The sequence below is a fragment of the Phaethon aethereus genome, assembly GCF_964289735.1.
Source record: "Phaethon aethereus genome assembly, chromosome: 2".
NCBI lineage: Eukaryota > Metazoa > Chordata > Aves > Phaethontiformes > Phaethontidae > Phaethon > Phaethon aethereus.
This window is the reverse complement of record NC_138582.1, coordinates 44,936,245-45,061,902: the sequence shown is the minus strand read 5'-3', so window position 1 is coordinate 45,061,902 and position 125,658 is coordinate 44,936,245. Positions and strand designations below refer to the sequence as shown.

At 41.0% G+C, this 125,658-nt stretch overlaps 3 protein-coding genes across 3 annotated transcripts; 2 read left to right on the top strand and 1 right to left on the bottom strand.

Moving 5' to 3' along the window:
* Positions 1 to 24,467: 24,467 nt before the first annotated feature.
* On the top strand, positions 24,468 to 42,566 carry RGS20 (regulator of G protein signaling 20; the record flags this gene model as incomplete). The annotated part of the gene is given in 6 exon segments (XM_082015200.1): positions 24,468 to 24,524; positions 24,526 to 24,576; positions 36,922 to 37,070; positions 39,866 to 39,952; positions 40,753 to 40,987; positions 42,237 to 42,566. Coding segments are annotated over 6 exon segments (768 nt in total). The 3' UTR covers positions 42,426 to 42,566.
* Positions 42,567 to 48,409: 5,843 nt separating this feature from the next.
* Positions 48,410 to 99,410, bottom strand: LOC309402444 (transcription elongation factor A protein 1-like; the record flags this gene model as incomplete). Its single annotated transcript, XM_081996275.1, is given in 17 exon segments — positions 48,410 to 49,118; positions 50,117 to 50,188; positions 51,139 to 51,285; positions 53,176 to 53,316; positions 54,309 to 54,376; positions 56,246 to 56,394; positions 57,438 to 57,525; positions 65,584 to 65,689; positions 71,641 to 71,703; positions 90,894 to 91,070; positions 91,644 to 91,745; positions 92,487 to 92,560; positions 93,169 to 93,239; positions 94,054 to 94,101; positions 95,597 to 95,662; positions 98,760 to 98,791; positions 99,342 to 99,410. Coding segments are annotated over 17 exon segments (1,482 nt in total). The 3' UTR covers positions 48,410 to 49,109.
* A 3,256-nt stretch (positions 99,411 to 102,666) lies between these two features.
* On the top strand, positions 102,667 to 111,339 carry MRPL15 (mitochondrial ribosomal protein L15; the record flags this gene model as incomplete). The annotated part of the gene is made up of 5 exons (XM_082015199.1): positions 102,667 to 102,765; positions 106,245 to 106,402; positions 108,970 to 109,135; positions 109,641 to 109,764; positions 110,972 to 111,339. The coding sequence occupies 5 exons, from the start codon at positions 102,667 to 102,669 to the stop codon at positions 111,307 to 111,309; spliced, it is 885 nt and encodes a 294-aa protein (XP_081871325.1). The 3' UTR covers positions 111,310 to 111,339.
* Between the last annotated feature and the right edge of the window lie 14,319 nt (positions 111,340 to 125,658).

Sequence of the window (125,658 nt, the reverse complement as noted above, 5' to 3'; positions counted from 1 at the left end):
TGAAAGACCTCAGAGGAACTATGGGGTGTTCCTCTGAGAGGGTGACATGGCCGACAACCCAGCTGAAATGCTTTTACACCAATGTATACAGCATGGGCAACAAACAGGAGGAGCTGGAAGCCACCATGCTGCTAGAAAGCTACAACCTGGTTGACATTACTGAAAGTTGGTAGGAAGAATCCCACAACCAGCGTGTGGCTATCAATGGCTACAGGCTGTTCAGAAGGGACCGGTGAGGAAGGAGTGTCAGAGGCGTTGCCCTCTATGTCAAGAAATAGAGAGAGTGTAAAGAGCTTTCTCTGAAGAACAGCCATGAGCAGGTTGAAAGATTATGGATAAGAATTGGGGACTGAGGCAACAAAGGAAACCTTGTGGTTGGTGTCTACTACAGGACACTCGATCAAGGGGACCCTATTGACGAAGCCTTCTCACTCCAGCTACAGGAGGCGTCCCACTTGCAGTCTCTCATCCCTCTGGGAGACTTCAACTACCCCAACATCTGCTGGAAAAGTAGCATGGTGAGCTGTAGGCAATCCAGGAGACTCCTGGAGTGCACTGAGTAGAACTTCCTATGCCAGGTAATAGCCCCACCAGAGGAGTTGCCATACTGAGCTGGTTGGTCACCAGTGCAAGCGAGCTAATTGGTGACGTCAAGATTGGAGGCAGCCTGGGCTGCAGTGATCATGCACTAGTGGAGTTTGCAGTTCTGAAGGATATGGGTCAGGCAAAGAGTAAAGTCAGGACCCTGAATTTTAGGAAAGCAAACTTCCAGCTCTTCAGAGAGTTAGTCAATAGGACCCCCTGGGAAAGTGCCCTCAGGGACAAATGAGCAGAACAGACCTGGCACGTCTTTAAGGACACTTTTCATAGAGCGCAAGAGCTCTCGATCCCCAGGTATAAGAAATCGGGAAAGGAACGCAAAAGACCAGCATAGCTGAGTGGAGACCTGTTGGTCAAACTAAACGGCAAGGAGGAAATGCACAGGCAGTGGAAGCAGGGACAGGTATCCTGGCAAGAGTACAGGGACGCTGCCCAGTTGTGTAGGGATGGTGTCAGGAGGGCCAAGGCATGGCTGGAGCTGAACTTGTCAAAGGATGTAAAGAATAAGAAGGGCTTCTACAGGTATATCAGCCAGAAAAGGAAGGTCAAAGAAAGTGAGGAGCAAGACTGGCAGGCAGGTAACAATGGATGAGGAGAAGGCTGAGGTACTCAGTGACTCAGTCTTCACCGGCAGTGTCTCTTCCCACACCTCTCAAGGGGATGGACTTCAAGATGGGGACTGGAGGAACAAAGTCCCTCCCACTGTAAGAGAAGATCAGGTTCGAGACCACCTGAGGAACCTGAATCTGCAAGGCTATGGGATCTGATGAGAAGCATCCCAGAGACCTAAGGGAATTGGCTGACATAGTTGCCAAGACACTCTCCATGATATGAAAAGTCCTGGCAGAAAGGTGAAGGCCACCTAGTGGCCTTCTATGATGGAGTGACCACATCAGTGGACAAGGGAACAGCTACCAATGTCATCTATCTGGATGTCTGTAAGGCCTTTGACATGGTCCCCCACAGCATCCTTCCCTCTACATTGGAGAGCTATGGATTTGATGAGTGGACTGTTGGGTGGATGAGGAATTGGTTGGATGGTCACATCCAGCGGGTAGTGGTCAACGGCTCAACGTCCAGATGGAAATTGGTGACAAGTGGTGTCCCTCAGGGGTCCGTACTGGGACCAGTACTGTTTAATACTTCATCATTGACACACACAGTGGGATGGAGTGCACTCTCAGCACATTTGCAGACAATACCAAGCTGAGTGTTGCAGCTGACACACCTGAGGGATAGGATGCCATCCAGAGGGACATGGACAAGCTCAAGGAATGGGCCCATGTGAACCTCATGAGGTTCAACAAGGCCAAGTGCACCTCAGTCGGGGCAAACCCCCCGTATCAATACAGGCTGGAGGATGAAGGGATTGAGAGCAGCCCTGCTGAGAAGGACTTGGGGGTACTGGTGGATGAAAAGCTGGGCATGAGCCAGCAATGGGTGCTCACAGCCCAGAAGGCCAACCATGTCCTGGGCTGCATCAAAAGAAGCATGGCCAGCAGGTTGAGGGAGGTGATTCTGCCCCTCTACTCTGGAAGTGCAGAGGAGGGCCACAAAATTATCAGAGGGATGGAACACCTCACCTGTGAGGAAAGGCTAAGACAGTTGAGGTTGTTCAGCCTGGAGAAGAGAAGGCTCCAGGGAGACCTTATTGCAGCCTCTCAGTACTTAAAGGGGGCTTATAAGAAAGATGGGGACAGGCTTTTTACCAAGGCCTGTAGTGATAGAACAAAGGGTAATGGTTTTAAACTAAAAGAGGGTAGATTTAGATTAGATATAAGGAAGAAATTTTTCACAGTGAGGGTGGTGAAACGGTGGCAGAGGTTGCCCAGAGAGGTGGTAGATGCCCCATCCCCGGAAACATTCCAGGTCAGGTTGGACGGGGCTCTGAGCAACCTGATATAGTTGAAGATGTCCATGCTCATTGTTGGGTGGTTGGACTAGATGACCTTTAAAGGTCCCTGCCAATCCAAACTATTCTTTGACTCTATGATTCTTTGATTCTATGATGTAAGCTGTAGGCATGGGCTTCTTATTATGACTTCTTTCAGCACGAAGCCCCCATGGGTGCATTGCAAGAGTGGGATATATTTCTTCTATCCGAGAACTAAGTGCCATGTGCACTTGGTCAGCAGACCCTAAAATAAACCTGTTATTTTTTTGGCAAAGGGGATTCTATAGCGGGAGAGAGGCAAGAGCAGAGAAGAAGAAATAAATATGATTCAGGTCTGCTTGGGAGTTGCAAGAGGGAAACATTAGAGGGAATCAGCCTGGTTTTATAATGTACGAAACACGGAGCCTTTTTGACCATCAGAGGCTAAGTCCATACAACAATAACGTAAAGTAGGAGGTTCTTTGTTTTCTAGATAAACTGAGGCAGAGAAATACAAAGAAACTAGCTCAAGGTCACACAAATGGCGAAAACCAAAGAACATGTTGTAAATCCAAAATACTTCTTTCCCCAAAGCACTGCTCCACAGTATGGAAGAAGACAATAGTGCAAAATGAAATGAACCTACAGTAATCTGTCTCTAATGAAAGGTGGGAAAAAATGTATCAGAATGCATCCATCTTTGCATCTTCCGGCACCTTATCTCATACACTATGTCTTAATGCCTGAAGAGGAAGACTGCTAGTTGTCTCTCAGAAGATATGATTTGCTCTTCTTTTCCACTGGTGGAAATTATGTGTGTTATCTTTAAATTTTGAATAAAATAAAAGGAGGTAATTATTGCAATATGTTAATATTTTGTCTTTTATATGTTTGTTTATTTATAATTGTAAATATGTATTTCAACTACAGTTGAAGAAGACAGTCACTGACTTTCTTAGTCCTTTTGATGCATTTTTGCTAAAAAACTTCACATCTGAGGTGCTCCTTTGGACTTTTTAGTGGTATGGAACAAAAGATAAAAATGACTTTTGAAAAATCTCATTGGACATCTAGATATGTCTTTAGATGCCCAAATTACCTGAAAAAAAAATCTGGCATGATTTGATATTGCAAGGAAGTATAAAGATTACTCACATACTGGAGCAAATCTCAGTGATTTTTGATGACCCACTGATACACAACTGCCTTCTTATCCAAGAGAGAAAATGCTGTGACATTTGTAACATTTGAACAGACCTGACTTATTTTACAGTTCTGGTTTCTCCTTATTTTCATCTCATGGGTTTCCCATTTAATCCATCTCTTGCAGCAGACCTCATGTCTGCATCACAGGCATTGGGGAGGACCTGTGGGACAGGGGAATGGGGGACACCAGATTCTTTTCTCTCCTAAGGGTGGAGGCTTGTCACGGAAGAGGCTTCCTTTCACGGACATGGAAGAAATTACTTTCCAATGTGAGGAGATATGGGTGCTTCATTGGACATTTTTTCTGAGTAATTATAGCAAGATTTGCCTACTGTGAACAGGATTTTTACCGCTTTGTCTATCTTTGTTTTCTCTTCTTAATTTATCTTCACTTCAGTGTTTGTGTCATTGTGGGAGATCGTTATTCTGTGAACATCTTTTTAAACACGTAAATCCTGCTTCCTGCAACCAATATAGAATTATTTGGCTTCTAGGACACAGAACTTGGCTCATTTTTCTTTTAAATTAATAAGATCCTGGCCTAAAGGATCTGGTAAAGCTAATACGCCACAATTTTGCAAATGTCGTACCAGGCAATCTTATGATTGCTCCACAACCTCCTTGAAATTAAACTTTGCATGCTTATTTAAGGAATCACACATATCTTATCCACAATAGGCGTGGTATTTTCAAAAGAAAAATAAACTAACATTTTACTGGAATAAAACCAGCAATATTTTTCCCCCAGTCGAGTGGAATAATGCTATATTGTCAGAGAATTGAAAGTGAAGTACTGTGCAGGAACAGGAACAGAAAGGCCAGAGCAAAGCTATTTATAGCTGGGGTTATAATAGCAGAGTACATTATTTTAGGGAATAGGGACAAGTGTTTCTCTCTGTCTCATGAACATACACTTCTGTACTGAAAGCTGGAGCATCTCAGAGTCTCCAGGCCCTCTTTGCAGCCTACAGCATCTCTCCTCCTCTCACCGTCAGTCTCTGCTGCTTTGTGCTCTTTTCTGCAGCAGGGGGTCAGCACCTGAATGTGTAGAAGGGGCACCCTCCTCTGGGAAATTGCTGCCGTACCAGGGGAAATAAAGCCCACATCTGGGTTAAAATTAAAAACAAACAAACCACAGTAGATCCTCTAACTTCATTCTCTCTCACAAAAAAAGGGTAGGTCAGAGCAGTAGCTTCTTGGAAGAAAAAGCTACCCAGTGCTGCAGAGAGTAAGCCTGGCCAGAGGATGGAAGGTGGTTACCTAAACCTCAGCAGTAACTCTGCCAAAGTCAGACTTATCACCAGAGCTTATGGAACAGCTTTCTTAATATACAATGACTTTTAGTGCAATTCAGTTCTATGAAATGCTAGAAAAAAGTGTTCTCTCATTGTTTGTTATTTTTCTCCTCAACACTTACTGGATTTCTCTGAAAAAAAGAGAGAGATGTGACCAAGGCACAGCTGCTCACAAGAGGTGCTATGGGAGCAGATGGTGTTATCCCTACCTTGCATCTAATGCTGAATTGTCAAAACTTTTGACTCTCATCAGAAAAAAATGTTGGTTTAGACATATTGTTCAACCTGGAAAAAGACATTGTAAACTTTCAATACAGATATTGAATATAGATAGAATATTCCATGAGACACTTTCAAAATGGAAACTCTCTTGGCTCCCCATTTATACTAACTTCTCATTTGGAAGTTTCCACTAATTCTAATAAAAACACTAATTCAAAATATAAAATAATTAAAACTGGAAGTATTTTGAAGTAATTAATAAACTAAAAGATTGATCCTTTTCAGTGAACACAATAAATGTATGAGCTTGACTTTCTTCTGTCTCCAGGATAACATTTTTTTAAAGGCTCCTGAATGCTTTCCCACACAAGGTACACTATTATTTGCTTAGCTCTCATTACAACAGCATTGCTGATGTCCAGAACTATAGCCAATGTTTAAATAATTATTTGAAAAAAAAGTTCACAATAACTTAATATTCCTCCTAATTTTTCTGTGTTTCTCCCATCTGTGTTTTGAAAAACACAAAAAATAAATAGCAAGTGAATGTTGACAAATTGAAGTCGAAAGACTGACAGCCCTCTATAAAGCTAAGAGAAATAATCTATTAATAATCTATCTGGAGTCTTAGTCTTTATATTTAGCTTGTCTCTATCTGCAGACATGGCTGCTGCTCGTGTGGTGTTCTCACTGGGGCTGGAAGGATTACCAGTAGACCATCTGTTCAGTCAGTGAGAAAAAACATGATTGACAGATGCCACTGACCTAAGACAGACATCTCCATTTGGTGCTGCCTGCAGAGTATAACGTGCCGAGTTGCTTCTTCCTTCAAGCTGTAAATAAGTGACATTCACTCTGAGGTGATAAAACCTGTTTCATGATTGTTACAGCCTGTTTCTCTGACATGTATTCAGCCACTGGGCGCCTGTCTTCCTCCTTTTCAACTTACTAAAACCTGCGATGTCGTAAATCTAATCTCTAAACCTGCACGATGCTGAGGGGAGGAGGCACCGCAGATAGCCGAGGGCAGATAATCCTGTTTGTCTCCAGAACTGTGGAGGTTGCAGAAAGAACTGGCAAGCTGCAAGAGGCCCTGGTATTTGCCCGTCGGTGTAAGGACGAGCCATCTCTATGTTGTTGTCATTCAGCCCAGTGTCTGGGATTTGGTTTTGTTTCATCGTTAAATAAAAGTGGTGCTTTTCCAAGAAAGGTCGCTGTAAAATTGGATTCAGGGACAGCCTTTTTATTTCTCAATGTGGAGGCAATTTTTGCTCTACTTCAGGACTCACAGCTACCATGCAGACAACTGTCAAGCAAAGGAGACCCTCCAAAATGAAGATGAAGAGAATATTAAAGCAGCACAGTGGATTTTCAAGGTAAGACAAAATCCAGAGTTATCCAAATGTCCTGACGGAGCAGGGAAATTGTGTATCGGGAAAGAAGCAGAAAGAAAGTGTTAGTGCCGTGTATAACAGCCATAGACTATTTGTCACCAAGACATTGGTATTCATGTAGTTTTCCTTTATTGCTGAGCATCATCCTCTGCCCTCTGTTCCTCAGCATGTTGCAACCACGGTGACAAAGGAGGTGGTGATCCACCTTCCTCTTAAGTGTCTGCTTTCAAACAACATACTAAACACATCCATCTAACTCATAAAAATGATTCATACTTTGTGGAGCTGATTTGTGGTTAAAAGGGTGAGGGAAAGCATATTGCTTCATAGTGTTTAGACACTGAAGAGGTCTGCATTTTTTGCTGATGCTATGTCAGCCGATTTTTATTGGTAGTTAACAAAAGAAGATATCCCAAAGAAATAAAACACAGCATAATACTAAAATCTATTAGGGTGTTAGAGTAAATCCCCTCTAGTGAACTTGTAGAGCTGAACCATTTTCCTTAATTAAAAACAACAGTCATTTGTCCTTTAGATTTTGTCAAAAGCCTGAAAGCTGCCTTGAGGGATGAACCAATGTTATTTATGGTGAGCAGCACACTCCCATGCAGCTCAACAGTGCAAGAGAGACAGATGCAAGAAACTGTATCTTATTAAAACTTTGGTGCAGAAGTGGTGCACCCTGGTGCACGATAGGGAAGAGAATGTGATAGCAATGTCACACGCTCCTGGAACCACAAAGTTGGGGGTTTTTTCAGACTAACTTAGCATCAGAGTGGAGAGGGACGAAGGCAGCCAGCCAAGGTTGTTGGCAGGGTTGGTGAAAGGCAAGATGGGGGAAGAAACCATTCCCCACTCCACATCTGCCCTACAGACATTCAAGTTAAAGCAAGAATTGGCTTCTCCATCCCACCTCCTTAGACAATGCATGTCCATTTCCAGGAGGCCATTTCACTTAATTACAGGAGTACACTCATCAGAAATCCTAAATGATTTTTGCTGAGAGAAGATACTCGGCCTGCTTTGCCGCTATCGGGAGACTTTTTCTGATGATGAAACAAGTACACTCCTTTCAGAATTTCATGTCATTCTGTCTTATTTGTTCATTTAGCACAGAAGCCTGGAGACTTCTTGGCCCTCTTGAAGGCAGAGGGGGGTTTGTCACAGGCACAATTGCTCCTGAATTTAACCCTTGGTAGTCATACTTTCTGAAACCCATTTACTGAGCTCTTCACAGCTCGTGTCCCTAGTCATTTCTCATTTAGCCATCATATTATTCATCCCAGGTGAATTGTTCCTTTCCTGATCGCTTTTGTTGCCTTGCCTGAAATGGTAGTTTGTTGCCAAGTTTCTGAGTATATGGTGCACAGGCCTGAGTGAGGGACCTCCCAGAGGACCTAAATGACACTGCAAGGGTCAGGGCCACTTACTGTCCACAGTTCCTTAAATGCCAACGCTGCCAGCTTCCCTCTCCCACAGGCTATCTGTCCCATTTACTTTGTTCCTTGCTTATGTTTCTAAATGCTGCAGCTCCTCCCTGGTAGCAGGGACAGCCTGCAGGGACAGCCCAGGAGATGCTCTGTAACCACTTCATGAGCTCAGCTGAGGTGAAATTGCTGTCATGCAGAAGCTCTTGTATGAGGCTATACGCTCTGGGGGAACAAGTCTCCAGAACTTCATAAACCACATCAGCAAATAACTTTTCACACACATAACATAGCAGTGTTACTAGTAGATAATGAGTCTACGAGGACTATGTTAGTGATGGGAAGTTAGAAAACTTAACTGTCTAGAAATGTGTACAGCCCTAAGGCTGGGGAACTAAAATAAACTGCAAGCTTTACGGCACGTAGGAAAGAAATAACTTTCTTTTTTACTGGTAGGGAACCAAGGCACAGGGGGTTTACATGATTTCCCAGGGCTTAGGAAATAAACTTGAAGTTTGTAAGGTTCAAGACCAGTTTGTCACTTAGGCTGACAGAATAGACAAGATCACATTAAAATTTATTTTTTCCCTGGTGACATTGGAGCCTGCAGAAAGTTCAGATTCTTTCTTGTACAGTGTTTCTATGTGTGACACTGATTGCTATAGTCAAACTATGTCCTTAGACCCATAAATTTGCTTGACTGACAGGGACTTTGATCAGACTGGTTCCTCAGTCCTCATAAATTCCCATGTTCCCTTCTGCCTTAGGTGAGGTTTTGACTTTGATGCTTCTGAATGTGAATAGTGGCTGCTTCTGAGAGCAAGTTGCCATTCAATTCAATATGCCAAAGTTGAAGTATTAAATAAATGGGGATTTAAAAAACCTCAAAACCAAATCTTTTAACAGAACGCTTTAATTAGGTTTATTTATTCTTGAGTATGCTTTCAAAGAGAAACTGAATTACAAGAAAAATGTTTTTTAAAAGTGGTAGGCAGAATTTAAAGGCCTTTTAAATTCTCTTCATGACTTTTAAATTAACTCAGAGAGTTGTTTATTTCTAATCTCCATTTGCATTGCTTAAAAAACCTTTCCCTCTGACATATTTGCACCTTGATTTATAAATGTGTTAAAAAGCAAAAGTGAATAAATATTTTATGAGTCTCAGTGCAAAGACTCAAGGACTTACTTAACCCAGAGCTGACACGGATCCATTCTCATGTGCTCCCAATGTACTTTTTGCCAGTTAACAAAATAAAGACCCCAGAAACATTACACTGCGCGGGGACATAGTGAGAGGTTGCGAATAGATCATAATGTTTTCCTAATGACAAAATTTGGCCAAAGTCTTGTTATACAGAGTTCATGGCCATCATTTCCTCAGAAGAGGATGAGAATGTTCGCCACAAAGATGCCACATTTTAGTTCACATCCAGGTTACATCTGGATAGGACCCATTTCACTTCTATAACATAATTATGATTTCTAAGCATAGAGGGTCCAGATTTGGTTGGTTTTACATGAATAATACACCTACAGACAATAGGTAACTGGGCAAGCAAGGATAGGACAGAAGTGTCAGGGCTCTGAGGGCACTAAATAAGCATTAATGGCCCTGACCAGCCTCACCTGAGACCTCCACCCTCACCACAGCCTCAGCAGCTCTATTTAAGCTCAGCCAGCCCTTAGCAGCCTACTCCCTGCCTGAGCTGTGTTGAAGCAGTGCTGGTCTCTGGCTGAGGGACAGCCATGCCCCATTTGGTGATGGACCCACCTGGTTGAGACCTTCATCACCCTGGGCTGACTTCCTGGCTTGAACTTGGCTGTCCCTTCTCAGTGTGGTCTTGCCTGGTGATTGTGGGTCCTGATCTGTGGGGGGTTGACTTCCACCCTGCTGTGATACTGCCTTATGATCTGGATGTTGCTTGGGCTGTCTCTACCTCTGCCCTGTTTGCCTTGCTCAGGTACTGTGGGGTGGGCTGTGGGATCCCCTTGGCCTCCAGCTCTCCTTCTCTGAGGGAGCAGCCCTGCTCTTGCAGCTCCCTGGCAAGCAGAACTCTCTCCAGATCCTGCTGAGATTTGCCTTACCTGTAAGGGCTTTCTGTCCTCTGCTCCCCGAGGCATGCCCCAGAGAGGTGGAGAAAAGCGGTGTGTGCCAAGGCAGAGAGCAGCTGTTAAGCTTCCTTTACCCTCAGCCTCTAGGCAGAGGCCTATTGAGACCCCCGGCTCTACCAGCATTGCCTTCCTGCCTGCCCGGTCCTACCCGCTTGGGTTCTGTGCGGAGATCATGCAGACACTGAAATGGCCGCAAGCATGCCGCCTGGGGGAGCGGCTCAGGGGAAGTAGGGCATCCGTTTTCCTTCATCTAGCTAATCTCAGCTCTGCAGGAATCCTTTGGGTTTGGAGATGTCAGACATTGTTCCATGAACTGCATGTAATGTGGAAGATACTCGTGACCATGCATAGCTCGTCTAAATAATTCAGCAACGGCTATGAATCATGATTTGTTTGAGATCACAAACAACTCCAGAAAGGTCAAAAATCATAACAGATATTATTTGCAAAGGACAATGTGCCAGTTGAATGATTGTGCTGCTTTGGCAAGTACTCTAGTGTCTTCAGGTGATGAGTGCTGTCAGTCATTAACTACTGTTAATAGTCCTTCTGAAGTCAGATATTGTCTTTATCTTTTATAAAAGTAGGAAAAGTCCTGATATTAGTAAATATACTCACACTCTTCAGTCAATATAATCTCTCCCAAGTACATCTTTCACGTCAGGGGTGTTCATTTGGAGTTTGTTTTTCATACTTAGTCACAGTAGCTTTTGTACGTCTTAAAGCTTGTGATTGTGTCATAGGGTATTAGGAACAACCCAAGCAGTAACTTATACCAAGAACACCTTCCTTCTGTTCTTTTGAACAGGTGTTGTGCTTAATTAAATAGGATGAAGCATAGTTTAATAGACACATTTTATTTAATTCTTATGTTTGAGATGGGCAGGCGATGCAAACTGTATGGCTGTGGATTGAATCACTTGGCAGAAAACACTATTCATCTTTGCTAAGATAGTTATTCTTACATAGCAGATGTAAAATTTAAGACATGTTTGATGCTCTGTTTTATTCACGAGCAACATTTCCAGGAGAGAAATAGGAGTATTACAGGGTATTTAGGACCACCAAATTATGAGCATCTAGTCTCACTGACAACTTCTTTGCCAATACAGTACACTTTTAGGTAGGGAAAAGGCCAAGAGTTGGGGTTGTTCAGGCTGGAGAAGAGAAGGCTCCAGGAAGACCTTATTGCAGCCTTCCAGTACTTAAAGGGGGCTTATAAGAAAGATGGGGACAGATTATTTTAGCAGGGCGTGTAGCGATAGGACAAGGGGTAATGGTTTTAAACTAAAAGAGAGTAGATTTTGACTAGTTCTAAGGAAGATACTTTTCACAATGAGGGTGGTGAAACACTGGCCCAGGTTGCCCAGAGAGGTGGTAGATGCCCCATCCCTGGAAACATTCCAGGTCAGGTTGGACGGGGCTCTGAGCAACCTGATCTAGTTGAAGATGTCCCTGCTTGCTGCAGGGGGCTTGGACTAGATGGCCTTTAAAGGTCCTCTCCTACCCAAACTATTCTGTAATTCCGTGATCATACATGAATGTAAGAACAGATGAATGTGGCTTATGCAGGAATTATTCTATCAGGCAGAAAAAGTTGGGTTTTTCCTCTGTGGGATGGTTGAACAGTGGGACAGGTTGTCTAGAGAGGCTGTGAAGTCTCCATCCTCAGAGTTATTCAAACCCTGCTTGGCACAGTCCTAGGAAGCCTGAGAGCAGGAGGTTGGACTAGATGATCTACAGAAGCCCCTTGCAACCTCAACTATTCTTTGAAACAGAGCTCTTCACAGAGCTCCTTTTTAAATTGTTCTGAAATCACATGACATAATATACTTTAATGTATATGTTTTTTCTTTTTGCATCCAGAAACACTGTTCTGAGAATAACTATCTGTATTCCTTAGCAATGTCTATGAGCCAATAATAGCTGCACAGACAGCAGAGGGCATTATTTTGTAGAAGTTTTATATTGTAATACATATTAATGGGTGGATTGCTTGCGTATTAATGGTGTGCAAATTTTCTAATCCTCGGAGTTAATTTGTACTAATTTTCAATTATGTGTTTTTTCCAATTTGGTCATTTACATATTTTACCTTTGAAATAGCCCTAAAACTTCCTTTTTAGCTGTGTACCTTTGAAATGGAAAAATACAGAATTCTGTGTTTTTAGGATTAGCTGATTAGGGTATTCCTGTCAGAAAGAGTTTAATGAATACAAAAAACTAAAGATAAACTGTTTTTACACTAGTTCCAGAAATTTTTCAGCAAAACAAGCCTAGACTGGCCTGAATTACGGAAACAATTTTCATTAATATAAGATTACTTTAAGTGGAACAAAATGTCATGCTGGTTAATAAATAATCCATTCAGCCTAAATATAAATCAACTAATTTAAGATATGGGTAACTATGGACTTCTGTAAGGCCTTTGACATGGTCCCCCACAGCATCCTTCCTTCTACATTGGAAAGCTATGGATTTGATGAGTGGACTGTTGAGTGGATGAGGAATTGGTTGGATGGTCGCATCCAGAGGGTAGCGGTCAATGGCTCAATGCCCAAAGGGAGATGGGTGATGAACAGTGTCCCTCAGGGGTCTGTACTGGGACCAGAACTATTTAATACTTCATCAGTGACATAGTGGGATGGAGTGCACCCTCAGCACACTTGCAGACAGTGCCAAGCTGAGTGTTGCAGTTGACACACCTGAGGGACAGGATACCATCCAGAGGTACAAGGACAAGCTTGAGAAGTGGGTCCATGTGAACCTCACAAGGTTCCACAAGGCCAGGTGCAGGGTCCTGCACCTGGGTCGGAGCAACCCCCAGTGTCAGTGTCAGCTGGGGGATGAAGGGATTGAGAGCAGCCCTGCCGAGAAGGAATTGGGGGTACTGGTGGGTGAAAAGCTGGACACAAGCCAGCAATGTGCACTCACGGCCCATAAGGCCGACCATATACCCAATTGCATCCAAAGCAGTGTGACCAGCAGGTCGAGGGAGGGGATTCTGCCCCTCTACTCGGCTCTGGTGAGATCCCACCTGGAGTCCTGCATCCAGCCCTGGAGCCCTCAGCACAGGAAAGACATGGACCTGTTGGAGCGGGTCCAGAGGAGGGCCACCAAAATGATCAGAGGGATGGAACACCTCTCCTCTGACGACAGGCTGAGAGACTTGGGCTTGTTCAGCTTGGAGAAGAGAAAGTACTCCAGGAAGACCTTATTGCAGCCTCTCGGTACTTTTAAAGGGGGCCTTTACTTAAGTACTTAAAGAAAGATGGGGACAGGCTTTTTAGCAGGGCCTGTAGTGATAGGACAAGGAGTAATGGTTTTAAACTAAAAGAGGGTAGATTTAGACTAGATAGAAGGAAGTAATTTTTGATAATGAGGGTGGTGAAACAGTGGCCCAGGTTGCCCAGAGAGGTGGTAGATGCCCCATCCCTGGAAACATTCCTGATCAGGTTGGACGGGGCTCTGAGCAACCTGATATAGTTGAAGATGTCCCTGCTTGCTGCAGGGGACTTCGACTAGATGACCTTAAAAGGTCTCTTCCAACACAAACTACTGTATGATTCTCTTCTATGAGCCTTTACTCCTTGATATGTTTCTCACACCTAGACCGATGAAAGTAAATTATTTCCAGTAAAATACAAAGCTTAAATTAAGTACCTCTGTGCAACAGCAGCCCCAGAGTGACAAGGACATAATAGTTAGTATTGCTCTGATTTATGGTTTCTCTTAGAGGCTGTCCTGTGGTAGAGATCACCTGAGTGCAGTGTTCCCATCGCACCCTATTTTATTTCCAATACACTTCATGTCCAGTTGAAAGAAGAACTGTGGTGTGGGTTCCTTTCAGCTCAGATTTCTCAGGGATTTATGAGTGCCAGAGGAATCCCTAAGTGCCGGAATAAGTCATACCCAGATTGCAGGTATCAGCCAGTCCACTCTAATTCATAAGTCCTTCCAGTGACCAGGAGAATGACGTGGCGTGCAGTATCTCCAAAAGTGGTTCTGGGTAGGAGCTTTAAAGTGTCATCTGACCTTTGGTGCTAGGATCAGCCACCCCCAAGCCCTTCCTGGCACAGGTTTATGTCGCCTGTGCTTTGAAACCTCATTATCACAGTCTCCACAGTCTAGGGAGTCCGTTCCAGTGCTTCACCATCCTACCATTAAAAACCCATATTTAACCTAAATATCCCTGCCTGCAGTTTAAATCTATTATTTCTTGCTGTATATGTAGTAAGCCTGAAGAGTAATTTACTCCTTCCCCTCACCTGTTTGCATACAATGCATGCTACCTGATACTCATTTCCCATGAGTGGTTCAAAGACACAGAAGTCATGAATCACATACATGCTTTTTCACACCGATTTCTTTCCACAAAAAATTCAAAGACTCTAGGGGAAAATAAATGTTTCTTTCAAGACATTCAGAGCTTACTCTGTCCTACATTTTGCTGGCCCCTTCTGTGCAATAAAAGGACAGCTTTTTACTCCCATTTATTTGCATATCTTTATAATCCAGTCAAAAGAAAGATGCAAAAAGAGATCAGTATATCCTACCACAAATATTTTAATTTCAAAGCCCTGCTCCAGGTTGCTAGGTGACGGCTAGGCGCATCCTCCTGAGAGCAGGTCAAAGTCAAAGACCCACCAAGCCAGTAAATGCAAGGGAGAGACCATCACTCTTCTCCTGGAGGCCACACAGGAAACAGAAGCACCGTGTTTCTGTACAATATAAGAAACTGTATGTTTCATCACAAGCATTGAAACTTAACTCTGAGACGGGCAGAATGTTGTTTTTCCATCAGCCACATCCAAAAGGTGTGCTGAAGGCTAACGCTTGGGAAATGGCAAGGATCCGTGAGCAGGTGAACTGGTGCAGCCTGGCTCGCAGTGGGTCTCTGCCTGCTTACTGACTGATTTTGATGTCTGAGAAGGCTTGGCCTTTCCCACAGCCCGTCGCCGTGCTGGGCACCGATTCCAATGAAACTTTCGGGAACATGTTGATGTCTTTAACTTAACAGATCTTCAGTCTACCACCAGATGTGGTTGGAAACAACTCAGGAGGCTAATTGTCCTCAATATTATACTTTTAGTGTTATTCTCAAAATAAAGCTAATCTAAAATACCATATCAACTGTTAAAGGTAAGAACATACTGCAACAAACCAGGAGCCGCCCTGTGACGCCATCCAAGCAGCAGGTGATGATCTTACAAAATGTCACATCATTTTTCCTGGCTCATTGTTACAAGCACTTAATTACACTCACAAGAAGCATGAAAATTATTCTCAGAAGTCTAGAGATGTCAGGTGTAGGCTGAGGAATTCATACAGAAAAAGGGGAAGGGCTCAAGTTTGTTTTGTTACTCATTTGGTTCCATTTGTGAATACAGCCTAATTTCAGGAAGTAGCTGTGATTTTTCCTGTGACATCTTGTGTAATTTACTTTAGGATTCAATAAAGAAGAAAACAGTTCTTACTGTTCTGTCAACTTCACTGTTTCCTCTGAGAGTAATCAAGTTAAGAGCGAAAACAGTGGATCAGACATAGACCAAGATAGGATGAAGTATTTGTTCTTGAACTGCATAACAATTGGCATTTATTATGAGAGGTAGGAGGATTATGATATTTTGAAGTATTAATTTTCTTGCAGTGCTTGATTTTGTAAAATCCATGGTCTTCTCTTTTCATTACCAAACTGATTTTTTTAAACGCAAGCATTCTTCTGGGAGGGGTGTCTTTGGGGAAGAGAATCTCCTTTTTAGGGATTCCTTGCCAATCCTGGCATTTAATATCCCAAATAAGCTTTGGCACTCACACTTTCTGTGCCTTTTGGTACTTGGAGCTTGTGCTCAGATTTGCACAAGTGCTCAGACTGTGCTGGGGAAGTGGCTGAGTTCCTCCTCTCTGTCCCTTTGTCCTATTTTTTCATTGGCAAATCTTGCTCCATTTACTGATCCACATTACCTGGAATTCTGCATGTCAATAAATGGGGCATCTCTAACATCAATATATAATATGGGCTCTAAGTAAGAGGGTTAAAGGGTGTTTCTCAGTTTACATCCAGAACTTCTGGACTATTGGGCATGGAATAGCTGGCTAGTTCTCCAGTCAGAAGACTGATAAAGTGAGTAATAGCCTTAAATGCTAGGGACATTTCTTCAAACTAGCATTTCTTTATGTTGACTGAAGTTTTTTGTTCTGAAAGACAGTTGCTATTTTTGTGACAGACTAGCCTTCCTCACTGCGTAGTGTTTTCTCTGTTCATACAGACCCTGTGCAGATGAATGCATGCGCTTCCTTTAGGTACAAGAATAGCATCTGCCGGAATGATTTACCTGACCAACAGTGGCATGCTCAGACTATAAAATTGTTTCAGACTCATAAAAAAGCTGTGCTCTGTCAAGTATCCTACTGGGTTGTAAGCAGACATACTTCAAACAGAAAGAAAAGCCAAACTCTACTGGTTTCTTACCAGCCTTTCCAAATCATCAGGAGAAATAAGTTAAAGGTGTTAAACCAGATCAAAAAAGTATAGGCTGTTACAGACAGGACACTTTCAGTCCCACTTTGTCTTTTCTGTGTTCAGTCAGGAGGTAGGTTTGAAAAGAACTGCAGAAAGGAGATTGGGAGGGACGTTTCATCCACCTCGGAGGAGGACATGGTCTTTCAAAACAGCAGTGTAATGCAGGGAAACTGCCACAACTGTGGTCTGCTAATGAGTTGTTTTGAACAACAATGCATAAAGATGGGATAATAAAAATAGGTTTGTCCAAATTTCCACCCCTCTGGACTGCTGTTCTCCCTCTCTCAGGACACTTCTAGAACGGCAGTGAAGTGCAGTGTATTTCCAGCTGGAGGGAAACATGACAGGCAGCCCCAGAGTGGCCAGAAGAAAAGGTCCAGCCTGCAGGAAGGAGTGTCAGTCTGAGCATCAGGCAGGAGAAACGTGGTTTCACAGGAACACTTCAAATGCCTTCCCTAAAAGCTGAGTAGCTCTGAGCTTTTTTCTTTTTCCTCCTTTTTTTTTTTTTTTGAGGTCCTCTGTATCTATAACCTGTAACCTGGTATCTATGGTGTCAAGGGGAACCTGGGAAGTGATACCATTTGTAAGTCTGCTCCTAAGCCTAAAGCAAGCATGACATTTAGCCAGTAATTTGTGCTGTCTGCAGCCACAGTCTCTCTAATCCAGGCATGCACTCCTATATGGTTAAGATCACATAAAGCATCTCTGAAAGAAAGATCAGTAAGGGATTCTGCAAGAAAGCCCCAGGCCCTTTAGCTCACTTCCATGGGAGTATCTACATAACAGGCATAACCTGACCTCTCTAAATCAGTATTTGTTCAGTTCCATTGATAACTTAGTACACACTGGGGTAGATATTACCTGATGTTTTCCCATTTTCCAAATATGTTCACAACTTTTCCTTACTGTCATTCTTATGAGATCTGCTCCTCTTCCTTCCATCATCATTCAAAGGTCTTTTTAAGATGCTGGAGAAATAATGCTGGTCACCATCTCAAACTAGTCTGCAATGAGACAAATAAAGAGTTTGCTCTTCATGCCAGCATCTATCAGCCTAAATAATTCTCGTTTCTGATACTATTCTTTTTAACCTCTTACTCTTTAGCAGTCTCTTATTGCCTGCTCTTTATTTGTTTGTTCCTATTTTTCAAAGGAATTACAGTGCATTTTAGCACCGATGTCTTTTCATGTTCTCCGCCACATCCTGTGAGTGAGTTATATTCTCTCCCATCAGCTTTTTAACATGGTTGCCTAATTCCCCCGATTCCTCCAGATTATCTAAGGTTCAAAATCTGATCAAAAGTCAATGGCAGAAGTCCCAGTGGCTTCCTCAGGAATCTTGTCAAGCTGGAATATTACTGTGCAACCACACTGTGCAAACCAGGCTTTCAGGTACACTTTGAACTACTCTGAAGCCTCGAGCTGTTCAGAAACATTGGATCCAAATTGCCCCATTAATCTTTCTTCCTGAATCAACTCTGGAATATAACTACAGACTATTTTCTATACCTAAAAATTGCAGTCTTGTCAATTTTGGATTCTTCTTTAATTTAACTATATTTATTACTTATCAAGCACCTGTGTGGTAAGGATCCTGTGTAATAATTAAGTTATGTGTGACCCAGAATATCAGGAATATTGCTGCAGGTCATGGCTGGATAGGTACCTCTTGAGTGACATTGATACTATGAAGATCTTTTTCCTTTGCTAATCATGAAAAGAGGAAAATATTTCTGTCTCCAGCTTTAGTTTATTTAATCCCATTATGGGCAGAGAAGAGGACCCCTAATAGCACAAGAAGGAATAGTGCTTTGGCATTAATTGTCAACTGTTGAGGTTCCCCATTCAAATTGTAGGTGCACAGTGACACCTTCTGGAAGCTGGTAATGAGAGTTACTGAGCAGCTTCCATCACCTGGAAACTGTTTTTATATGTAGAAGCTAATCTTTTTCTGGTCAACGTTTTCCCAGACCTTTGATACAGGTTCTCTGATGTCGTTGGGATGTACACTAACAGAACGTTGTTGTGGTGGGAGAATTATTTTTTTTTTAATGAAGCCAAACCTGTAGGTTTTTTAATGATTACAAATAATTCAATGGGGTGGGGGGGGGGAGATAGAATTAGAGATATATGTTAACCTCGTGATTTAAAAAAACATGGTTGCCATTACATTTTTAACTATTTATTGACATAAATAAGGTGAGAGGGTGGAACAGACTAGAGTGAGGCTTCAATTTACTAAACATGGCAAATGAAATGAATGACATCATAGTTTCTTAACGCAGTTGTACTTCAGCAAATAATTCATTTTTCCTATGTGTCATATTGCAATTTCTAATTAGACTTTCCTTGCTCAAGCTGCCAGCTTCCTGGGTAGTCTGTCAATCTGCCAGAAACTCTGAGTCACCAAGGATTTTAAGCACATGAGTTGTGCCACAGAACTCCGTCCGAGGAGCTCCGAACCCCACGGTGCCTGCATGCATCGGCTGGACGGGGGCCAGAATGGGGAGCAGAGCCATCGCTGAGCTGACTCTGACGCTCTAAAACCTGGCATTCAGTCCTATTACTGGAAAATGTCTCCTTATTTCTAATATTTAATTCAATCTGAAAGATTATTTCTCTTTAAGTTTCCTCTTCCTTAGAAGTAACAAAGATATGATATGTAGGAGTAGAAAAGAAACAGCGTTGTGAGCGGAGACAGTAGAGGCTGACTGATGTAAATAGTGAGGCTGAGAGTTTTGGCAAAAAATACATCTGGGATTGGCCAACCCTGAAAAAGTACATCACCCTAGAAAATAACCTTACGGTGTTGAAATAATTAGCAAAGTACTAAGCAGCGCCATCAATAGCACACAATTCCGGCTGCACTGAGAGCTAAGCCAAGTCTAACCATTATGATAACTTTTCAAGCATTAGTCCTAACAAAATGCAATCACAGGTTTTAGCATAGGCCCTTGAGGAAACATAATGCTCCAGGAAAAGACTAAGAGAAACCCTATGTATGTTCTACATATGTGCTACTGAACGGTTACATTTTGACAGTATGAATGACATGGCATTGGAAGGAACTTCCCAGTGTGACTTTCACACTTGGGCTTACACAAAATAAATTCTACTGGCAAATTAAGACATTGCTATTAATGTTAATGAAAAATCAAGTACTAACTGGCATCCCAGCATGCGGGATAAGCTGGTTAATGCTCTGTGGACCTATGCAGCTCTATGGTTAGTTTTACATGTTTGAAGGCTCCAGTTTATTCTGGCTCCCATCAACATTGTACCTACATCTTCTATTTGAAATCAATTACTAATAGATCCATTAAGAAAAGTTACCTACACCTTTAAGAAACTGATGTTGAAAGAATACAAATATTTAAGAGTTCAACAAAGCTGTTTCCCATAATATCACTGGCATTACGTTCACTTCAAAATATGGTTACTTAAAATGCATCTTTTAAAAAAAATATATATATACTACATTTTACGTCTTTATTAAGGAATAAGATAAAGCAAATACTAGAATACTGCTGATACATAAAGAAAATCTAAGTTCTACTAAAGTCCCTGGAAACTCATTTTACTTCTGGAAATACCTCCTCTCCCAGAAAAGCCTCTCAGTCTTCAAAGTGATTTATAACAAGTGCATTTTCATGCCAATGAAAATAGTAAGAAATGGTGTCTTAGTTTCAGTTTGAATTGCTCCCTACTTCACCATGAATCAGCTCGATTCAACAGTCTAGAAACTCTCTATCTAACAACTGAAGTGAGCAGGAAACACTAAAATAGACTAGTACCCATAAGCCACCATATGTGTATGACCTCTCCTTGGGCAAGGAGCAGAAGTTCAGATGTGAGGCCCAGCAATCTGCCCTAACACCTTAAAGCAAAATAGGCTCCAAAAGAGCCAATACATGCATTATGTCACCCATTAAAGTGTGACTGCAAGAACGTTGGAATACAATGCTATTAAAATACAGATACATGTTCTATATTGCCTTTCTTGCAGCCTGTTCTTAACATTTTCAATTAGAACAAATTAAAAAAAAAGGTGCCATACAAGTTTTCAGTAATATAGTAATAATAATAATAGTAGTAGTAGTAATAATAATAATATCTTATTTTCCATAACATATTTTTTGGAACAGAACCAAGACCCAGGCCCAATACTCCTATGCCTAAATAGATTGTCAAGATGTTCACACTTTGCTTTCTCTCTGTCCTAGTGAAGTTGAATTAACCTGTACCAAGTAGGGCAGCAGTGGGGACTAAGAATACGGCCACAGACACGCACATGCAGGGCAAGCTACTCAAATGACAGAGGAAATTTTCTTTCACACATGAGAAATGCATGCTCAGATTCCTTTTAGGCAGGGGAAGGGGTTCAGTCTGTGTCTCTCAACTCTTAAAGCCCCTCAACTTTAAACCCCGTTTCAACAAAGTCCAAGCATTTGTTTACGCAGTTGTGTATTATGCAGCTGGACATCAGCCTGCATGCATTAGTCAGGGAGAAAGGAGAAGATGATGCCTATTTTACGAATTCTGAGAGGACTTTAAGCCTCCAAGCTGCTCAGCAGTTTCAGGATTTAGGTGGTTGTGTACATATGCAAGGATGCAGATGTACCTGCCTACAGAGCTAGGCAGAGTTGTCTACAAACATGAAGCACTAGAAGATTATCAACTTAGGTGGCTTTGTTTATCTAACACCATTCACGCTAGGAAGCCTGAGTACCATCTTTTTATACAAGACTATGCATTATTACTACACATTATTAATGTTGAAAAAACTAGCTATCTTTAATAAGGTGTCAGTTGATGATGACCCTCCTGAGAGAAAAGCAAAGGATGGAGCAAGATCATACCTTCCAAAGGGGTTACACTGTGCCAGCATTTTAAACCTGCACTTGTTCAAGCATTTGTGCTAAGATTTAGAAAGCCACCTGTGACCATAGTCTAGAGAGGGCTTAGAGGAGTCACATCCACTCACTGGTCTGAGAACTGACTGCCCTTCCCAGCATAGGGACCAGCAGCTGGGTTCAAAGGCCAGTGGTGTTTGCAGGTGTTTTGCCCTTGGTCTCAGGACATTATGAGGAACCACCTTGGTACACTTAATGAGGCTTTCTTCCCTTTTATCTGCCAAGGAGTCAGGCAGTATCAGTATCATTTAATCCTAATTGTCAAGCCTGTAATACCTCCATAGGTCCTGTCTGGGCCTTGACAACTGTAAATCAGCACAGAAGTGTATTTAACATACCAGTTGTGTGCTTTGTGCCACGACAAAAAGGACAGAGATTTGCAGAAGGGCTCCTTGCCATCGGGCAGGAGAAATACTGAGTTGGGGGAGGATATCAACCTTCCTATTTTTTCCACTCTCCTGGGAACATTGTCCAGCTTCCACCCTAGTTCACCTCTGTGAACAGACCTAGGGGAACTCTCTGCTGCTAAGCAACAGCAAGCTCTCCATGTGTGCAGGAATGGAAGCTTTCCCCGCAGGTCTCAGCTCTAGTGAGCATCTTCCTCTGGTACCAACAGCACCACAACCGTGTTCTCCCGTTGCTGTAGCAGTGGCTTTGGTCTTCAAGGGCAACGCTGTCACCATGGGAAGGGCTTTCTTCACACTGTGCAGACTTCAGTTCCTCTCTGTCTCTTTCATGTCAAGAAAGAGGTTCTGGTTGTAGGCCAGAAATGGGGAAGATGTGTTGGAGAAAAGGGAGGCAGAGCCCCGATTTCTGCCTATATTCCTACGCCGGGGTCATGCTGTTTTTGGTGGGGTGGTTTTCCCTCCAGGACCGTGGCGCTCGGGCCGGGAAGGGGCGGGCGGCGCCGCTCTGCGGGCGGGAGGCAGCCGCCGGAGGGGCGCTGTCAGCACCCTGGACAGCGCCGCGCCCGCCGCCCCGCCCGCCGCCGCCGCGGGCCCTTGTGGGGCGGAGGATTTGGGGGGCGCGGGGTGTTCTCTGCCTGTAGGCTGTAAGCGGCCAACTTCGTCCCCGTGCTCCTCTGGCACTTATCTCCAGCCCTGAACCCCAAAGGGCACTGGCTCGGTAGGAGAAGTCTCCTCCACTCCGCGCCTAAAGGGCCGGCTTAGAAAAGCTAAAAACATAGAGGGTGCCCTGGGGGGGAGAGGGGCAGTTCCAAGCCTGCCACCCCTCAGACTAGCACCGCTGGGGGCTGGGCTGTGCAGGGCGCCCGCCTGCCCCCCCGGTAACGCTTATTTTGTGTTTCTTTCTCTCTCTCTCTCCCCCCCGCCCCTCCGCCCCGTCCCCCCGCTCCCACACCTCCCCCGCACGCCGCAGCCTCCGAGGCCTGCCGGGCCCCTCGTCCCGCTTCCAGGTCTGCTCTCCAGCCCCTTCCTGCGGCCGCCGCTCCCCGCCCTCCGGCCCTGCCCGCGCTTCGTCTCGGCACCCCGTCGAGACGCCCCGGGGCCCCGCCTCGGCCCCGCGGGCTGGGCGGTACTGCTGGCCGGGAGCGGGGCGGCCACCCACTGCCCGCTCGCCGCCCTGCTGCGGGGCCGCCGGGCTGAGCCGCCGCCGCCGGCCCCCGCCCCGGCCCCGGCGCCGCCGTCGCCCAGCCGCCTTCCCCCGGAGCGCCGGAGATGCCCGGCGTGCCACGGAGCCCCGCCGCCGCAGCCCCGCGCTGCCCCCGAGCCGCCCAGCGCTGTGAGTACCGCTTGTGGGGCCGCGTCCACACCTTCCTCCTCCTCCTCCCGGCACCGGGGAAGCCCGCTGTCCGCCCACTTCCCCTCAGCTGCCACCGGCGTGGGAGTCCCGGGGCCGCTGGATGAGCTCCCCGCGGCTGAGAGCCTCGGGCTGCGCAAGGCAGAACCCGCCGCTTCCCCTTTGCCATCCCCATCGCTCCCCGGGTCCGCTGGCTCCGGCGAGGCGGCTTCTGCGGCTCCCCGCCCTGGGCTGGAAGGGAGCGGCCCCGACGGAGGGGCTGCCCTCCCGGTCTGCCGGTAACCGGAGCTAGAGACGCGCTGGACGTCCATACACCAAATGTCTCGTTTTCACGGGAAGACTGTGTCGCTGTGCCCGGGGACGGCGGTGACACAAGCCAGCCGCAGCCGTCCCTTTAACCCTTGTCCCGCCGACGGGCGCGCTGCGCCCTCCCGGCAGACGGCATTTGGGACTGCCGGGGGGACCGCCGTGGCGGGACGTTATCGGTGAGATAGTCCCCAAAACGTGGCGGTGGCGGTAAGGGCGCTGCTGGGGGGCCGCCGCGGAGGAGCGGGGTGAGCGCCGAGCCCGGGTAGCATCGTGCCCCGCTGAAACGGGAGACCTAGACCGAGGGGTCCTGGCAGCGGAGGGCTATGCGCCTCTGGAAGACGGGAGACGGCTGGAGGGGAGGGAGGGAAGTTGCACCCCTGCAGTTACTTAAAATGCAAGCGTGCTCCAACCCGGGCTTGTGAGCACGACTCTCATTTAAGGCACCCACGAACATTAAAGCCTCGGTACCGAGCTCCGCGGCGGCACCGCCGCCTCGTCAAGCCCTTCCCACGCCCGCCCCTGAGCGCGCACACACACGCACACTCTCACGCCGGTGTCTCCGGCATTTCACCCCCGCGGCGCCAGACCCATGGCTGCCCCCGCGCCCCCCCGCCGCGCTGCGGCGGCTCCTCCCGTGGCAAACCGCCCCTGAGCCGCCGCGGCCCCGGTGCTCGCCTGGCCAGGGGCGGCCCGGGGGCAGCCCGCCCCGTGCTGCCGCGGCCAGGAGGGCGGCGCCGGCTGCCAGCTTCGCTCCCCCCGGCTCCGGCCACGGAGAGCGAAACCCACCCGCGTCCGCCCGCCGGCACCGTGAGAGAAGCCCGCCGCGGCCGGGCGCATGCGTGGGGCTGGCGAGCCTCCGTCGCCGGGCGCCCAGCCCGCCGTTACCGGAGGAGGACTTCCTCGCCGCCGGCGAGGGCTGCCAGCGGGGCCCCGCCGCCCGCACCGTAAGTACCGCTCGCTCCCGCCCGGCGGCCGCAGCCGCGGCCGCCCCGGACGGAGCGGGCTGGGCCGGGCCGGGCGGCGCTGCCGGCGCTGCGGCTCCTCGCCTGCCCTCCCCGGGAGCAGCCAGACGCAAAAGGCACGCCCCCCGTGCCCCGAGGATCGGGAGCGCCACGCGTGGGGGCTCGTCCCGCCCCTCCCCACGGGGCTGCCGGCGCCGCTCCCCCCGGCCCCCAGTGCAGGGGGCTGCCGCCGGCCCTGGGGCCAGGGCAGAGGGCTCGGCCCCGCCGCTGCCGCCGCTCCCCGGGCGGGGATCGCGTCTCGCTCCGCTCTGCCTCCCTCCCTCCCTCGCCCCAGCTCAGGCAACGCCTGGGCTCGGAGCCCGCCGTGCGCCCAGGAGCGCTTCCTCCTCCTCTCACGAGTGGGGATGAAGATAAGGCAGCATCCATCCCGCCCCCGCCCCTGCGTGAAGGGAGTCCCGCGGCGCGCCTGCTCTTGGGGCCCTCGGCTCCCCGCAAAGTTAGAGAGGAGCAGCAACATCGAGGCTCCTCCAGTGTCAGCCCACCCCATCATGCATCCTCGGGCGAGAGAAAGAGCTCTTCCTGCGCTCTGTCACGAAGTTACAGGTCAGTAAGCAAGAAAAAACAGGTAATGAAAATTGGACACAACAGTAGAAAGCGAAGTAAGTTTATTCTAATATACGCCAGTAAAGAATGACAGTCATTTAATACCATTGTACTTTACTTCATGTAATCGTTTCATTGTTTCATTTTTTCTGTTGAAAAATGTAAGACCAAAACTTTTCAAACAGCGCCATGGGTATGACGTAATGGTGTGGAGTCTCCTTCTACCTCTGTGCCCATCGCACAAAGGGAACAGCACATCAGCTCCAGCACTCTGCAGAGCGGAGCATCTTTCTAAACTAAGAGCATGCTCAAGCCAACAGAACATAAAACTAGCACTATGTTTTAGAAGATGCCCTAAGAAGAAAGAGCCGTTACTTTATTTACCCTTGAATTTCTTACCTACCCCCCTACCAACACTTATTTTGATATCTTTACTCTGGGTCCCAAATAGTTAACCACAGAAGCATCGCCTCGGCTGTTACACACCTCTTTATCCCTTGGAAAGAACAGCCTTAAGTTTTTCAGAGTGAGTAGTGAGGTTTGAGGGCTCAGCTTTAAGTACCAGAAGCTGTTTTCAGAGCATAAGGTTTGTATGATGAACCTGAAGTATAGGCAACTATCAGTACACAGTCACTTCTAAAAATTCATCCCATCTTTTCATCACTCAGAAGTTATCCCAAGGAGGCAGCAGGTCTCCTAGCATCCAGAAGCAAGGGTATGATTTGCTAGAGATTCACAATTCTTAACAGTCTTATAGGCAGGTTTCAAAATTTGTCATAGCCAGGTGAAGCAAAGAAGTCCAGAGCGTCATGACTGAAATGACAGCGTGCCAAGTTCAATTCCAGCCTTACTTCAGCTTTAAGTTGACTTTGGTAATACTCCTCCTGGCTGCCACTGTCCCATTTGGCACCATAGCCAAGGGCACAGGGCAGCTATGCCAGCATCATACAACCCAAGGTGAATCGCGACAATCGGAATAGATAGGAAATGCTACATGAATCGCTAGTTAATGCACTCCAGGGTGAGTCATCCCGATTCAAACCAGCTTTCAGACCAGCACAGTGTCAGTCAGCTCCTCGCACAGTTCGATATGAGTCAGATCTCGGCACCGAGTACAATATGACATGAGTCACCGACTAATACAGCACCATGTGACGCCGATACCCAGTGTGAGGTGTCGGAGCTTCAGTGTGATGTGAGTCACTGCATAGTACAGTAAAATGGGCTTTTTGGAGACCATTCATAATTAAGCACAACACAACGAAGCGCTGAGGAGGAGATGATGGGAGTGAGCAGAGCGAGCTGCTGTGTGCACTGGTTTCACTGTTTGCATAGTAAAGAAGGTTGTAAAATATTAGGCTGAATGAATTTTTTTTTTTTTTTAAGCAAATACTTCCTCTGACATTAAAGCCAGCCAAAGCAGGGCTGAAGCAGCACTAATACACCCAACATTGGAGAAACCTGTTTGGTTGGTTGGTTTGTTTTTATTTTTACATCTGAGAGAGCTGATGAGCCAGCGTTAAGTGACAGAGATGCACTGAGGTTGACTCCAGCTGCCTCAAAAGGCAAGGGATGCCAACAGTCTGTGCTGTGCAGAGAAGGACTTGACACTGATTTAACTTAATTGCAGTTTGCAATGACCTGGTTTAGTGAAGGGACTCAGCAGGGGATGAAGTTCTATCTATCCTCGCACTCGTACTGCTCCACTGTCGTAGCACCCAGATTAAGGGCTGGACGGGAGCAACAGGTTGCTGTTGTTGCTTTTTCTATGCAACTGGTAAAAAATTCTCTCATGTCTTTCCCATATTACATGAAAAATAATGACAGGGAGTGACCCTGCTAATTGCACATTAGGGTAACATTTTCAGTGAAGTCTCTTGTGATAAAATCCAAAGTAAATAAATAATAATAATAATCCAAAGTAAATAAATACTTTACAGTGCTACCAGAGGAGGTATAGGTCATCCCTCTCAAAAAAATCCCACTGAAATGCCAAGTAATTATGTTTCTTAACAAGAAAGTCAGATTTTGCTCAGAAAAAAAAACTTTAGTGCAGGAAGGTTTTTTTTGCAGACAGTGGGCTGATCTGGCAGCCAAATGTACAGCACTGAATATCAAAGAAAAAAGAGAAGACAACATTTAAGCCCTTAGTAGAAAAAGACCTTGGTTACAGATGACATGATCAGGGACCATTACTTGTTACTATGTGGGTGTGGTAGGCTTCCAGCCATTCCTTTTGAAATTTAAAGCAATGCTATAATCTGAATAGATGCTCCCAGCTCCTCTGAGCTGCTGCTCCTCTGGAAAAATAGAAAAATTAGGTAAAGTCACTCAATTTCTGGACATTTTACATAAAAGCATCCCAGAATTGTTATTTAAACTCATAAGAGGATACTACTTTCACTTAAGCCTTTGATAGCTTCTTATGTCACTGCTGCACCGAAGTTGCTTTATTCCATGTGGCTGCCAGTCTTCTCCCTGCTAACCTCTGTCTTGCATTTGTAAACTCTCACTTAAGTCACCCCACTACAAGATGCCAAATCTCCAATAATACAAAAAAAAAAACCCCAAAACAAACCACCTCAAAAGTGCTCTTGCTCTTCACCCACTAAGTGGGCAATCGATAACTATGCGTAAAGCATGTGCATATGTGTGGGTGAGTTCATTAACATATATTATAATTCTGATCTAAAATAGTACACTGCTTGATGCAGAAAGCCTGTCAAATTTGTCAATGAAGAGGAAGAAACAGAAGCATCGAGTTTCCTGTTCATATTTCAGTTGACAATAAACTGCCAGAGACTTCAGTGGGAGTATGTTGCAGCCCCAAGTACTGCTGAATTAATAAAAATACAGATTCAGAGATTGCCTTTGAGCTTGACCCCAGTTGCAAGCCTCTTATGACAGTAGCAGACAAGGACAGAATCTCTTGCTTCCAACTCACTGGTTAACGTTACTGGGGTGATCCGAAGGGGGAGCAGCGATTGCAAGAGCTAACATAACCTCACCTAAAGCTCGTCGATACCAATAGGTGGTTTTCATTTTTTTTAATGGAGTTTCAATCCGGCCCCAAAGTATTTACTAAAAAATAACTGGACTGCGATGATCCACATCTGGGCGCTCGGTCCAACCGGCTGCCAGCGAGTGTTACAACACCGGGCTTCATGGGCCGCAGAATTACTGTGAAAGCTTCGTGCTGTCGCCATGCAAATTGGACCGGAACACAAGTTAAGGCTTGCACACCTGCCTGACTGTAATGTGTACAGGGAGGAAACATTATTTGTATGTTTAATTAACAGAATCATTGCACTTTAAGCTGAAAAATGTCATTGTGCTTGAGCATAAAATGGAGGATAAAAGTATAAGCTTTGTCTACAATCTTTTTTTCTGCATATTCTTGTGTTGGGGTTTTTTTGTTTAAAGCTGACCTTCATGGCTTAGATTTTAAATATTACTTCTTAGGGAAGGCTATTTCCTTGGCAGCCCACCTTTCTACTGAGAGACTAGCAAATACTATAAATGCTACAACTAAGCCAAATATCATCTGAAGTGCTTTTAACCAGGCAAATAATTTTCATTCCTGACCTTCACACTCCTTTGCATTCATAAGGTTACATACAGAAATGCCTCATAATCTGAATGTCAGATAGGCATGCCTTGGAGTAGGAAAAAGTATGACAGACATACTTATTCCAGTACTTCAACATTACTCTGAAGGCATACAGTAGTTTTCCCACTGTTGTCAAAAGTAGCTCTTCGGATGCTTGCTTAAATCCCTGAACTTTTTTTTAAAATTACTTACTAGCATTCAGTAATATGAATGTGTACTTTTTATATGAATCATAGATGCTGTCTAGCTGGATGAGAAGCAAGAACACGTGCCATTATTTTTCCTCTATATTTGGTTCATTGCTTTTTAGGAGTTAAAAGTATAAAAGTTAGGAGATGTTTTGCATGTGTTCAATCACTAGGGATGGATCTTGTGTGTGCTGGAGTGGTCCCAAGGAGCACAGGCCAGCTGGATACAAGAACTGTGCAATAAAGCACGACTCGGGGAGTCTTACCCGGTCCAGCCAACTCCACCACTACAAGGGCCTTTGCAACAGAAACTCCTGTTGCCATCTGGACATTGACTGATTGTCCTGTTCAACGATTTGACTCCCCATGGTGACGTGACATTAGCAAAATCAGATCTGATTGACTACCCACAAACAAGCAGAATAGCAGCTTTTAGTCCTTCTCTATCCACATGAAACAAAGTGGGGGTTTTTCTATTTAAATTATAGCTATCCAAGCTCTCCCCAAGCAGACATAGGTGTCTTTGATCAACTGACCGAAGTAGTGACAGCACTAACTGATATAATTGGACAGAGAGATACATTTCATGCTATATCAAGCAACTGGCTAAAACTAAGGTTAAACAATGCTGGAGATGGTAGAGATTAAACTCCTTTGGTTACAGGTATCTCACCTCTTTCCAGCAATAGTCTAAAAGTAGTTTTGGATTCCTTACAAAACATATACAAGATGGTGATCCATCTCCAGTTTTTAAATCCTCTGTGTTTTCTTCCCAAACCCACTTTGAAATAAAGCATGTAGCTGCTGCAGATGGTGGGGACAGAGAAGGCAGACCCCAATTCTCAAAATGAAGAGAGCATCCAGTACAAAGGGTTCTCACACAATTTGTTCTCTCTCATGCACCTTCTGAGAGGTCTGGAAATTTGAGAAGATAAAGGAGGCACAAGGAGTTTAGAGCAGTGAAATTTCCATTTTGGCGTCAGGGAGATAACCTAGAGGAAGAAGAGCAATTTTTGATTGGCTTATTCTACCTCAGAGAGACAAATTTTAGGGTATGGTTCTCTCTTGTAGTACAGCAACAGAATAAGGAAATTTAAGGTAATAGGGAATTAAACAAGAACATGAGACCAGAGACCATCTGAGATTTCTGAAATCCAGGCGTATTAGGGGATAAACCTGCCACAAACTAGGCTGATGAATCTCTCCATTGGGGCTTAGAGGTAAGTCCTCCTTCTGGACCTTCTTCTCTTACCTTGAAGAAGCAATATAGCCTTGCCTAAATCTTAAAGAGGAAAAGCACTAGAGCTCAGTGTAACAACCCAAGTGACTTAAAAACAAAAACACCCCACCCACAAACAAAAAAACCCAACAGAGCAGTAATTTGGGCTTGAACCTGTGAGATTTTGTTCTTCCTGAATTTGCAAGGACTTCAATGAGAATAGGTGAACAGCATCTTACAGGTCTGAATCTTCAACTATTTAAAGAGATATATCTAAAAATCAAAACAAACTACCTTGGAAAAAATAGAAACATCCATCTCTAAACTTACTTTATAGTCCAAACAGTAAGAGTTCTCTCAAGGAATAAATACAAAACTATTCAATCAGAGCAGAAATAGAGAACAATAGTTTACACACACCGATACACATTCACCCTCTGCATTCTCTTGGTAAGATGGAAAAAGTCACTTTCAGTGATAAGAGAAAACTCTCACTATTTGTAACCATCCGTGTAAATGCATTCAGGAAGCAGACGGAGGATTTCTAAACAAAACATTTATACAAATTTTGAAGAAAGGTGTTTCAGACAATTCATAACACCTCTGCTTAGCACCACCTAAGTATTAAGTCCAGCCCAAGTCACTTTGCAGCATAAATACAAGTACCAGATCAGATCCTCAGCTGGTATAAATCCCCTTGTCTTCCTTCACTGGCCATAGTGAAGTAGTTTTTCAGCAGTTGAAAGTTTGATCACACTACATGTGATCAGCATTAATACTTCAAAATTGAACATATAAAAACTAGAATGGAATTTTCTCTCATCACAACAAGATTTTGGTGTTGCAAAGAAAAAGTGTTCTTTGCTGATGGACATACTTATATTTGATTGTCCAGGGAAATAAAACAGAAAATACTTGACACTTGCCAGTAACAAGTCCATTTTAAACCAGATACTAATTGCATGCCATGCAAACTGAAAACCTTAGAAAGAGCACCTCCATCTTGGTTTTATTTCAGAGTGTCAGCTGACCAGGTAAGTGACTGTGACAACAAGCCGTATTTACCGATTGCCATTTTCAGAGTGCACACCTGGTAATAAGGAACAGAGTATTTTGGCTGATGGAACAACACTTGCACTGATGTTTACAGAAAATACACCTAGTTTATTTTTTTTTCTAACTGCGTTATAAAATTTCCTTATGAGGAGAAACCTGTTCCAGTTCAATCACAGCTTCCTTTCCCACTTCAATGCCATGTTGGGTAAAATCCAGTCTCCTGTCAGATTTGAGTGACCTACCTGACAGCGCCCTGTGTAGGGGGATGGCTGTACACCTTGTTTTCCTCAGGAATGCACCCTTTTGTTCTACAGCCAAATAGCAGCTCTTGAACTATCCCTCACCCTTGAATGCACTTACTTTTATACACACTTCAGTTCTCAGGGCTCCTCGAGCTCCAAAGTCTTCCAACCGATTGCTAAAAGTAAGGTTTTCCCTGCCCAGCTCTGTACATGCTTTTGGCTGCAACATCATACTACTGGTTTAAGAAAACAGAGATCATTATTTAAGGATCCCAGTCAGGTTGTGGGGACAAGGTTAGGCCACCTTATCCTACTTATGACAGGCAGCAGCTGGCGGGGGAGCAATACCCGTGTGTGTGTATCTCACCCCGCTTCCCCACACCACCACCTGTGGGTCTGCCGAATGTATTCTCAGCTAGGATAGGGATAGAAAAATACTTGGCTAAACGTCAAGTATCAACGTATGTCATCCCCTTTAACAACTTTAAGGTAAGCTATTAGCTCAAAATGCTGTTGGTGATTCAGATTTTTCATTATTAAAACAACCCGATCACCCACGAAATCAGTCTAGAAAATAAGGAAAGCCCTTGTGTAGAATTAGCAGTCACACTACCACTGGTTTTGATTACAGCTCATTGAGGCTCTTCGGCCTAATACCATGCGATAATAAATGTGAAGAGGTTACCAATCACTGGTACCATGTGCTATAGCAGTAGGATCCACAGGTCATTAATTCTTCAACTAATATATAGTGTTAGTCTCATCACTGATGCAACGAACACCAGCACTAGATTTTCTAACTGGTGTTACGCCTACTGCATGACCCAGTCAGACCATCTGATGTCCCAGATTAAAACCATAACATTATATGAACAGAAGACTTTTTTACTGAGAAGTCAAAAAAAAAAAAACAAAACCAACCACCAAACCCAAAACAAAACCCACAAAACCAAACACACCCCTCTCCTTTTTGCCCTGAGGACCTAAAGCCTGCTGAAGGCAAAAAATTGGCCCCCTCCATTCCCACAGAGCCCCAAGTCAGTCAAGCAATTATTTAAATTGTTGATAATATGGGTTGTACTGTAAAGAAGCAAGGAATTTTGTAAATGCCTACAAATAATATTCACTGGAGTTGTTGATGAATATACTGTCCATTCCTGCACACAGCATAACTCAAAGCAGTAATTTGAGCAGGTATCTGGAAAGGCTCATTACACAGCTATAGTGGCTTCAGCAAGAAGCAGCAAAGTGTGATGGAGAACTTCAGTGACCCATAGTAAAATTCTGGATGTACTAGAGGTAGCAGAAAAAACAACTACAGGCATAAAATAAGGCTTTTCTGTTTGTGTCCCATTAGTGGCCTTGTCCTTAACTCACTGCATGATCTCATGGCCAATTTGCTTCATCTCTGACTTTTTTTTCCATATACTTTCCAAGATTATTTTATTTCCTTGTGTACAGTCATACTCAGATAGTCTCAATGCTTTTCAAGGTACTTTTCTTTGAAAATGAATCCTTAGACGACTTGCACAAACTCAGTGTCTGTGCCTTTGCCTGTGTTCCAGCCAAGGAGCAGTTTATGGGAGAGCAAAAGCCGCAGATAGGGAGCTCGTGGTAAACTTCTTGTATCACCATGCACAGCTGTGAAATTGCAGGGTTTGTGTTTCCCTGGTTTAGATTTGTTTTTAAATTACATCTTTTTTTAAAAAAGCAAAGAAATCTAGAAAGCCAGTGTATAGCCATGAATATACATATGAAATTACGCTATATCCTTTAGGCAGAACTTACGTCTTACTGTGCGCTCAGGCCTCATGTCTGGCATTACACGGTCTCGGTACAATCACGATTGGGACATATATTTGCAACAAATTGTGCTGCAAACATGAACAATTTAACTTTATTTTGCAATTCTGGTTAGAGGATGAACCACAAAAGCCTAGACTTTTAACGTAAGACATGCTCTTCTCCTGCAGATTAATCATTCTTACGTGGCCAGAGGGAGTGGCCCAGGTAGAAAGGTATATAGAATCATGTGCTTGATGAGAGTTTGGTTTAGAGCCAGAGCTGCATTAAAAAACAAAACGTAAAACCAAAAAACACACCAAAAAAAAACACATCACACAAAAGGCAGGGAAGAATGAATTAGAAAAACAGTGCTGGGATGGATCACTTACTCATCACTTCACTCATCTGTGAACCTGGACCAGCCCAGTATGTTCTTATGGGTCTTAATACTATCTGTGTGTAAGGAGTTTCTACAGCTTTGTAGTAACCTGCACCACTGCTCAAGCGCTCTACCTTGCCATCCTGTAAAATTGAGCGTAGATTTTATTTAGCCCAAGCTAACTCATTATTTATCTCTGAAAGAAATAAAGAACAACAGAACATCACAACAACCTCTTACTGATCAGAAAATCAGTATGTTTCACAGTTCCCCTTTCTAGATTAACAACCCAAACTCCTACAATTTTTCTGTGTATGTCATGCTTTCTAAACATCTTGTTAGATGTTTAGATAGATGGTCTATCTGTCTTGGAAAGTGATACCCTTAGTACTTGCACAAAGGAATAAATTACTTCTTGCATCCTACCACAGTATTCCTGCTAATACACCACAGAGAGCCACACCCCAATTAGTCCGTGATCCACTCTAAACCTCTATCAAACATACAATATGACCATCAGTTGCCATAGGAAATACATGCACAATAATCACCAAACAGCTCGGTAATTCAAGAGCTTGGGGTGTCTTTAAGCCAACAGATATATTCCAGTCCTCCTTCTCTTATTTCCCATTACTCTAATACAGCTCTACTATCATGAAAGCATGCTTTATCTGCTAAAAATACCTTTCAAAACAAATCTTCATCACATAAATGACCAAAACCTACTTGCTTATTCAATGAGAAAGCTGGTACACATCTGCTGAATAAAAATGAAAATGTATAACTTAATCTGAAAAGTGTCTTGAATTTTTGTGTTGCTCAATCCTTCATCTTCTGTAAACTGTGTGAGAAATCACACAATGATGAACATTCAGAAAAACCTATAGTACCAGAAAACTTCTAGGTAAGGTGTATGATCCAGAAGTGAAACCAAGACACAATGCTACGGGGCAGTTTTTGCCCTACAGCTACTTACATACTCTTCCCTTTCATTAAACATGTCAAAGAACAATTCTGAAGAACCTGAAATGCTAAAAACGGATCCAGAAAAATCTCTTGAATTAAGCCACAGTGGGAGGAGGTGGGGAGGAAGAGTGTATTCTTCCTACTTCTGCCGTCCTTTACCTTTCTCCTTGGGAAAAAGCAAACAAACAGGAACAAGCCTTTCTACCGGGACCATTGTCAGTTCAATTGTAATACGGATTAGAGATATGAATGTGCAAACTATCCGCATAAAACATCTCAAAAGTAAGAGTGGACGGGGTAGGCTATATAAACTGCATATATCTGAATCCAAGTTACACTTTTCTAATCAATAATTGTTTACTGTCCAAAGCAGCCTGAAATATTGTTAGATATGTTATCATTCCAATAATGCTTTATATGCTATCACTTTCTAATTGAAATATGAAGATACTCTATTTTCAAAAATATAGGTATCTGGAAGGAAATTAATACTTAGGGCTTCGTTCTATTTCTGTGAGTCTGAAACTCTGAAGGAAAGAAATCTGAATCTACAAATGTATTCTACATTTCACATTTATTCTTCCACATTCTGAAAAAAGAAAGGTTGTGGGGGTTTTGGAAGGTATGTTCTTTTTCTGATTTTCTATTTCTGGGCATTTAGGCATTGCTTGTCAGATTAGGTCTACAGAGTTACAAAATGGGTTATCATTTCTCTCTGTATTGTTGTTCTTGTATTTTATTCCTCCTGCAAAACAGGTGCATCTTCTGCTGAACAGGTCATGCATTTTTCTCTTGGGAGAGTGGGTGGTTCTCATAAAAATAAAAACTATTAAGCTCTAAGAGAGAAACAAATTCAGCATAAAAAAAAAATCCAACAAAATGTAATGCTGCACTCTGCCAAAATAATCTCCTTTCTTCTCCTGACACTTCTGTTGAGTCCATGACAAAGTCTGTGCATTTTTACAAGTTACAACAACAGTATTTCCTAAACCTGGCAGAACATTTTAGAAAGGAAGGCAACTTTTAACCCTCCAGTATTCAGCTCATTAGATTATGTTTCAAGTCCAGTATTCAATTATCAATTAAAAACAAGAACTCAAAATTGGTAGCAGCTAATTTTAATTTCCCTACGATTGTCATGGCCTCAAAAGAAGGTTCAGCAACCTGAAAAAACCTACATACCAAGGGATATGATGACACAGGGGGATGACTAGTTATGTATCAAAAAATCAAATACTATCAAAACAAAGACAGACATACTCATCTTTGTACAAGCTAGCATTTCATCTATGAGACATCTGTCACTAGGGCACAACCCTCAGCAAAACATTAAGTGCTGTAGAGCAAGTCTGAAGCTCATGGAGAGACAGGTCAGAAAGGGACAGGGACTTCAAGGGGACTTGTAATTTCATTAACACCACTTCTTTGCACAAACTGCAGAATTCAGGCTCCAAAAAGGTTTCCTAGAACAGTGCAAAAACCACAACTAGTGCTCTCACCAAAAATTGTTTCATGATGTCTTCAGTTGGGGGAGGTGACCAAAAACCTGCACATTAAATATTAACATCCAGTCATGTGTTTTATCTGTTAGCAATAACAGATTCTCATCTTCACAGAAGCACTTTGATTCCTTCTTGAGAGAAAAACGATTTTAAAAATAGCTGTGGCAGTCAGACCTGTAATGGACAGAGAAGCACTGGTCCTTCCCCTTTGCTACAGGGTGACCAGCAGGTTTGAGACATCCTCAATACTCACCGATGGCCAGATTTTCAGAAGAGCTCAGGTGTCTTACTCAAGCATCACTAGGCCTGTGCATTGGCTGATCAAGAGAAAGAGCAAAAAGACAGACAAGAAAGAAAGAGGCTTTAACTACCTCTCTTCTGTACTATTTTCGTTAGGACTGGCCTTGAAGTCAAAACCTCAGGAAACCCTCTTCAACTTGTAGGCTTATATACCACTGTGCTAAGAGCTGCAGCTCTCAGAGACCCCTCACTTCCACCTTTTGCTCTCTCCATCACCACTCTCCTCTCGTTGTGTTCCCACCCATGTACAGAATTAAATAGCCCTTTGCCTTCCATCACAGCACTCCAATAAAATGCGTGAATCTTCCAAAGGATTCAACACCGAAGAGCTTCTGTGGGGAAAAATCAAGCGTTTAGCTTTTCAGTTCCATTGGAGCTACGGCCTTCAGCAGTTCTTGGTAAAACTTTTAGAGCAAAGAAAAGGAAAAAAGAAGAGAGATACATTTCTTACTCCCACCTTCTCTTGCTGTCTTGCAGCCCATGGGATCAGAGCGGATGGAGATGCGCAAACGGCAGATGTCTACGACCCAGGAGACGCCAGGCGCTGCACCGGCTCAGCACAGCACGGGAAATCGAGGGTCCAACGCCTGCTGCTTTTGCTGGTGCTGTTGCTGCAGCTGCTCATGGTAACCCCTCTCATTCAAGCCTCTGGGGAACAGAATAGCAGGGGAAGGAGGCAATAGCCAGTGTATAGGACAGCAGAAGCCAAACAAACCACCAGAGTAATTCTGCAAATCTGGGACTAAGAGAAAAGACAGTGCTCTAGTACTAGACGCAACCTTCTACTCCAGTTTACTCTTTTTTTTTTGCCACTGAAAGAACAGATTTTTTTTTTATATCTCTGTACAGTATCTCTGTTGTACTTTTGTTGTTAATACTGTGTAGTGGAAGGTCTGTTTCGTGCAGGACTGGTTCTCCTCAGCCTCAAGCTCCACCAGAGCTTCCACTAAAAATTGAAAGCAACACTAGAACATGTCACAACTTCAGATTTAGGACTGGGACTTAACAAGCAGCACAGACTGTGTTAAATGGAGTTAGGACTCAGTGGAAGAATTTGTAGGTCAGAAAATGAATCATCAGGTGCCCAGCACTGTTCTTTTGTTTTGGAGGCTACTGGATCTGTTGTCATTAATTAGTGCTGCCAATTCATGGCACCTGCAACTCGTATGAAGTTAATCCTTAGGATCAGAGACTTCAAACATCACAGGTATTTGCTGAAGATGAGTTAAAAACAAGGTAATTCAGAAGAACTCCCATTACAAGGTGTTAAAGAGGAAAGTTTATCAGGGAAGCAAAGCAAAACAGTAAAAGGAATCACTCGATTCCTTAAGCTAATGATGTGTTCACCTTCTCTCTCTTACCAACCTCTCCAGATCCAAGTGGTTTCATTCAAAACCGAAGGAAAGCTTCATATACTCAGAAGTCCTGTATCTGTTTGGGGCTGAGTGTTAATTAATGGGCGAGACCAAAACTTGCATTGAAACAAAGAAAAATAAGTCTTAAACATACACAGGAGTTCAACCAAAACATTGACAGCAACCTGAGTGCTTCTTATAAATGCACTAACCACCATAAAAAACACTTCAGAGCAAGCAAACCTGGCACTGAGGTGAAGGGAAGAAGTCATAAATAACCCTACAGCCTAGGCTAGGAATCTATTCCACCATTTTATTATTTCCCCCCCCCCACCCCACCCCCGCCAAGAGCAGCTGGTAGCAAATGCTTTGGAGAACACCAGTAGAAGGCAAGGGATGAGCAGGTTATCATTCCTTTGCTATTGGTACTCACTCATCAGGAGATACCCAATTCTGCCCTCTCTTATGGAAATAATGAGTATTTGTAAGGACAAAAGGCAGCTTGGATTTTTTTTTTGGATGATGCCAAGTACTCTAGCTCTGATCCCACCAAGCTTTTCAGCAGGTGCTTAGAGGTAAACTAAGGTAGAGATTAAAGAGGCAGCAAGTGCTGTGCCTGTACAGGACCAGTTTGTGACCTTGCAGAATGGCATCTATGTTAAAGCATCACCACACAAATTCCAGTGTCATCTGAACAGCTGTCCAGCGCAATCACAAGTGGCCCAGTCTAGGGCCACATATTACACAAACACACACGTCTTTCCAAGAAAGGAAAAAATAAGGCACATTTATCTACTACGGCGGAGTACATAAAATTTGCATTTATCTTTAAAATTGTTGATAAAGTGCTTTTTTGCCATTTTACCCGATATTTTCCAGGATGCTCATTTTCTGTGCACCTCATTATTCAAACAATTCAAAGAAAGCAATTTACTCGATTGGGTGTGTGAAAGCATTCAGATTTCATGATGCTTAAAATTCCTATTTGCATTTCAGACTCATCTAGGAAACCAGTTAAGGCTCCAAAACAGAGCAGCTTGCTTTAGCTTTAAAATAATTTCTGATTTTTTTGAGAACAATTGTTTTCTAGTAGCAAGAAATGCAAAACAAACCATAATTAAGCTATTTATAGTCCCTATTCATACAGCCTTTCCTCAAAATAGCTCAAGTACTTTGAACAGAAAAATTATGAATAGGAATAAAAATAACAGTCTACATGAGTCATGCAGCTGAGATGCTGAACATCCAATATGAAGAAATAGCAAAATGAGTCTCTCAGCTGGATGCTCGAGAGCTTGTTTTCTTTCCTACAGCCAAGACTCAAGCCTCCAGCCAGTTACTCTTTCCAGATCCTGAGAAGATACAGTATTGCACTAGTCTTATTTTTGTTTACCTGTACATTTCTAGGCAAAGAGCCTGCCTGCAAGTCATTTTGAGGCATGGCATGTTCTCTTAAGTAAGCTTTTGTTACTTCTTTTGCCTTTTTCCCTTTTTGTGCATTATCCTATGAAGACTATAATCCTTTCTGTTGGATATTGGTTCCCCTCAATCCAAAAATAACTCTGACAAGCATATCACTTCTTGTCTGTGTGTGAGGAATACATAATGTATCACTCCTCATATTAAAAAAAAGGCCAGAATAACTGGTAAAGAGAGTAGTAAAGGATTGAGACCTATACACCCCAAAATAATAGAGAACTAACATTAACTATTTTTTTATATCCTAACTATATATTTTTATATATATCCTACATATATATACACACACGCACGTATATGTACAGGAAATCGGGCTCGATGATCCTTATGGGTCCCTTCCAACTCAAGATATTCTATTAAGCTATGATCCCTGTAGAGAAAGTCTATGTGATACAATATTGAACAGTGTTGAGCTACATTAAAGTTTGCCAGGTTTACACAACTGGAAAATTAATGGCAATGTGGCTACCGTTAGCTTCTGTCCTTTTAGCTGATTATTTTTCTAAATATTGGAGGAAAAGCAGCTGATGTACATTCAGCATTTTCCTCTATCGAAGTTGACTAAAATTTTGTTTGCTACCTTGCAGTCTTACTGTTAGAAATCAAGACGAAGAGAGAGCAAGGAGAACATCTCATGAACTCCAAGCAGAGGGTATTCCAAACTGTGAGGAAAGGTATGGTCTTTAAAAGTGTTCTGTCAAGCTAAAATGAAACAAATCCAACAAACCATACTAAATGATTTAAGTGAATTACCTGAAATATGCAGATAACTAGTATTATCTATTTGTCATTTATGCTGAATTTGCAGTCATCTGTCTCTTACCTCCTAAGGAACCAAAGATCTGATCTATAATCTTTTACCTTATTTGTATGCAGCATGTAACCACATCCCCATTTTCATAACAAGGCAGATCAAAAACAGCATTGTAAACAGTCTCTCTCTTTTCTGAAATAATTTTTAAATACATCCTGTTCCCACCCAGCAACTATGAAGCTAGCTAGCAGTGCTCAGCCTTATAAAAATAAAGAGGACCTCAGATCCTCCCAAGAGTCAGGCAACTCAGAGTTGCTCAAACAGGTAGAAGCACCTGTAAAACTGCAATAGACAGGAGGGTATCTTCTATGGCGTTTGAATCATTGCTTTTTTCCATGTATTTTCATTCAACTTTTACCAATGATTCAACAAGGACTATTAGGTATAGAAAAATGCTTAGCTGTTGCAGAGGGACTTCTCTGTTGCAATTTCTGCATCAAAGCACTGCCAATCATCTGCACAAGAGCTTTTGATTAAAAAAGTGCCATCTTGTAAGTATGTTTACTAGAGTTTGCACTTGGGTAGTTCCGGTGAGGAATAAGAGCCCCATGAACCTTGCAATTTTGTTCCGTTGTGACAGCAGATGCCTCCCACCAGCTGCAAACACCTTGAGTAACAATCATTCCTTTCTCTCCTCTTGTCTTCTCCTTCCTCCTCAAGCCCTGCTCCTACTCTTGAAGAAGTAAATGCCTGGGCTCAATCATTTGACAAGTTGATGCTTACTCCAGCTGGCAGAAATGCTTTTCGTGAATTTCTACGAACAGAATTCAGTGAGGAAAACATGCTTTTCTGGATGGCCTGTGAGGAACTAAAACAAGAATCCAACAAAAGTGTCATTGAAGAAAAAGCAAGACTAATTTATGAAGATTATATTTCTATCCTTTCTCCAAAAGAGGTATATTACTTTCCTCAATACATTCTTTGATGCTGCTTTGCACAGTTAGTTCTAACCTGTGTTTAACGCTACAACAATATCCAGGGAGAACTTCTCCCCTCCCACATTCCCTACCATCAAATAGAGATTTAGGGGAAAATAGTCAGACCCATTGTTGAGGTGAGATGGTCAAAACTACTTTCACTGCCTGTAAGAAAGCTCTTCCTGTGCTACCCTGGCATGCTGCAGTGAAGTCTTTAGCTTGAGGCACAAATATACAAATGGTGACTTTATCCTTGCTCAACTTAAATTTTATCTGTTGGACAAATCAGTTTATTTTGCACTAGGAAGGGGGTGGGCGCATCTCTCCAAAAGCACAGTAACCACAAAGTGTGATTTGCAAAGCATGAATTGCTCAAAGAGCAGCTGACAAAAGATTGCATAAAGCACACACACGGACTTCCTGAAAATTTTTAAAACTACTTGTCACTTCGCTGTTAGCAAATATGTCAAGTTTCGAAGACACTTCAATTCAGTTTGAATATAATCCTGACAAGCTGGCTGGGACTTTAAACTTTCCAACTTCCTTGCAAAACTCAAACTTAATTGTTTGCGGTGCAGGCTATACTTATGTACTTCTAAAAGTGCCATTTAAATCTAGTCACTGTTCCAGTAATACTATCTTTCTACATACGCTAGAGCCTTGCAGAAAAAAAAATTACGTTACTTGTATGTTGTATGGAATCATTATATAGCCATACATACCCATGGCTTGCATCTATTCACCCTACCTTTTAACAGGAACTTGACTGAACAACAGCTTCCCAGGTTACGGTTTCCGTCTGCGTCATACTGCTCACTCCAAATTCAGCCTCTTTACAAGACCACTGTCTTGTAAATGAACTGTCACAAAAAATTACAAACCCTCCCCACTACAGAGCAGGAAGCTGGCCTGGAAATAGTCCACCAGTCTCTCAGGTTTCAGTAGTAACAGGATGGCAGGCAGCCTTGTTCAAAGTGAGGTCGCCTCAGTGAGAACACTTCTCTATCCACACTCAAGATATTACTACTTCCAAATTTCACACACAGTCATGTTTTGCCTATTTAGCAGGTTGTTTGGGTTTTGTTTTTTTTTTTTTTTTTACACTCTTGAAGGACACAAGCTGAAATGGTTAAATAAGACTGCTTTTTCAACCAGTAAAACAAACTTAAAACCCCGTATGTATTATTCACCACTATTATTTACGTGAATTTGTATTTTAATATGCAGGTCAGTCTGGACTCCAGAGTAAGAGAAGTTATTAACCGAAATATGCTGGAACCCTCCCAACATACCTTCGATGATGCACAGCTTCAAATTTATACCTTAATGCACAGAGACTCCTACCCACGGTTTATGAACTCTGCTATTTATAAGGACTTGCTTCGGTCCTTATCTGAAAAATCCATTGAAGCATAGAATTTTTTTCTTAAATGTATTTATTTTAAAACAAACACAACTCTGGGCTACACCAATCCACAGGGAACTTACAATTAATCAGATATTTACCTGAAAATAACTCAGGCAAGTTTTACTACAGACTGAATGATTTAAACCCGCACAAGGCTATGACACAATCAGCTGACTACAGTTTCTGATCAAGTTCAGTGTTACTTGGCAAATGAGAATGAAGAGAAAATGATATTGTTGTTCAAAAAAATGCAGTATTTTTTCCAAACACAGCATGCAACTCAGATGCAAGTCTGATACTATGTATGTCTAAGGTACAGATGCCAACTGGGCACAAAAACTAAAATTTAAGCGGAGTGTTAGAATTTTCTTGAAAACCAAACCAGTTGCCCCATCCACACTGTGACTAAAGTAAAAACAGTACTGTCGGTATCTGGGTTACACTAGACATAATTTCACATATTGTACCTGGCACAGGTACACTCCACTCATCTTGGTGTATTTAATGTGCATACGGTGCGCTAATGGAAATCAGTATGGCAATCCCAACTTTCTCAAAGGTAACGGTTGAAATAATGCTGCCTATAAAAATCTTTCGCTGAAGAATTGTTATTTTACTACTAGAGTCTGCTGAAAGCATTTTTAAGTTCATATTGTTGATGTTTATAGAGTTAAATTATTTACTTAAGAGGAAGAAGAGTCTGGGCATTTAAATTCCAAAATAAAGCACAAGAATTCTCACATATTCTTTCCTCCCTCCATAGTTAAGAACCCTTCACTATTCACTCCTGAAAGGATGGCAGTATCAACTATCTTGGTTTTGTACATATTAAATTCTCCTGTTACCTGACAGATCTTGTAAGGTTTCTATTACAGATACGCACACATTTAATCAACAAAAGAAGGAAGACGGAACTATTCTGTTCTGATACAGCACTATTTCAGACTGTCCAAAAAAAAGCTACAGCTCTATCCACTAGTAAACCATGTTCATTTACAGCATGGCCAAAACATTACACTCGATTTCTGGTCATATCTCAAAATCAGTAATCACAGGAAGTACTAGGAAGAAAGTAAGTTGAATCTGCATAATCTGTGTGTAGACCTGTTATGAGAATAACGTCTTTATTTTAAATAAGATTCACTACAATTCCACTATATTAAACTTTGGAGTTTATAGTGGACTACCATTGAATTGTATTTTTTCCTGCACATTTATTTAAATAAACTAAATGACATATACGTAGGCAAAGGACATATGGGGAACAGAGAAAAAACCTACTCCTAGATGAGAAGAACCAGACAAGCATAGTTCAGTGACATTTACTATAGCCTTTCTAAAAACCTACTCTTAGCCTAATTCCAGCACTATGAAAAGCACAAAATGGGGATTTTATCTGAAAAAAAAAAGGAATTGGGAGTAACAAAGCAGAATTTAGGAGATCAATTTAATTGTTTCCTCAATGGACTCAGCCAGAGATGTGTTCTTTCCTTACTGCATTCACATTATTAAACAAATAACGATGAAATTTTTCATTACATAGCACCACAGGAAAAGACCTGATATGTGGTAAGCTAACAACAGCTATGGACCAGTTTCCATCATCTCCTTCTAAAAACAAAACACTCTTCAACATGTCAGCACAAAAAAGTAAACCAAAAAAAACTTTAAGAGATAGCAAATCAAGGTGCTTTTGCCCTCTGGAGCACAACACTGGATGACTAAGTTAAGAGGAAACCCTTCTATATACCATCACTTAAGACATGGTCCAGTTAGCAGTTGCCACTGCTTAACTTATCGACACCAGTTCTCTCTGCTGAATTTCTAGTAAACGTACCCAAAGCACTATCAATACAACTTCCGTTTACATAAAGTATAACATGGCAGGTAGTAGCTTCAACAAAACAAACTAGATATGTTGGTAAGGCAGCATTGATGGGGAGCTTGCTGTCAAACTGACGATGCTGTACTTGTTTTAATCAGGGCAGGTAAGAGTGCTCTAAAACTCTAAGTTGACAAAGTCAGTTTAACTAGGTCAAATTCAGCTTGCTGGAAAGATCAGACACACACATAAAAAAAAGTTCAAAGCGTGTCATTTCACGAAATGGAGGATTTAAATTCTTTTAAGTTATCTCTCTTCCCTGCAAAGATAACTCATTAAGAGCTGTGAGACAGACCAAACACTCGTACTTTATATCAAACAATATATTCTATTATTCTGCAAGAACAAGAAAGAAAAAGATGCAATGAAATTAGGCGGGAGGTAAAACTATATTTGTTTGGGCAGTTCTGTGGTTAACACCAGATTATTAAAAGAAGAAAATAATAACTTCTAATCTTATTTCCCATGTGCCACAACTTCTAATCAATTAAAATTCTCTAGGCAATTTTCATTTTACTTCTGCGTTACAATATGCTGACATTTGCAACGTGTATCTTTTCTGAAAAACCTTAACAAAATGCAATGCAGTGTTTTAGATTTAAGCTTACACTCAACACCAATGGAGAACACGGGTCCCTAGATACCCTGAGAGTATCTCTTTAAAAACCCAAACAACCAACCCACTCCCCTAAATATCTGGTTATTTTTAGGCTGTTTAATGCTGGATTTAATTGAAGGGGGGAGAAAGAAAAAGGAGGAAAACAAAAATCCACCCACAGAAAACAAGTTTTTTAAACTACAGTTCATTACTATATACTTTCTCATTATGCACAAATTTTCTCAGAGCAAAAGTGAGTGCACTGAAAAAGTTACTAAAGACAAGCTGTTACATGAATAGCAGGAGAAAATAATCATATTGACAGAAGATATTATTTATAATTCATCAAGTAAGAAATTATCACAAAATCAATTTACCCTAGCTTGGAAATAAGCATGGTCTGTTTGTCTTGGCATTTATCTAACTGCAGGATATCATTAGGCGCTAACAACTTTCCAGTCCACTGGTATTCCTTCTTCAGTGTCTGCACTTCACAAACCAGTAACTCCCACAGAACATGCATACTGTTAAAGACTGCTCTTTTCACCAGCCTGCTAAGGAGTATTAAAATTGCATGGGCTCCTTCAGCCGACATACTGTGCTTTACACTGACCTTTAAATTCCAAAGTCATTAGCACAATACAAATGAAGACCAAAAAACATTATATATATATATATATCCTGAAGGGCTCCACTATATAAAGACAGTTTAAAATTTATCACACAAATATCATGTATTTATGCACTTTATGATTACAAAGGATATATGAAAAAGAGAAAGTGATGAGACAGATTATCACAATGTGAAGTAATTTTTAAACAAGTTCGCTCTAAGCAGTACTTAAGAACATGTCTCTTCTGCCATGAAAGGTACCGGTATCATTTCAATGACATTAATGAAAGATTTTCTATACTAATTTTGTAACTAAATTAATTCCAGACCTTTTAAAATGGTAAAACAATTCAAGATTAGTGATGATCCAGTGAAAGGGAAGCTAATATGCAGCTGTAAGAAATTGTATTTAAAAAGAGGTGAAACTTCAGGTTTATTTATATGAATGACTACTAATGATCTATTTCAAAAGGCATGCGTTTGAAAGGTAATACAACCCTTTTTTGCGGAATGAAGACTTCGCATTGATGAATTTAAGTTTGACCTAAGCTGGTATGAGTTGTAACTTTAAATTGAAAGTTCACTTATGTGACCACAAGTGGAATCCTGAAATCTGGATAAAAACCAGGCACTTCCTTCACAATGCTTGGGAAGTGCAATAGGGCTTCAAAGCGGGACTCACAAAAGCCCAGATCATGAAGCAGATACTTACCTTCTGCTTATTGCTAGTCAGAGAGATGCATTCAGTACGAAATATTTTAAACCCCATACTTTCTCCTGAGCAAGTTAACAGAATTATCTATGAGGAAATGCCTTCTAACTAAGGATCCAGAAGCTGTGTTTTCCAAGTAGCAGAAACCCCTAGCCTTCCTTACAGAAGAAAGATGACCTCCTTAAAGATCACACACACTTTATAAGGAACATGGCCCCCTCTTTTCCTCTACCACATGAGTGTAAAAAACTAGCTTAAGCTGTAGGGCAGTTATGTTCCAGTCTCTCTTTTGTCCGAGAGGATTCAAATGCCCATAAAGGTAATAAACAAACCTGCAACTCTTGTATGGGAGAGATTCATCACCAGTTCTGCCAGCATGTTTCACTGCATAAAATGTTTGAACATACTGGGTCAGTCGTAGCACGACTGCAGCTCAGCAGGTAAGCCCGACAGCTGGGGAAATGAGGTATGGTCCGAGCCTCACCTCTACATCCTTCGCCTACACATCCTTCAGACCTCGCATCCCCTGCAACAGGAGGACAATTTCAGACAACTGGGAAAAATGCAGCACCTGTTGAACAGAGATGCATCCAAAACTCACTGCTGGGCACTTTTCTTTTTGGATTTGGGTAACCAGAATGAAGCATGAACAGAATTTAGACACCTATGATCTTTTTTGGATCTAGTTCTTGGACTTAATCTTCCTCTGTGAGAAAAAAAAACTGTTCTTTTTACCTCAGAGACAGAGGAGAAAGGGTGAAGGCTGCTGCCGCAGCCATAAGGTAACATTAGGCAAAACACTTTTGTTTGAACTACTTGGACACCCCTACATCACAAAAAGCGCTAACACAGTTCTACTTCTTTTAATAAAGTCCAGATACAATTTGGTAAGTACAGAAAGAAAGTAACGGTATTTTCTCAAAATGTAAATTTTCCTAAGTGTCACAGTCAGGCATGAAGATTACAGGACGCATAGCATGAGGATGGTTATACAAACCAACCTGTGCCTGCCCTGTATATATGCTCTGAACAGCAGCAGAAATTTAGGTCTACTTGGCATCCAATTTGCAGTAATTTTGGACATGTTCTTTTACAAAGGTCTCCAAACAAAGCACTTCAATTGATATTAAGTGTCTAGCATTAGTTTGCTGCTGTTTTAAACAATCTGAAAAAAGAAAATCAATGATGCATCTTTAAGTAACTCTTAAGAAGTAATTCTGCCAGAAGGACCTACACACAGGCTAAAAATAAACTCATTCTGTTAGTAGAAAAAAATAATGTTTTCTGAATTAGGCCATTAATATAAAATAAATTGAATTTAAAACATTTTTATATAAAAGTTATACAAGAAATTTTAAATGCTGAACAATTTTCTGCCTAAAAAAATGTTTGTAACTAAACTTCTTTTATTTTAATCATTTTTCCTTTCAGCAGAAAAAGCTACTTTTCCTTCCTTGCACAAGCTGACTGGAAAAGCTTGCTCTATAAAGTATTTACCAAATGCTTCTTGTCTTGCAAAGCTCAAGTGTCATCATACTATTTCCAACTCATTTGTTACGATTGCCACCATCACACACAAAAAATATTCAACATAGAAAATCTTTTTCTTCCTTTACAGTCCAGGAATATATTCTCCAGGAGCTGCACATGCTCTTCCCATCCCGCCATGAATCCTTTATACACTGCCAGGATTAACCCGCTCAGCCCCAGGCTTCGATAAATTAAATAATATAAACTTAGATATAATGAAAGATGCTGTCATGTTTTTCCTTGAAAACACATTTGAAAATACTTCTAAAACATGTGCACTGTTAAAAAGCAGGCTCTAACAAAGCAGTATTTGTATCATTCCACAGATGGAAAAGACCATAACTTTAACAATTTATTCTCACCTGCAGGTCTATGACTGACATTGGATACTCTGCATCTCAAAATTCAGGTCATGAACAAAATTAATGCCATTTATATGAAGTGAACGTAATATTACTTCCCAGCCAGTTTATATTGTGAGGAATTGGTTAGCTGGTGTTATTAGGACAGCCTACAACACGATGTCTTTGCTTATTTACAAGTTATAAACCAAACTTGGTCATCAAGCACATTAAGCAAAACTGAACACTCAAATCAGATTTAACTGACTATTTTAAGACATTCCTAGAAATAATACCTACTGATAGAATGTAAAATACATGCTTTGGGCAATAAAATATATTGTATTGATTGAAGCTGGTTACGTAAACAAGCTTAACCAGCCATTGCAAAAGAGGTCATCACATCCACTAATAAATTTCCAAACTCCACGACCACAAATTTAGTCCTAATTCAGAAACAGTACAGACAAACTAGAGAGTTAACTAAATTGTGATTTAGTTAACAACTGAGTTTAATGTAATTAGATGAAGTCAGATACCTTTTCTCTTTGCAAAGCTACTAACACAGCAGCAAGAAACAAATTCCGTTCTTACAACTGAACAAATGTGAAGAGCTAAAATACATACGGGAGGAGCGTGTACGTTTCCGACCACAAAAAATACAGTGCATTATTCACATAGTTAGAAAAAAAACAAGCCAATTACCAAAATGTTTAATTGGTAAAAGTTTAATGTCAACTTACTTATAAAAATGAAAAAATATTTTAACATTCACCATACAACTGAGCAACCTGGCCCTACTGGCCATCAGCTACAGGAAGGCATTTAAGGAAATGATGCTTGTGTCAAAACAAAGGCTAACTTCAGGCATGTATGCTGCTCTGGGGAAAAAAAAAAAAAAAAAACAAAACCAAAAAAACTCTCATTTGCAGGAAGCTAGATGCTTAGTCTAGTTTTTAAAGCTAATTACAAAATCCTCTTTCATACTGGTCCAGATGTCTTGACAATTTCTTCTTCTAGCAGAACTGTCAAAAGAAAAGAATTTTCATGAGCTCTTCATACAACTTATTTCTAAATCTTTGCAAGAAGAAACAGAAATATGACACCATGCTTAGGATATGGAAATTAATAGTTAAAGCATTTGCTTATATCATAACCATTCCTTCGCTCAAGCATCTTTATATGGACCCATTTGTAACCACCATGTTACAGAAGGTTTTAAGGACAACTTTTCCAGGTACTGCATCACACAATTTCTAAGCTTTATAAATTATTTATATATCTTGGAGCATAGGCATTTGAACAATATTCAGTAATAAGATATTTAAAACAAGATGCACAGAAGTATTTTTTTGTAATGCTGTGCAACATGGTTCTGCAGAGATGCAGCATTCTTAACACAGAGAAATAACAGAATGAGGGTATCATGCTTCATATTGCATATTATCGTATCTTAAGTTGTAAATTTTACAGGACTTCAGTGTTTCTCCACTTTATTGGACTATCAGAGTTCCTCAGAAGCTTTAATAATTCCCATTTCATGAACTTAAAAAAAATTAAAATCAAGTTATCACTGCTCCACACTTTTATCCCCTCTTCTTTTCAGAGTAACAAAAAACCAGAAAAAAAAACCCCAACAAAAGGTTAAAAAGGCCTACTTCACTCATCAAAGCAGAGACTAAAAATAATTGTAATATCTTTGAGTGAAGAAATATAAAAGAGTGACTAACTTGCCACTACTTTGTATGGCAAAGCAGTATTGTAACTAAACATCACAAGGACTAAGTCAATGTCCTGACATCTTTCCCACTTTGCCACCATCCTACTCGTGCAACCTCACACCTTCAAACCAAAATACTTTTCTAACCTAAAGCTATTTGCAATATCAACATGTAATATCATTAATGGGCTAAGAAACAACCAAAAGTCAACAGAAACTCATTTGTCATTTACTGTAAACCAAAATTAAGCACAGAGCCTGGCTGTCGGCTATCAAATATGCAAAGCAGTCTAACAGTCTTACCTTCCATCTGTTTCCACATTCGTTACAGACAACAAACGTTGTCATGGGTTCATCAGCACTGCGGGTTTGAACCTTTGGCAAAGGCAAGAGCCAGAGCAGAAAAGGACAATTACGATCTTCAACTTTTGTTAGTATGTGTTCAATGTAAAGGTTTAAAGTCAAAGTTTAACATTAAGGAAACACATTTCAATAAAATTACAAGTGAACTTTCCATACCAATTGAAACTTTTTCTGTCTATATTATGAAGCGATCATAAACTTAGTTTTGACAGATTTAGTAGCACTAAAATATCAATTTCAGTATAGAAACTGTGCACATCCTTCTAGGAAAAGATTCTGCAGTAAAACTACACATTCAGTACAGCTTTACATACATTTACTGATGCAAAGGCTTAAAAGTCTCATGACTGAAAAACAGCTTTCTACTTAGTATCTGATAGACAATATTAAACAATAAATGTAGCTGATCCTTTGATCAAAATTACATGCTCTGAAGCACTGCAAAACAAATTAAAGCCCTTCTTATTGCACATATTTCCTAATTAAAATAAAAAAAGGTTGTAGCAATGATTGTAAATCAGGGTCTAGTGTTAGGCAGATGGTAGATTATATATCTATAAATATATATGTTTTATATGTATGTGTCATTATTTTCTGCTATTTATTCCCTCTGTAAAGAAAAGTTTACAGACATTAAAAACAGTAAATTCCCTCTCCTAAAAACCATATTAATAAGACATAATAAGAAGGATTAGCAAAAACTCAGCATTGCAAAGAAACTGATGTTTCAGGCTTTATAGATACTCAGCTTGGATTTACATAAAATCTTTGGTAAATGAATACAACAAACATTCTTTACATAAGCACACCTAAATAGATCCAACTATCTTCACACATTTTGTAATTTGTTAGCATTTTGTTAAAAGTTCATTTTTTACTTAAAACTTTTTTTTCCTCTGACAATCTTTATACAGGACTTAAGCTTTGAAAAAGGAAAACGAAGACTCTGAATAACCATGTACCTGGGTGTATGTACAGTTCTTCTTTTTGCACTTGCCACACGTAAACAGGTCAGTTTGGGTACCTCCTGTTTTAGCCATCTGGTGCTCTCTGATAGCTTCTTTGGTCAGATTTTTGCGCATTTCTTTCAGCTCATCACTTGCCATTTCCTGTTATGGACAAAAAGCAGAGAGTTTACTAGAGAGCTTTTGCTTTAAATAAGTCATTACCACTGTGCAAGTACATACCATTTTTGATTTAGAATCCAGGAACAACAACTCTATTGAAGGGCAAAGTAATTCTACACATTTTTAATTTTACAAGACTTAAGTTGGGATATTTCACAGCACAGAAGCTACAAAAAATTAAAAACGTTCCTTTTATTTCCTACGTAGTTGGGAAGAAAAAGTCAGTAAAAGTTACAATGTCAAACACCTAGAAATATTTCTATGCAAATCGATTTCTGAACTTCATAAATATAACAGAGACAAGGTAGAGTAGGACTTAAAAGTTCTCTAGAGAGGAGAAAAAAAGATCCTCTCCCTAGGTTAGATCCTTGCATAATTATCTCATGGACCTGTAGAATATTATTATAGCAGAAATTTACACTATTTTGACTATTTCCATATTTGTACTGAGAAAGACAGTAGAGCCATAATTTACCGTATGTTACCAGAAGTCATATACACTTAGTTTCAAAACACTAACCAAAGAATTCAGATTCACCAATTTTCTTTTTCCTTTAAAACAGTTCTACTGTGCAGATCTCCAGAATGTACAGTAATCAAGCGTGCACAGCAAAAACAAGTTATTCCATTTTTCTTCAATAAAGTTTTACTCCGCATCCCATGTGGATGTGGAATGCAAATCTTGTATTAATGCTGTTTCATTTTAGAAGTAGTCTTAACACTAAGGGGTAATTTAGCCATTAAAATTTTAATCCAAGACATTAATTAAAACAAAAAATGGGCACTGGACAACACAAAACATGTTTGTACATATGTACATACACGTAGAACAAAAAAAACTTAGCATATGAACTGAAGATACAATCTACTTTTCTTTACACATTCCTTTATCAGCCTCTGTTTGCCCTAACCTTTACATAAAGCTGGGGGGGAGGGGGAACCCAATCAGAAAATTTTTGTTCAGAATAAAGCTAATCATGATTTTCATTACTTGATCATAAAATTAATTTCTTTCAGTCTCCAAGATACTCCTTTATACCAGATTTCAGGGGATAGAATCCAGCACACACAAGCAGAACTAAAAAACTGAAATCAGATGTTAACCACACTTTCATTTTTGTCTCACATAAAAATCTATCTTCATTTGACTTCCTAGATTTATTTTAATTTGTAAAGACAGTGAGTATCTGAATGGGAATTTCTATTCAAGTGTCTAAAACGTTCTTTCAATAGCATAAATTTAATTTGATTTAAAGGGCAATTCTCCCAGCTTCTTTCCCCTATGATTTATGGCTTTTTCTACTTATTGTAGAGTGCCCTTCAAAATAATTTAAAGTATTCTGTCAAATTTGAGATAAGCTTTAAATAAACACTGAACTGCCAACAGGAGAGGGACTGATCTTTAAAACCACAGTGCTATACCCTGCGTAGGAGTATAACAGCAGAGGTTAGTGTTTCAAAAACAAATGACAAGACAGGCTAACACTTAAATATGCAGAAAGGTGAATCAGTAAGCAGCTTGGAGTCAGCAGCCAGACATATTTACATCTTCCTAAACTTAAACTTTCACCGATACATCATGTGGCCTTTTAAAAACAGCCCAACGTACTGCATTTCAGGAAATTTACATACAACAGCTTACTTGCCTTCCAACTTACAGACAAAATCAGGTATTTAGGAAGCATTAAGAGACACCACTGTCATTCCCTCTGCCTCAACACAGCCCAGTCTAATTTAGACTGTGCAAGCCACAAACAAGCCACAGTCTTTCAAAAGCACAGGCAGCTTACATAAATTATTTTTACGGCTAATAAATACAGGACAGGATGTAAGTCCAATAAGGAAATAGCTCAAGACTTACGCTGTACTTACCTCTGCTGTCATTTTGGCAAACTTGTCAGGAGGAATGTTCCCACATAACACATTTTTCCTTAGGTTAGGATTCTTTGCATCCTTGAGATTCGCTATTCTACTTCGTACCCTATTTTTGTATTTCATATCAGTGTTTTTTAATTCTTGAAAAATAGGTGCTTTGGATTTAAGGAACAAAACATTAACAAGTAAATCAGAGGACTACAAAGGATTCATTTTTTGGGGGAACTTTTCTAAAGCAATGTACTTCTCCACTGTTGGTCAAGCCCTCTCCCCCCACCCCAACTTTCCCATCCAAAACAGCAGGCTTCACGTCCTTCTGAAACCTAAGTATACTTGGTCAGTGAAACGTGACTTTTCGGGTAGTAGGATCTTAGCTGAAATTGTGAAAAGTCACCCATAAATTTATGTCCAGTTCCTTCATACTTTATTCCTTCATACGTAATTAATCCTGAGGATTAATTGTTTCTAAACCAAATATTCAAACACTGGCAGCTCACTAACAGAAGTTTAAAACAGGTTTGCAACAGAAACAGAAAACTCCTTAACAGGAATGGTGGCTGACTAATGACCAAAGGACAGTAACAAGTTCAAACCATGAAACTTAGACTATTTCTAGGCTTAGGAATACCCCTAAAAAAACCCCCCCACACAAACCTAAAATAAAAAGCAGCCCAGACCTCTGCTCTTGTAACTATTCAAACACTGCTACAAGAACAACCCTTTTGAAAATTCCAAATTCATTTAGAAATAAACTTGTAGAAAATGAAATACAGACATTAGAAAACAAAATTTAAAACTGTTAAAAAAAAAAACATTTAAAAATAACATAGAAGAGCCCAGCATTTTATGTCAGAATGCTTCAGTAAGATATAATATTGCTGCTGCAAGGAAAACACACCAAACTGAAAAAAAAACCCCACACACTCACCTACACACATTCCTACATGTTTTAAGGCAAATCATTTAGATTGTGCTGGTTTTTTAAACACTGAATTTCTGCACTGATGTATGGAACAGTTTGCTATTTTTGTTCTAAATGAAGTTTTAAATATTCAATATATAGGTCAATTAATTCTAATATTATCAATGCTTTTAAAAAATACTCTTGTTCTAGAGCATGTAGATGTACAACAAAGGATATCTTCTTCAATCTGAGAACCCAGCTCTTCCTCATCAGCACCAATAGCAATGTAATCATCTGAGGAAAACAAATATTAAAACATTAGCAATCTGACAATCTCATCAGTGTTCTATATCCCTGAGAATCCATTCAAAACTCTGAAACTCAGCAAATTAAACAACTGCAGTGAATTTTCCTTTTGTATAGAAAGCTTTAATTTACTGTATACTTATCCTTTCAAAACTTTGTTAACTTGTTACTTGGAAGAACAAAAATAAGCGAAATGAACAGCAACGTTAAGTTTAAAAAAGTAGAACAACCCTAAATCTTTCAAAAAACCAACAATTCTGACATCTAGTTGCAAACACAAGTAGTTACATTATGCTATACAGAAAAAATTTAAATATTCTAATAGGCTTGGCAAATACCCATCTCCACAGCATATCTGTGCATAGAATAGACTATCATAAAATATTTTGTATAGTGTTTCATCAATTCTTCCAGTCCACACAACACATGCATAAGCAATTAATGTTTTGTATGCATGCAAGAGAAAGATTCCATTAGAAACATAGTAATTAAGTAACAGAAACAATATTATTAGATATTTTAAAAAATGCAAAGCAGAGATGTATCATAAAACATGTAATTTAGAAGAAATAAACCATAGCAATCTTGAAGACAATGCAACACTTGACCTAAAATGTCTCAAGATAATTGTTTACTGTTTCTGACCAAAACCCTTACTCATAATGACAAGTTGCCTTTCCAAGATAGCTTAGGACAAATTAGATACAGTGTGTGCTTTCCTCCTTCTCATTTTAACATGGGTGTACTTCAATGAGTAATCTAAACATCATTTCTCCTTCAATCTCATGCAGAAGACCATAAAAACAGAAAATAACCTTGTTTTTTGAGGCTAGCATTCAACCCATGGATGATCAGTTTATACATGCTGTACAAAGTAACGTAACAAAAAGTTCTTGGAAAACTAGCTGAAATTAAGACTACATAGAATTATGAATACTAAAATGCTATATGCAACTATCCAGAAGACCACAAATTCATGGTCTTTAGTCAGCTTTGATCACTGTCTGTATCTGAATATATGTGAATTGAAAGAAAGAACAGAAGGGTGAAGAGGGTAAAAATGGATGATTCAGAAGTCTGCTTACACTGGGTTAGGTTACACTAAGCTAAGAACAGAGGAACAGGAGCTGGGTATAAGTGCTGGTAGAAGAGAAGGGTCCACAAGCAAAATTTCAGGTCATTCTGAGGAGTCCAACTTTTAGTTTGCTCCTTATCTAGTCTATCATTCAATTTGTCAGTTTAAAGACACCGAAGTGTACATGGAGGGTAGAAAATAAAAAAAAAAAATCCACACACAACAAAAACCCAAAACAGTCAAAGAAATTGCAGATGCCCAAAAGGCATGAAGATAAAGCAATATAAGTCTCTCTTATTGCGAGTATCTCAATGAAACTTGAAGATTAAATGAAAACAGAAAGGCAGCCTTCAAAACCCAAAATCTGAAAGCCCACAGGATCGCTGGTGTAAGGCAGGCAGGCAGGCATGTATATAGTGGCACTCTCAGTCAGAGGTAAGAGGAAAAAAAAAAATAGCAGCTTCCACAAAGTGAGGCATTAAGGACGCAATAACCTTCCTGAAAAGAAGTTCCACTGTAGGCAAGATAAACAGGCTAAAATAAACAGAAGCCACAAAATGTGCCATATCACCAGCAACAAAAATGTATTTCAATACATTCCCATGTTGTCAAGATTACTCATTATTTGCAACTTGGGTGAACTGGCCTATAGGTATATACACACAAATGGACATAAACAGAGTTTACTCTACCCTATGGGGCAGGAGAAAAATAGAATGGGAAGGACTGAAGTAGAGAAGAAGGAAATAGTTAAACTTGAAAATACAGTCTACAAAGCTCACCTCCTGTTCTGAGAGCTGCAGAGAGCATTTCTCTACATTTCACTCGTACAGAATCCGAAGTGCTTGGAGCTCGGGGAAAAGAAGGGATGAAAGAATTTGAGGAAGCACTACCCTCGTCCTTCCTGCTGCTGGAATTGCTACTTGAACTGCTAAAAAAAAAAAAAAAAAAAGGCAAAAAGAAAAATAGTATTAGTGGTTTTTCACCCTCTTCAAATAACTGTTCCAGGGCAAAACACAGGTCTTACAAAAAAAAAAAAAAAGACACTGGCCACCATTTTAAAAATACTTATAGCTCTAGAGCCAATACAATTTTAGAGGTGTCTTTACAATATTCACCAGGATATTCCACACGATAGGGACACAGCAGGTATTTGAATCCATTATGTGGCATACAAATTTTAATTCTCAGTTCTCTATGTTAACATGAAATCTTTTCTTTCCCCCCATGGAACTTAACTTTAAAAGACAGTGCCGATATATCACACTAACATTCAGTCTGCAGTGAGTGCACTGCATTCAGTCTGCTTACTGTACTGAAGTGGTACTACGATCACAAATAATTAATGCACCTTTGCAAACTAAACCAAAACGTTTTCAGCTCGCATGAGGACAAGTGGTTAAAGGTTAAATTTCAATTTGAAAATGGCTGCTGGAAACAGATTCACTAAACCATACATGTGTAGAAGAAACGGGCTTGCAGATACTATTTTGCAAATGTTCTTCAGCTCCTATAGTATCATTAACATGAGCTCATTCTTCTGGTAACATGTATTTTCGTGTTTACAAAAAAAAAGTACAGAATGAGATTGTGTATTAAACATAAAAGCTAATGGACAACAGAAGTATTCCAAGCCTCTAACACATGCAATTACCACAAAGCTGTGACTGAAAGTTGTTTTACAGTTCTCAAAGCTCACTGCTAATATTGGGAGAGGAAGGAGCATTTGACAGACGAGACAGATGAAATAAACAATAGCTAGTCTGGCCATATCTTGACCTGGGGCTATCATCTCTTCTCAATGTCAGCAGCAGCAGGGTTTACTTCCCTCACACCACACCATTTCTTGTACAACTCTATGTATTTCACAGAAGAATATGGAAGCTATCTCTAATATGACAAATTTGGACCAAATAGTTTAAAGTTAACTTATACCAAGTGAGATTATTTGTATAATCATAAAGAATTAAGCACCTCTCTTCTCTTGCTTCAGGGCTATTTTGTGAGGAAGATGCAGGCTCCTTTTTCTTTTCTTCAGAATCTTTATCAGTTGAAGGTCCATCTAGAAACACAAAACATAAGAAACTCCTTTACCCAGAAATAGTAACTGATTTAAAGCAGTGTAAAATATATTTGATGATTTCTCCTGAACCAGGTGGAAATGCTATCAGCTCCCACTCTCTGCTTTGACCTTCTATTGCAGTACAGCCTTCCACTCCTCAACACCCTCCCCAACCCAGCAAATAGAAAATATGACAACACTTCAGATCCTTTGAGTCAAGTCCAGCATCTGCTTAAACTGACAGTGAAGGTATGATGAAAACGTAGACTTTTATGATTTATTTTTGCCAACTCCACTGCATGAGGTAGACAATAGAACTACCGCATCAAGTCTCTGGAGTTTGTCATCCATGTTTTACATAAATTGCTACTAAATACACATGTCATTCTTTTAATTATATTAACGGGATTTGCTACCAAAGGACTGAACCAAATGAAACTGTGGTGTGAAAGCTAGCATGGTTGCCAAAAAATATAAAGATCATTTTCATATGCTTTTGAAGGAGTTTTCCAGACACACAGTATTTTCTGTGATAGCTTTTAAATTATTTGCCCTAGTGTTTAAAAATATTTTAATTTGCTTTTCCCATACAGGCTATATTTAATGATTTTATAAAGAATGATGAAAGCCTTTATTAAAAAGGGAAATCACAACATTTAACTTTAGCCTAGCAAGAATACATACACCCTTCCATTGTAAAGTGCATTCAGAGTGGCTAAATCGAGCTACTGCTTTGATGTGCTCTCTAGAAAGGCTGACTCTCTCCACTGCCTACAGAGAAAGCCTAGTGAGATTGGTATCACTCACTGACAGTTAGATTTTGTGAATTCCTCTCTCTAAGCCCTCATAGAGCTGCCATTACACTTCTAAATTCACAGACTATATTATTGGGATAAGGACATATTGCAAACTTTACAAAGAACTAAAAACAGATCAAGAAAAGGAAGGAAATCTGATAAGGCTCAGTCTTTCCCATGAAGATGTCCTCAACTAGACATCTAAACCCTTGCTTAAACATCTAAAAGTACCCTCATTTCCAGAAAAGCCCCATCCTCTCATTGCTCAGGGGAACTTGGTGGTATGGAATACACAAATTCAGGTCTCTTATTCAAGCACTGAACTTTTTTCCCTCCCCTCCCCAGAGGGTGGAAAATTGCTGTATTGACTTGTTTTTAAATAGGAAAAATTTACATTCAAAGCCGCACAGAAAATATATTAAACTGAACAGGATTTTGATCCTTAACTTTTGAGTTAATATCACTTTGTTTAAAAATCATCATCATAAAAGGAGACCACAGAGACAGCCATACTGGATCAGACCAAGCACCCATCTACTATCCTGTCTCCAGCTGTACCTGAAAAGATGCCTACAAAACAGTACAGGAACCAGGCAAGCCCACAAAGATACTTTTCCAGAATATTTCCCCAGCCTTCAAGAGCTTAAAGCTCTAGCGATTTCCTCACCCATTGTTTGTAACTTTGTATTCAATCCTTGATAAATTTCTCCATTAAAGAAAAAAAGGAAAGTTAAACACAGTAGATTAAAGACAGTTGGTCTGGGTGCATAATGAACTGTGTTATTCAAAAAATCCCAATAAAGATATCAATTCAATCAACTATTATTTGTAAAAAAGTAATTTCACTAAGAAAGCAAACAAGGTTATAAAACTGAATAGATCACAGTTCTTTGCTATGACACCTAAAGTGCACCATACTCAGAAAAAGAAAATAAATCCCATTTTTAACATGCATATTCACATGACTACTCTCTATGGCAACAAACGCTTACATGATATATAATTTTAAAAAAATATTCTGAATATGTATGTAGTCTCATTTACCCTCATCATTTTTTAAGTACATGATCATTTTTGTCAGAGGCTTTAAGACAAACTGATAGACCAAACAGGTATCTTGGGGTTTAGCTCAGATTCAGCAAAGCAGCCTTAGAGCTGAGCTCTGTTTCAACCCGTTTACCTCCATATTTTTTTCTGGCACACAAGTTGTCAAATTCAGAGCTGACCTAGGTATCTCCTGCTTATTTTGCATCAAATACACTGTTATGGTATAGCTGTCACGTAGTTCTATTTTTTCAAACACTTCCATTTAGTTCAGAACCATTTCATCAGAGAAGGCAGGCACCTGAGAACATCAGGGATACCCCAACTGCTTCTTTCGCTGACGGAGGGCAGGGTTTACATGCGGCATGGGGATAAAGCAAGAGGTAAAAGCATAGCTCTTCCTACATCTGCAGACCAGTCTGTGGCAAGCATGTCTCAAACCAAGGTCAAACTTCAGCAGCTGAGACAACTGGACCGTGTTTAGCAAGCATGTCTTCAGAACTACAATTTCTTTAGTCACTTAAAGAAGAGTTTATAGATACTTCTGTTTAATCCAGTTTCAGAAATCTGAAAATAAAGTTAACAATATTAACAATATTCTCTGTTTGCTCGAAATATTCTCCTAAGTGTTTAAGTCATTCACTCTTATGGATCATAAACTGGAGAGCACCAAGGCAAGGAGATCCAGTGTCAAGCAGTATTTATTCTTAAACTCACACTAATAAAGTTTTCTTATTTTATTAGAATACTGTATTAACAAAGGAACAGAATGCAATTAACAGCCTGCTAGACAGAATTTCAACTATCCTCTGGGGAAAGGAAAAAAATATCCAAAAGGAGGTAAACAACAAGTCCCTAAAATTAACCTATTTTACCTTCAAGGGCCAGACTCTAACACAAGGGAAAAATTACAGCTAATGGGAACTACAACAAACCACAGAAATTCTAACAAAGAAAGATGGAAAAAATGGCCCTTCTGTGAGAGATATTTAAAAATTCCAACAAACAAGTGATTCACATCAGGAAGACTATAGAACATAAAAACATTTATATAATATAATTTACAAGTTGCTTTAAAGAGGCACAATTACTTTTTCAACTTCATACGGCTATTAAAACTTACCAAAACTTTTTTCAGAAACAAGTTGAAATTGCCATCAATTTTAGGATTGAAAAGTGTAATTTCACAGTTCTAGCTACTGCAGCTTCAGAAGGCCATACAAAAATCTTTAAGCTTTTTTTTTTAAATAAAAAAGTAATCTGTATTAATGCTTCTTTAAAATACAAAGAACAAGCTAGTAACATGAATTGGTTATTAGCCATTGGAATAAGACTATCAAATTCTGACTACTGCATTGCAGTTTCTATCTGGGACTTGCAATTAATTTGAAAGATACTTCTACCATTTCCAGTGAAATAATCTCTCCAGGGTAAAACATGACATGACAGTGTTCTTTGTTACCAGAACAAAATTTTTAATGTAATAATATATAGCCAGAGATAACATAATTAATCTGAATGTTAGAAGCCATTAACAGCTTTATTGTAGATTCTTCTAAGTATATTACAAGTAAAGTCAGGACATTTAGTAGTAACAAGAAAAAAATTAGAAAATAAAAAGATGTAGTGTTTTTCAGCAATGTTAATGAAAGATGGCTAGTTATTCTCTAGAAGCACATGAGAATTTAATTTAGTGGGTTATCATGTGTTACTGATTCAGATATCACCACCAAAACTTAGAAAGCTTTTTGAGTATTCAGTTTAAATAAGTTAAAGGAATGAGATATGAGAACAGGTAACAGATGGCATAGTCCTTAATTTAACAGTGACCCTCATATTTAATAATTCTTTAGGCCCCATTTTCCAGACCCTGACCAAAATAACCTTGAGATGCATAAGCAGCTACACTTGTCAGCAATTCCTCTGCAAGATGTAGAAAAACATGGAAGTAAAATCAGAAAAGCTTCTTCCTAGTAGTAGCATAGGGAGGAACAGTATCTAAACCCTAAAAACAAACAACAAAATCACGAACTGTTCGCCATTTTTAAAGATTTTTTTTATCATAAGTGACAAAAGAGCATGACACTAACTTTGTTGCTATACAGGTTTCTTCTATACAGTACGATGGAATTTGCATCAAGTGTTATTATCTCTCCATTGATAATTTGTTAGGGTTATCGATCTATTAATTGTACATGGAACAGTTCCAAATATACATTTGACAGGAGGTGATGTCCACAGCTGATACTTGCTATGGAAATGAAACTATTTTGCACTTCATTCTAGTTGAGTCATAAAGACAGGAGGTATTCTTCTTATCAATAGCAAACAATACACTTAGACACTATTAGACTGTAATTTAAGAACTTGTTTTGTCAATAACAATTTTTTTGAGCAAAGCCAGTAGGTTACTAGATGTCCTTGAACAACTTTACCTAATGAGAGAATTAACATACCTGTTAGATAGTCCTAGACTGTACCAGCTTGCTCCAGCAGAATCAAACCCAGGTTAAAAATAACAAAGGATTGTATGAACAAAATAATAGGAGTAAAACACTTCTGTGAAGTCTGGCTGGTGTTATCTTCTCTTGACAACACTAAGCACTTAAACATTCTTTTAAAATAAAATCACTTGGGCATGCACTTTTTTGAAACAGGCATTTCAAAATGTTTGTGGCCCCATTTTTAGTTTTTAATACTGGCAATAGATGATCACACTTGCACTTAATGTTAAGATTATTGTCCAATCATTCTGCATTTCCAGTTCAGTACATAAACTTACTGGAGTTAAGTTTACTTAGAGATCTGGACATTCTTTTTCAATGTATACTCTCAGAGTTCAGTAAGTAATTATTTGGGATGGAGAACGTTAAATTACTTAAAGATTTTTTTTTTTAATTGTTTTTCAATATAAAGGAACACTCTTCATAACCTAAATGGGTAGCGTGGATTCATTATCTGCCTAGCATACTCTATATACTCAGCTACTTGGCAATACAATCGTTATTTGCAAATCCCATTATAACTGAACACTATTTTATTCTGAGAGCAGAATTTACTTCCTTATGTAAATTCTGACCAGCTCAGCTGTGTGGTTTAAGATTCTTACAGCAACATCTGAAAGCAATCTTCCATTGTAGGTCACTGAGTGAGTCACTTCAGACACCACTTACAAGCCTTCTGCTGGGTAGTTTCTGAGCGCCCTGAAACACAGTGGGTAACCTGGCATGGCTCTAGTCAAGCCATAAATATCTGGGGATTCACAACCTTACTTTGATTTCTTGTCATGTTTCCCATGCATTCTTAAAATGTAAGTTCCGATAGCATTGAACTTAAACAGTACATGCAGCCTAAACAGTCAACAATTTTCGCCTAAATTCAAAATGTCATTTATAAAAATAACTCACAAAGACTTCAGATCTCTGAGTACAATGCTTGGTACGATTAACAGCTGTCCGCTTCTGTTGCCATCTTTGATCCATACCATTTTACATGCACTATAAACAGCATAATCGAAACTGATTTCTCAAGCAGCTCAACATACGGTATTCCGTATTCTTCTGAGAAAGTCAAAACTAATGATAAAACAGAATAAGAGTACTTTGTAAGACTCCCACCCATACTTTGCACAGCCCAGATACTCTATCTTCCAGTTATGAGATTTTAAGTTCTAATGAATTACTGAGCAGTGAAACAAGAGGTGAAACATTTGCCCTACTATGCTTCATTGTAAGGTCTACATTACCATCAAGGAGAATTTAACTATGTAAGTTTTGAATACAAGCAGTACTGTATTTTCAGGAATAATTTGATTTTATATAGTAAGTGCACAACGACAGCTATACTAGACCCGGCACAATAATGTACATGCAATAATATCTGCCCTGTAAGAAAAATTAGAGCATGAGCAAAGGTCACACACCCACGGCCTCAAAAAGAAAGTATTCAGTTCTGATTAATGTCAAATAGTTGCTATTTACTTTCCAGTTCCTCACATGTTTGACTTCACCTGATGCAAGCAGCCTTAGGTAAAGTCTCCCAACTGTCTTTAAACAACCTGAATGTAGCAAGCCATCAAAAGGGGAAGGTCCACCTTGCCCCAGCTGGATGTTACTGCAGCAATCCCTGTGCAGGAAACAGCAACTGCAAACAGGCTGGACCAAAAAACTGATACAGTTGAAATTTAAGCCAGAAGAAATGAACAAAACAATTAGTTTCCCACTGGTCAGTTCCCAGCTCTGGTCTGCTGGATAGCCGCTTGAGCACCAGTTGTAGCACAGGAGGGAGCAAGGAGGCACCTATGCAGAACGGAAGCCAGGGCCACCCCTTCCAGCAGCAGCCTACACCCAGATTGACCTGCTTTGACCATCAGGCACCATGGTCTTAACTCCAAGACTTCTACAGCACGAACACCCTCTGGTCCTTAGGTAGGAAGAATACTTCCCATGTTTCACAGTGTTTGGACACTTAAGGATCAGTCAGCTATAAATAACAATGTATTAAGACAAGTTTGACTGACTTAATAATACTGTGTTTAAAAAAAAAAAAAAGAGACAGAAGACTATTTTTACTGTCTCAACAAATAAACAGCAATTTCTTTCCTCAAAGGACAGTGATATCCAGAAGGGTTAGCTGCCCCACCCACAAAAAAAGGAGTATCCGAGGGAATTCCCAGAAGTTTGGGGGGGGGGTGGGGGGGTGGTGTCATATTTCCTCTACTTCATTGCCTAAACTAAGTTGCAGTATCTTTAGAGGGGAACAAAAACAAACCCACAAAACTCTGGCAGGGCCTTTTTTTTTTTAAAAACTTCAATTAATAACTCGAGAGCTAGGTCACTCAATCCATCTGCTGCTTTTAGAAGTTTTTACAGTAACTCAAGTTAATATGGAAGTCCATTTCTCCACTCCACAAAAGTTTAACCACTTATGCACTGTATACAATACAGCTGGACTTCAAGTTGTAAATGGAAAGTTAAACATAAATAGTACATAATTTGCACTATTTACCAGTGAACTCTGATCAGATCCTTTACAAACTATGCATTTAATTTCTAATAAAAGTCATTATCATGGTTTAAAAAAGCATTTTATCAGCATATCTAGTATTATCTAAATTTAATTACTAAAATTAACCCAATTACTATTATCTAACTTTTTAAAGGTAGGTTAAAAAACGTCTGCTGTAGAGGTTGTTGCTTCTTACTAGAATCTGGAAGTTGCAAACTGTGACAAATTGTCCATTTCTACATACATATACCATCAGATGGATATGAAGTCATTTCTATACCATTTACAAAAGAGTAATAAAGGATCTGATAAAATACTTCACAACTGATAAAAATGAGGCTGACCTCAAATGGCAGGGGACTCTAAGACCTCCTGGTATTTAGCATATTTTTCTAGACAAAATGGCAAATATTTAAATCAGTAGAAAATAATGTAAACTGGTTTCTATTTCAAAATTGTAAGCTGAAATTATATACAAAGAAACAGAGTACAGCACGGCGTACAAACAAAAACACCTGGAAACAGATTGAGATTCCAGTGTTTTCAACTACATTAAAATTAAGCACTACAACATACCCTTGAATAAAATCCTTCTAACATAAAGGTTTCATTAACTGCTTTCATTGCTTTAAGGGAAATTAAGCAAAAAGTATTAACTCAAAAATTAGGTTTTTAGAACTATGAAGGCTTTAGAAAGTGCAGTTCTATTTCTCACTACCTGTAATTCCAACAGAATTTTAACATCAATTTTTTACAGGTTTTTTTTTCTCTCCTCAGAAACCACTTTATAACCAAACTTCAAAGCCTCCACACTCAGACGAGATTGTGTACAAGTTCTTCAGAGTACCTGTTATATTTCACAAAGGAAATAGTCAACAGGTTCGTTAGCGCTTAGTAGTGCGGTATAGTCACTCTAGCTCAACAGCAGGCAACAAGACTTCAGAAATGAGTCATGTCGCAGAAACTGGCTTCCTACTGCTTGCCAGCCCCAATAAAAAAATATATTAAACATTTTCCTCTGAATACACTTTCACAGTAATGCACTGGTGATAGTCAAAGAGTAAAAAACAACTATGTCAGTGCAGAAGATTTCAATACTTACACAGGAGCACAAATATATCTAAAGCAAGGCAGTGTCAAGGATTCGCATCAAGACTGCATACAGTTAAAACATGCAAGAGCAGGGAAAAAGAAGTTTGTGTGGCCATACCTAACAGTTTCTTCCAAGACTTGATAAGAGATTTTGCTAAAGATGTAACTTCTTCATCTGTGCTTTGCTTGCGTATCGCATTCACTGACATTCCAATTCTGGTAGACTGCAACAGAAATAAAAATATACACTATAAAAGGTGACATGAAGAAAATTTAACAAGTAAACATACATAAAGCTGTACTTTGACAGTGTTTTTTAAAAGTATCTTTCTTCTTTGGGTTTTTTTTTTTTCTTTAAAGAATATCAGGATGAAATGCTGCAAGCCTTTACAATATTTATTTTAACAACATGGACATTTTAAAGAAATACAACAGTATTACTATTTGTCTCCACCACAAAAGTTGGGGCAGGAAGGAACAGGAAGGTCAAGGGGGGGTCCGTCAGAAGATTTTTTGCTCTCAAACTGTTTCAAAAAAGCTCTGCAGAACCACCTATCTAAGCCAAGTACAACATTCAAAACACCTAACAATGTGAAAATCACATATACATCTCAATGTTATAGAAAATTTTTAGCAAATGTTCTAGCCTCAAAACCTTATTTTTCTGTGAAGCAGTGACTGTGTTTATATTCTGGCATGATCAGAAGGTTGCCAACTGCTTTAGTGACTTCATACTCTTAGAATTCCCATTTAACGGCTGTGGAAGAAGCTGTAGTACCAGTTGGAAACGACCACGTTTTAGGTTCCTAATAATTTTGGCAATACTCAGATTCTTTAAAAATCTTAAGCACAGAGGGTTCTGCGTTTAGATAGAAACAGTAGGACTAGCCTTCCCCTCTGAAAAGGCCAAGATAGTGACAGGCTTTAATCCTTTGGCACTACTGCCACCTATAGAGTGAAACGGAGATTAATTTACAATCCGCTCCTTTTAAGACTCAGAAGATGATGACACAAATTTAGCTCAACAGCAACAAAAGTTTAATTTTAGAATACTCTTGACTAACATGTTAATCTGACTAGTAGAACATTTCCACACTTTTAGCCTCACAAGACGACAAAAGCTTTTAACAACATAAATAAGTATATTATCATTTCATATTTTGATTGATGACTAAATTTTGTTAATTGTTCTTAAGATGCTTGGGTTTGTTGCATTTACCATTTACAGGAATCACTAAATATAAATTATTCTACTTACTTTTGCAGTAGTTCATCATAAATTTCCTTCTCCTTTAAAGGAAAATTTAAATCTTTGTAGCTTGCTAAAAATGGAAGTTATTTGTGCGTGCAAATTCTTCCTTACAACCCACACAACACTTTTTGGGACACTATGGATGTGCTAAATGACTGGAAGTGTACTGAAACATTCAGCAGCTATTTCAGCAAAGGAAACACATCAAACAATCTCAGGTCTGAGCATCAGCTCTAAACACTTATTTTGGATTACAGAAAACAGGCGAGTAACCATCTGTAACTGAAGTGTTTCAAGATGGACTCTGCTCACTCAGACTAACAGTGAAATGTCAAGAGAGTTGGCCAGTTTGCCACATACTCTTGACATTATGTTCAAACAATAAGGAATAACATGTGCTTGGAAGTCCATAAAATACTCACCATACCTGAGTGGGAAAATATATCTACAAAAAAAACAACCCTCCATAGATAACTGGGCACATTCACAGCCTACTCTCATCAGCAAAAAAACAAGACACCAACTTACAGACTTACTTAGGCAAGTAAAACTCAAAAACTCAAGTAAAACTCAAAATTAATTGGATAAATCACAGAATCATTAAGGTTGGAAGGGACCTTTGAGATCAACAAGTCCAACCATTAACCCGACACCACCATGGCCCCTAAACTATGTCCTGAAGAGCCACATCCACACGTTTTTTGAACACTTCCAGGGATGACGACTCCACCACCTTCCTGGGCAGCCTGTTCCAATGCTTGACTACCCTCTTGGTAAAGAAATTTTTCCTAATATCCAATCTAAACCTCCCCTGGTGCAATTTGAGGCCATTTCCTCTCATCCTATCTCTAGTTACTTGGGAGAAGAGACCAACACCCACGTCACCACAATCCCCTTTCAGGCAGTTGTAGAGAGCAATAAGGTCTCCCCTCAGCCTCCTCTTCTCCAGATTGAACAAGCCCAGTTCCCTCAGCCGCTCCTCAGAAGACTTGTGCTTCAGACCCCTCACCAGGTTCATTGCCCTTCTCTGGACACGCTCCAGCACCTCAATGTCCTTCTTGTACCGAGGGGCCCAAAACTGAACACAGGGTTCGAGGTGCAGCCTCAGCAGTGCCGAGTACAGGGGCACAATCACTTCCCTACTCCTGCTGGCCACACTATTCCTGATACAGGCCAGGACGCTGTTGGCAGTCTTGGCCACCTGGGCACACTGCTGGCTCATGTTCAGCCGGCTGTCAACCAGCACCCCCAGGTCCTTTTCTGCCAGGTAGCTTCCCAGCCACTCCTCCCCAAGCCTGTAGCGTTGCATGGGGTTGTTGTGACCAAAGTGCAGGACCCAGCATGTGGCCTTATTAAACCTCATACAGTTGACCTCGGCTCATTGATCCAGCCTGTCCAGGCTGGATTAATTTCTTCTCTGATCCCACAGGAGAAACAGAGTATGGTAACTGTCTAAAACTGTCAGCTTTCTTAAGGCAGTACATCAACATAGTTCATTTGTTTGCTTTTACAGAGCACTTGTAAACTTCAGGCCTCACCTGAAGAGAGGGGAAGGAATGATCTACCAATTTATTTGCTTGCAAACTGACACAGGTAATCACAAAAGATCAGTGTTATATTCCCAAAATGACTATGTTTTAATGACAAACCAGCTGTCAGCATTTGACATTTCCTCAGTCTTCCAGCCTACAGATTTGTTCTTGTGAGAGCCATTTTAAGTGGAAAACTCAGTATTTTTGCATATCCCAGTGTAATCTACGGAACTGCTTTATCTCTGTGCCAGTTTGTAAGTGTGCAGATATATGAAAACCTCCCTCATCCTGTCCAAAATGCATTTTTAATGAATCGTTCCTCCCCCTTCAAATTCTAGAGCACTTCTCATTTGCTATCTGAAAGTAAGAGGCTCAGAGACACCAAAAGACAGCTGTTTTCACCCCTGAAGCATTCAAGCTGTAGGCCAAGCAGCCTTCAGCTGGTATGAGCAACAGTTAGAATAAATAACCTATGACTGAACCCAAAACAACGCTGCAACGTAGTGGCAGCTACTCTTCTCTAAACCAGACCAAACAAGAAATGTAAGGAATATAGCTGGGGAAGCAACCACTGAAGCAAACAGACAGTACCACCTTTAAACTGTAAGGGAGTATGAGGACAGAGAGAACTGGTGAGCACCTGGACCAAAGCAGAGACAAATCAAGCCCTGAAGAATAACCACCTCCAGGTTCCCAGGTCTCATCGGCTTGCCAATGAACTGGCAAGAAATCAGTAACAAGGACTGTACCTCTCAGCCTAGTTCTGCGTACGTGTGTGTAATTTCCAGTAAAACCTGTTTGTTAAAATAAAGACTTGCTTAGCTATGCACTACCCACAATCAGCACCAGGGACACGATGCCTTTAATGCTGTGTGGCTGCTAAACAGATTCGCAATTCTGACCACCAGATAAATCACATGTGAGGAAGGCTACTGGCTCCCTGCCTAGCTGAGCAAGGATCAGGTTGCTTACATAAAACCTGTTAGATATGACACAGTCATACTGTCTGTAACCACTTCAGCTTTCTGTGACAAAAATCAGGCGAGAAAGACACAAGCACAAGTCCAGACTACTGATGTGCACCTTCCTATTCTACATACCTATAAATTGTTCAGAGGACCTCACCAGCTCAGACTGAAGCAAGTCACATTACAGGAAAAATCATCGCTTCTCTTGTAACACAGAAATAATGAAATTATCATGTCAGCTAGCAGTGCTCTTCTCAGTGTAGCTAGCCTCCAAAACTGCTTAAAAATGGGTAGGGAAGTATGCTTTTTCACTCCTGTCCTGCATTTCATCAGCGCAAACACATCAATAGATACCTCAATCTACACAGAGGAAGTTAGCGCTCCCACTCTCTCATGATCATCACCCTTCTTGACATTAGCACACTAATGATCCACTACCAGAGCAATGCGTATGATTACTTTGCATTTCAACTGTTGCTCTGAGTCCTCCATTGCTTTACGTCAGACTTCACATATTTATAAAACTCTCAACAAAAATAATGTAAATTTGAGTCTAACCATGTTGCTTAATGCAATCTTATGCAGCATAACTGTTTTGAATACAGCAGTGGATACTTAAGTAAAACTTAACTAAGCTGCAGCCAATCAACTACACTGAAGTATGCTAAAATACCTGATCCCTTTAGACCTACTGTAACAGAGAAATCTTCTTTACAAACTTACATGATGCTTGACCCAATTCAGATTAAAAACAATTTTTAATTGCAAATATTATTTCACTCTAGAAACAGGTACCTGTCATATGGATGGGAATAAATAAGCTTCTTTCAGGTGTAGCATAGAAAACTAGACAGAATTAACATCCAACCCTACGTAAATCAAGTCAGGGTTACACAAGAGGCCTGAAAGGCAGACAGCTGAGTTTGTTTATACTTAGCAAAATTAAGAGTACCCCCCTGTGGATAACATTAATAAGGTTTTCATTGCAACTAAAAAAAGAATGTTATCTACTTGTACATTCTTCATATCCTCAAGGTTCAAGGGTAAAATTGTTCTGCTGTTCTGTGTAAAGCTTCTCCTTCTAGTATCACTCTTCACACTAAACAGAACAGGTTTGCATAGCAGCATTTACAGAATTTCCGGAGCACTTGCAGAGAGATTTTTCCATTCCAAAGGCAAAAAAACATTATTACACAATACTTTGTATTAAGACCTGCACAAAAAAACTCAGAAGAATCATGTTAACAGAGTGTTTTTCTGGGTTTTGTTGTTGTTTTGCGTGGGACACAAGGGTTTTTTTTTTCCAGTGGGGTTTTGTTTTGGGTTGTTTAAGGATTTTTTTTCAAGGAAGGAGGTTGGACATAGGGAAGGAAGAAGGTTGCAGTGTTACATCAGACATGTTCATTCATGCATGAAGGTGACACTTTCAAATTCCTATTTTCTGTCACAAACAGTATTAGTAATAACGTACTAAGTATACTCTGCAAATATATAGGATGCATACATCAGGAATGACATTGCTACTGACACTTAAGATTTGAACCTCATAGCTAATTCTCTATCTATGACCATTAACTGACACTTAGAAAAAAGTTATTTTTCAGTCTCTTCCAATTTAAGTGGCTACCACAGCAAATCAGGGCTTATATTTAACCCTACCAGTTGAAAATTTTCAGAGATAGGAAATATTCAGTTGCTCTTCATTGATGACAAACTCTGAAACTTGCAATGCAAATAAATTTCACTGAGTTACTTTTTGAAAGAATTTACAAATATATAAAATACTATGTTAGAGATGTAGATATAAGCAAAATTTAGAGAGAGTATGCATGCAAGTGAGAGAGATTGTACCACACCATCACTTCTGCCCAGGGGAATAAAAGGAGAGTAGGAGTAGTATAATTAACTTAAGAAATACACTACTCTCAGTTGGATGGGGAGGGGGAAGGAAATGGTCAAATACAACTTGCCTGAAGGCATGAACGAGGCTTCTCCTCACTTACAGTCCAAAGCCAGGTAAGAACTAAATAAAACTACATAACCAAAGAAGGTATCAGCTGTAAATCGGGGGCATTCTCCTTCAGAAGGAAGGAAACACATCACATTTGTGTTAGTAAGAACCTAAGATCATGCGTAAGGTAGGTTTAGAAGCGGCTCTTCCCCTTTGTCCATGACCAAATTCACTATTTTCAACTTAGACAGAAAGACAAGCTTTAAGAGCTTGCTACTGGAAGGAATCACTTAAGATTAAGTGCCCTAAATTAGGGTGATATAAGACTAGTTAGACTATAACAACACTGATCCTTCCAAGGAGTTTCTACATAGCAATCTACTTTAATAGTGCAACCTTCTTCCAAATTTGCTGGCATCACCATCACTATGAAGTTAATATTTGCAACATAACAACAACAAGAAAATCATACCTGTAACAACTCAAGTGTCATGGGAATATTCTTAAGCTCCTTCAATAAATCAAGAGCTCCAGCCTGCAAAAAACAAAGAAAAGAAAAAAGTCAGTTTAGTAGCAATCTGGTACTTCAAATATAATAGCAACAACATACTCTTATCTGCCTTCAAGGTCCCAGATTGGATTCAAACCATCAGTTCCCAATTTATCCACTGAACAACTATAAGACAAGGGATGTTCTGCTTCACAAACGCTAAGTATTAACAGGTCTTAACTCAGAAATCAAAGTATTCACTCAAAGACTAGAGAAGTTTTATCCCATATAATTCAAATGAGAGTTAAAGCAATCTGTCAATTACTACTAAACCAACACACATCCTCAAGAACACAGCCTCACGGGTATTTCATTTAACAGTACCAGAAACAAGCAACAACAGCAATTTTCAGTTCAGAACAACCACACCTGTTTTAGCACAAGAACTTGGAGTTGAGAAGCTCTGCACAGTCCACCAATAAATGCATATATATATATGCTCATATAACTGTATAGATAAGACATATATAGTCATCATGCTTAACTGTATTTGTGGTGGTATGGTAAAGCCAGAAAAATTTACTGGTTTAAAAACTGTGATCAGATTACACTATTTACTAGACACAGCTACCGTTTCCCCAATAGAGAAAGACAACTTTGTGAGTGTGTCCACCAACAAATGCCCAAATAAAAAAAGCTGAGCAAGACTTGCTTTCAACTCTTATTTTCAACTATTAAGTTTAAATATTAATTCAATGAAACACATAGATTAGGTTGCATAGATTAGTGCAGACTACACCCTTCAGCCTATACCAGGCTGGCCAAGCATCAACACACATTCCAAACTAGAAGTCAGAGCACATCCTAATGTGCTGTAACATCTGAACTAATGCACTTGTTTCTTACTCAGCTGTCATGGGTTTTCCTTTTTTCCTTTTTCCCCTGCTAAGACCATAAGGAAAGGTACAAACTAGTACTGTGTAAGCAGCAACTTTCTAGATAGATGAGAATGTCAGAGATTGTACTGTTAGGCATTAAAAAACTCTATACAGAGCTACTCTGACTAACAGTTCACTCCTTGGCAATGCCGGCCTTACTTAAAAAAAAAGTTTTCATAAATGTGAGCTCCGTAATTTACTTTAACCTCTACATCCGTGATGATTTATCACATCTACTTAAGTAAAGCTCTGCAACATCCACTTCTTACCATGCACATGGGTTGTCAGACTATAGCAACCTCCTAAAGGTTGAGATGATCTTGGTGTTATTCAAGTGCATATAGTTCTGAACCTGTGAGCTATGCAGAGCAAGAACGCAACCGCCTTCACATACGAGAGGCCACTCTACCCAGACTAAACCCATTACCTTCCTGCTTTTTTTTTTGTTTTTAAATTCATGAGGTTTGGAAATAAACCCCACAAAAATTCCAACTCGCAAATCTTTGGAATTTGATTCCTTTCTGTGAACTTACCCCATTTTATTTACTTGTATATGCATTTTGCTTGCCTTTATTTTTAAATTCTCCCTAATCAACTTCTAATATGACACCTGTTGCAAGGAAACTCTTATAATCTCCTGTGCTACATCTGCAGGTCTTACAATTTAACCACTGAAGACAGCACACACAATAACCACCAAGAGGCTGAGAAAGATGGAACTTCTGTGTCACATCCAAACAGGCACAGCTTTGGACACTTTCAAACATCTGCTATAATCTCTGCTTTTTTAAACACATCTGACAGCAGAGATGCCTCTAAAAACAAACATTTCACTATGTCCCACCATACAATTCACTTATACAATTAAAGTTTTTGCTATGATGGCAGAATAATAAGAGTCTTTTTTCACTTTTATTCATGATATATAAAAACTTCTCCAGCTTTAACCATAGAATTTTACCAGCAATGATGCAAGACTGGGAAATGTCATACTGTTTTCAGGTGCTAAATTAAATTAGCATACTAAACCGTTTCTTTCTCTAAGCAGCCATAAGCATGGTTTCTTCTGTGCAGACATAGGTCCAAGTTAATTATCTTCAATGCTACAAAACCAAAAACCAAATTCAAGAAAATTTTCTTAGCCAAAACAAAACTAATGACAAAAGTCAACGTGCCATTTTCAAAAATATAATCCAATAATACTTACCTCCAAACCGATTAAGCTATTAGAAAACTGAATGCAGTATGTGATTTCAGAATAAACACAGATTATTGTAGTCTGCAATTTCAGCGTAACAAGGACACTGTAATGCAAAGTAGCACTCTCTTCACCTCATCTTCGAAATACAGTCTAGTCAAAATTTCTTTGGCTCTGTAAAATCCCTTTCCAACTGTACGTATCAAACCAGCTTTATTATTCCTAATCTAAACATTTTCCAAAATTAGTAACTTGATACATAGGAGCTTAACAAACCATGTAATAAGTAAAAAACCCCAGGTACTCTCTACACAGATGTTATCTATATTTCATGCTGTTTTCTATACCAAATCACCAAAATTTCTCAGTGCACTCATGCCTTCACTCTAATCAACTGTATTAAGTGCACCAAGAATTAGATGCCCTAAAATTAAATTTTAAATAGAGTTTAAACTCACAGCAACTAAACAGTTTTTCATAACCACTTTTCTTAGAATAAAGTCAAATGCCCTCTTTTCCTCAAAACCAGAGTGGAAGTTGCACAGTAAAACTTGTAATTCCTATTTTTCTAAGGTGAGACTTCTCTGTTTAAAACATGTTCTTAATGGTTGGGGTTTTTTTAAATAAATCTTAATAAATAAATAAATCTTAATAAATCTTCTTTTAAAGGTATTTCTAGAATTTTACAGAAAATGAAGGTCAATGCCCCATTCCGCTAGGCTGGTTGGCTTCCAGTTTACTTTGTTACTTGTAATAAGGGAAGTCAGCTTCATACAGACATTGCAGATTACTCCTTTCAGCTTCTCTCAGTTGACCAGATCATACCACCAGAATAATGTTCTATATTCCTACCTTACAGCTATGCTTCAGATAGAAAACAAAGTACTTTTCTTAAGACAGCAGAGCTATCCAGTTATAAATCTGTTCTACTTAAGGGAGCAAACATTTAATAACACAAACAATTTTACATTTTATTCTGTAAACTTACTCAATTGTTCTTGAGTTTTTCAATCCATGGGTGCAACTGTATTTTTCATATCTATTCATTACAGCAGCTTAATGAAAAAAAGCATACTTACATACAACAAAAGCTATAAAGAAAGCACCACGTGTTTTAATCCAATTACAGTTATTCTGAAGGAAGAGTAATACCTATTTCAAACATGCAACCAATATTTGAAGTAACAGCAGAAATATGTATCTCAACGTATTAAATACAATATTGCATTATTATTCTGTCCTTCAAAACAAAAGAACTGCATGTATCAATTCACTAAAATAGTTATGAAATCTGCACAGCTACAATTAAATCCTTAATCAAGGCAAATCATCAAGAGTCTAACTCAGGAAGGGCGTCTGCATGGCCTGCCTTTTCAACTCATCAAAAGAAATGCCAAACAGCACCTTGCCACAAGCCAGAGAGTCACCTTTTGTAGGAAAGGTGATGCATCTCTTGCCATCCAACAACATCGGTGAAAAAGTATCAAAGCTTTTTTTTTTTTTCTTTTATTGATGGGTTTCATCACATCATTCCCATTCAAAGACATACAGCAAATACCTGTTCTTGTTCAAGTGAAAATTGACAAAGGAATACAAGAGGTTGTCAGGAGCATCATTATCCAGCAGGTACTTATGCAAGAATGCATTTCGCAATTCAGCTTCTTCTTTGTGAGACAAAGAATTACCTCTTCATAGAGAAGATCTTAATAATTTTGCTAAAGTTAGCATTTTAGCTGCAGGGAAGGATTAGGTAGGAAATCACATTGTGCAATTAAAGAAGAAATACCTTATAAATGACGAAGACTAGTAGGAAAAACAGAGACATCTCCTGGGTTAAATACTGATGTACTTCCTCTCCTATCATACAACTAAGGGTTTTTATCATGGTACACACGTGTGCTTTGGATAAACTGTCGGATCTCCACTATCGGCCACTGAGGCACCTCAAGCCCTCAGCCTTATAAGTTTTTTGAGACAGCGCCAAAGCAATGACAGAGCCACTTGTGTGCAGTAACAAGCTGGAACAAACAAGCTCTGTTCCAAAAAAGTACAAAAGCACAACTGCTTCTGGTGCTGCCAGCACTCTCACTCCTGGGACAGGGGCAAAGATGAAGACCCAGACGCTGGCTCCAGCCAGGCACAGCCTGGCCCAGCTGTGCGCACTACATCCAGCCACATCAAACCTACGCTCACCCTAGCGAGGACACTGCACCACTCCCTCGAGCTCTGAAAGTTAATTAGGTTACACACGCTAGAACGTGAATACATGTCCCCAGCTGCTGCTTAGGAATTACAGCCAAACTCCTAAGCCTCCCAAGATCACAGATAAATACACTGTGGTCACCAGAAGCATCTCTGGTATCACTACAGCACTGAACCCCAGCCTCAACAGTCATTCCTGTATCACCTGGGAGTTACCATTTTCTTTCTATTGACAAAAGTCTTCCAAATAAAATTGAATTGACTGCACTTTATCATCCACATTGCCACAATATTTAAACATTTCACAGTCAGTACGCTGAAAAGTCCTTGACTTAGTTTAAGCACAACTACTTAGCAGCAACTAAAAACATCACTATGTTAACAACATTTTTCCCATACTAAATCCAAAATACAGCACTGTACCAGCTATTAAGGAGAAAATTAACTCTATCTCAGCCGAAACCAGGACAGTTCTATATCAAGGGTGTATGTAAGAATAACATTTGAACTAAGCTAGCTGAATTCTACCTAACCATATTCTAATCTCCATTCTGAGCCAAAAGTTATTCCCTGAATTAATAAACACGGTTAAAGTGATATTCATACTTTGTTTCAGGTTTAAAAAAAAAAAAAAAGTGGCTCGCATCCCCCATCTGCTTCAAAAGTTTGCCCACACAACTCCGGCGGCCCTGCCGAAGCAGGGCTAGGGTTCTTCATTCGTATTTTAGCCTGCACGCCCCACATAAAACTTCAGCTTTGACGCCTGAAAGACGACCGCCGCTACAGGGTACTCTGCTCCAGCTGACCGGGCTCCCCCCATCGCTTCACGTCCAGCTCTGCAGCGAGGCCCATACTGCGGCTGTCGGGAACGGGAGCCGGGCTCGGTGCCCAGGCAGGCACCTCCTCCCGGCCGAAGGCGCCGGGCTCGACGCCGCGCCGGAGCGGGGGGAGGCACCGCTGCCCGCCCGCCGCCAGCCGAGGCAATCTGCGGGCAGTCGGGCTAGCTGGCAGGGCCAAGGCCCCCCCACAGCGGGCGGGCCGCGCCGGCCGGCGGCTCCGCATCCTCTCCCGGCGGGGCGGGGAGACCCGTCGCACCCCCGCCGGGTGGCGAGGAAGCCACCAAGGCCGCCAGGCAGCCGGGGCGGCTGAAGGGCCCCCGGGCGGGCCCGCTGGAAGGAGGGAGCACGGGGCCGACCGGGGCCCGCAGCAGCTCCGCGCCACCGAGCCGCCTCCCGTCCCGCCCTCGCTCACCGCGTTCTTCTTCTGCACCATCTTGTCCATCTTCTTGGCGATGCGGATGATCTCGTCCTCCGTGGTCATGGCTGCGGTGGCCCGAGCGGAGTCCGGCGCGGCACGTGGGAGGTGAAGCCCGCGGGGCAGACCCCGTTGCCCTCGGCGCGCGGGACGCGGCCGGGGCCGCCGCCGAGCTCTGCGGGCAGGAGCGGAGCCAGGCGGCCGCGCAGCGCCCCGACCCAGCAGCCCGAGCGGCGGCGCCAGGCAGCGCGCGTCGAGCGCCGGCCGCGGGAGCCAGGCAGCGCTGCGGCAGGCCGAGGCTATCGGCGGGCGGGGGCGGTGGGCCGCGTGAGTGAGCCTCACACCCCACCCCGCCCCGCCCCACAAAAGGCCAGCAGAAGCACAATTAAATGCTCCGACCCGTCGCAGCACCTCATCCTCTCCAGCTCGCAGCGCGTCTGCGGGCAGCAAGCTCCGTGCGCGCCGTCCCGTTCGCACAACGCGTAATACGCGGCAAAACATGGTACCGTGAATTCGCTTCCCACCTTCGAGCTTCTCTTCAGCTGCCAGAAGGCTCAGAATTACAGCAGAGACCTGATGTTGTTAGCTTCCAAGTGGATGGAAAATCCCCTCTTCCGTGTGATGGAGAAGGTTGATGAGGTACTTCTGTGCAAGATGGAGTGAGGATTTCCAATTCCAGTTCTAGGGCAAGTTTGGGATTTACAGGTTTAGAGTGAGCATGACGGAGTTGAACTTTTGCACTGGCCAGGTGTCATGAGGTAATGTGCTACAGTGCTTCCACGAATGGATAGTCTTAATCTTGTATGTGCTCCAGTGGGATACCATGTTCATAAAGTTTGACAAATTTATCATATGTGCCATCAATGAAATTCTGTTCCTGAATTGAGTTATATGCCTTGCTACTGTGATCTGTTTTTTTTTTTTGGGGGGGGGGAGGCAGGCATCATTAAACCATTTTTTCTGTAAAATAAAAGCATTTACTTCAAGAAAATGGCACACCAAAAAGCATTATCTGAAGGTTACACAAAGATTGCATGAGGAGAATCCCATACTGAGATGCAGGAGGATGCTTATACATCCTTCTGGAATCCATTATTAGTAAGCAGTCTAATGCTGTAGATGCCCGAGTTGGAAACTGAGGACTGTAAAATACGTATGTTTTAGAGAAGAGGGGAGATGGGCCTCGTCCATGAAATGACATTCAGGGAAGGGATTACAGCAAGAATTGCCATTGCACTTGTGTGTCATCTACTTTGCAGCAAGAGTGTCTTGTGTTTTGAGGCCGTAAGAAGAGACAGGTGGTTTTCTTCTACATACAGGTGCTCAGTGCACACAATGGTCGCAAGCATCTGCCAGTTGAAAGACCTGCACATACAGAGACATATTAGGAGCAATTAAAATCATTTGGGACCTAGACAAGGTCTTCCCACAGGTTAGAGTTAGGCTATTTTGGGGAGGAAAAAAAAAATGAAGTATCAATGCTTGCCACAACATTTAAGGGATCATACAATTTCAGGTTTAATTCCATTTTGTCTAGATGCAGTAACCTTGTACCTGTAATAATCGACTCATGTTAAATAAGATGCTAACCTCAAATGAAATTTTATCATCATTTTTCCTACAACCACATCAATGATAAAAGCAGCTGAGCTATTGCTACACTATACAGTAAACAAGCTTGTGCGTCTTCTACAGTAGGTGCAAGTTAGGTCAGGGATAACGCCATCAGGAAACTAGAAATCTCAAAGCAGTCAATATGGTTAGTTTGAACATATGGAATGAGTGTGAACATATTTAAGTTCTGGAATGAAGTCTTCCAGTATTAATGTCTTTTAAAAATACAATTCAACACCTTTCCATGCATTTCCAATGAAGAAGAGTTAAAAAATGCAGATTAAATCTATTAACATCCAAAATGCATCAGGTAAGGAAATTATAATTGTAAATTAAATGCTATATAGTATTTATAAAAGGCCTGCTGCAGGACTGTAAGGGGAAAGCATGTCACACTTGTTAAACATCTAAACTAATAAAAGTAGCATCAGAGAAATATTTCAGTAGGGAAATGAAAGACTAACCAGATGGTAATGGTTATACTTTTTTGCAAAGGGATGCATTAAAAGACAACAAAATACAGCTCACGGTATTTGTACTCCATCCTACAATATTAGGATGATACTTAACAAGTACTAAAGAGACTCTTTACATTAGCTGCTCTATCACCCTCAAGACAGTGATTCTTTATCGCAGAGAAATACACAGCACTCTCCATGGTTGTTCTCTTTTAGCTGGTTCTAAACCAAGCAGCTTTGTACAGCATCGATCTTTTCTATAACATGCCACTGTAAGTCTGAAGAACAGTGGGAGAGGGAAGAGACCAAAGAAAAGTTAAACTACGCAACCTTTTCCTTTCTGTTTAGCTTCTTTCTCCTAAATAAACCCGTTAGAAAGAAGAACTAACACACTATTTGTTGCACTGCATTTACCTGTTACAGCATATTCTCACTATTCTTTTGCGACATTTTCTAAAAGGTATCATACACCTGCTGCTGCAGAGAGCCTGCGTCTAACTCACTAGAGCCTGTCATTTGCTGGACCACAGGACCTTCCACAACACTAAGACTTAACAGGTAGAGAAGGCTCTCCTAAGAGGGTGCCTATACAAACTGTTGTAGATTTTTACTAACTAGTCTCCTTTGATATGAGACAGCATCTTGAGAAATTTAGGTCGGGGTGGCAAACAGTGGCACACAATATTTGTAGTGAAGGATCTCTGAATGCTCGCAAGGCACTTAAAATCCTCCATTTTCAGGACTAACACTCTGTATGGAAAAAGCTCCTCTAATCAGGTGTTAACACAACTATGCAAAATATAACATTCACAGCATTCCAAAAGGTTTTATGTAACCAAGTGTTATACCCATTGTGCCTCTCCTCTTTATTTGAGCCCTCAGTGTAACATGACTTAGGTCTACCAAAACAGAATTTCAGTTGGTCTGAATCGGCCAGCTGATCCCCGACATTTGCAGGGGAAGAAAAGATGAGTCCAACCACATGAGGGGAGCTGTAGCAAATGGAAGTTCCAATTCTTCATAACGGCAAGGTTTTCCTCAAAAATTTCTGAAACAGTAACGTGCATCTCGATTAGTTGTTTCTATGGTTATTCGACAGATGGGGTTTGGGGTTTTTTTTATTTATTTCCTCACACTAGCTCTAGATTATAATGGTATGGCCTAAGTTAGACCAACTATCATTTTCAAATTCTGGTGTTTGCAGAATGTTTTTAAAAAAGTTAAGTTTTAAAATGTCTTCGCTGTTTTCAACTTAGAAGCAGTAACTGGCGACATTTAAATATAAGAAAATATTTAAGAACTTTTTTTTTAAGGTCACATTATTAGACTTCTCTATTCTGGAGCAACTTCTACTTATTTTTTGTAAGCAGGCTTAAAATATTTAAGCCTTTTAAAGATCCTCACAAATAGTTTTAAGTACTACAACATAGCTGGCAAATTATTTCAAGCAGAAGCTACTTTAAGAGTTTGCTTGTATTCACAACCAGGGACTCCAACTTTTAGACCTCATCTCCATCTGTTAATGCAGACAAGTAGCCTCTTTTAAAAAAAGAACCTTGAACATTTACCTACTGATTCACTTGGTGGATGTCCATTAAATTATACAAGTACTTAATTTAAATCAGCCTTAATCAGCTACATCAAAGACACTTGTTTCACTCAAAGAAAATTAATAAAACCTGTTATCCCAAAGGCAAACGGTGGTAACATGAGAGTGGCAAGCAATGAAAAAAAAAAAGAAAAAAAAAAGTCTGTTCTACAGCTATTATTCTTCAGAGAATCCCATTGGCCAAGTTAGCCAACAGACATTCTGAAAACTTCTTGGGAATCACCTTCTTCACTTACACCAGTGGTCTTGCACTATATTTGATAAAGTTTAATACAATAGTACATTGTAATTTTTTTACTGTGCTAATTCCAGGCAATGTTTTTCCTCACAATTATCCCCCCAGGGATGCCAGGGCTGAAAGTAAATAGAAACTGAATATTACTCAAAAAGTTTTTCATAAAATATAAAGTGACATATTACTCTGTATAGTGCCGCATCTTTATTGTTACCAGCTATTCTTATACCCATAAGTTGCCACAATATATTCACATACAGCACTGCATCTACTGTGCATTTCCATACATTCATGAACTTGCTAACTGTACTCCACGCTGACTTCCACACATGACAGTCTATGGAGACAAGCGGCCTTTTAGGTGCTTTGAACTGCTTGAGGGGAAGGTCTACCTTTGCTACATGTACACTTGAGGGCCAGGAACGTGAGGACCTTGATGAAAGTCCATCCAGGGGGTTGCCTAGGGCGAGTCAGCCAGCCCCACACATCAAGACGTCCTCTGTTAGGAGAAAAAGGAGTGTGATTGTCGTAGGAGACTCCCTTCTGAGGGGTACAGACGGCCCAATATGCCGACCGGACCCAACGCACAGGGAAGTCTGCTGTCTCCCTAGGGCCCGCGTGGGAGATGTCACCAGGAAACTCCCTGGTCTGGTTTGGCCCACTGATTACTACCCGCTGTTGGTCATGCAGGCTGGCGACAACAAGGTTGCACGAAGAAGTCTAAAAGCAATTAAAAGGGACTTCAGAGCACTGGGGCGACTGATCGATGGAGCGGGAGCACAGGTAGTGTTTTCATCAATCCCTTCAGTGGCAGGGGGATCGCTGAAAGGAACAGGAAAGCACACCTGGTTAACATGTGGCTCAGGGGGGCTGGTGCTGTCGGCAGAATTTTGGTTTTTTGACCATGGGGCGGTTTACATGGCACTGGGCCTGCTGGCAGCAGGTAGAGTGCAACTGTCTCCAGGGGGGAAAAGGATTCTTGCTTACGAGCTGGCAGGCCTCATCGAGAGGGCTTTAAACTAGATTTGAAGGGGGAAGGCAATAAAACCAGGCTCACTAGAGATGAGCCTAGGGGTGGCGTGCCAGAATTAGGGGTGAAATCAATAGCCCAGCTCAAGTGCATCTACCAGTGCACACAGCATGGGCAGCAAACAGGAGCAGCTGGAAGCCCTTGTGCAGCGGGACAGCTATGACTTGGTCGCCTTCACAGAAACGTGGTGGGATGGTTCTCATGACTGGAGTGCTGCAATGGATGGCTATAAGCTCTTCCGAAGGGATAGGCATGGAATGAGAGGCGGTGGGGTGGCTCTGTATAGTAGGGAGTGTTTTGATTGTATAGAAATCAACAATTGTGATGACCAAGTCGAGTGCTTATGGGTAAGGATGAGGGGAGAAGCAAACGAGGCAGATATCCTGCTGGGAGTCTGTTATAGACCACTCAGCCAGGATGAAGAGGCAGATGAAGTATTCTACAAGTGACTGGCAGAAGTATCAAAATTGCTAGCCCTTGTTCTTGTAGGGGACTTCAATTTACCAGACATCTGCTGGAAGTATAACACAGCAGAGAGGAAACAGTCTAGGAAGTTCCTGGAGTGCGTGGGAGATGATAACTTCCTGACAGAGCTGGCAAGTGAGCCTACCAGGGGAGGTGTCTCACTTGACCTGCTGTTTGTGAACAGAGAAGGACCGGTGGGAGATGTGGTGGTTGGAGGCCATCTTGGGCTTAGCAACCATGAAATGATAGAATTCTCGATTATTGGTGAGGTAAGGAGGGGGTTAGCAAAACCACTACCATGGACTTCTGGAGGGCAGACTTTGGCCTGTTCAGGTCACTGGTCGAGAGAGTCCCTTGGGAGACCGTCCTGAAGGGCAAAAGGGTCCAGGAAGGCTGGACAGTCTTCAAGAAGGAAATCTTAAAGGCACAGGAGCAGGCGGTCCCCATGTGCCGTAAGAAGAGCTGGCGGAGGAAGACGACCGCCCTGGCTGAACAGGGAGCTTTTGCTGGGAGTCAGGGAAAAGAGGAGAGTTTATCACCTTTTGGAAGAAGAGGCAGGCAACTCACGAAGAGTACAAGGATCTCGTCAGGTCAAGCAGAGACAAAATTAGAAAGGCAAAAGCCCAGCTACAACTCTGTCCATGGTCATAAAGGATAACAAAAAATGTTTTTACAAATATATTAACCACAAAAAGAGAGGCAAGGAGAATCTCCATCCCTTACTGCATATGGGGAGGGAACATTGTCACCAAGGATGAGGACAAAGATGAGGTACTTAATGCCTTCTTTGCCTCAGTGTATAATAGCCAGACCAGCTATCCTCAGGGTATTCAGCTCCCTGAGCTGTAAGGGATGGAGAGCAGAATAAACTCCCCATAATCCAGCAGGAAATACCTAAGGACCTCCTATGTCACCTGGACACCCACAAGTCTCTGGAGCCGGATGGGATCCACCCAAGAGTACTGAGGGAGCTGGCGGAATAGCTTGCCAAGCCACTCTCCATCATTTATCAGCAGTCCTGGTTAACAGGGGAGGTCCTAGATGACTGGAGGGGTGCCAATGTGACGTCCATCTACAAGAAGGGACAGAGGAGGATGCCAGGAGCTACAGACCTGTCAGCCTGACCTCAGTACTGGGGAAGATTATGGAGAGGTTCATCTTGAGGGTGCTCACAGGGGCACCTGCAGGACAACCAAGGCATCAGGCCCAGCCAGCATGGGTTCCTGAAAGGCAGGTCCTGCTTGACCAACCTGATCTCCTTCCATGACCAGGTGACCTGCCTAGTGGATGAGGGAAAGGCTGTGGATGTTGTCTACCTGGACTTTTGTAAAGCCTTTGACACTGTCCCTTCGACACATGGTATACTGGAGAAACTGGCGGCTTGTGGCTTGGACAGGTTTACTCTTCGCTGGGTGAGGAACTGGCTGGAAGGCCAAGCTCAGAGTCATGGTGAAATCCAGGTAGTGGCGGTGTTCCCCAGGGCTCGGTTCAGGGCCCGGTCTTGTTCAGTATCTCCATCGATAATCTGGATGAGGGGATCGAGTGCTCCCTCAGTAAGTTTGCAGATGACACCAAGTTGGGCAGGAGAGTTGATCTGCTGGAGGGTAGGAGGGCTCTGCAGAGGGATCTGGACAGGCTGGATTGATGCACGGAGGACAACTGTATGACGTGTAATAAGGCCAAGTGCTGGGTCCTGCACTTGGGTCACAACAACCCCATGCAACACTACAGGCTTGGGGAGGAGTGGCTGGAGAGCTGCCCGGCGGAAAGGGACCTGGGGGTGCCGGTTGACAGCCGGCTGAACATGAGCCAGCAGTGTGCCCAGGTGGCCAAGGCGGCCAACAGCATCCTGGCCTGTATCGGCAATAGTGTGGCCAGCAGGAATAGGGAAGTGATTGTACACCCTGTACTCGGTACTGGTGAGGCTGCACCTCGAATCCTGTGTTCAGTTTTGGGCCCCTCACTACAGGAACGACGTTGAGATGCTGGAGCATGTCCAGAGAAGGGCAACGAACCTGGTGAGGGGTCTGGAGAACAAATCTTATGAGGAGCAGCTGAGGAAACTGGGGTGGTTTAGTCTGGAGAAGAGGAGGCTGAGGGGAGATCTCACTGCTCTCTACAACTATCTGTGTGTTGGTCTCTTCTCCCAAGTAACTAGTGATAGGATGAGAGGAAATGGCCTCAAATTGCACCAGGGGAGGTTTAGACTAGGTATCAGAAAAAATTTCTTTACTGAGTGGTCAGGCATTGGAACAGGCTGCCCAGGGAGGTGCTGGAGTCACCATCACTGGAGGTATTCAAAAAACGTGTGGACGTGGCACTTCAGGACATGGGTTAGTGGGCATGGTGGTGTTTGTTTCATGGTTGGACTTGATGATCTTAAAGGTCTTTTCCAACCTTAATGATACACCCCATTCCCTCTTCCCAAAGAATCTGAATTTCCCTACACTACGTATACCAGTGGTCAGCCTCAAATATTACAGTTAGCCTGAAAAGCAAATGTGACCCCTGACCTGAAAACTGGTTCTTTAACAAATATGTTAAGCAGTATGTGTGCCAAACCTAATAGAACTTCAAAGGCTCCCTGACAGTGCAGAACCCCCAAAGGTGTAGCAGTACACAGTGAGAAGACTTTGGCTCTTTAGTGTCCTAGAATAAGGCTACTAGAAAATATTTTCATTTCCCCCACCTTTCAAAATTACTGCAAATTTCAAGAAAATAAGTTAAAATAAAATTAACCCAGAATATGAAAAAAAAAAAAAAAAATCAAATGATACTTGGCATTCTCTCAAGAAGCTAGCAAAACATAAATTGGTGATTTTTTTTTTTCCTTCTTCTTTTGTATTATAGCATCATGCATACATTACCATGCAATGAAGTTGCAAGAAGCCTCTAAAGAAAGCTCGTCTTCTTTCAGGTAAGTATAGAAAAAGTCTTTAGTACTTGCCCAAACGCTGACTGAAATTTATTTCACAGTGATAAAAATGGAAAGATCTTACATTTTCCCTACTACAGAAATAATTTCCAAAGTTAAGATTTCTTATTATAAATAAAATGAGTAAACTATGTAAATTACATCTTAGATGTTTATATTAAATATAAATGGCTTATACTTCATAACACAAAGTGTTCAGTATTTCTTTATAAAATCTAAGATACACGGGCCTTGTACATATGGCTTCATTAACATCTTATACAACTTTTTTTTCAGTCATATCCATCAACACAAATAGCACCTCTACGTAAAAGATGCATCCTAATGATTTCAAGGAAGTGTAGTATACTCCATTAGAGAGAACATGTTTTAATTAACAGTTCTAATACCAGTTACAGTGTACAGTACTTTTACCGATTGACTGTGTTGTAATTATACAAGATAGGAGGAAGAGACCAAACCATACAGTCTTCACCACAGTACAGACTCCAGTACAAGTTTACCTGTAAGAATGGCTGGAAGATTTGGCTTATAATACAGAATTCAATGTATTTATTAAAAAGCGGGCAACATATTCCAACAAGAAGTCAGAGTTCTGACTGCACAAAACTGCATCAAATTTAAGTAGCATTTTGAAATTAAAAATGCATTAGGGAGTTAGAGACCCACTGAAACAACTTATCTACAAGCAAGGTATTTTCATATCAATGCTGTTGCAGGTTTGACAGACATCATCCCCTCATGGGGAAAGTCTACCATTACAAAAAAAAAAAAAAACAAACCCAACCCTTCATTATTGGACAGTTTCAAATTGTAGTTTATGAGGCTAGGACATCCACATTTAAAACACTGACAGACCAACTTCTCCATTTTAATAGAATATTATGAAACCCCCCACACCAGACTGAGCTATCATTCAGCCTAAAAAATACACGCAATCATGACAACAATCCCAGCATCAAATCACTTCAAGTAGTGAAGCAGTTCAGCTATAAGATCATACACACAGCTTTCCAACTAGCTGGGAAGTTATAAAAGACAGGAGCTCAAGATACACACTGTAATATGGCAAGAGACAGGATAGGCTTCAAATATATCCTTGAAGTTTCCTCTAGCTTCTGGGCTCTTTAACAACCCCCAAGTACCACATACTCCTATACCCCTGCAAAAAAAAAATTATTTGAGGAAGAATTCTCTCCCTCAAGTTCAGAAATTCAGAATTTACTTACATTTACTTTGGTAACACAGCTCTTTGTAGATAAAGCAAGCAGCAAAACAACAGTATGAAAAAAAATCTTGTGATAGCTAAGTATTTGAACAAAGTTAGCACATAAAGCATTTCTAGAAAAACATCTGCAAGCATCATGGAGAGGACAGTTGAAGCTGACTTGGATTAAAATGAGGAAGTATTAGAAACTGACCACAAGCTGTGAACACAGTTCACCAAACTGAAGAAAGTGTTATGAATCTAACAAAGAATAAAGCTAGGACTGATCTCATTTTAGTATCTTAGAATGAGTTTAAAAAATATTTCTAACAGAAGAAAGAATATGTGAAATAAGCACACAGTCAATTAGAAGTTGAACAAAACAGCTGAACAGCATTATCAAATAATTTACAAACAGGAAGAGAAAATAATAAAGGAAAAATCAGAAGCTTGTGCAGCTTGGAAATATGCCAATATTCGGGGAACTATTTAGACAACAGGGGAATGAGGATAAATCTAAAAAATAGGAGAAATAACATAGTTTGCTTACCAAGTTTGCAATTCAGCATGACTACAAAATTACCTAATGCAATTTGGGAATGACTCTAAGCTAGGACATATTGTTTTCTCCACAGAACTTTGGCACAACTACAATAAGAATATTATGGTTTCTTCTGTGAACTAAATTAACTGAAAGACAAATTGGCAGATAAATAGAACAGACTGACTGAAGGAAAAGACTAATTAAACTTCAAACACACAAGTGGAATATCTAAAAGTGTTTCAATACCATTTAGGAAAAAAAAAATGCTTTCTCAGTTTTATATCCTAAGAGATGTTTAATAATCCAGAGCAACTGGATTAGAAAGAAATAACAGCTTCCAAAACATGAAGTGCAATACATATGAAGAGAAGTGCTGAAAACTGAGAACTCGCACTAGGTGAACAAGACAGATTTCTGGCAGCAGCTGTGTTAAAGAAGGGATATAAAGATGTAATTCCCCATTCATGCATTTGTACTGGCAGATGCCTCTCACGTAAATCCACATACACTGTAAGAGGACCACTTGATTAAACTGGGAGAGGGAAAAGTACCTTAGATGCAGGTATGAAGCACAGCGCTGACAGCAGAGATGCATCCAAAGTAGGAATATTCTTTGCTTGCACACATATTATAGTATAGAACATTGTTACGCAGCATATTACGTAGCAAAAACTGTAGTGTATTTTTTAAACATTCCTAAGTGTGGTGGCAGCCTCTGAACTCTACAAGAGAACAGCTGTTTCCAGAAGTAAATTATGGCTTTTAACTACAAAAAGCTGTTGAGCATGTATCGATTTCTGTAACCCAATGCATTCTACAATGTTAAGCTTCTTTCAGAAGAGACATTCTGTATCTTGTAGATTTACTTTTTTCCCATAGTAGGTTTTGATATTCCTAGGCTATACTGATCCAGAGAAATGTAGAATGATATATTTGAAAATAAAATTCTTTGTTCTTTTTCAGAAAAAAACCTCCAGTCTCAACATGCAATGAAAGAAAGTATTAGATGGTATCAATTTAAAGTTTAAGCTATATCCCAATTGCACTTATATTTCAGTGAAGAAATAAGAATTCAAATTAGTCAATGCCTGCATTACAGATGAGTCTTCAACAATATACAAAACTGCACAGCTGCATTGTTTTCAGTTAGTTACTCCACAGCAGACAGAAAAATCTAAACTATATGCTGGAATTGCTCATGTAAAATATATCATCAACATTTCTACACAAATGAAAGCTATGAAGACTAAAGCACAAGATGAATATTCAGGACGAAAACAGGAATTTTAAAATGAAACTCAAATTAATCCTATGCACTTCTTCAGAATTCTGTTCCAAGTCAGCATTTGACATGAGTTTGTAGTAATAAAAAAAAAAAAAAAAGAGAGACAACAAATAAGCGACAAATGACAGTTTAACAAGCAATGTGTCCCTTTAGAATGTCCACAGTATCTACCTATATGAAAACAGTTAAAAATTGAGAGGTTTAAAAATAAAAAATACTTTTGCTGACTTCTAGCCAGTCTAGATGAACAACCCTCCTTATCTGGAGTAACAGATATTTATTTTAATATTTAAAGCTTTGTCCTTGGTAACATTTATTTTACCATCATATGCCCACTATGTTACATGTTGTGTACTTTATGCATTCATTACATAAAGGAAATGTTTTAATATGTTTTCAAGGAGTACTAAGAACAAATCATGTCTCAAGTGTAACTAAACTGGTCACATTTATGTTGCTCACTTTTTTTAATGACTTGTACAAATAGTTTAAAATTCTGCAATCAAAAAGAAAAAAAATCAGACTTCTTAAACAGTACACTTAGGTTACATTCTGTCATTGTTACCTAGCTGCCTCATTCATATAGTCCCACCAGTGGACAATTAATACTAAAAAGATTATAATTTCTTGCATGTGTATTATTTAATCCTCATCCTAAGTATAAATTTGCAACACAGTAGTAACACTGCCGGTATAGAAGTAATGCTTCCTATCAGGCATATGAAAAGATTAACACTCTACCACAGTTGATGCTGGTGTATTTATATAGAAGGCTTCTCACATATCATTTCAGTCTACGGGAGGTAGATGTTTGTCTATGAACTGTTTTACATCCATCATTTCCTGTTTAAAGATAGAAGTATGTATTAGTTGAAGTACCCTACTATAATATATCCAGCTACACTAAATCATGTTTCAACATTTCAGTTCTAATGAGCAGCTGGGCTACAAATGAGTAATTAGTTACTTGATAAAAACATACCACTTCGCACAAAAGTCAAGGCTGGTAACTCTTCAAGGCACTATGCACTCAGATATACAAGAATGTACAAATACAAGAAAAAGAGCAAAAACTACTTTCTTTTTCTCTCCATGAAGCTGAGCTGGCAAGCTACATATTAATCATCAAGTGATCTGAACAGCATCAGGCTGAGCATGGATAGGATTTGAATGTTTCTAAGGCTTTAGCTTCATGTATACTTTAAACTTTTGCAAATTAGCAGCAGTGTGAAAAATCCAGCAGCTCCTCCTCCTAAACCATTCAGTTTCACCTTCATGGTTCTTCCTTCCTTAAGGAAAAGCAATACAGTGAACTAGACTGGGAAACCAATCCATGTTAAAAAATTTAAAAAACTAATTAAATTACAAGTCAATATTGTAAGAAAAAGCACATCATTCATGTATGTGTGACAAGTCAGTGCTATTACTGCCTAAACAGAATACAGCTGTGTAAATGTCCCAAAGAAGTTGTCCAAAGGTGCAGTTCCCACAAGGTGCAGCAATCCAAATTAACAAATTTACTACTGCTGACAAATGGCAGACTTGTTCCTTGCCTCCTCTTCTGTTTCTTCCTCCTACCATTTACTTTGTGTGAGTTCTGATGCTTCAACTCACTACAGCTGCAAAAACTGAAGCCAGCAGCTTTTGCCATTTTAGCAAGTTCAAATGGTTCAAAGAAGTTTTTGATCAGCTCCAGAGCTGGTGCAAGAAGGAAGAGAGGGCCACAAGGTCATAAGCAGAAGGAACTAGTCCACCCCTTTCTGGCAGCAATAAGCTGTTACATCAGCTCAGCTGCCTGCTGAGACATAACCATAAATATAGGTTCTGAGGCTGCCTCTTCCATAGCGTCAACACTCCCCTCTCCACTCCTTCGATGCCTCCCTCCATGGAACTGACAAGATTCTTCTCTCCAAAATACCACGTTGGATTTCTGCTGCAGGGATCTGCCTTCCAATTCAGAGATTTTTTTTTTTTTTTTTTAGTAAAGCAAATAATAAAATAAAGAGTATTTTATGGACCAACTAGCCTAGTCCCAAAAATGCAATCTTATGAGGAAGTTCCCACTAGTCATATAAAAAACTTTTGCCTTGGATGCTTTTTCAGCCAGGCATTCAGTTACTCAATAAATAAGTCAGGAGCATCAAGCACTTGTTATTAAAAAAAAAAACAAAACCCTTAACACACCCTCCCCAATACATACTTGTTTTGGGGGAAAAAAATTAACCATACACATGTAAAACATTGTGTATTAAGAAAATTACCTCAATACATGAGCTATGCATCATGCCAGAGTAAGTCCTGAAGGTTACGTTGGCTGGATTTATCATACTCTTTAGCTTCTCAACAGTGAGAGAACCAAACATTAGAGGAACCAACGGGTCACAGTCCCCATGGCACTGAAGAACAGCAATCTCCTTGTTGACACCACTGATAGGGCCCTGTTAGGGGTGGAATTAGAAGGGAGAAGAGAAGAAAGACACAGTAAGTGGAGGTAAGGCTAACATCTTCAAGATAAAATAACACCACAGCACTATGCCCTGTGGCATGACAAATAAGTTGAATCCTGAAGGAAAAAACCACAAGCAAGCTCTGCGCCTGACAACACACGAAGTTCAAAAATCTGCTAATAAAATGTTTGCACTAATTTCAGAACAGAAAAACGTGATTTCTGCCCAAGTAAAACACAGTACACTTTGTTTATATATCTCTAATAAGATAGCGGCTTTCGGATGGAACAAATGGCAAATAGAAAATTAATCTTCAAGGAAAATTTGCTGTATCCTTTAAGTTTCCTAGGAATGTCATTTTAAGCAGAGATAGGTACTGACTATTTCCTCATTTTTACAACTTGCCAAACTCTAAAACTCCAGGGCCCTATTTTAAAAACTTCTGAGTTATCAAATTACGTCAATATTTGGTAGTAATAACGGCCACTAAGTCTTGCAAAATATACAATCTTCAGATATACTCATTCCCAAGTACAAATTAGCTTAGGTAAGAAACATAAATACCTGAGGAAAAGAAGCCCGTAGAGGAAGCCAACAGCTGAGGGCTACAACACCTGCTAATTTTTGTTGTGTTGTAAGAGCTGTATACAATGATAACGCACCTCCCTAAGATAAGAAGATATAAGTATTAGAATGGTGATGGTAATGTTCCTTCTAATGCTTGTTTCAAGATAGCTGGTTTCTCCTTTAAAAGTCTTTTTCTATTCCAATCTATTCTTCCTTAGAACCAACACTAAAACCAGTATTCCCGTGTAACATTTATTTTGCGCCCCCCCTGCCAAGTCCATGTGATCAATTCAGAAGTAAAACAGCAAGTTTACCATAACTAACAGCTGGGGGGAAAAAAAAAACAAACGAAAGGCTTGAAGTAAAGCACTATCACTCATGACAGTATTATCACTACTTTAATATTTTAATTTACTTGCATGTCGACTGGGCAGTTTGTGTATGGACCAATTAATCTATTAACCTATCCACCACAGATGTTTTACAAGTATGAAGGGAAGAATTTCCCAAATAAATCCAGACCATCAAACATCTACCAAATTAAAAGTTAAATTAAAAATACTAGCAAGATTTTCAAGCAAAGCTACGTAAGTTACGTGCATAAAGACTTTAAAGAGACTATTAATTTTAGCACCTTTTTTCCAAATGCATGTTCATTTTCCAGTGAATGATAATTATTTGCATAAAACTAAAAAAACTTCACTTGTTAAGGCAAAGTGACAACTTAAAATTTTAGAAGCACCTAACATCAGCTCTTTTCAAGTGTCTGGATTTCCCACACCAGGAAAGCTAGGTTACTTGCTTAGAAAAAGACACAGTTCCTTCCTTCTCATACCTTACCTGAGAAAAGCCTCCCAGAATAATTCTATTAGAAGGAATTCCATTTTTTACTTCTTGATCTATCAGTGCTTTAACTGCAACATAAATAAAGGACAGTAGTTAAAAACCACTCCATTCTGTAGAAAGTCTAGATGAGGAAAGAGACCTTCTCCCTGACATCAACCAAAAGCTAGTGAAAGGAAAATCTAGTCTGCTATACATTAAAAATTATCAAAAGATCTAGAGCATGATCAGAAATTCCAGTGCCACTGTACCATCTCCAAAGAGCAAAACATGCAAGTAAGTCTTGCAAAAGCCCCACTGCCAGGAAGATGGTATCCTCTTCTAACTATCTAGCATCACAAATGGATGCTCGTACAGCTCTAACCTGCTGTGGTACCCAGAAACTCCTTACAAAAAAAAAAAAGTACACTGGTTCCCAGGTACATTTCATATTTGAGAGTATGAAGTGTTTGTACTGGTGAATCACTCTACCTACTCATGAAGTTTAAAAAAACAAAACCACAAAAAAAACTATGGACTTAGCTAAACTTTCACAGAAACTTTGATCAGTAATAGTACAATATATACATATTACTTTCTCTAACAATTTTGTCGTTGGAAAATCTGTTTCAGACTGATAATTAATTTTTAAGAATACATGGAAGTACTCTCAAGCCATAAAAAGTATTCCTAAGCATACCATTCTCTGCTGCCTGCTTGATCCCAACTTCATCTTCCTGTGAATCTGGAGAAAGTCCAATGATATCGAACCTTACAAAAATATCAGCAAGAGAATTACTCATTAGAGCATGCATTCCAATTCCTTAAAACACAAGTAATAAAACTGGGATATTTTCTGGGTAAAAACGTTAGCTGACATGTTAGTACCAACTACCCATAGTTTACAAAAAATAGTGGACAATCCATGAATGTGGCTAAAAGGCTAGATCTAGTGAACAAAGCTTTTCTGAGTTTTGCTATCTTCTGTAATTTAATACAGATTAAGCACCTCAGTTCTGATATTTGCTCCAAAAATACCAGCACGGATTTCAATTTATCAGTTACCTGTACAAAATTAAAATACTGTTTGAAGAAATATAGGAAAAACAAACAAGTTACTTGAGAATAAAAATTAAGAGGACTGGTTTAAGACCATTGAAATCTACCATATTTTTCTTGCTTTCTATTCAGAATGCATGTTCTGAAGAGTAGTTTCTAGATACCCTACTGACCCACCAAATATTACTCATTAGTAGCAATGTTTCCACTGCAAGTCTCTACTACTGATGCCTATGAATTCACACACAATACAGACTACAGTCTATACTTGCAAAATAAAGTGGGCTTTTTTAATTTGAAGACATACAGATTAGTCCTGAGAAATAACCACTACCATAGATACACAAGGAATTAAAGCGTACTCGTGAGAGTCCTTTTGTAAGAACAGAAGTAAAGCAAAAAGCTTTTTATACTTACATCTGATTAAAACTAGCCATTCAGGTTGTTCATAATTTTTAATTAAGAATGAGTTCAAACTCCTAGGTATCTTTTGATTAGAATCGTCTGCAATTGAATGAATACTTACCATGATGGCATAGCCATGTTCATGTTCAAAGAAACTGGCATAACTGGCCTAGAAATGAGAATGAACAACACTGACATAAGATACATACTGAAATTTAATAATGCAGATGCAGCTATGTCATGAAATTACCTATCTCTAATTCTGTCTTACTTTTAAACCATCATTAACATTAGCTACTTTGTAGCATCTCTTCAAGAAATCTCTCTGGAAACCTGCCAGAGCTGAATTACCACCCTCTCTAAGGAGAGCAAGCAAAACATTAATGGTCTGCTTTATATAAATATACGTGTGTGCGCGCACATGTACATATACGTATGAGATACATATATATCTCTCTCTCTCACACACACACACGTACCTCAGTTATTTCAAAGTAACAGTTACTTTTCCCACAGTTCCATACACATGCTCAAGTGGATGAAGGCACCTTACACAGCAGCATCAGCAAACCTAAGGAAGCAGCCAAACGCAGCATAGTGGCAGATACGAGTCTGGCCCCACGTGCTTCTCGCAGCAGCAGAACCTGCTTAAGCCATGCCTGCCTGCGCTGCAGGACTCACTCCCACCCTTATGCTGCTGTATGGCATCTTTTCGGACATACCAAGACAACTTCCATGGTCCATGCCATGGATCAAGTCTGGCTACAGTTTTAATCTACTGAAGTCGAGGAACTAAGTTCTGCGGGGAAAGACTGAAAGAAGACAAAGGGCAAGCAAAAAGAACAGCAGATATTGCTAAGCTCTTTTTGAAGGGCTCAGCAAAACGTGGCCATGTGGTAAAATAAACAAATAACTCACAGCCCCATAATCAGTAATACACCAAAACATTGCTTACTTATCTCCCTATCATCCCTGTTCTGCATCTCCCAAGACTGCTGCAGTGTTAAAATAAATTAAGACTGTGCTTAATTAGTTTTTCTATCATTAAGCAAGTACTAGATAGGTCTTAATGCTTCATTTACTGACTCCCAACCCTGCTCGGAAGTATTTTAGTTCTCAAATTGCACAAAGACAGCCCAAACTGCATTATTTGCTGAAAACGTGAATATTCTGTGAATCTTTGAAACTTGCTGCACGTAACAGGGAAATTTCATCTATTATACATGCACTTGAGTTTAAGAAGTACATGTACCTAATACAAAGCATACTTAATGGTCAGTAAAATACAAAAATTACTCCTTGTTAAGGCTGGCTTTTAACAAATGAGTGTTGGGGGGGGAAAAAGCAACAAACTCCTCAATCCAGTGACAACATAAAACAAAACAATCTAACCTTGCACATAAAACTTTCCAAGTATGTTTTCAGCCTGAATTAGTAACAAAAGCAAAATATGAATAAAAATGCAGTTCTGACATAAAGTAAATCACACAGCAGTTCTTAAAAATAACAAATTATTTAATAGCATCAACATTACTTTGGAGTGGGTTTTTTTTTTATAAAAACAGAATGCAGAGACATCCAAATCCCATTTGACTTCATCATCTGTGCAAGTGTCTTAAGTAACTCTACAGAAAAATGTAAAATAAGAAAAGTTGCAAACTTACGCATGTGGGCAAATGTATTTTACATGGGGGCTTTTGATACCTGCAAGCGCTTCTGACCATCCATGCCTGTTAACAAAAAAATACATTAAATCGCATTTATGTTTTGGCTTAGCTCTTATTTTGATGTTGGTGCAACAGCACAGAGCAAGTATGAACTATGCTGAATTAGATCAACATAAACACATTTCTAGAAAACTTTTACATCAACTGCAGTATGCTATGAATATAGTACTACACTTAAAAGGTTAGTTCTGCCTCTGAATATTTGTTGCATATCTACAGCCAGGGACACTTTATCTAATTTGACTACCACAGTTGTGGCACAGCTGCAGAAATACCACTTGGGCTCTGGGCAAAGCCTGCTCTGTATCTGGCTGGGTTTATTAACTTGCGTGCTACAGCGTATGAACACCGGTATCCTGCTTCAAGGCAGCTCTAGCCCAGAAGCTGTTTTGCTGTTCCTGTAGAGTTAAGGCAGCTTCTTTCACAGCCAACTTTGTTTTTTCTGAACCGAATTTCTTTATGTGAGAGAGTAGTGAACTGACATCTAAGCTAACGCCACATGAAACCAACCTAATCAATCAGACCTATTCACTTCGGCTCAGCTCGAATGCTCTCAGATTCAGGCAGCCGCGAGTTGTTCAGATTGCAGGTAGTCTTTTAATCTCAAGCATGTGCTGTACGAATGCACGGAACACTGGGAGATCTGCACAGCAGATGAGTTGCCAAACTTCCTACAGACCAGAAAACTGGAAAGCATAATTTAAGTAAACAGCTCCCAAAGACTCACTCCAGGGCTCATCTAGACATGAAATGAGCTGGACCCAAATCTGACCTGTGCAGAACCACTGCCTGTGCCTGCACTTAGCTTTCCAGAAGACTCAATAGTACCTGTATTTCCTGGTTCTTCTCATTATTCAGTATTCCTAACGCACCCACTAAACTAGACACTGGAAAGTTGATTCTAAGCAGAAAAAAAGCTAACAAATTCATCAGTGACACAGCTGAACCAATCAGAGCAACAGCAGACAAGCCATAAAATCATGGTTGGTTTAGTTTTAAGATCATCCTGCAAAGTGAATGTATGCTACCTGAAGTTAAAGATGTTTCAAACACACAGACAGCACAGACATTTGAAACACTGGTTGTCTATCTCAGCCTAACACCTACAAATACTTTTATATATACCATTAACAAATTGTGGGTGATATTACTTGCATAGTATTTGCAGTATCACAGAAGACCAAATAAGAATCTAAGGGAGAAATACAACTGAGAAAAACTAATTAGGTAAGAATTTGGGGATTTTTTTTAGCCAACTATAAAGATTAATTTGACAAATTTGGAGAGCAACATCATATACACATTTATTCAGACTCTTTAGAACAAGCTTCTGTATTGTACCTTTTGTTCAGATTTTGACAAGTACGTACCAATCGTTAAGTGCCATTTATATAGGAGCTAAGAGAGAAAAAGAACATAACCTCTGCTAGACACTTCTCGAGTAAGAAAAACACAGTTGGTAAACTGAAGTGAGCAATTTAAAAATTCATGTGAAGCAGAACAGGTCAGTTTAAACTGTGGGAATTTACAAAATTGTTAACTAGTTCTCTTCAGACAATTCTTTTTTGGGTCACTACTTCTGCTTTTTTGGAAAAAAAAAATGGCAGTATGTCAAAGGCAGTTTTAGCTCATCTGATCTACAGTGGACTAGAGGAACAAATACAGCTAATTCACCATATTTCCACAAAGGTGTTAGGACTTCTTAACATATATATTCCAGTTTGCTCAGTTCATTTGCAAGCTTGAGACCGCACATTAGCTTTGTCACCAAAATGGCAATACGATACTTGTCTAAAGAATACAATTTATGTTAAAGAGCAAATCTCTGTGTTTTTTTCTCCTTGTCAAAACTAACATCAACCCAATTTGCAAGGACTCAAATTCCAAAGACTCAAAAGACTCTGCAATCATTTGCTGAACATTTGGTGCCAAGATGCAGGAAGCACTGCTGCCTCAGCTGCGTCCTACCAGCAGAAAGGAAGCGGGATAATGCAAACAAGGTGGTGTGTCAGCACAACAAATGAAATCGAACAACTCCGCTTGTAGAATACTTCCAAGTATTGACTCTTGACTCTTTTTAACTTATTAAGTGTTCAGGTTATGCAAGTTTCAATTCTGACAGCTGACTTATTTTTTGTAGTTCTTCAGAAAAAGTTTATGTCTTAAACATTGCAAGTTTCAACCTAGAGGCAACATCAAAGTTCCAGTTAACAAAAACCTAGTTCTTAAAGAAATACTATGTAATTTTGCCCCTAAGGGAGCACAAAAGACAAAACATTCATGCTACTTATTTTCAGTATCTAAGTGCCAATTCCTTTAAAGTCTTCTACCAAGAAAAGGTTTCAACACACTCCTAACTTGTTAGTTCAACGGCTTTAATGAATGTATGTTTGTATCTCGGCACACACAAGCTTCAAATGGAAACATTACACCACACCTAGAATGACTCCCAGAAATTCCCTACTCTTTCCATTTCTACTCAAATGTGGAAATAACAGGATGAAGGCAAAAAAGGTATTTCACAGCTTGTTGCGGGGGGGATGGTTGGAGTCTGAAGACCATTTTTCAGATAGATACATCTGTAGACATTAGGTGACTACTTAGGAATTCTCTTAGATAAATCAAGTAAGCCTGGATTTTAATGTAAGTGTGCTGTACTGAAGAAGAAACCATGTTCCAACTGCACCTACTAGTAAACCATCAATCCACAAGTCCGGGGAAGGGGGGGGGGGGGGAAAGAGAACTCTAAATTTAGACAAGCACAGGAATAACCAGGAACCCACTCTGAGGAAGGCGAAAGATCAGGAACCCACAGCCTTCTTTTTCAACCAAGTTTGACTCAAGAACAAAAGAGGGATCACATTCAGATCAAATTAGCTAAGTGGTTGAAAAGAAAAAGCCTTTGAGGACTTATGCTGGAATATTTTGAATAAATACTTGTCACTATCACTCCAGCATACATGAAGTTTCATCTGCTGGTAGCCACTGCAGTCAATTAAAGGCAAAATAAGAAGCTTAAGTAGCTTTTAACTGCTCACATCTTTAAAACATGCAGCCCTACATTTGAAGCTATAAGTATGTAATAGATCCGAATACACACCCGGTATCTCCCAATCCATGAAGAAAAATGACCTAAAGGGAAAAAAAAAACCCATAGTGGTGTAAGATCACTAAACTGTAAACGCACCTAACCCACGTACTGCAGACGCCCACACAAGATCACACACAGTTCGGAGCACGATACGACTTTCTCGGAAGGAAACTCTGCTCCGTTCGCTTCCCAGCCCTCCCCGCCGCCATCAGCGGCCGCACCCGCCCTCGGCCGGCACACGGCGCCGCGGGGCCCCGCCGACACGGATGACCTTCCCCCGCCCGGCGCCGGCTCCAGCCGCGAAGGGAGCGCGACCGCGGTCCCAAGCCCGGCTCTGGCAGGAAAGTAACGGGAGAGACCTGTCAACCTGCCCGGGCCGGGCCGGGCCGCCCCGCCATACCCCCTCACAGCAGGCAGGCAGGCGCCCGCCCTCCGCCGGGCCGGGCCAGGCCTGACCGCCCCGTCGCCCCCGGGCCGCGGGGCGGAGGGCTCACCGGAGAACAAAGCGGGGCGGGGGACACCGCCTGCCAAGGCGGACCCCTGACCGCCGGCGCCTCCCTGCGGCTCGCCCTCCCCCCTCCCCGCACTCACGGCAGCCGTCGCCTTCCTGGCGGCCGGGACGATGGCGGGGAGCGGCGCCGACATGTTGTTGCCGCACATACACCGGGCTGCGAGGCGGCCAGCAGGACACCGGCCAGGAGCGGGGAGGCGGGACGGGCGCCGGGCCAGGAGGGCGGGCGGGCGACGGGGTGGGCGGGGCGCGGGCGGGGCGCGGGCGGGCGGGCGGCAGCCGAGGGGCGCTGCGGCAGCCGGGGGCGAGGGAGCGGGCCCACCGCCCACAGCCCGCGCGCTGGGGCGCCCGGCCGCCCCGCCCCCCCCGGCCATCCCCGGCCCCCATTGGCTGCTGCCAGGGCGGTGGAACAGGTGGCCCCCAGGGCGCGCGGTGGGGGCGGTGCCGGAGGCGGCCGCGTGGCGGAGGGGAGCCGTTACCGCCAGCGGGCCGTCTGGCCGCGAGCCTGCCCGTGAGCGGGCGCCTCTGAGGTGAAAGATTAACGTGGCCCCCGCAGAGCTGTAGCAGCGACCCTGGATTCCTCCTTCGACCTTGTACGTGCCTTCGCGGGCCGGCCTGCTGCGGATGAGAAGCGCAGGTGGCGAGACCGGTGGCCTGAGCAGGCGTGTGGGCGCTGCAGACCTCTGGGGTGTACCGGCGGCAGCGAACGCCCGCTAAGGAAACCCCTCGAGGGAAAGTCCGGCATATTGAGAAGTAATAAGTCTGCATACGCTGGTTGGAAGTCAGGCTCTGCAAAGCTGCTTCTGTGTTTGTGTTTCCAGTGGTTTGAAAGAGTTTGAACTGTCTTTTGCCTTTAAAACTACCTTTCAAATAGCCAGATCTATCTGCCAGATGATACTGCACTTTTATAGTATAATTTGCACATGTCTGTAGTTTGAGTGTTTTCTGTAAAAATCATTTTTATGCTGTATTATAAGGCTTTGAGAAAAAGGGAAATTACAATATTCTTAAATAGGGAAATATAAAATACTAAGTCATGGGAAACAGGAAAGCCAGCAAACAGCATTGTTAGACAGAACTCATTTGTCCTCATCAGATCAGATGCCTTCATCACCAAATTAAATCTCTTGGCTTACAGCCAAAGAGTCAATGATTCTTACTAATCTTGAAATGTATTGGGCTATTCAGGCACTCTGTATTGAAATTACTGGATCATTCCAGTCCATTCCAAATACTTAGACCAACTCTGAATAAGTACGGCAAACACATTTCTATCAAAATGAAGTACTTTGTTCTTTGTCTTCTATTCCGTACATCTTTGTCAGATATTTCCTCCCAGAAAGTCAATCTGCTCATTGTATTTGCTGGGTGGTATCTGGCTAACATGGATGCTTTTTTGGCAGCTCAAACAGCAGCTGAATGCAGGCTATACTTCTTTCACATCCTTCCCACTAGCATGTTCCACACCAGGCAGGGACATCTTTTCACAAAGCTTTGCTCAACAACATTAATATTTTTATCAGCATGTCTGATACGTTGGAGAAATCTTTGCACCAACTGTGTAACATTAAACATGCAGCCTCTTTTGTCATGATTGTTAGGCTGCTTTGATACATGGAATTTATGCCAGGGTGCTCCCTGTTGTCGCTAAAATTGGGTTATTTTCACAGGCAGCTTTTTGTGTTTTATCTCTAGTGTGTGTTCTCGCCTCATGTACTGTACCTGATTCAAATCTTTAAAGAAAACACAGTTTATGCATGGAAGATTCCTAAAAGATTAGGAGTTTTACATTATGCCATGTACTTATCAAGTATGCTGAACATGACTCTCGCTGTAGAGCATCCTTTTGGGACATGAACAAAATTCTGTCTTCCTTCTCTACCAAGTCATTTGCCATGTAAGTGTTACCTCCGTGAGGTGGCCTGCTGGTCAAACTCCAGGCTATGAGATCAGTAGTCTGCTCATAATTCGATCAAGCTTTTAATCTTTTAATCAGTGTAGCTGGAATGATCCCGATTTCTGCTAGCGTGGCTCAGAGTGACTGGAGAAACACAAGTTTTGCATGGCTTGGGCATAGGCAAATTGCACAGTAGTGGGACGGCCTGTGTGGGCATGGGGCAGTCTGCTGGTTACAGACCAACGTTCAAGGAATTACTGAAAATATCTGCATTATGAATCTTTCAAAGACTTAAAAGTTGGCTGTCTCTTTACAGTGAGATATCTATCATATGAGTGTTATTTTTCTACCTGATTTCAAGGTTCTGCTGAAAGCAGCAAGAGCTTTACAAGGCAAAGCATACTCTAAACTGTGTATTTTTCCCTATTCTAGTGGTTGAAATGGACTGAGGTAAGATAGTTGTCCATGCCAGCATTTCATGTGTATTGTTACATTGTCATTTTTATTAATTTTTTTGAAGGGGGTAAGAAGCTATACAGGTTTCATACTGAAACTCATGAATTTCTGCAGTGTGATTTCCATTTCACCCTTAGAACTGGCAGAACTGCTGCACGACCTTTTCTCCAAGATGTAATCTGAAGCAGACATTCAACATGGAAGAAGGTTTTTGGTCAAACAGCAGTTTCAGGACTGAAAGCAGGATATGATGCTGAGAAGCACCAGCTGACTTTCGCAACAGGAACTGGCCTTTCTGCTCTGTGACTTCTCAGCAGCCGCTTCCCCAATTCTGTTCTTCCCACCAAACCAATATACCCCTTGAACCTGGTGTGTGATTTGCCAGTAGGTCCACTTTTTAAGATCAAAATAATAAAACTGATCAAGTACCACAGCAGTACAAGGTAAGTCTCTAATCGTAACACACATTTCCAGTTAAGTATCCACCTTCAAACTGTTCGCATTGACGCAGGGCGCAGCACTGTTAGCGGATCGATGGCTGTGTGTGCGGTCAGTCGGTTGTTTTTAGATGCAGCCTGATGGTTTTAAAGGCTTGGCTTTAAAACACTTGGCCGAGATCTGTGTAATAGAACAGTAGTTACTGGCAAACGAAACGTAGCTTGGGGCCGACGCCTAATCCGTTGCTGTTCTTGCTCAGACACGATTAGAAGAACGACGCACGTTAACGTTTAGCTCCCTGCCGCTTGCCCTAGCACAGCACACAGGCGGCGGCCAGCCGGGAGGCAGCCTGGCTCCGTCCCGCTCAGCCGCAGGCGGCACGGCTCTCCTCTCCGAGGCTTCGGGGGCGGCTGGGGATCACCGGGTAACACCCCGGCCCCGGCGCGCTTCGGTACCGCAGCCCCGGTTGAAGCCACAGGGCCTCAACCGCGCCGCGCCCCTCCGTGCCCGCCGGAGGCGGCTGCGCGACACTGTTGGGAAGGCGCGGTTTACGGGTCTGCCGTAAAGCAGTTCGCCCGGGCGAGCGTTGGGCTGCCCTTGGGAGGTGAGCGGACATGAGCGGGAATGGCGGGACCAAGGCCCTGGAGTTGTTGCGGTCGCTGCCCAGGGTCAGTCTGGCTAACCTAAGGCCCAGTCCAGGCTCCAAAAAGCGGGTGAGTGCTTGCAGCTTGTCGGGTGGGCCGCGGGCAAGCTTCCTTTCCGGCGGCAGGACTCTGCCTCGGCAGCGGGTACGCCCGGCTCTGGTGGTTGTTGCCTCGCGGGCTGTTAGAAGGCCTTTGGGGAGGCAGCGGCCTCGCCGAAATAGGCATGGGAAGGCTGAGGAGTGGGTGGCAGTGTTGTGTGTGTTGGCCCTGTTGCTGTCCTTTGTATGTCTTGCAGCCGGTCTGTGTGTGGCCATCCCCACAAAGACCTGGCTGATGAGTGGCCCTAGCTACACCTGAGGGCCATCGCTGGGGGGCGGGAGGAAACAGTAAAGTATGGAATGCCAGATGTTTAAGGGATGGGGTAATACGTTTGAAAGGGGAAGGTTAAAAAACATAAAAAGAAAGGAATGTGTTGCAAGCCTGCATTCTTGTTGCTATTGCTTTCTCAAAAACAAAACTACATGTTCTCTTCCCTATCTCCTTGTAAAGTGATAGAGATGTAAAGAAAAGAAACTAAGAAGAAACCCACCTGGTTTGGGGGAAATATTAGTGAACAGGGCGATGAGGTTCAAGGGCTAAAGTCATAGGAATAGAGAACTAACAGGGAGCACCAAGCAGCACTTCCCTCTCAGTGCTCAAGACTCCATAGAGATGCCCACAGAGCTGGTGAGTGGTGCATAGTTCTAACCCCTTAGACCTGTGACAAGGTCAGAGAATGGAAATTCTTCCCCCCTGCAGCTGTTGTGGTTCCCCTGTCAAGTTACTTCACTTGGAGCTGTGAATGCCCATCTTGGCCAGGGTCAAGCGGAGCTGGAAGAAGCAGCCCTTTACAGGACTGGAGTGGTGATTCTTAAAGTTTTTCAAACTAATTCAGGCTCCAAAACAGTATTTTCAGGCTCAGCATTCAGATGTTGTGAGATGGTCTGGACTTGAAGTTTACTGATGTTTTCCTGACAGTGTTTGGTCTCAGGACTTCATGTTTTTCAAGGTAGCTGTTGGATTTAGGAAAATACTTTTTTTTTTTTTTTTTTTTTTTAGACCTTGAAAGCAGTGATTTTGATATGGTCATTGCGTCTTTCACAAGTAACTTGCAACTCCATCTAGGAAATGAGTATTTTTCCCCCATGTTACTGCTAACTGTTTGCCTTCAGTTAGAGTTTGTATAAGTGATCTCAGCTCTGTTTCTCTGGTGTTTCTCTGGTATTTTTCTTTTGGTGACTGACAACCAAAAGATCTGAGATCAATGAAGCTCTCAAGCGGATTTAAGAGCATTTGACTTCACAAACAGAAGTTGCAGCCAAAGAAAAAAGGTTTTGATTGCCTTCTCTGACAATCTAAAATCTGGTCAATGTACTGAGTACATTCCATTTGTGACCAGATATTGTCAGTGTGTTTGTGTTAACTAAAGTCACCGTCTAATCTGGTGTCTGTACAGGCAACTGCCAGAAAGCATGGGCCAGCTGTGTCCTCTCTTTGCTTCCAGGTACTCATACCTGCTGTATATTTTGTACTGCTGCTAGAGGTTGAATGATGAACCAGAGCAGTGAACTAAACCAGCTGAAAACTAGTTAGACAAAAATTAGTTTTCATCTAGTTTAATACCCTGACTTGTCCAACACAGAGCTGCACAACTGTCTGTGTCAGGACAAGAGGTGCTGTGAGTAAAGCAACATAATATGTGGGCTCGGGAGAAGTCAGCTTCCTTTGGTGGCAGGGATAGTCTAGTCTAGCACAAAACTGAACTCTATGCTATTTAGTATTATTATAGGTAAGCTGTGCATCTTGGGTTAGTTAAGGTTTCAAATATATTAATGCATTTTTTTCTCATGTATGCCTGTACTGACTTTTCTACTAGTATTTCAGTGCACAATAAGCGCTCCATAACTTTGGAGAACTTACAGACACAATAAAGAGCATCAAATTTTATGCCATTGTGGTGTTAGGCTAATAATCAAGTACCATGATGTAATAAGCAGTTTTCAGACCTGAGTTTTACTCAATATTCTGTGCTGCAGCCTAACTGCATAGGGTGATTTGTAGGATTAGGGCTGCTCAAATTTTGGCTGAGTATTGAATACAAAAAAATGAGAAATTGAAGAGGCTAACTGTAGTCTCTTTCATGAATTATTTAAATTATTATTGTTCTAACGGTGACTGTGCTCAGACTTAGCCAAAGTTAGCTTATAAGTGGTACAAATACTGTTTAGAATATGTTGCTTTCCATGTCTCCCAGCCTGACTGATCCACATGGAGAAAGACAATGGAAAATAGCAAATATGTGAATTGTGTTGTGCAGATATGAGACTAGTTAGCAGCATGACATTGCTCCTTCCACATGCATTCACACTGCAGTGAATGTTACCTTAAATGGGAAAAACTTTGTAAGATCAAATGGATCCATCAAAGCGATACACAGATGTGATCATGCCTCTTGGAGCCGAACACTGAACTCTATCACGTGCAGCACAGCAGCAAGGATTCTGAAGCTTGTGGCTCTGTCTTATCCCTGACAAAGCATGAAGAAATCAAAGTGAGCTTTAGTGCTGCAAATTCTGAAGTGTGTGAATTAAATGAAGTCATCTTACACAGAAAACTTTATTAGTTAGGTCAGAGTGAGCTAGCACTGCTTCATTAAATAGCAGTCACTCCCAGCTGCTCATTTCCACCCTTGCTTACTGCCTGTTGTGTAATCCTATAGATATTTACATACCCATGAGTTATACTGAATGGTGCAACTGATGCAGATTTAAAATAAAAAAAAAAAAGATTTTACCTTTGCTTATCTCTTTGATCCCCTTCTCCATTTAGCTGTGCATGTGCTTCTGCTGGCACAAATAGGTCAGTGCAAGAAGATTGTTGAACCACTGCTTATTGCTGCAATGATACTTCCAAGTTCTCAGGAAATTAATAGCTTAGTATGAGAGCCTTAATTTTAAAAAATAATAAATATTTAAACTACAGCCTTCTCTTTTAATTTTTTATTCAGTAGAAATTGCAACAGTTGCAGACTCTTTGGAAAGTATGAGTCCAAGAAAAGCATTACATATGTGCATAGAATCTGTAGTCTGTTCCCCTGCCCCTTGAAGTAGAATTGATGTTTTCTTTTTTTTTTTTAATTTCTTTTTTCATTGTCGGTGTTCAGAAACTTCTGAGCACTGAGCCTCTTTCTCATGAAATAGGGAGAAATATCAATAGTAAATTCAGGAAAATTCTCTAACTTGGAGAGCGTAGGGTGTAAGAGGTAGGATTAAATAGTAGTAATCCTTTTATTGCAATATGTGCTTATGTAAGCTTTCAGACTATTTGTGGTGCCTGCCTAAAGCTGTGCTCTACAAAAATCACATTAACTGCTTTTCTGACTATTTTTCCCCTTAGAAAAGAGCTATCTTAATTTTTCCTCAAGAATCAGCATTTTGCTCAGTTGTTTCTGTCTCCGAGATACTTATCTCCAAAGTAGTTGACTAAATGTATCATTAATTGTTTTCAAGGAGAGAAGACGCGGCCGTGGAAGATATGGAGGTAGGAAGTGTGGTCGAGGTCACAAAGGAGAAAGACAAAGAGGAAATCGCCCCCGATTAGGCTTTGAGGGTGGTCAAACTCCATTTTACTTGGCCATACCAAAATACGGGTTTAATGATGGACATAGGTAAGTTTCTTCACATTTCCTCAGAAATTAATCATTGTCTGCTTTTCTTGATCTTTCTCCTGAAGCCAGAATCTAGTATGCCAAAACAGGCCTAACTGAAAATGAGATTGTTAGCTTCCTTGCCAGCAGAATCTCCCGTTTCTTGTGAGAGTATTTTTTTCATGAATTCACTTTTTTTTTAATATTGTTTTATAGCTCTGCTTAGTTCCCCTTTTCTTTGCATAATCCCTCGTATGTAGCAGGCTACCCTTTCTCCTACAGCTGAGTGCGTTTCTCCTCTGAGACCACTCCTCCACACATGCTTTTTTTCTCTCTGCCTGTCTGCACAGCAGACAACTTGTTGAACTGACTGGGAACAGTCCCTTTGACTCGAGTGAGGATGTTAGGCATGGAAGTGTAATCCAAAGCCTTGTTTTGTTATTTCTCTTCACTTTATTCACCTGAAGCTCTGATCTGCTGCTAGCCAAACAGTTCTGCTTCTGTTCACGACTACTTTTTTTAGCCCTGCAACACTGCAGTACTTCATCTGTTCCACCTAGGATCTTAACAAGATCTTTAATATCAAATCTGCTGGATGAGGCCGTTAAGTCATCTTTCACCATTGTTCTCCCTGGGCATTCTGCCTTGTTTGACACTTCTGTCCTCTTTTCACATTGTGCTTGTTTGTGCCTTGTCCATCTTCCAGCTTGTTAATCTGTAAAATTGTTCTTCTAACATGTATCTTCACCAGTCGCTTTTCTTAGCTGGGGAGCTGTATGCCAGTGTTTTATTCATTGCCTTAATTTATATTGACAATTACAAAATTTTGCATTTTAAAAATTTTTTGTTGTTTAAAGCTAGTTTTGCTTTCTAAGATAAATGTATGTTACCTGGGTCACTAACCCTTTCATGCTTTTAGGTATAGTCATGCAAACTTCTGTACCCATACAATGCTGTTATAGGCAGCAGTAACAAAAACATGCCACATCTAGCAGACAGTTCAAGAATGCAAAGGCTAATGTGTATTTGTTTGTGAATTGTTAAACTTGCTGTTTTGATTTCATGTTTCATTTGCTGATATATCAAATAGCTGTGCATTTTTATATTTCCATTCTTTATACATGCAATATAACTTACAGACCTGTCCTGGCTATTAAAGGTTTTCTCCATGAGTCTTACTAGTTTTAAAGTGTGATTCAAACTCATATTTCCAAGTACTGTCACTTCACAGAATCACAGAATCACTTCCTCCTATTTGCTTAAGTTATTATAAGAGTAAATAAGCACTTTCGATAGCTGAAGACAGAGTGTAGATCTGCAGTCCTACAAAGGAAATGCTGCAGAAAGCAGACACTGAGCTTGTTATGTTGACCGTAGCCACAAGTTCATGAATAACCAACATCAAAACTCCCAGCTTCTGCGATGACAAGAAATTAATAGGGTCTTGCTGTTTTTTAACCACATCTGACAGCATGTGGAAACAAAAAAAGTACGCTGTAATTTCTTTTCAATGTTGTTGCAAAATTTTGCAAAAATTTGCCAAAAAGAGCACAAATCTTACGAGGAGCGGCTGAGGGAACTGGGGTTGTTTAGTCTGGAGAAGAGGAGGCCGAGGGGAGACTTTATCACTCCCTACAGTTACCTGAAAGGGGGTTGTGGTGAGGTGGATGTTGGTCTCTTCTGTAGTAACTGGTGATAGAACGAGAAGAAATGGCCTCAAGTTGCACCAGGGGAGGTTTAGACTAGATATTAGGAAAAATTTCTGTACTGCGAGAGTGGTCAAGCATTGGAACAGGCTGCCCAGGGAGGTGGTGGAGTCACCATCGCTGGAAGTGTTCAAAAAACGTGTGGATGTTGCTCTTCGGGACATGGTTTAGTGGGCATGGTGGTGTTTGGTTGATGGTTAAAGGTCTTTTCAAACTTCAATGATTCTGTGATTTCAATGTCAGGCTATTGTAAATGTTTTTCTAGTGAACACTAAGTGTGCTTCAGAGACGCTATCATGGCTGGATGAGAGCATACTGAACAATGTCTCAGCCTGTTTATCTTCACCTCACTCTTCTTTCTGTCTGCAGTGGTGTTCTTCCGCTTCTTGAACTTTTGCTCTGTTAATCGCACTGAACAGTTGCACTGACAGTGCAGATTCTGTTGCTTGTCCAAGTTGGATTTCACTTTGAAGACTGTAGTTAGTTAGAATCTTGTTGGCTTCTGAAGAAATGCTGACACTTTAATTTCTTCTTTTTTTTTTTTGCTTTCTTAAACCAGACAGCGGGTAGGGAGGTATTCTGGAGTAAATTGAGCTCAGCAACAGCAAAATCAATAATATCGTATTGGATGTGGGCTGTGTGAGCAAACCTGGAGGCATAATGGAGTCTTGGACTGTAACTAGGGTTTGTATTTGCATTAAATTAAACTTCACATTTTGGCTTATGGAAAGGTGTGTTTTAAACATTTACTTGGTAGTTTTAGAAGTAGGTAGAAAACAGAATACAGTGTGGTGTATCTCAGTTGACCAGTTCCTATTAAAAATTCAATTTTGTAAATTTCTCATTGTTTTGTTTCTTTGTTTTTTGCTTTCCTCTCCCTAGCCTCAGACGTCAGTATCAACCCCTCAGTCTTCAGAGGCTGCAGTACCTGATTGATTTGGGTAGAGTTGACCCCACGCAACCAATTGACTTAACACAGCTCACGAATGCCAGAGGTGTAACAGTGCAACCTCTGAAGAGGGATTACGGCGTCCAGCTGGTGGAGGAGGTATGTGTACAAGACACTTATTACTTCATGCAGCATAAAGCCTTGGGTTTTTGGTTTTTCCATAGCAGGCTGTCAAATGGTCCTTCCCATGTTTTGGAAGCATCTTTGCTTTTCTAAATTTGTTTGCTGTGTAATTTTTGTGATAATAAATCCACTAGAGGGCACTGTGTGTTAGCAAAACTGCTCCCAGGATGATATTTTAAGACCCGAGAGACTACAAAAATAATAATTAAGGAGCGCATAACAAGAGGTTGAACAAGTATTTTACAACGGAAGACTAGAATGTACTGACAGATATGTATGAATATTTTTGGAAAGGCAAAGTTTTTTTTTTCATTCAACCAAGGTGACTGAGTGAGAGCAATTTGGTTGCCTACCTTGGTGCAGGGAACAAATTGTAATATTTCGCAGGATTTAGTGTTTCTTACAGCTTTGCAGAGGAGAATAAATGTATGTCCTAAAATACTCATTTTAATGTTATTCTAATATGTGTTGAAACTTACAGGGTGCTGATATTTTTTCAGCAAAAGTAAATATTGAAGTGCAGAGGGCATCTGAATTAGCAATTGCAACTGTAGAAAAAAATGGAGGTGTTGTAACAACATCGTTCTACGATCCAAGGAGTTTGGGTAAGAATTTCTTTTAATTTCTGCCCCCCATCCCCCTTTTTTTGAATGTGCAAAAATTAAATTATCCAAATCAAAGTGTCAAACATAGTTCTTACTGGAAAATCATCCATTTATCTTCTAAAAGCTTCAACAACACACTGTTATACAAATGCTGAACGGTAATGCATCCTCAGTTTTGCTTTTTTTAACCATTCACCTGTTTAGCCCTACCAGTGTTAGTAGTCATTTACCGATCAGCCAGTTAAAGAAATCCAAGTAGTTTTGTAAATAGAGGAACTAGTAAAAGATTGTTTCTTTGAATTTTTGTCTTCTTTCTGACATGTTTAATAACACTAAGAAAATTCAGGAAAAAAATTGTATTTAAAAAGCTCTGTGGATGTTTATATTTTTAATTTAAAATATTTTTCTAGTTAAAGTGAGGAAATAACTAAGTTACAGAAGCTCAGAATCGTTCCTGTCAAAATGGCTATTGTTTTCAGAACACTTTCACTGAAGAATGAGGCTTTGCTTTGCTTGAGGCTGCATCCTGCCTAATATTCATTCATGCCATTTTTATTGACAGTAGTGGAGCTTTCATGTGTGAATGAGGCTGAGAACAAGAGGAATAGACATTTTTAGTGTGTGAAGTATGTTACTCTGGAGTGATACAAGTTCTTTTTTTTTTTTTTTTTCAATCCAGAAAATACTCAAAATATTAAGGTTAAAAGGATCTGAAATGTAATTTGCCAAACTCGGTAAAACTTGGAGGGAGAGGATAGTCTCACAAATGACTAAATAGGTGCATGTGCCATTGATTCTTTATTTAAAATACTTACCAAAACACTAAACTTGTCATTTTTTGGGTACGCTGTGTAAATAGCCATGCATTTTCATGGCTTTCTATCCAGGAAGTCAGTCCTTCAAATAAATGGCGGCATCTAGCTTAGTTATCGTATATTTCCAAAGTAGGCATTCTAAACGTATTAGGAGTAGTGGTTCATCCAGATTGTCACTAGAAATATTTAAAACAGAGTTGTTTATTTGGTTAAGTGAAACTTGTAAACCATTGTCTCATTCCAAACAAGAATATTCTTAAGATTTGTTTTTTTCCTTCATACTTTTTAATAAGTTATTTAGCACAAAATACTAAATAAGAAGATGTCATTTAATGTCTTTAAATATGTATTATAAAGTATAGTATCTAATTTTCTCTCATGTTTGCCCACAGAAATTTTATGTAAGCCAGTAGTATTTTTTCTGCGTGGCCAGCCTATTCCAAAGCGAATGCTTCCACCTGAAGATTTAGTCCGTTACTACACAGATGCCAGGAATCGTGGGTACCTGGCAGATCCATCTAAGGTTGCAGAAGCCAGGCTTGAACTTGCCAAGAAATATGGCTATGTCTTACCAGACATAACAAAGGATGAACTCTTCAAAATGTTAAGCACACGCAAGGATCCTAGACAGATATTTTTTGGTCTTGCTCCAGGATGGATCGTAAACATGGCAGACAAGAAAATTCTAAAACCAACTGATGAGAGGCTGTTAAAATACTATAGCTCATGAATACAGGACTGGAGACAACTGCAGGTGTACAGGAAACATCTGGGTATGAAATAATGGATACAAAGTGGTGTTTGTTTTTTTTAAGACTCCTGTTATACTAGACAAAACATAAATTTTTGTTTATGTAATCTTCTGCTATAGCTCTCAGCTTTTTTTTTGTCATAATACAGTGTATGAAAAGTCTCAACATTTAGAAACAGTTAAATGTGTGTTCGGGCACTTTCTTTTGTGATGATTTGCCAGTTATTTTTTCAGACAAAATGTTTTGATTTTTGCATTTATTTCAGAGGACAATTCCAAAGAGTAACTTGACCTAATAAATAGACTATGTTCTGTCCCGTCCCGCCCCCCTCCAATTCAAAATCAGAAACATGGCTGTACAAAACTAATATTAGTTTTACAATCATATTACATAACATCACATAATGCTATAATTTATATTTTAGAAAATGGTATCTTGAATATCTCTAAGAGGTAGACTATCCATTTTTGGATGGGGAAAATTAAAACCAACCAGAAGTAATGGAGTACATTAAGAATTCATTAACTTTTTCAATTCCATAGCAATGTTTTGGATTTTGCCACTGCCTTCAATAGCGCTGGAGCCTGAGAGGTCTTGATTTTTGTCTTATTCCTGCAGATGGAATTGAGAAAGAAAGTTCTTTTAAACTGCACACCCAGTCTATCTAAATTTAGGGGGAAAAAAAAGATAGCTATCTTAAATCAATGGCTTTTATTATTCAAACAATTTAAAACTAGTCCAGACAAAAATGTAATGACATTAATAAAAATGCATAGCAGAATCCAGACAATAGATTGTGAAGGATGGCGATGTGATGGACAAACTACACAATTAGGATTCAGTTTTCAGCTTGATCACAGACTGCATATGTGACAGTGGACAAATGAATTTTGATGTTCTGAAGAGTTAGGAACAAGCTACTTACGGGAAATGTTTTTAATCACACCAACTTGTTACAATCTTGAAAAACATTTTCCAGCAAATGTTTTTTTCATCAATCTCTCCAGAATACTGTATTACTACTATGTAAGAGTGTTGTAGGTTTCATATGGAAGCTTAGGATTTGGCATTTGGGATGATGAACCAAGCAGTAAATTAAAAGATGAGACTGGAGACTAAATTAATCTATAAGAACTTGCTCTGACTCTTCTGACATTGAGATGCTTTGTAATTACATGAACTTTAATGGAAACTCAATTTGGCATTAAAATAAGGATAATTTGGTTATTAGGATGCAGGAAACAGTCCGGAAGACCAGAACACAAGAAGTCTTGCTTTCCAATTTTCATGTGCCTGTGGAAATGCTACTGACAGTTTCCTGTAGCTGCAAAACCATCCCATCTCCTAGGGAAAACCCTCTGACTGCCAGAATCTCCTGTTTCTCCTCTGTAACATCTGTATTTCGCTGGTGTGCCTCAAGGGTGGGAGGGGGGGGAATAAAAAACATAATTAAAAATATCTTTTTCTTTCAGACAACAAGAGGAGGATGCTTTTTTCTTTTCCGTTCATGTTTGTCAACCAGCCCAGAGTTGTGCTTTACTCAACGAACTGCCTTGTCAATTAATATGAGCATCTAATGATAAAACAAGTCTTCTATTCTCATGCTGATTAAATAATCTGAAATCCAGATATTAACAATGGAAAGTCACTAATTTTTGACAATTTACTCTTCAGCTTCTATTGTTCGTTGTTAATGTGTGTTAGATGCTATCAGTAATGTCGCTCCCCTGACTTGTGGTTTAAGTATAGGTGAAACATAGCAAAACACCACCAATATAAAAGTGGGTTGTGAATAGCAGGAATTTGGTCTTAGTGGCATTAACATTCATATTTTATAAGGTGCACAACATTTTTTTGGCACATTGAGAATAATACCATGTGCCAAAAAAAGTATAGCTACTGTTAACTTGAATGTGAAGTAAATAACTTTCTCACTTTAGATGTATCCTGTTCTGCATCCTGATGATTGTTGGTTTGGAACCTTAAATGACAAGCAATACTTTTTTTTTTTTTTCCTTCTTTTTGTTATTACAATACTACTGCCTCCATTTGGGAAGGAGTTGGGGGGGGGGAAGAGTATTTATTGCCTTCCCTTATTTGTGCCCTAATGTTTCTGTTTTTATGAATCAATTCACAATTGTATTTTGTGGAGGTGGTGGTACTCAACAGGAAAGCTACTTAACTGGAAGCGAAGAAGGAAGTTAGTCATATTAGTGAAGACCAGAAGACAAAAGTGTTTATGTATCATTGTGTATTTTTGGGAGGAGAAGAAGGGGGGAAGGCAACTTTTGTTTCCACTCCTGCTCTTTGTATTAAAATGAACAAATTGCTCTCAGCAATCTTTTTTTCTAAATCAACTTCTTTGATACACACACGCATGCACGCGCTGGTTTCTGTAAGTTTCTAAATGGTTTTCAGGTGAAAGGGTAACTTGGATAAAATGATAACAGTGAAAGAAAGAATGAAAACAGGAAACAGATGTCTGGTGACGTTGAGGGATTGGACAGCACTTATTCAGTGAACGACGACTTAGTCACAAGGCAGCTGTATCCTGGTTCTGATACTATAACGCTACAAATACTTTGGAGCCAAAACAGCCACGTTCCACAAAATCCGGTCATTCTACTATATAAAGGTGATCTTTTATCATCTTATAAGTGGAGAGGGCAAAAAGGGCTGTATGTTTCTTTATTTAAAATATGCAATGCTCGTCTTTTTTCCTCTCCTGTTTACAGTAGCTAGTATTTTATAATGGTTGTTCTGATTTTTATTTACTAGTGAAAAAGTGGCAAGGCCATAGAGGATTTCCTGTTCATTTTATCTCGTCAGGAATACAAGTTTCCTGGCAACCGAATACAGAATTATCAAAAGCACAAGTTATTGACAAGGTTTCTAATAAATCTGTAATAAACAGCCTTGCAATGGACTGTTGTTTATATGAGGGTCAGGCTCGCTGATGCAAGACTCTAAGCTAGCACTGGCATCTAAGGCCGTTCTCTTTACTTGGGAATATGTACCATGTTTTCATGTTTGTAAGATAAATGATTGCCTTGGATATCCTGTTTTTGATAGGGGTTTTTCATGTGCAACAATGTATTACACAGCAAGAAGCACCCAATCTGCTGTAGCCGGAAAAGCATTATCAAGTAGCTGAGGACAAGAAACGTTATTTGTGCCACAAAGTACTGAAAGCCATGTCAATTTTTATCAACAACATCATACTTTTTAACGGTTCCTTGATAAAACTGATTACATATGTGAAAATGAAATCAAAATAAAGGCCTCTGAATGAGTACATACCTTCTTATATCGTACCTTGATAATTAGAAATCACTTCTGTCTTAAGAGATAGGCTCTACTAACAGCAGCCAGTCAATACTATGCTTACAGGTGCCTGACTGCAGACTTGAAAAGAAGCAAGTTGAAATATACGCATTTTCCCTTTTAATTCATTATACTTCATATTATACTATTTGTGCTTAACAACCAAAAGTTGACTGTACCATTCACAAGTTCCAAAAAGGAGTAAATGAATAAATCAGTGGCCCTGATCTGAATCTTCACTGGCAGTGTGCCAACACTGTTCTGACATACAAGCATAATTGATGTTGGTGCTCCAGGAAGTCATATAAAAGTGATCAATTATGAAGACAGCTTCCCATTGCTATTTTGTTTTTTTCCATTTTATTGCTAAAATTTAAAATGCTAATGCAAAGCTAATTTTGCACTTTTGAACACTCAGAAGTTCTGTAAATATTTGTCTTTAATTTGAAATTGTTGCACAAGTTCTGTATTTTAAATATTGTTACATTTACCTGTATCTAAAAGAAGAAGGATGCTCTGTCTGTCCAAAATGGCCCGTTTAATATTCCATATGCAGATGCAATTTCCTAATTGGTGATCAGATGGGAATAGTTTTACATAACTCACAGTCTGTACTTTAGTTTATTGTTACGGTTTAGTCTATGAAAAGATGTAGTTAGAAGTCCAGGTGTGACAGAATTCTTACCCATTAGAGGAGAATTATGAACTTTTTAAGTTCCTTCATCTCCTAGCCCAGGTGGCCCATCTTGATCTTTTGTAGCAGGAATGTGTGGCATTGTCTAAAGAATTACTGGTTTCTCAGTGGAAGCAAACTGTCCTCAGATCTATTCTGTCTCCTTTGGTTAATACTCCCTCTGTTGCATCTGCATCTTCCCAAGGTCTCTTCACACTTCTCCCGTTGTAGTGGTGGGAACTTCAGGACTCAATCATTCTCACAGTGTCATCCTGTCTGGCCCACTCTGGGTTTGAAAATCTGGTTGTTTTATGTGCCTCTGCAGCAGGAAAAGTGTTGATCATTCCTGCATCTGTTTATATGAGGGGGTTTTTCGTGGCTTGAGTTTCCTGGACTGGTGTTGCTTTTGTTGTTAAAAATGTCAACAGCAATGTTGTTTACTTGTTAACCTTGTAGATTCCAAGACACACTCCGACAGATTTGGAGGGGCCTTCAAGCAATGGATTTGGAGTTTATTGAGTCCAGGAACCATCCTAGGAGGGTGTCTGTGCACTTAATTCAGAATTATGCATGCTAGATAGGAGTCTTAATGGATAGGCAATTTTGCATTCAATGCCCAAATCAGTCCCTCCTTGCACTTTTGGAAACCCAGCTTCTGTAAGGTTCATTCTAGTTTCATGACAGGATTGTCCTGTCTGCTCCCTAATCTATAAATAAGGGCAAGTTAGCCTGGAAGTCTGCCATTTCTTGATGTTTACATTTTTATTGTTGTATCTTTGGCAGGTAATGACAGCTAGAGGTTTGTGTACATAGGGCAGTCTATGAAAAATAAGTTGATGTGTAAATGTGCAGCAAATTATTTCTCTATGGATTTTTTTATGATGCTAGTGTGGTTTGCCTTGCTCCCAGTATGGAGTACCTTAAATTAAGAAAATAAATTCACTCTTAATATCTGACAAGGGAGATGCTTTCTTTAGTTTGTTGAAGGTAGCTGTGGTTGTGAATGTGAATGGAGCTTTAAAAGTTGGAATCCAAATTCCTTATAAATTTAGTGAGATGCTGCCTTAATTTCAAAATTAATGCTAGTCTAAATTTATATTGCTTCACACATAGACAATTGTTTAAGCTCATTTCATAGTCAGTAGAAATCTGATTGATGCAGGTCAGTGCAACCTGGAGAATCGCTGCATTTAGCCTGAAGCAGACACCAGAGCAACTAAATTGCACTCTAGGCTCCACGGACTGTCGCAGTAGTTTTAATATATAGTGTTATATATATAAAACTATATAAAAAAACTATATATATGTTTATATATGAAACATATAGTTTTAACATCTGTGCTTTCAGTGACCCAAGATGCGTGAAGTTAATGGCGGGAAGCTCTTGTGGATCACGAGTCACCAGTGTGGGCTGCCTAGCTCAGCATTGGGAACTTCTCAAGTTTGATGTACTTGGTTGTGTTTATCTCTGAAAATAAGTCTGCTAATTTAATTTTTAAAAACACAGAGGACATCTTGGCGCCACAAGAGGTGGAATGATGGCAATTAGATGATCTGTGTTATTTTCCAACTGCTGGAGAGCACAGCTTTTCCAGGATACAGAAATTGGTGGCATCCTCACCTAGAAGCCTCTGATTTGTTTAAGGTGGACGATTCCCAGTTCACAGCTCTGCACTGCTCTTGCCATTCAAAATTTGTCTACCTACCTTCTTTGGCCCTTGTGTAATAGGTTGCTGATGTTTGTGCTAACTCTGATGTATGCATTTCCTCTGTAAGCAAAACATGGAAAATTACAGTCACCTGAACTTGCAAATGAGAAAAAACAGGAGAGGAGGATAGTGTCCCTCTGAGGTGACTCCTTCAGCAAGTAATGGTCAGAGAAGGTGACTGAGATACTTAAACACAGATGTTGTCTCACTGCTCTATGAGAACATGGGGTCCAGTGTGTCTCCTAGGGTCCCCCCTACAACTGCTGTGAAGAATTGTGGCATCTGTATAAAAGACAGATTTGGGACTGATCCTTCTACAGATTTTTTTTCCATTTCTCCTCTTTTCAGTGATTTCTGGGTCCTTGAAACCTCATAGATAACTGTGGTGAGTTGACCCTGCCTAGATGCCAGGTGCCCACCAAAGCCACTCTATCACCCCCCTCCTCAGCTGAGCAGGGGAGAGAAGCTATAACGAGCAGCTCATGGGTCAAGATAAGGACAGGGAGAGAGCACTCAGCAGTTACAATCACGGGAAAAAGACTCGACTTGGGGAAACTAGTTTAATTTATTGCCAGACAAATCAGAGCAGGATAATGAGAAATAAAACCAAATCTTAAATTACCTTCCCCCTACCCCTCCCTTCTTCCCGGGCTCAACTTTGCTCCTGATTTTTCTCCCTCCTCCCTCTGAGCAGCACAGGGGAATGGGGAATAGGAGTTGTGGTCAGTTCATCACGTCTCTGCGTGGGGTCCCTCCCATGAGACACAGTCCTCCATGAACTTCTCCAATGTGAGTCCTTCCCAGAGGCTGCAGTTCTTCACGAACTGCTCCAGCCTGCGTCCCCCCACGGGTGCCGTCCTTCAGGAACAGGCTGTTCCAGCGTGGGTCCCCCACGGGGTCACAAGTCCTGCCAGCAAAGCTGCGCCAGCCTGGGCTCCTCTCTCTACGGGTCCACAGGTCCTGCCAGGAGCCCGCTCCAGCATGGGCTTCCCACAGGGTCATGGCCTCCTTCAGGTGCATCCACCTGCTCTGATGTGGGGTCCTCCCTGGGCTGCAGGTGGGGATCTGCTCCAGCGTGGAGCTCCATGGCTGCAGGGGCACAGCCGGCCTCACCATGGACTTCCCCACAGGCTGCAGGGGAATCTCTGCTCCGGCGCCTGGAGCCCCTCCTGCCCCTCCTGCTGCCCTGGCCTGGGGGGCTGCAGGGCTGTTTTCACATATTCTCACTCCTCTCTCTGGCTGCAGTTGCTGTTTGCCATTTTTTTATCCCCTCCTTAAATACATTACCCCAGAGGTGCTGCCGCTGTTGCTGATGGGCTCGGCCTTGGCCAGCGGTGGGTCCGTCTTGGCTGGCACTGGCTCTACTGGACACATGGAAAGCTTGTAGTAACTTCTCACAGAACCCACCCCTGCAACCACCACCGCTACCATAAAGCTTGCCACGCAAATCCCGTACAATGGGTTTGTTTTTTAGTGCATAGGCAATCATTTATCCCTTCTTTTCTGATGGGTTGGTTTTTTTGGTTGTTTCTTTTTTTTGGCAAGGCAATTCATTGCACTAGTCACCACAGCAGGCAGTCTGGGTATGGGCCATGTACTAGGTTTGAGACTGTTCCAGTCAAAATATTGTTCTACTGGTTTTATGTTGGGCTTGGCTGGCTTGACATTGCTGCTGCCCTGACTTCTAGGACTTGTGAAACGTCTGGGCTAATTGTAAGTTTGTTGTTGGGTTTTGCTGTTGTTGGGTTTTGTTGTTGTTGTTATTGGAAGGCTCCAGCCCTTCCAGGTCCATCATTAAAGACAGGTGTTTACTGTGGAATGACCATGAAATGAACTACCATAGCAAAGATGTGAAGGTGTTGCAAAATTCTACATGGGTCACTTTTTCTGCACTGATTTGTATCCATCTGAGGGAATTGAAGTGCTGGGGTGCTATGATTTTATCTTTATTTATTATGGAAAAGCTTAGCTGCCAATTAAGAGAACCTAAGAAGAAAATGGAGGGTAAAAAGCTGTCAAGTCATTTTTGCTGCATCTTGTGAAAAGTGCACGTTTTCCCAGCTTGAACTTGTTGTGCTCAGCTGAGCTGGATGGCTTTGCTTGCAGCACATTAGGAAACTGCAATGGCAGCAGACTACTGCAGGCAATGACATGCGGCTATGGTGCCGTAGTTGGCCCTAAAGAAAAGATAATCTGTGCAGACTTGGAAACGTGAGAATCAAGGTATGAAAATCTCCATCGGAAGAGATTCCAAAATCAGAAATGTACGAGTATTCCACAAACACCACTGAAACTCCGCTGCGTGTTTAATTACTCTTTGTTTTTGCTGACTGTAGTGTTATGAACTGTAAATATTCAAGAAATCATTTAAAGAATACATTTTAGGTTTTCTTTATTGTCCTTAGAGTTTTCAGCCCTGCAGGGATCTTGTTTCCAAGCATTGTTCCTGCATCCAGCAAGGCTAGAAGCAAATTTAAGAAGTGGGAGCCAGCATTTTCATATCATGGCATTTTTCCAGGAACTGGTGCTTTAGGATAAACAGTAAATATTGTGAGGCTTGCAAAACAGTTACCGATTCATTGCTCATACCATGCTGATTTATTCCTTGTTTGAGAGCATAACTCTTCTGCTGTCTCTGCAGTTGACCTCCAGTCGTGTCTCCTCAGCATGGAAGAAACGTGCTGTTGTTTCCAGCATCCAAACCTGAGGGTAACAAATATTACATTACCAGGTACATAAGCATCCCACGCAAACAACATCCTCCTCCCCGAATTGTAAGACTGCTATGATCATTTGGAGTGCTGAGAGGTGCATCTGCTCACTGGGACAGGGAGAAGGTCCAAGTGTCCTTCTGGTACAGGCAAGGCTGACACCTAGTGACCAGACGCGTTTATTCCTGTGGGAATTCACCAGAGTCTGGTTCAGCGACTCTTCGCTCTTTTCCAAGTCTGGAAGCTTTAAACCTCAAAGTGAATATTTCATTTATTTCATCATTGCTTTTGGCCTTTGTTTTCAGCGTTGCTAGTGTACCCTTTTGAAGGTGAAGTTAAGGTAGCTTGAACGCTTGTTCAAGTTTAATATTGGAGCTGTGAAGGTTTTGCATGTAGCCTCCCATGAACTGTGCATTGCAGCTGCTCTGAGCAAACTGTGAGGTGCCCGATAGCAATCAGCAGTAAATTCAGAATATGGTCCTTCTGTGGTTTTTCCTTAATAAAGTCATGGCTGACCTCGCTGTTTGGACTCTCGTTGCTCATCCTGTTTTAAAGAATTCAAAATCAAACATCATGAGGATATTCTCTGAGTTGCAGAATTTTCTGTCTATTGATATCTGCTGACCAGGGTTAGCATCTTACAATGACGTTGCCACCTGGAAAGTTCTACCTGCTCCATCATCATTGCAGACCCTGCTGGAAATACTTTGGGTTCTGTGCCTTAGTGAATGCGTGTTAAAGAGGAAGAGTAAAACCTAACTAAAAGACTCTTCCAGAATGCTTCTGATTTTTCTTTGATTATCTAGTTTAACATTTCAGGAGTATAACATACTGCTGAGAATTGTGTGTGACCTTTAGTAAAAGGAGTAGCCATATAAATTTGGAGAAACAGCCCCCCCATGTGAACCAAAGCAGTCTTCTCCTTGTAAGAATAATCATTGACTCCAAAAGTAGCCACGTTCTCAGTGGTTCCCCATGTTAATGGGTTTCACATGAAACCCTATAGGGAAGCCCTAAAGAAGCCTTCTTGGAGCAGTCCTCAGGCCTGGAGGAATTTTTTGTCTTATAAATGTCTTCTGTCATTTAAATGTTTCTTGAAATATTGGAAATAAACATTTTGGTTGATTCAGCATGACTCTTTGCTACTTTGTGTTTGGCTACACAAAGAGTCAGAGCTCAATGTTTTTCTGTGGCTGAAAGGAAATTTTGATTCTTCCTGGATGAAATAAGTAGGAACTTGCACAAGCCCTGTGTTGTTGAACGGAAAAGGCAGGCTTTTTTTCCTTCAGATAATCTTTTATATCTGACTCAGAACCTTATGTATGGCTCTGGTTCTGTATCTGTGGCATGTTTCTAATTAGCCCATGAAAAAACAAAGGTTCTGTATTTTAAAATCTACGGATTTTTCAGCTGCTAACCGTCTCTGATAGGATCTGCCTCTGGAGAGAGGGATAACAAATTCCCAAGGCAAAAATCTCTGTCAAAGGCAGTAGATTCCAGTCTCTCAGCAGTACAAGCCTCCATCACAGCCATCGTCTTTTGGTGCGTCTGGGATTCAGGTGCTCTGATATCGCGTACATGAAACTCATTTTTTTTAAATGCAGAGTAGTCCACATCATCGTGGTCTATTTTTTTTTCCATCATCACAGCTTTCACAGTTTCGTTGCAGGGCTGCAAGGGCCCCACCAAGCCTGACCATCCCTGCCTGACCCTCCAGCCAGTCTCCTGTGCCTGATCCCCGGGGCTGGGGCTGCCCTGGTGCCCCCGGCTGCCCCGCTCCCGGCTGGGGTGGTGGGCCAGGCTGCCAGCCCCGGCCCTGCTGCCCCTTCACGGTGCCGTGACGCTGGGAAATGAGAGCAGCAAAACTGTCCAAACACACACAGACGGCTCCGTTCTTTCTCCCCGTCTGAAAAACTGACAGTACAACTGGGTGAGGGGCTCGAGACCAGGAGGAAAGCCACCTTTTCCCGCGGGTGTTGGCAGCCATCCTTGGCGCTGCTCCAGAAGCAGCCTGCAGACAAGGGTAAGGGGTAGTTCATTTGCAGAGCCAATTTGAATCATTATTTTAAAAATTCACAAAAACTGACTTCGAAACTTAATTTCATTTACACTGGAAAGCTGATAATCAGTTATGAACAAGAGTCACAGAAGAGGTAAATGTGACTTTGATCAGGAATAAGTAAATAAAGAGACTTCACATTCTTAATTTTGAAAGCTAAGTATTGAGGACCCTGAAGGGCTTGAATGTGATCTCTGAGTTGATAAGGAATGCGATATATAATGGTTCCCCTTCTTTTTCTTTTTTTTTTTTTTTGAGGTAATGGGATTTTTGTTAATTGGTCAGACTAAGCCAATTGTTTTCATTATTTCAGCCCGCAAGTGGAGGATTCCTGCCTTTGTTCAAAGCAGTGTTGTGGGGAAAAATAAAGCTCTCCAGCATCAAAGTAACTTTGTGCCCGTGGGGAATAAAGCAGGGCATCTGTTACGGCTCTGTCTCCCTGGACAGGTGGACGTCACTTCTGGAAAAGCTCCTCAGAGCCTCAGGCAGCTTGTGTAGTCTTTGTCAGTCCTGTGCTGCTCTACTTACGCCGGTGGCAGTAGCACCCCAGTAGCAGGTGCCCCAGGCTAGATCTGGGTCTATACACCTGCTCCAAAATGGCACGTGGTACAGAGCTCCAGCAGCACGGATATGGGAACAGCTGGAGGCATAGCCAGGGGACATCACCCAGAGCAACCCCCCGTGCTCAAAGCTCCCCCTGAAACCCCCTCCTGTGGTGGCTGCGCTCCTCCAGCGATGTCCCAGCCTGGGGCTGATGGCACACGAGGGCCACCTCCTCCTCTCCAGTGCCGTGACCCAGACGGGGCGCAGCTTGTGTGCCCCCCGCCCCAGATCGCTGGGTTGAACTGCTCTGCAGCTGGGTTGGGAGCTGAAGGGGTGGCCTGACCCCTGGTCTAGCAAGGGGGTTGGGAGGAGTTTTTTCTCAGAGCTCACCTGCAAGGCCCCCGCTGTCCGCTGCCACCTGGAAATGCGGGAAGAATCATGTTTCCTTCCTTCGAATAATGGCAAACCGTCGCTGGCCGAACCCTGCCTGCTCATACGACCGGCTACCGTCACACCGAAGGAGAGACTGACCTTTCAGAGCGACGTGCCTTTCGCAGAACTTTGCATGCTGTGTTGTGGGAACCAACAAGTAAGGCATGCAGCTCTGCGGCTTTTCTGCTGATTTTATTGCATCCAAAATTGCGAGAGCTTTAGTGATGCTTCTGACTATCCAGGGAGTCAGGCCACTTACTCTTCCTTTTTATATTATGAGCTTTTCTACCAATTCACTTGGATTTTACCTGTGTTTTATGCATAATGCAACCGGATTCATCATACACTTGCGAATATTAAGTACAAAGGCATTTCCTAAATTCAGTCATAGTTAAAACTAAATGTACCTGTTCGATCTTAGTTCTTCTCCTCATGACTCAGGATGTCTCCCCAATTGCAGATTCACTTGAATTTTGCACAGCTGTCTTCCAAAAATATCAGCTGATGAAACCTTAAATAGAAGATTGTACACTGTTGAGATTGTTTGTTTATTGTGGGGGTTTTTTTGCAGAAAATCACCAGGAAATGCATGATTCTACACTAAAACACTATTTTTGTATCTCTATCCACTAATATACCTTATAAGAAGTCAAATATTTGTCATCATTTCTGTTTATTGACTGCTTTTTCAAACAGGAATTTTTGAATATTTCTAATTCCACTGTCCCATAAAAGCTTATCAGGTTGTCCTAATGAAGATATCATGGTGAAATATCGGCTTGTGCTGATATTAAGCTATACAGTACAGTGTCATTTAAATGATGATGGAACTCTTGTGCTCACTGAGGAATGACTGAATTTCTTTTTGTATATTTGAGCAATTTGTTCAAATGATTAACATGAACAGAAAACCCTTACTAAAAGAAGCTCAAAGGGAGACTATAAAGGTCTCATATGAATGAAAAAGGTATTATCACATGGCAGAAACTTTAGAGGCTATTTAGTTTTCCTGGGGTTCAAGTATTTTCTCTCTTCTCTGTGTCCATTTCAACTTCTTTGCCATCCTTCCCAGGATGCGAAAGCCTCTGACCGCATGAAAGACATATCTGAGGGTCCCACAGGACACAGGTCATCCTGACTCATGGAACAGTTCTGTTCTGATTAACCCCTCTGTACTAATTTGTGTGGATCAATCAGATTACATATCTTCTTTTTGTGGCTTTTTTTTTTTCAGATCCAATCTTAAAACAAATCTACGCCAATGACCCTTATTTACTATGAAAATATTGTAGTTTGTTGCCCCTTGACTGATAACCAAAATCCAATCAGAAAGCTACTCCCTGGCTATTAATTTTTTTCGGTAAAAAGCACAGTGCACATAAACTGCTGATTTCGTCAAACTGCAGTCTGGTGGACGAGAATACGCCATCCCTGTACGTAATCTTTACAGAGTTTTCAAGTAAAACTTTGACCTGGATGCATGATAGTATTTCTGGAAGGCTGGTAGGAGTAGTCCTTTGGTCACCTAGTCTGGGAGGCACAGGCAGGGCGAGAGCCGGCGATGCTGGCATAGCCACTTCTTCCTTGGGTAGCAGAGCTGCAGGCCCACCCAGAGATGGATGGACATAAGCTTTGGTTGCTAACGCTACTGCCAGCTGACAGCCCTAGAATGCGATGGCTTCTTACCATAACCTCATCCAGGCAGAAGCTGATTCCCTTAAGCAGGTTCAGGGAATGCTGCCGTCAAGTTTTCCTCTGTTTTGGTCGAATATCACTATTCGGCCTGGCTGAACAGGGAGATTTTGCTGGGACTCAGGGAAAAGAGGAGAGTTTATCACCTCTGGAAGAAGGGGAAGGCAACTCATGAAGAGTACAAAGATCTCGTTAGGTCAAGCAGGGACAAAATTAGAAAGGCAAAAGCCCAGCTAGAGCTCAGTCTGGCCACAGTCGTAAAGGATAATAAAAAATGTTTTTACAAATATATTAACAACAAAAAGAGAGGCAAGGAGAATCTCCATCCCCTACTGGATATGGCGGGGAACATTGTCTCCAAGGACGAGGACAAGGCTGAGGTACTTAATGCCTTCTTCGCCTCAGTCTTTAATAGCCACTCCAGGTATCCACAGGATATTCAGCCCCCTGAGCTGGAAGACGGGGATGGAGAGCACAATGTACTCCTCATAATCCAGGAGGAAGCAGTCAAGGACATGCTAAGCCACCTGGACACCCACAAGTCTATGGGGCCTGATGGGATCCACCCGAGAGTACTGAGAGAGCTGGCGGAGGAGCTTGCCAAGCCACTCTCCATCGTTTATCAGCAGTCCTGGTTAACAGGGGAGGTCCCAGAAGACTGGAGGCTTGCCAATGTGACGCCCGTCTACAAGAAAGGCCGGAAGGAGGATCCCGGGAACTACAGGCCTGTCAGCCTGACCTCTGTTCCAGGGAAGATTATGGAGCGGTTGGTTTTGAGAGTGCTCACAGGGCATCTGCAGAACAGCCAAAGGATCAGGCCCAGCCAGCATGGGTTCATGAAAGGCAGGTCCTGCTTGACCAACCTGATCTCCTTCTATGACCAGGTGACCCGCCTAGTGGATGAGGGAAAGGCTGTGGACGTTGTCTACCTGGACTTTAGTAAAGCCTTTGACAGCGTCTCCCACAGCATTCTCCTGGAGAAACTGGCGGCTCGAGGCTTAGACGGGTTTACTCTTCGCTGGGTGAGGAACTGGCTGGATGGCCGAGCCCAGAGAGTTGTGGTGAATGGCGTTAAATCCGGCTGGCGGCCGGTCACGTGTGGTGTTCCCCAGGGCTCGGTTCTGGGACCAGTCTTGTTCAATATCTTTATAGATGATCTGGATGAGGGAATTGAGTGCTCCCTC